We start from the raw sequence: 144,179 nt of genomic DNA on the forward strand, positions 1-144,179 counted from the left end.
AAGGTCTAAATAATAAGACAGGGAAATGGTGAAGCTGAATCACTAGGAAAATTCAATAGGTCATTAGGCAAGACGTCATAAGACAAAATGAAACCAAACCTTAGATAACTAAATAGAATAAATCGGGCATTTATAGGTATTGGTAAAGTGACCACTTGGGAGGTCGGTCTAGTATCCCCCGTCTAGTCATAAGGTACCAATTAGTTAAAAGAAGCCTTATCCCCCGCACCTTTGAACGCCAGAATCCTTAGCTTTAGGTCCTTATGACATGTAGCTGAAATTAAAATTCGGGAGATCGGAAAGGTCCCTTTCAGGCTCCTGTTAATTTAAAAGAGATTGGAGGAGAGTTCTTATCCGATTCTCAACTTAAAATTCCAATAGATATTTAAAAGAGATCTGAGGAGAGTTCTTATCCGATTCTCAGCTCAAAATTTTAATAAATACTTAAAAGAGATCGGAAGAGGGTTCTTATCCGTTTCTCGATCTAAAATTTCCATAAACATTTAAAAGGAGGTCGGAGGAGAGTTCTTATCCGATCCTTGAGCTAAAATTTTAATAAATACTTAAAAGAGATCGGAGGAGAATTCTTATCCGATTCTCAATCCTAAATTTTAAATACTTCAAAAGAGACCGGAGGAGGATTCTTATCCGATCTCCACTCAGAGTTTAAAAGAGATCGGAGGAGAGTTCTTATCCGATTCTCACACTTAATTTTAACCTATACGCAAAATAATCCCAAAACCAAAAATGGTATGCGACGTCAATTCACTAAGGTTGTCTCATTTACTTATGTATCTGGGTAATCCAAATTTAGTGAAAAATCAAATGTTCCTTTTGTCAAGAGGATTAACATGTCCATTCAAGCCCTCCTAACTAATGCAAAGTTAAATCTACTTACCCTTATTAAGGGATGAGGTGGGGTGCCTAACACCTTCCCCACCCGTTTACGGACCCCGAACCTAGAATCTCTGCCTTGAAGTGGTTTCATTTCAATTTATCTTCATAAACGGTTTTCTTTAATTTCCCCCAAAATTAAAGTGGGGACTCTCACTCTTTCCCACTTCGGTGAGGGTTCGTTTAGGCGACCGCAAAACACCTTGCGACAACATGGATGAAGCTGCAACTATTTTCTTATTAAGTTCTAGGCTTTTGGTTTTTACAGAGTTTTGTTTTTTGGGCATGGTTGTGTTTTAGTGGTTCTTTAATGTGTTTCCTTAGCTTTCAGTCAAACACTTGGATAATTCGATATCATTTACAGAGAGACTGCTCATCATTGTATATATTGATATGCTTTTATTTTGTTTTTCTATGCATTTTTATCAATGATATAAACGTTGGGGCGTTCTCTACTTACAAGGCGCTACATCGGAGCCCAAGTGTAGTGAAAATATGCAAGGGTATAGGGCATTCACCGAAAGGGATGCGCCATGCCGGCGCCTGGGGGTAGTGTTAAATGAGCAAGAGTTCTCACATTATGGACGGATGTGGGTAAAGAAGTTAGTCCATAAGATAGATAATGAAACAGATAGTAGAACAGAACACGAGATAGGCATAGAGAACAATAGAAGGCATCATAGAAGGAGATCAATTAGGAAGTAATAGGGTAGGAGGTGAATCAGGATTGATACTTGGAATGTTGGTTCACTTACAGAAAAATTAATGGAGCTTTGTGGATACCTTGAAAAGGAGAGGGTGAATATTGCTTGCATTCAGGAGACAAAATGGGTAGGAGAGAAAAGCAAGGAAGTAAAATTCAGAATACAAACTGTGATTTATCAGAAAGGAAAGGAACAAGAATGGAGCGGGCATAATCATAGACAAGATATTGAAAGATGCCGTTATAGCTGTGAAAAGAATAGGAGATAGAAGTATACTAGTAAAGCTAGTACCAGACAGAGAAACAATAAATGCAAGCATTACTTTATTTAATAAAAGCTACTTATTTAATTATATATATATATATATTAATAATAATTTCTATAATTAATTTGATTAAAATATAATAAAATTACTTTATTTAAAAAATAATTTATATTTTATAAAATTTTTATATTTTATCTTATAATTTATATAAATTCATTTTTTTTAGATTACAAAAAATATGTTAGATTAATGAGAATTTAAAAATATATAAATATAATTTTTATTATTAATATAATAAAAAAATATATTAAATTATTAATAATGAATTGAATTATTTAATTTTGATAATAATAAAGATATATAATATTGTTAATAATTAAAAATAATATTTTATTATATTATTTTTTAAAAATATTATATCTTTAAATTTTTATAAAGTGTAATTTTTTTATTAATATGATATATTTTTTATAAAATAATTCTTTTACAAAAATGATTATCATTTTATATAAATTTATGATATAAGATAAATATATTTTATAAAAATTAAAATTTAAAATATCACTATTTTTATTAATATAATAAATGTTAAAAATACATATAATTTTTTAAAAGATAGATTTTATAATTTTAACATTGTAATTTTATTTTTTTTAATCATATTTACTTGTAGTTAAATTTTTTATATATTCATTTTTGCATTCTATTTTTGAAATTCTACTTCTACATAAAAATAGAGGAGAGATAATTTATACATAAAAATTTAGTTTTTTTAATTAAAATTTAAAAATATTTATGTTGAAAATTAATGATAATAAAATATATATAATCAAAATATTATTTATAATTACATTTAATTTATAATTATAATGAAATAAAATTTTAAAAAGTTTAAGAAATATTAAATAAGTAATTTATAAAAAAATTAGTAATTAAATAAATATTAATTAAATATATTTAAATAAATAAATTTTGAAAATATAACTAATAACTTTGAAAGAAATAATAAAAAAGAGTAAATCTAAAAAAGATTCGAAAGCACTTATGTGAAATAAAAATACTTGGTAAGAGGAGAGTGAATGATATATATCAAATATCTCATATTACATACTATATATGGACAAACAAATAGAAACTATTTAAATAAAAATTTAATTTTATAATTAAATATTATATAATTGAAAAATAATAACAAAAACATTTAAATTTAATTTATATAACAGTAAAATGTTTCTCATTTATTCCTCATTAATTTTTTAATTTGAATGATATCAAACTAATAAGCCAAATTGGTGATTTTATTTTTTTTATAGGTAATTTTGAAAAAAAAATTCTATTTTTACTAATATTTTTAATAAATATATAAATAATTATAATAATTCTTTGAACATGATTTTTCAAGAAAAAATTATATTAAATTGCTCAATATGATATTAGAAACTTAGCCTTTTAAGTTTCATACTTCTCTCCTTTCCCTTGCCAAATGCAGGTTTAAATCCCAAACTTGTGCTTTTTACTTTTGTTATTTATTATAAGCTAACATAATGGATAGAAGTTGGATGCTACATAAGAATAAATTTAGTTCAAAATATATTCAAGGGGTGCGTAGTTTCTTAGATGTTGCAAAACACCATGTTGACTCCAGTGGTAGGATTCAATGTCCTTGCAAAAATTGTAACAATTGTTACTTGAAAAAAGAGACAGAGGTGAAACAAGACTTCTTTCTTCATGGGTTTGTTGAGGATTATACTCAATCGACACATCACGGTGAGTCTTTTGAATCAGATGTTGGTATTCATTTGGGTGATTCATGATGATAATCTTGGTGATAAAGTTGAAGATCAACATGACAATACCTTTGAAATGTTAAAAGACATGCTCAATTCTAATTTCATAGAATTTAGTGGTGAGCGACCCTTGACTAATAACAACCTCATCTGAAAATGAAGTAGAGAAATTTGCTAGATTGTTGAATGATGCTTAATGTGAACTATACCCAGGTTGTAAGAAGTATTCCAAATTATCATTTCTTATCAAGATGATTTATAACAAAACAATTACTAATTCTAGTAATAAGTCCTTCAGTATGAACTTAGAGTTGTTCAAGAATGCTCTCTCAAAAGGTGAACCACTTCCCAAATCTTATTATGAGGTGAAAAAATTAATGCATAATCTTGGCCTTGGTTATATCCGCACAGATGCATGTGTGAATGATTGCATACTATATTGGAAGGAGTATGAGCATCTAGATACATGCCTCAATCCCATGTGCAAAGCCCCTTGATGGAAGTATGGTTTGGGTAAACATAAAAAGATTGCTCAAAAGGTAGTTAGATATTTTCCTTTGAAACCTAGACTTCAAAGATTATTTATGCCGAAGGAAATTGCTAAGGATATGAGGTGGCATAAAGAAAAGTGGGTAAATGATGATGTTATTAGGCATCTAGCTAATGCTGATGCATATAAAGAGTTTGATAAGGAAAATGATTGATTTGCTCGAGATCCTCGCAATGTGTGACTTGGGCTTGCGAGTGATGGATTCAACCCATTCGCTAATACGAGCACCAATTATAGTATGTGGTCGGTCATTCTACTTCCTTACAATTTGCCACCTTGGAAATGTATGAAGGAGCCATTTTTGTTTTTATCCATGCTTATGCCAGGTAAGGATTCTCCTGATAATGATATTGATGTTTATTTACAGACATTAATAGATGAACTAAAAGAATTATGGGAAAATATGTGGCGACATTTGATTCATATAGTAATGAAAATTTTCAATTACATGTTGCATTGTTATGGACTATAAATGATTTTTCCACATATGGAATGTTATCTGGGTGGAGTACAAAGGGAAAATTGGCATGTTTAGTTTGCAACAAATGGACATATTCACTTTAAAGAATGGGCAGAAGTAATGTTATATAGGTCATCATAGATATTTGGATAAACAACATCCACAGAGGAAAAGTAAAAAGTTTGATGGTAAGATAGAGTATTAAGAAAAATGCAAAGAATTATTAGGAGATGACATACTTATCCAAATATCTTATATTCCACAAAATGTGAAATTTGGAAAGCCATGTAATAAAAGGAAGCATAAGCGTACATAATAAGAGCTGAATTGGACTAAAAGCAGTATATTTTTTAGAACTTCTTTATTAGAAAACATTGAAGTTACGCCACAATTTGGATGTGATGCACATTAAGAAAAATATAAGTGAAACCATTATAGGGATGTTATTGGCAATAGATGGGAAGAAAAAACTAATGTCAAGACTCATTTAGATTTGGAAGAAATGGGTATAAGAAAAGAATTGCACTTGCAAAGAGATGGTGACAGGTTTTTAATGCCATTAGCATGTTACACTCTACCATTATTAAAAAGGAAGAAGTTTTGTGAATGGTTAAAATTAATTAAGTTACCTAATGGTTATTCCTCCAACCTGTCTTAATACGTAAATGTTGATGATTGTAGATTATCAGGAATGAAAAGCCATGACTATCTGTTGATGTGCTAGATCCACACTATGAGCTAGGCCCCACTTTAGAGGTATTGTCCCTGTGATTGGTGCTAACAGCGACCCAGGGGATTTTTGTCCTAAAAAGACACCTCTGGGGGAGAGAGAGGATACTAGTGCATAAAAGCGACCTAGCCTCTCGACTCTTAACTGATGTGGGACACTGGGCATCATCATCACCCCCCAATCGAGGGACTTGGGAAAAGGCACATGGCCATGTTCCCATAGATAGCTACAATGTTGATGTGCTAAATCCGCACTATGAGTTGGGCCCTACTCCAGAGGTATTATCCCCGCGACTGGTGCTAACAGTGACTCGGGAGGGTTTTGTCTTGAAAAGACGCCTTTGGGGGGGAGAGAGGGGAGACTAGTGCTTATAAGTGACCTAGCCCCTCGACTCCAAACCAATGTGGGATGCTGGGCATCATCACTATCATGTATTTTTACAACAATTACTTCTAGCTGTAGCTCATAGTTTTTTGAGAAAGGATCATGTAGATACCATATTTTGTCTGGGTCAATAATCTTTATTTGACTCTGCAAATAGAATAAATAAAGTTTAATTAATATGCGCTTTTATTAATTTTATTAATTAGGTTATTTTAAAGTTTTAGTCTTAATCAAGTTTCAATTTTTTTCTTATGATCGTGCAAGTCTTAGTTAAATTTTAAGTTTTAATTTCATTTTTCATTTTAGTTTTAATTAAAGTTCAATCTTATAATCATCTAAGTTTTAGTGGAATTGCAATTAACCATCTAATCTTAAATGCCATAAAAGGGGAAAAGCGAAGCAGTTGCTTAACTAAGAAGATCAACCTTAAAAGAAAAATTAAAACTTTATTATCTAAGTAATTACAAGTGGGTGGATCTCCACCAACCCAGGCATCATTTACACCGGCCCCCCTCCTTACTTACTCTCCACACCAGTACTGGGGCGAGCTTTTCAAGCCAGGAGAAGTCCTCGTTGGGGTATCGCTTCAGTAGCTGGGCAACAAGGTCACTGTGGGCTTACACATACGCACTGGCCTCCTTTTCAATGGCTTTGTCTTCCTTCGCTTTGAGTTCGACAGACAATTTAGCCAAATCAGCAGCCTAACTCACCTTGGCATCCTCCATCTCTTTTTGTAGCCGAGCAATGACCTCTTCAGCAAACTTCACCTGCCTCTCAAGTTCTCTAATCCGAGCATTGGCAGTGGTCAAGTGGCCCTTGCAAGTGACGATCTCGTTGACTGCTTTGAACATCTCCCTCCTTAGTAAGTTCACCTTCTCTTTCACCACGTGTTAGGTGGCGATGGCCTCCAAGCTTAGACTCATTGATGGTTGAGGAAATCATTAATGCTTTTTGGGCCCATCTGAGTTTGGTCTTTGAGGAAGCATATGGCTACAGCAGTGACCTGGGCCAAGTCTATGTTCCCTTTCATAGACTGGTTCCTGTCCAAGGACCATAGTAGAACTTAAGCACCTCTGGAGATCAGTTGCCCAAATGAGACTGCTTGCCGGGATGAACTACTCTTGGAAGTAATTAAGACCTATGATTAAAGCGAAGGCTGGTCAGGTAGGAAAGTTGATCTCACATCGATAGGTTCGTCTTCAGCCCTAGCTGGGGAGCTCGTCTCTTCCATCTGAGCTCTTTTTTGGGCCTCAAGTTCCTTGGACCTAGCAGTAGCAGCAGCTTCTTTCTTTTGGAAAACTCTTTTGGCGAGCTCTCTTTTCCTCTTATTGGCTGCCTTCTCGGCCTCAGTTCTAGTTATATCTGCACATACAAAGAAGTCAGTGAGTTCATACTGACTAAGAGAGAGAGATGCAGAATTTACCCTTTTTAGGTCCGAAATCAGAAAGTTGTAGTGGAACATCCTCTTGGTTGACCACATTCATCAGCCACCATTTTAGCTCATCCCCGATGACGTCGGTGCAGAGATATTGACGTGTGTTGGCTTAGCTCTTTAGTTCTGCAACAATTGCCTCCTCATCCTGGTTTAGAACAATATTGCCCCGGGGCCATTCAGTTAGGTAGTTCCAGCTTTGCGAAATGCCCTCAAACCCATGGGAATCCCTACTTCGTAGTATGAAAAAAACAATCTTTCTAGTTCTTCAAATAGGAGGGGAGTTCAACGAAAAGCCCATAGTTCAGCAAAGCTTGGAAAAATCAGTACTCATCGTTCTTCCACCTAGCGAGATGATGTAGTTTGGTAAACACCTTCATCATAGGCACCTGGCCCTTAGCTTGGCACAAGCCTCGAAAAGCTACCAAGGTTCGCTAGGAGTTTGGGTGTAATTAGGCCACACAGACTCGGTGATAGCTTAGTACATCCTTGTAAAATTGCTCCAAGGGGAACTGAAGCCTCACCTTCAATTGCTCCTCATACACATTGATTTGGTCCCCCTCCTCAAAGTTGTGGTCAGCTCAGAAATCCTCTTGACATCGGATGAGCTCGTATGCGTTTGTCTAGAGGTTAAACTCTTGACTTATTTGAGTTAGCTCAGAAGGTCTCAAAATCAAAGTTACTTCATCTACCGAAAGAGATTCCTTCCTGGGGTTCGGAGCCTGTTCTTTGCTTAAACTAGCCGATGTGGTTGAGATTGGTTCTATCGGCATCATAATTTAATTTTGCCCACTAGTCCCTACTTCCTCACCCTCGTCAAAAGTCCATGAAACATTAACTGATGGTGGGCTTGTCATCCTCTGGCGAATTAAGTAAAAAAGGAAATGATAAAAGAGTGAAGAGAATTAAGGGTTATACCTTCACTGGGATTGAAATCACGTTGCTGAAGACTTGTAGTTGAGAGAATACTTACTAAAGAGACTTGAGTGAAAACGGAGGTGAAAAGCATGAAATGACAATCGCCTACAGGTATGTATAGCCCAACACATTAATGATTCAGAGGTTTGAGGTGATGTCTCAGATGGGGAACCAATTATGTTTTTCCAATTTTTGAAACCTGTCGTTGTTATTTATTGAAAAAGCTTTAGATGTTAGGGACTTAGACAACACAGCAGACTAAAGATAAAACTGATCAAGCATGAGATTGCCCAATCTAATTCAGAGCTGGCTTTCGTAGTCGGTCTCAATTGTTAGGGAGGCTTAGCTCCTTTACAGATTCTAGCATACCTTAGCCATTAACAGGAGATCAGATAAAGAGATTAGACAATAACAAAGATGTGGAGATCAAATAGGAGATCAGACAAAGAGATCACAAAAGATATGACAGAAATGAGATATGGAGATCAAATAGGAGATTGGATAAGGGATCAAATAAGAGAGAAATCACACTTGGACTTCACCCCATCCCCTGTAGTAGGGCATAACTTTAAAAGGACTCCCTCAACATGATCGGGTCTAACAATCATAGCATCATTACATCATGGGATAACCCTTGTGAGTATACCTGTAAATCATAGCCCTAGATTTCAAAGATTAAATTCTCACCATTAGATTGAGTTATTTAAAGTATTAGGGTACGTTTTAATCTTTGCTGTTGATGCTACTTGTAAGGATAGAGTCTTGACCGGATCAAGAGCGATAAAGATGAATTTTGTACTTTTGAATTCCAACCATTGATCTGACTTGTAAGGCATAAATCCTGTCGTTTGGATCAAGGGAATAAGGACAAAAGAGTCTCAAGCTAATCCCCACCCTTGATTATTGACCTCTTTAATTCTTGACCCTTAAATTCGTTCTTTTGAATTTCAGCCCTTCTTTTTCCATCTGGAATCCTAACCCTCCATTTTAGGTTTTCACTCCCTATAAATATCTGAAGTTTTACTATTAAGGGGGTCTTTTTCAAAAGTTCTCAAAATAGTGGAGAAGAGAATAGGGAAAGGCTCTTTAGAAACGTCAGTTTTCTAAAGAATCTCCTCACTCTCAAAACAAAGGTTCCTAGAACTCTCACATCTCTTATTAAAAGAATTCCAACCTTTTTCAAAAAAATCATACTCTAGCTCGTCACTTCAAAAAGGCTGCTTAGATAGACCTTCTTCCTCTAGCTTTGTCTCTTATATGCATAAGACGTCAGAAAGAGTTCACTATCCTGTCATTGAAGTTAAAATTTCTTTGAGGTTATTTACCATGATTATAAAATACGTATATAGTTCGGTCATTCGATCTCTCTCTCTTCCCCCTTTCTTATTGTTATCAGTTATCTTCATAATGCATTTCCTTCTTTGTCTTGTTAGACTTTTAGGAGAATAAGGCTGAATCACCAATGGAAATATTTCTTATTCCACAAATATTACATTCTTGTGGAAGTATTTTCACTCCATGAATATTATGTTTTATTTTTATTCCATAAATATCACATTGTTAATTGAAACATTTTATTTTATTTAAATATTATCTTTTAATTAAATCGTAAAAATCTCATTTTGAAAGAGTTCTAGGACAAGGTTTATGACATGGCATTAGTTTGTAGAGTTTTATAAAAGCTAGCGTTATTTGAAAGAATTGTTAATTCAATTATATGTTTGAATAATAATAAGTGATTAAGTTATTTTCTTTGAAGGATGGTATACTCACCCCTCTCATTCCTTGAAATGACTTTATGGTAAAATAATATCTTGAAATACAGTCTCTTATTGGTATGGGATTCAAGGGAGAGTCCTTCCTTTGGATACCCCCCAAATGTCTATTTACAAAACATGCAACTTTTTCGTATCTTTGGGTTTGAGGAAAAGTCTTTCCTTGGGCCTTTGTTAAGTATTTTTCGAAATATAATATCCTTTTTTACACCAAGGGGGAGTTCTTCCTTGGGTTTTCTCTAATTCCATTTTTAAAAAATTATATAACCATAGCATGTCCTTAGGTCAAGGGAAAAGTTTTCGTTGGACCTATACCAAGTTTTACAACATTCCTCTATTCTAGGTTTATGAGATAATCTTTTCTTGAACTATTAAGGTCCTCACATACCTTTTTATGCTTCTGGAGAGTCCTCCTTAGAATTCTTAAAATCCTCTTTTATTTTAAACACACTTTCATGTGTACAAGGGAGATTGCTTCCTTGAATTGTCCGGGCATTCTACTTTAATTAAAGGGAGAGTCCTTTGAATTTGCTCGTTTACTAAAATTTTTGTATGAACATTTATTTTAATTTCAAATATAACATAAAATGTTTTTAATCAAATGAATAAATAGAATAATAACCGGCTTTGCAGAATATAAATGTTTATTAAAAAGATGGTTAGAATCCTATTATGTTAACAGGATGGAACATGTGTATAGATGTATAGGCTAGAACAATATTTTATACAGGGTGTCTCGAAATTGACCCTCTACAAATCAGTAAGTTGTAAATGCATTAATAATTTAAATTGAATCAATATGGGTAAAAAATAATAGCCGATTATACCGATGATGGGACTTTGATTCATTAAGTGAGAGTCCTCACTAATGAATAGAATTCTCTAGATATTACTTGACACATTCTCTTTTGGATTGAAGTCTCAATCAAAAGGAAATGAAAATCAAAACCCACTTTGATTCAATCAATCTTTTAATATCATGTTTTATAAAAATTCACTTCACACACGATACCCTCTATTGTTTGGGCATTGATGATGAGATTAGTATTGAGTAAGCTGAGAATCCTTATTATCCATTATAAGTCTCTAGGAATCAAATGACACCTCTTCAAGATTAGAGTCCTAGTCTTGAAGAGGGAGGAATTTAATTAAATGGAGTCAAAATTCACTTTTAGAATCATCCCACTTACTTTTGTATTTGTCTCATTCTAGTAGTGAGACATTGAGAGTTCCAATATTTATGTGTTTCATCTTTTATAAGGAACCAACATCATAAGTTAAACTCTAATGAAATTAGCGGCGTTAAATTATAAAAAACACATTCTTAAATCTGCCTACCTTCAGTGAGGAATGATGTGAGGTGCCTAACACCTTCCCCACATGTATATGGACCCCGGACCCTGAATCTCTAAAACTAGAGGTGGTAAACACTAATTTTGAACTCACCTAAAATAAAAATAGTTTTCTTTAATTTTTTCTCAAAATTAAAGTAGCGACTCCTCACTTTTTATTTTTGTGAAAATTGTCCAGCAATTGCAAAACCTTTATGACAGTGTAACGACTCCGCTGGGGAAGGTACCCTTTCCAGAAGTAAACTTCTGGTCTGAAGGTCCAAAGGTGGATTTGATCTTGTGCTCTTATAAGATAATATCAATAATTATGGAGTTTAACTTATGAAATATTGAGAGTTCTTATGTTTAATCAAATTTAATATACTATTGTTATGATTGTTTTGCCTTTATTAACTATTCTGTTATATGATTGTTGTTTTCTTTTTACGATTTAGCAGTGTTGTTTCGGTTTTCCCTGAAAAAGGAAGAGGTGGTTATGTCCCTTCACACACTTGATGTTTTTACAATGTCCTCACACACTTGAGCCCTATACTTGGGCTTTCTTACCCTTAGGAAGTAGGAAGAAGTCGTGTAGTGGTACTCGTGGGTTTCCCCATTAGTATCAGCGAGGACTTTCACTCAGATTGGAACTTATTTTGCTTATTGTGATACCCGTGGATTTCCCTATCAGTATCATGGTAATAATGTAAGGCTCTACTATTTACAGTACGGATAATTTGGGAACCCTTTAAACCTTAGCTAATTAGCCATCAAACTAAACTAGCACGTTAATCGAAAGCCCTAGTAAGCCACTTGTGAGGGTAGGGCCATCCTATTAAATAACGCTTACCCAATATTAGGATTATCCCATTCTTAGGACAAAAGGGATATACTTTATTCTCCTTTACTCTATTTTTCATGTGATTCCTCTTAGCTTATTGTCGGTATAACAATTACTTAAGCGCTTTTGTCTTTTTTTAGAAAGAACAATTTCGAATCGTACTATTTAAGTAGCCTAAAAATCTTCCTACTTTGATAGATGTATAAATATCATAGTACGACTCGAAATTACTTAAAATTATACATGTATAAGCATTCGCATTTTTATGTTCTAATATAATATTTCTTCTTTTAGATAAGGTATCATAAGATATTTGTTTGCAAAGGGTGAATAGGAATAATCACTATGGCATCTTCAAGTCAGTCAGCTGATGAGATCTCACCACAAGAACAAAACATTCAACAATGGCATAATCTAATAAAAAATTCACAATATTTACAAGTTAGAGAAGGGGATATTGATGCAAGGGCTCATGCATTACCCCCATTCCACCATACTAAGATTGAAATAAGATTAGCCACTTTTGATAGTTTGCTTGAATGCTGGAAAAGGCTCCCTTCACACATCCAAACAATGTTTGAGAAGAAGTATGGGAAAATCACCTCTATGTTACGAGTTAAGGTGCAAGACTCTGCTATGAAAGCATTAATGTCTATGTGGAACCCCACTTATAGGGTCTTCTCTGATTAATATAACCCCAACAATAGAACAGTATCAGTAGCTATTGGAGATACCTTACTTGGCTCAAAATCGTATATATCTCCATCTTGAGTACAGACAGACTTGGAAGCGATTTACCGGTATAGTAAGTATTTCGGTGGAGGAAGCAAAAGCTAAAGAAACTATCAAGGGCAATTCCTATGGATGGTTATGGACTTATATCAAGAAAATCTTTGACCAGCATATCCAAAATAGAAAGTTGGAGGCTGCTATTCAAACCCTTACTTTAAGAATTTATGGTTTAGCCTTGTTACCCGGGCCTCTAGAGGTGGTAAATTGAAATGTGCTAGAGCTATTTTGAGCAGTTAAAAAAAGAACATAAATCCAATCCCTGCCATCATTGCTGAAACCTTTTTGACTTTGACCTACTACTAGGAGAAGGGAGAAGGAAGATTAAAGTGTTGCAATCAACTATTGTATCTTTGGATCTTAAGCCACGTTTGCCCTCAGGAAACCAGAGGATTAACTTGGTACCTTGATCAACCCAGTATAAAAAAATGTTGAAGATAGTAATAAGGAAGAAGAATGAACAACAGTGGCAAGAGGTTATTTTGAGCTATGATAGTCAAAGCTATTGTTGGAGAACGTTATAGAATCCGGGACATCCTTTCATATTCAGTACAGGGGATTATCAGTTGGTGCCTTTAATGGGGGTAACTGGCTGTACAAGTTACTTACCAGCCTTGGTAATGAGACAATTTGATTTTACTCAGTTTATTTTGTGAACCAAGGAATTTTTCCATGTTCATTTCTATTATGAAGTAGGAAATGGGGACGAATTAAAAGCCTTACGCAAGTCTTAGGAAAGAGTAACCTTGATGGATTAGTCACTTAAAGGGTTTGGCATGACAAAAGGCTATCCTATGTGGAGGGAAAGGAGGGATAAAGGGTATGATGTTCCTAAGCTAATGGGTCCAGAAAATAAATTGCTATAAAGAGATACTGTTAAGGATAACTTTAAAGAAGCCCGTGCTAGATTGGAAATTCATTTCCAAAGGATAATGATTGAAAATCAACAATTAAAGGAATGAATTAAGCAACTTAACGTAGAGAAAGATCAATCAGCCTGAGATATCTAGCTAGCTGTGAAAAGTGAAGGAAAGATGTTCAGAGAGGAAATGTGGGCAACTAAAGCAGAGTATGAGGAAAGTAGGGCCTAATGGGAAAGAGAGAAATCGATACTTCGAGGGAAGATAAAAGAGGCCGGGATGCATAACAATAGGTTACAAGAGGAGCTTAGTCGTCAAAAGATGCAAGTAGGTAGATATGAATAGGAACTAAACATGAGATGGATTGAACACGATGGATAAGCTCAGTTGATCAATGATATTCTAAAGGAGTGTGCTAAGGAAAAGGCCGAAAAAGCACCATATCAATCTCTATCATAAACTAAAAGAAAATGTTGACAGACTAGAGATGATGGCTGCCTAGGGTAAACAAAAGTTACTACCAGAGTCAGAGTATGCCCTACAAACATTCAACCCAGCTAGACAAGAAGAGAGACTATACGAATACCTGAAGAAATGCCATTGCATCTTACAGAGCTTCCTGAACCTATACACTAGTAAAATTTTTCGAAAGCTTATAATGTGTTTGATCATGTAAACGAACAATTCTGGTCTTTAATGCAATGAAAAAATTTTGGAGATATGTTTTGTGCCTTGAGATAATGAATGAATAGCATAACCCCCGTAGGATTTATCCTCATCAGGGTTAGGCAAAAAGTCATATGCATTACATGAACAAGTATCATGGATACGTATATAACTCTATCATTCATGGTTGAACTATTGGATGATGCTATTATATAGATGATTCAAATTACCCTTTACAAACAAAAGCATGACAATCAAATTGTCACCGTATCCTATTAATAAAAAATAAAAATAATTAAAATAAAGGAAGCCAAGTAAAATAAACTAATAGACACTCTTAACAAGAAAAATCGTCAATATTGCTAAACACAAAGCAAACCCAGTGAGGCAATTGAGCACCCCATCAAAAGTTTACTTAACCTGGCCTTGAACGAGGAGTATAATAGAAGAGTAAGAGCAAGTCCAAAACTTATAGGGACAAGTGTCTGAACTGAAGAAACAAGTTATTGAATTGATGAAGATGATAAGGGAAATGACCAATAACAAAGAAGTAGTAGTTCCCTCTCATGATCCAAATATCTTAACTGGTGTTTTACCAGTATTGATTGGGGATTCAATTGCTTAGCGCCTATAAGATCAAGCCTTAGCCTCCTTCACTTTCCAACCTCCCAATTCAAGCCAAGCTTATACTGATCCGACCATCATTACCCAAGCCAACACACATGAGCTATTGTAGACACCATATTTTGGCCGATCTTTAAAGTCATATGATTGCAATTTTGTTGATCTCCCTTATAGGTGTTTATTCGATCTCAACCAGTTACCTGACCCCACGTCATCTCCTTTGAACCAGTAACTTCCCAGATAAATAATAAATCTCAAGCTTATTTGACCTCATGTATGCTCAAACCAAGTGTTTTTTGATCTCCTCGTCTACTCGACCTGTTTTGATTAATTGTCAGACCCTCAGAGTTGGTATTTTGTCTTCCAATCTCTTCGTGTTCAAAATTCCAAATTTTGGATAGTTTCGTGATCAGGTGTCTCGCTTGAATTTTTCAAATATTTAATCAAGTTAATGTTTTATCCGATCTCTAAGTATGTGGTCCCAAACTTAATGAATTTGGATTAAGACCCGATCTCAAATCAATTTTCTTAATGTTTCCAAGACTTTTCGATCTCATATTCGCGAGTAATGTTCTCCGATCTCTTTAAGCAGTCACGTTTTATAACCAATCTTAAGTTCTGTGTTTGAGCTTATCTAATTAATTGGAAATTGAATTAGCACTCATCCATACTTAGTTTGATATTTTTCCAATCTCACTAAGAATTGATCACAAAAAAACTTAAATTCATTTCAAGATGGAAAATATACAAATCATTTGGCAGGAGTGTCTTCCCTAACCTACTCTGCAGGAACATTCTCAACATTTTCTCTTTCCTCTCTCTCTTACTCCTCTTCACTCTCATCCTCAACTCTCGGGGCGAGCTTCTCTAACTAGGAGAAGTCTTTTTTAGTATAGCGCTTCACCAGCTTAACTAAAAGGTATGTGGGCATTCACATAAGCGCCGACCTCTTTCACTAGGGCCTCCTCCTCCTTCGCCTTGATCTCTTCGGAAAATCAAGCAAGATCAGCAGCTCGGGAAGCTCGAGAATCTTCAAGCTCCTGCTCCAGTTGCTCCATTCTTTCCTCGCAGGACCTCATCTGGCCTTCTAAGTTAATGATCCAATGATTGACAGCCGAGAGTTGAGTCTTTATAGCTGTCGCATCCTGGACCACCTTGATGATCTCCCTCCTCAAGAGATGGGCTTTCTATCTAATCACTTGCTAGTTAGCAACCGCCTTAAATCCCAAACTCACTGTCTGAGTCAGAAGATCATCGATGCTATCCTGAGCCATCTGAGTCCGATCTTCTTAAAAGCAGATGGTAGCGCCCAAAACCTTAGCCAAGTCGAGATTGCCCCGAACTGAGCAGTTCCTTTCCAAAGATTGAACGAGGACCTGAGCACCTTAAGAGAGCAGCTGAGCAGCTGCTCTAGAAGACTCCCCTTCTGCACTTGAAGAAACTGGAGGAGGTGGGGGTTCAGCTTGTCGAGGTGGGGAAGTGATGACCTCTACTTGAGGCTGGTTGCTCTTAAGGTCGGAATGGGGAGCTCGGCACCTCAACCAACACTCGATCCTGGGCTTGGGCAGTGATAGTAGCTTTTTTCATCTCCAACACTTTTCTGCTTATGACTCTTCTTTGTAGATTCGCTCCCAGCCATATCTGCACATAAAACAAGTTAGTGAGTTAGCTAAGGTTATAAGACTTAAAGTTCGGGTTTTACTGATCTCAGGACTGAGGTCAGAGAGTTGTGGCTCGTAATCATCACAGGTGATCAAGCGCATCATCCACTATTTTAGGTCGGCCATGATCACATCTGAACATGAATGTTTATGAATGGTCGCCTGGTTCTTCAACTCCTTTACCATGGCATCCTCGTATTTGTTCAGAGTGATCTTCTTTGGTACTTTGGGGACTAAATAATTCCAGCTACGTGGAACGCCCTCGAAACCATTTGGATCCTTACTCCTAAGTAAGAAGAACCGATCTTTCTAATTCTTTAGTGAGGAAGGGAGATCGGTGAAGAGCCTGCAGTTCGGCTTGGCTTGAAAAAACCAATATTCGTCATCTTTTCACCAAGCAGGCCTATGTAATTCAGCAAAAACCTTACCGTGGGCTCAAGTCCCTTAGCTCGATAAAGACCTTTGAAGGCCACCATAGTCCGCCAAGAGTTCGGATGCACTTGGGCTATACAGACGTGGTGAAACTTCAGAACGACTTTATAAAATTCATCCAGGGGAAACCGGAGCCCAACTTTTAATTTCTTTTTATACACCATGATCTAGTCAGTTTCGCCAAAGAAGTGATCAGCTCGAAGACCCGCATGGCATTTTATTATCTCGAAAGAGTCGATCCGGAGATTGTATTCTTGGCTAATGGATTGGAGTTTGACTTCCTCTAAAACCGATGGCAGTTCATCCAAAAGTAGATTTTCTTTTCTTGTGGCCGAAGCTTGAGCCTATTTTGATTTAGCTGGTTGACTAGAGACCGGAATAATGGCTGTGGTGAGTTCAGGTCACCCACTTGGCTCGGCTGCATCGCCTTCATCCGAGATCCATGAAATATGGACAGAAGGAGGGCTTGCAACTCTCTGACCTTTGGTGCCACTCATTTTCGAACAATAAAGATAAATCTAATCGAAAAAAAGATAAAAACCCTTACCGGAGTATAAATCGACGCTAGAAAATGCAAGAATTGAGAGAGAGCATTGAGTTGTTTAGAAAATTTGAAAATAGTATAAGTATGTAAATGGCTAACCTGTCCTCCTATTTATATTCGTCCAAGCATTAAATGCTCACAAGGCCCTAGGTGACGCACCGGTTGGTGAAATCTGATCGTTTCAATGACATGTTAAAGGAAAATTCCATAAGTATGGCAAGGAGATCGGACAAATGAGATCGGTTACTGGGGATCAACCATAGATCATATAGCAAATGGTTTTGAACCAAAGAGATCAGTGGAATGGGGATTCGATTAGGGATAAGATTGGACACAGTTAATAGAGGTTGAAAAATAAAATAAAATAAAATAATCAAATAAAAGCAAAATAAATGAAGCCAATTTTAATAAGTACATTTCATTTCCAAAAGATCATATTACATCATCTGGGCCATCTCTCCAGATTGGTAATTATAAATATCCCTTGCTCTACCCTACATTGTACCTCCCTCCACAATTCAGGCTTCTCCTGATCTCAATATGCCGTTTAAGAGATACATAGAGATCGAGAGGATAGCTCTCGTCAACTATGGTAAAGACTATGACAAGCACGGTGTCATTGTCAAAGTAATCGACTAGAGCCAAGCTACAGTTGGGAACCCTGACATGGGTAGGAGCCAAATGAAATTCAAGAGGCGGTCACCGACATCAAGATTGAAATTATCAGTCCCTTTGCCTGAGATCAGTCTGTAACTCAGACCAGTAAGCCGATTAAAAGATTGATCAGTAGCCATTTTGGACGCTGATCGGTCAATTAGTCTAGTTCCCTCACCATCATCAGATAACGTCTCGTAGTTCTCTGATCACTGGTATCATCCATTTTCAGGTGATGAGCAAAGAAGACTATTGAAAAAAGATTGAGGTAATTGTCATAATGAGAATTTTCGCTGAAAAAGTAAGAATCAGAAAAGGAAAACATTAGAAATTCACCAGGAAAGGAAGAGTGTGAGTGTGAAAATGACAGAATTCTCTCCCGCATATATATAGGGCCTTGGCATTTAATGCATGCTGAACTCGAAGTGACTCATCGGTAATTGAAGAATTTATTGCTTTAATATAGGTCAGATACAGAGAAGAGATGAGAAAGAAATCGAGAAGTAAGACGAGATCGGGAAGAAAAGAGATCGAACGCGGAAAGAGTTTGATTAAGAGATAGGAATAGGAGGTCTTAGATCTATCAACCACAATAAGAGATCGGGTAGACCGAGAAATGACCTATAAAGATCGGAGGGTTTGGTGAATCAAATCACTTTCAATCATGACTCTTAATTTGTAAGATTAACTCTTCACCGTCAGATCGTAAACGGTTAAAGCATCCCAGTACATCTCAATTCACACAGTTGATCACACTTATAAGGACAGATTTGAGACCTTCAGATTAAAAGTGAATAACCGATTTGGCACCTTTTGTTCCCAGCCCTTGGATATATTCTGTAAGGTAGGACTCCTAACCATTGGATGAAAGAATGAAAGGATAGAAATTTTGAACTAAATCACAACCTTCAATTTTAATTCTCTTTAATTCTAAGACATTAGATCCTATCCTTTTAAATCCAGACCCTTTATCTCTTCCTTTTGAAATCTTGACCCTCTATTTTGAGTACCTATTTCCTATAAATACCTGCATGCAATACTGTAGAAGAAAAACAATGGTCATTATCGTGGGAAATCTCAAAATTTCGTTGTAGCTTTATTGCCTTTCATTCTGAAGCTCTTAAGGTTTCTAGAGACTTTAGAAACACGTTTTCTAAAGGATCTTATCACTAGAGCTACAGATCTTACAATCCATATCCTTAGCAATCGTGCACCATCTTGAAAGTCTAATCTCAATTCTCATCCAAATCTCACTTTCATCACCTTCGGCGGCTCAAAGTCACTTTGTCATCTCAGCTTTAGCAGCTCCAGATTCGCAAGGCATCAGTATTGGCTCATCCATTATTTCAGCTCTCTACAGGTAAGCGTTTAACTTATCACTCTCTAAGTATCACTAGCCTGTGTTCATGATGTAAGTATTTTTAAGGTACTATGTCACACCGAATTTTCAGAATAGGGTTACATCAAGTTTGACTTATCTCACAAATATTATCTTTGGCTTTCTATCATTTCGCAAGTTTTATTTTTATCGTTACTTTATTCTTAATTTTTATTTTATTTCGTATGAGAATGAAAGTTTGGGTCATTGACATTCTGTAAGTACTGTAAGGAGTACAGATAAAAGTGATGATATGGAGATTCCCGATCTGAATAAAGGAAAAATAAAATAGATGTATTCCATATTGATGTAAAAGGTTCGGATGAGTTGTCACTATAAAAAAAGTGAGTATAGGGGACAATTTTTGGGGACCAATTTTTTTTTTTATGGTCCTCAAATCATAATTTTTTTATATTATGGGGGACCAATATATTTTTGTCCCTAATTGAATTACCATTTAGAATTGGGGACAATTTTTCTATCATAATTAAAAAAAAATCTCAAATATAGGAGACAATTATATATTTCGTCTCTGAAGTGTGAGTTAAGGGTACAAGTATAGGAGACGACAAAAATTTTTAGTCTCCAAATGTTAAAATTAGAAACATCTTATGTAATACCCTAATTTTTGAGAAAATATTAAATATAGTTGTTATTAGAAATAAAAATAAAATTTATAAAGTTTTGGGAAGAAAAATTTAATTTGAACTTGGACTTGAAAGAAAACTTTTAGAAGTTTCAGGGTAGAAAATAGGATTTTTGGAAAGTTGAAGGATCAAAATGAAATTTGGTTAAAAGAAAAAAAGGACAGCAGTTGCGCATCCACATCACTCCCCCAGCAGCTTCTATAAAAGAAAAAAAAAAGGGGAGAATAGTCGGGAAAACAGGGGAGAGGAGGGAAAAAAAAAAAAAAAAAAAAAAAAGGCAACACCAACCCTAATCTATACCTGATTCTTCCAACCAAGTTCTTTTCCTTTGGTCATTTTCATTGGCACATAACCTCATCACATTGAAGATGCTAACCTGCTGCCCCTTTTCACACAAGGATTTGGAGTTGAGTGGAAATTTTAAACCATAGATTTTGGACAGGTATGGAGGAAAATGATTTATTCATCTCTTCCTTTTGAAATTTCTTTAATGAATCTTTTTCTCAATGTTGAACTATGGTAGAAGTAGCTTGTTAAATAAGGATAGATAGAGATTTAATTAAGATAATATTTGAATTTTTCCTTTAAGCATGTGGATCGCATCTCTTTATTTATCAAGATGAGTACATGTTGTATTGAGGAGCAAATATGAAAGACGTGTATGTAAATAAATGGTGTGGATTTCATTGCTAAGCTAGGGTTTTATTGATTTGGAGTTTTTTTTTTAAGTGCTTCTTTATGCATTTTTGCTATTGTTTTTGGGGGGTTTTATTGGTCTTGATCTCATCTTTTGATCATCGAGCTGTATTTATTTTGTATATGGGGGTTTCTGCTGTCTTATTCAGTATTAACAGAGGAAAGAATTTAAATTTCAAGTTAATTAATCTAGGGATAAGTTCTTGAGTTGGAAATAAATGAGTAATAAATCCTAAGCCCTTAGCTGGTTTGATTTCAAATTAAAGCAAGTGCCCTCTATGAACGCTTAATTATGAAGGAAAAAAAAAAAAGAAAAAACACTACACTTCAGTTTTGACTATGAATAGGATGTGTACTATAAATTGGGTTTTCTTTACAAATATGATTTATCATATTTATATAATTGTGGTTAGTTTTTTCATTTCATACAAATTAAAATTTTACATTACAATCACTTTCCTAGAATGAAGGGAAAAAAAACCATATATATATATATATATTAACTCCATGAAATTTTTACATATCATTGTGGGCAGGGGAGAGCAGTTTTCGGTTTAAACTAAAAAATCGAACCGAACTGATTCAATTCGATTCAATCGGTTAGGTTTTAAAATTCAATTGGTTCGGTTCAGTTTATATTTTGATAATTTCGGTTAATCGGTTCCGTTCGGTTATTTTCATAAAAAAAAAATCGAACCGAACCGAAATTATTAATATATATAGGAAATCAAAGAAAATCGAATCGAATTGAATCGAATCAAATCGAACCAAATCGAAATCAAAGAAAACCGAACCGAACCTTAAGATTTTTGAGTTTTGATTTCTAATTTTTTTTGTTTTTATGTTTTTATTATTTAGATTTAATGTTAAAATTATGAAATTTTATAAATTTCGGTTTGATCGGTTTAAAACCGAACCGAACCGATATTTATCGGTTTGATTCAATTCGATTTTCTCTTATTAATCGATTTAGTTCGATTTTTAAAATTTTTTATTTTTAATTTTTGGTTTTATCGGTTCAGTTCGGTTCGAAACCGAACTGACCGTTTGCACACCCCTAATCGTGGGAATTAACTAGAGTTTGACTTTTTAACTAGATGGTTGACTTTTAAAAGCTATGTAAGATCTTTCCTAGGAGATGTATAGGTAATTTTCGGGCGTAATTCAAAATAGTAATTATAATAAATGTGTTATATGTATTGATAATTTTTTTTAATTATATGTACATTCTATGTTAGGTAGGAAATTTTTGGATAAAAACCAATAATATTTAATGATATATTTGATAGTCCTTCACTACAAGAATTTTATAGATTTCTACATATTTATTCGTGAGTAATCATAGAAAATCCGTTGGTAAATAGAATTACCAATGGACGAGATTTATTACAATAACACTCGTTGATAATTTGTTTATATAAAATCTATTGCTAAATCGCATAATTCTTCAAGTATCAACTTCCTAGTACTTTCTTTTTTATAAAAAGAAATTTTATTAAAATAATAAAATCAGGAAAAACAATCATTTTTTATTATATTGGTCATTAAATTTGTCTAAAATCATTGATTTTATTAAATCATTTTGTTAGCCCTAAAGCTTTAGTGAGCATAATTTTGATGATAGCCAAAATTTAATGGAATCAAACCAACTCTTTTGTATCAAAGTGATGTCGCATGAAACTTGAAAATACAAAACACAGAGAGTGAAAATTGAGAAAGAAATTCTTTGTTGTTAATTTTATTACCAAAATATCTAAAATCTTATTTGAAAATGCATAGCGTTAGGGGTGTTTGTAGAGTGTTTAAACACCCTAATAGGAATATAAAATCACTGATTAGGAAGTTTAGTAAACTTAAATACAATAGAAATCCTAATTGAAATCGGAAAATAAAATAAGCTAATTTGGCAACTAAAAACACTCTCAAAACAAGTAGGATCATTTTAGGACTGCATTCGAAGATGTATTGGGCTGCTAAACTCAATTTCTCATGCTATCAAGAGAGAAATATGAATTTCTGCTATTTTTCACCCTTTTGCTTCCTTTGCTTCTTCTGTTCTTATTTGGAAATCCAAGCCCCACATCACAAGACTACTTAAATTGAGTGAAATTATGGGTCACTTTGAAAAAGGACTTTGATAAAAGGAGCATATCAGAATTTGATAAGCTTAAACTTATTTAAAAAATGTGATGATTCAAGATGATGAAGACAAATCATTCAAGATAGATGTTAGCGAAGATGATGATGATGATGATGATGATTAAAGGTGGTTTTAAATATATATATATATATATATATATATATATATATATATATATATATATATATATATATATATATATATGTTTTTAATTTTGACATTTCCTATTGTATCTGTTTATTTATCAGGTATAATTTGATATATTGACACATTGTTGAATTTTTTTATTAAGTTTGTTAATGTTTGTTCATATTTTAATTTGTTTAGGTGATGGCAAGTGTAAGTAAATGTAAGAAGAATAATAGAAAGATGCTGCCTAGGTTGAAAAGTTGCATATCTCTACACATGGTGATTCGTTTGAAGAAACACTTCCACCCTCCCAATCAGAAAATTTGTCTGACTTTGTTACACTTGAAGGTATTTATTTGAATATTTGAATTATTTAGCTTTGAATGGTAATGTTATAATTTATTAGAAAATTGTGATTTTTTTTTCAAATTTTAGATAGATGGAGATAAGTTTCAAGGTCTAACCATGGTTGCAAGCTCACTAGTGTTAACCGTATTATTTGCATTCAGAGACAATCTTCTCCTACATCTAATATTGGTATATTTACATCTATTACAATTATAATTCTTATAAGTACGAGCTTACACGTGAAAAAGTCATAAGTTATAAATACTAAGTAATCGATTTTATTTTTTTATATTTAGATAAAAAAGACGACTTTTTAGAGCCAACTCTAATCATGCACCACCTACCATTACTGATGCTCCATCACTATCTTCTCCTCCTCTATCTATTATCGGTATAATTTCTTATTTGACATATAAATAAGTGTCGAATTTTTGTTTTAGAAATTTGGAATTATGATAGTTATATAACTAAATTCTTTTCTTATGATATGATGTAGAGGAAAGCAGGCAATCTTTAAGAATTAACATTGAAAATGATCCAGTTGGTGTCAGTAATGCTCCTTCATTATCTTCACCTACTTCAAATGTTGGTATGATTATATACATTTTAACTAAATTTCAATAAAAGTTTTATTTTAATAATTTTGAAGTATAATAGGTATGCATATGAATGCTTTTTTATTTTATAATTTTAGGGGAATGAAGACGATCTTTGAGGGCTTACATTGATAATGAGTCATTTGGTGCTATTAATGATCGCTCAGAATCTTTGCTTCCTCTAACTTCTGCTACTAGAGTCAATAATCAGTCTGATAGAAATCCTTGTCAACCTGAGATTGAGACAAGAGGAAGAAGTTCAATGAATTTTGGAGGTAATTTTGACACACTTTTATAAGCTAAGAGATTGATAAAAGTATTAGAAGTTCACCAAATCTTGCTAATTTATTGGATTAATCTTTTTACTCATACACATTTGATGAGTCGTGTATATTGGATGATTTTTTTTTTGTTCTTCCATTAGGATGTTTGGCTAGTGGTAGGGGATTGTACAAAGGCATTGATCTTGATAAGTTGACAAATGGAAAGAAGGACAAGTTGATTATCTTCATACCCCGAGGAAAATATTTTCGACCAATTGGTGAACATGAAAGAAAGTTGGCATCATGGTTAGGATATTGTGCAAAATCTTGTGGTCCATCTAAGGAGCATTGGAATGCTATTGAAGCTCGATATCGTACTCGTTTATGGAGTATGATTCAGGTTAACTTCATAAGCTTTTTTAGAGTTTCTTGTTTGAAAAAATTATTTTTATGCTTTAAATCATATCATATTATATTTTATTATATTCTATGTTAAATTGCCAAGTAAGATGAATACATGATATTGCATAATTAAGAATCAATTTTTAAATTTTGTAGGATTACTTTGATGTAAGTCCTGAGAGTCCAGAAAAATGAAAGAAGCTTGAGGAAATGCAAAAGGTGAAGCCTGACACGGCTGAGATAAAAAAAGCTAAGTTTGAATTCTATTGTTTCTATGAGATGAAAATATTATGTCGCAAATGGAAAAACAAGCTACACCTTAAGTATTTGAAGTACTCAAGTGATGATTAACGACTGCAACATGTTCCTGAAGGATTGACTGTGGACACTTGGAAGAAAATGTTCAAAGTTTTTGCTAATGAGGACTTTTAGGTACTTTTTAATTACTTTTTCTATTATGGTAAAAAATAAATATTTTTTTAACATCAATTTCATGTAGGCCTTATGTTCCACCAATACAAATAATCATGCTAGTCAAAGAATTATTGCTTCAACTAGTTCCACTCCTTTTGCGCAAGTAGAGTATGATATGGTAAACTATAAAAAAAAAAAAATACTATTTACTCATAGTTATTTCTTTTCTTTAGTTATATTATGTTATATAATGCATGGTTAATATAATTAATACTATAGATGGATGAGGAGATTGGTGAAGTACCATATGCTTCTGAAGTCTGGATGGCTACACATGGGTTCTTGGATGAGCAAGGCCAAACACAATGGCATGATCCTGAATCATCAAGCATTTTTGTAAGTATTTTGACTATGAAATTATTAATATTTTTAGGTTATATTTATATATTAAATATTCACATATTTAATATTATATTTTGTAGGAAGAGATGCAAGGGATTGAAAAACAACCAACAAATGATAATGAGACTAGTCCTACTCCAGATGATGTCTTAAAAGAGGTGTTTGGCGTTAGATCTGGTTATGTCCGTGGTAAAGGATTAGGATACAAAGCAAGCACTAGAGGAATGGCATGTGGTTCTAGAAATGAGGAATTAAATGAATTGAGAGATGAGATAGCAACGTTGAATGCTCGTTCGAAGGAACAAGAACAATGCAATAATGAGATAGCACAACCAAATGCTCGACTCAAGGAACAAGAAGAGCGTAATTTGGAGTTTTTTAAAAGATTTGAGAGTGTGATAAGATACAAATCATCAAAAAGTCAGGATATGACAATAGTAAGTACTTTTAAGATATATTTAATTTCATGAATTGGAAAAATTACTTTTTGAATGACCTTTTATTTCAATCTATTGTAGGATTAACAGATCGAGTGATGAAGGCTTGCAGACTAGCAATGAAGTTGAATTAGAGTTTGAAGACTATTATTGTCATATGAGTTTTATTTTGAATATTATCAAGTATGAACAAATTAGGAATAAAAGTAGGTAGATTTAAATTTATTTTGCATGCTAGCTATGTACACTTAAAAATTATTGTTATATCATACTTTAAAACTTATGTTGCATTTTATTGTTGAATATTAATTTTATCATATAGTTGTTTTGAATTAAATATGAAATTTACGAGTATCAATATTTTTAACAATTATAAATATAATATCTCAATATTAAAAGTAACTTTATAGGGGACAAAATATGAGGATATGAGGACGAAAATTATCCCTATTCAATTTTTATCAGGGGACGACTGTTGTCCCTTTAATAGTAAAGGACGACTACGGTCTCCATAATTGGAGACAGGTATTGAACGTCGTGCCCTTTTGATAGGGGGACGATTATGGTCCCCTTGAGTTTGATCCAAAATTAGGGACGAGCGTCGTCCCCCTTTTATAGGGGACGATTATGGTCCCCCTTGAGTTTAGACAATGGGGATAACATTCATCCCATATAAGGGGACGACAATCATCCCCATGTTAGGGGACGACTATGATTGTCGCCCCCATATTAGGGATGACTATTATCCCCATATTGGGGACAACTATCATCCCCATATTGGGGACAACTATCGTCTCTTTTTTCAGGGATGACATTATGATGTGTCGTCCCCGATAGAATAGGGTACAAAGGTAAAGAGGACAACAGGTGGGGATGATTAATGTCGTCCCCTATACCTTTGGGGACGATTATTCATAGTTTTGGGGACAATTTTATGTGTCTCCTATACTCACTTTTTTGTAGTATGTGAGGTCAGAAACCTAGACTAGCTCGGACAAATAAGGTATGAAATCGAAAATCGAGATTAGCTCGGACAAGTAAATTATGAGATCAAAAATCGAGGCAAGCTCGGACGACAAGCTATAAGATCAGAAATCAAGACGAACTTCGATCATTAGACGTGAAATCCGGAGTCGAAGAGTTCGGACAATGTATTATGAAAATAAAGAAAGTGCGAATAGCAAAGAGATCAAGAGATTGCATGTGTAACACTACTCTATCCTGGTCCACTAAAAGGGAAATCAGGAAAGAGTTTGACTCAAAACCCGCAATACCTAAAATTCACTTTTCAAAATAGGGGGATCAGGAGAGAGTCCTTTCCTTAAATTCCCATAGTCTTAAAAATTTCTTTGGTATTAAATTAGGATGGGTCAGGAGAGAGTCCTTTATAGGATCCCCATAGTTTCATATTACATAAAACTGTTCGGTATTTAATTAAAAGGATCAGGAGATAGTCCTTTCCTGGAACTTCCCTTGTCTTTAACAATTTTCTTTGATATTAAATCAGAGGGATCGGGAGAGAGTCCTTTCCTGAATCCCCTTAGTCTAAAATTCTAATAAAAATGTTTTGTATAAAATTGGGGGAGATTGGGAGAGAGTCCTTTCCTTGTTAGCCCCGACATTTTTATTATAAAATTTATCACATGTTCTAATAATGGGTTCGCAGGGGAGTCCTTCCAAAAAATCTTGAATCTTATATTGAGGCCTGATGGAGAGTCCTCCACAAGGTCCTCATACTTATATTATTAAGGGAGAGTCCTCCCTTCAGTTCACCTTAGTCAAATAAAATACCATTATTAAAAAATATTAAACAATTTAATAGGAAACGATATAAGTAAAGATTTTATGGATAATTATGTTGCTGATGAGATCTCCCTCTATTAACTGAGAGTCCTCATTAATGAAGGGAATTCTCTAGATTTTAATTAACACTTCCCTTTTGAATTAGAGTCCCAATTAAGAGGAATGAAAATCTATACTCATATCAGTTCTTGTCTATCCATTACACACACTGCACCCTTAGTTATTTGAATGCAATGATAAGGTACATAATGCGTGAGCCGAGAGTTCTCATCACCCGTTATGAATCTTTAGGGACCGAATAACACCTCTTCGAAATTAGAGTCCTAATTCGTGGAGGGAGAAACTTGACAAATACATAATAAATAAAACAAACACAACATTTAATCACTATAGGGTCATCCCATATACTCGTGTTATTGGGTAACCCAAAATAGTGAAATATCAAATGTCCTTTTTATCAATAATAGGGACTAACATCATAATTTTAACCTCAAAATTATCAATATTAAATTATAAAGAGCACATCGTTAGATCTGCTTGCCCTCATTGAGGGACGAGGTGGGTGCCTAACACCTTCCCCGCCCGTACACGGACCCTAAACCTAGAATCTCTGTTTCAGAAGTGGTTTCTATAAAATTTATTCTTAAATAGTTTCCTTTAATTTCCCTTAAAATTAAAGTGGCAACTCCTCACTTTTCCGCTTTGGTAAGAATTGTCCGGCGATCGCAGAACCCTTGTGACAGCTTGGCGACTCCATTGGGAACTTTAAATTAACCCTGGTTTAGAGATCCTAAAGCAGATTTAATCTTGTGCTCTTGTAAATTAAAATCGATAATTATGGGGTTTAACTTATGAAATCAAAGGTCTTAAAATTTAGATTATCACTATTCTTTCTAACTTTTTGTTTGTTTTAATTATTTGATTTGTTATGTGTTGTAACAAACATCGCTTAAATTCCCTTGAACAAGGAAGAGGTAAATATGTCCCTTCACACAATGGACACTTACACAATGTCCTCACACACCTTAGCTCTATACCCAGGCTTTCTTACCCTTTAAGAAATAAGAAGGAGTCATGTAGTGGTACCCATGAGTTCTACCCCATTAGTATCCATGAAGGCTTCTGCTTAGATTGGAACTTGTTCCACTTATTGTGATACCCGTGGATTTTTCCCGTTGGTATCATGATAATGGGATGAGGTTCTACTATTTACAGTAGGGACAATTTGGGGACCTTTGAACTTTAGAAGGTTAAAACTCGAGCTAAAACTATCACATTAGTCGAAAATCATACTAAGCCACCCTTAAAGGTATAACCATCCCGCTAGATAGCACTCACCTGGTGTTAAGGTTTCCTCCATTATAGGGCAAAAGGGACATGCTTACTTTCACCTTACTCTGTTTATATCTTTTGGTTTTCCTTTCATAATATGAGGGTGATTTCAAATTATACTGTCAGAATAAGCTGAATGCCTCCCTACTTTGATATGTGTACAGACATTATCACCCTAACAGTATAATTCAAAATTACCTGAATCATGCATCTATTTTTCTGATTTGTTTTTTTTCCAGGTGTCATAAATTGAGTGTCCATAGAGGGTAAGGAAAACTTTAAAATGGCATCTTCGAGTCAGTCAGCCAAAGAGGTTTCAGAATAAAAACAGAATGCTCAACAATGGTCCAGATTAATCCATGACTAAAAATCTTTACAGACTGAGGAAGTAGAACCAGAGGTCCACCCATTGCCTCTATTTGATCCTAGCAAAATTGAAATCAGCATAGTCAGTCTTGACAATTTGCTGCACAGTTGGAAATCACTACCCAACCATGTCTAATCAAAGTTTGAGGAAAAGTATGGGAAGATTGCCACCTTGACACAGGTCAAAGTACAAACTCCTGCACTAAAGGCCATATTATATACTTGGAACCCCAGTAATAGAGTCTTCTCTTTTAACAATATTGATACATCACCAACAGTTGAGGAGTATCAGGCGCTACTGGAGATCCCTTATGTGGCTCAGAATTGCATTTATCTTCATCTTGATCATAGGCAAACATGGAAACGGTTCACACACACAATAGGAGTCTCAGTAGAAGAAGCAAAAGCAAAAGAAACTGTTAAGGGCAATTCACATGGGTGGCCTTGGACTTACATTAAGAAACATCTGGATCAGCATATTCACAATGAGAAATGGGAAAAGGCTTTGTCAACATTAGCTCTAAGCATTTATGGACTGATATTATTCCTTGGACCTCCGAGAGTTGTAACCCAAGGTGTGATTGAGTTATTTTGGGTAATCAAAAAGCAAAATATCAATCCAATACCTGCCGTCCTTACTGAAACTTTTTGACGCTGACATATTATCGAAAACAGGGTAAAGGGATCATTAAATGCTACCTTTAGTTGTTATATCTTTGGATCCTGAGCCACATTTTCCCTCTGGAGACTAAAGGTTTAACCTGGTATTCAGATCAACCAATTGTTGAGAAGATGGTAAGGTTAGCAATAAGTGAGAAAAATGAGCAATAATGGCAAGAGCATATTCTAAGCTTTAATAGCCACAACTATTGCTGGAGGAAATTATGAACTACTGGCCAATCCATTTTGTTCAGTACAGGGGATTATCATTTCGTACCTTTGGTAGGGCTAACCGGATGCACAAGTTATCTCTCAGCTATGGTGATGAGGCAATTTGGTTCGACTCAGTTTATTCCTAGTATCAAAGGATTCCATCAAGCTCATTTATATTATGAACCTGGTAAAGAGAGAAAACTGAAAGTCTTGCGCAAATCCTGGGAAAAGGTAATCTTGATGGAACCGCTGCCTAAAGGGTCGAGCATGATAGAGGAATTTTCCATATGGAGAAACAGGAGGGACAAAGGGTATCAAGTCCCCAAACTAACAGGACCAGAAGACAGTATGTCTCATAAAAGAGTCTGCTTAGAAGAAGTTTGTGCTAGGTCTGCTATTCCTCTCTAGTGTTCAGCCACCGAGAATTAGCAACTGAAGGAACGCATAAGGCAGTTGAAAGGTCAACAACAAATTCTAGAAAAAGAAGTAAAAAGGCTCAGAGAGGCAATGATGGCAGTTGAGACAGAGTATGAGGGACAGAAAACCCAATGGGAAAGAGAGAAAGCCTTGCTCTAAAGCACGATAAAAGAGGAAGAGATACAAGATGGCAAGTTACGAGAAGAGCTAGAATACCATGAGATACTGGTGGCAGAATACAAACAAGAAAACAAGAGGAAGAAGCTTGAACTTAAGGAGCAGGCAATGACATTTTGAAGGAATGTGCTAAGGAAAGAAAAGAAAAGGAGAGACAAGCCACCCTCCATCAAGAACTGCGAGAAAATGTTAACCGGCTAGAAAGGATGATAACACAAGAAAAATAAGAGCTATTGCCAGAATCTGAATACGCTTTGAAGACATTCGCTCCTGCAAAACAAGAAGAAAGACTCTATGAATATCTCAAAAAATACCATTGTATTTTAAAGAGCCTCCCTTAGCCTAGGCAATAGCAAAATACTATGTATGCTTCACAAGCAAATGATTAATGGACTAGTTGAATCATGTTTTGTGTTTTTGAAAATTATGAATTAATAGTGTAACTTTCGTGGGATTTATCCTCGTTTGATCTATGCGAAAAGACGTATGCGCCATATAAACAAGTATCATAGACAAGCATACGCTCCTGTCATTCACAATTGGACTATCGAACGATGCCATCATAAAGTTGATGTGATTCACCCTCGGCAGACACCATTTTGGCAATTGTTTACCATTGTATCCTTTAATCAGTCAAGATGTTAGTTATGATAAAACTATTTTAAGAAAACAAAACTAATATTACATTTTCTCTATAGGAAACCAATATTACTCCCAACAAGGCAAATCTGACTAGGCAAACAGTTGTATCAAAAAGAGTTCATTTAACGAGATCTCGAACGAAGAAGATAATGGAAGAACAAGAACAAGTATAGAACTTGTAAGGACATGTCTCGGAATTAAAGGAATAATTCTCAAAGTTAATGAAAATGATGAGAGATATATTCCAAAATAAAGAAACCACCAGACTTTCACAAGAACCAAGTCTACTAGTTATCACCCCATCTACAACAATAACTGACTCTCATGCCCAAAGACTTCATGATCAAGCTTCGACTTCTTTCACCTTCCAACCTCCCATCCCTGACCTGGTAATTACCATCAATCCAACTTTCCCAGTTAATGAACTACCTGTCTCCTACCATCAAACTATCCCAAGTGCAAAATTTCACCCTTCAGTGCCAGTCCCTTCAATCTATCCTACGGCTGATCTTCCAATCGAAGGAATAGTATATACAGTAAGGGTGGAAAATAAAGAAAAAGAAAACAAGAAATTGTTTGCTCTAGAGGAATGACTAAGAGCCATCAAGGGACTAAATATGTATGGCTCAGTTGATGTGTCTTCGCTGAGATTGGTGCCAGATGTGGTGGTACAGCCGAAGTTCAAGGTCCCAAAATTCGATAAGTATAGCGGTAATTCAGATCCTCACATCCACTTGGCCACCTACATAGCCAAGATGTTAGTTCTTACAGAAGATGATAGACTCTTAGTGCACTTCTTCCATGAAAGCCTCTTAGGAGCTGCATTACGTTGGTGTGTGCAGTTAGATAGGAGCAAGTTATACTCCTGGAAAGATTTGGCAGACGCTTTCCTTAAGCAATATAAATTCAACTGCAATGTTGCCACTACACGGAGAGATCTCCAAATTTTGGTGCAAAAAAAAAGGGAGAGCTTCAAGGAATACGCCCAAAGATGGAGGGAAAAAGTAGCTGAGGTTTATCCTCTAGTGACAGACAGTGAACTCTACTATTTGTTCATTGAGACACTGAAAGCCCCATATTTCAACCTGATGATCGAGAACACATCCAATAGCTTCTTTGATATCATCCAGACAGGAGAAAGGATTGAAGCAAACCTTAAGTTAGGGAGGTTGCAGGAAGTGGTAGGAGAAAGCTCCACGAAGAAGACCACTAATTTTGGGAAAAGGAGAGAAGGAGACGTGCACTCCATTTTCAAACAAACTTATTCATCACACCCTCCCCAAAACAATTTTCACCCATACCCTCCTGCCTAAAATCCAGTAGTAGCAAATGTCCCACCACCATTTCCAAATTATCCTCACCCTCGGCCACAATATCCACCCTAAACTGCTTATCATCCGAGACCACTTGCCCAACCTGCTCCATTTAGACCACCTACTCCTCAACCTAGCCCAAGACCACCAAGGAATCCTGACCTGCCACTCCCTCTCCCCCTCAGTGAAATCTACCATTACTTGTTGGGCATCAATCAGATAGTGCCCATCATGCTAGACCCCATCCAGCCACCATATCCAAGGTGGTATGATGCCAATACCAGATGTGAATATCATGGGGGGGGGGGGGGGCTGTTGGACACTCAACAGATAACTGTGGGGCACTTCAAGGAAGGGTTCAGTCCCTAATTAGGAATAGATGGTTGAAGATTGAGGTAAATAGTTCTGCTCCTAATGTGACTTCAAACCCATTACCCAACCATGACACAGGAAGGGGAAATGGTGTAAATATGGCAGAATCCTTGGATGAAAATTTGATTATGGAAGCGAATCAGTTGATCCCATACTTTAATGAAACTTTCATGATGGTAGTACAGGAAGGGTATATAAGCCTAAGGGATCCAACTTAGAAAGTGGTCGGCCTGGCTCAGGATGTCCTTATCATGAAGGAGTAACCAATCACGAGCTGCAAAACTGTAATGAATTCAAGGAAGAAATTTTGAGAATGTTATCACTTAGAATCTTGAGGTGTCAACGGAAGTCAAAAGTAGAGAAGGAAGTAAATATAGCTAGATATGGCAAAGACATCCCAAGGCTTACTCCAAAAATGATTTTCTCTACACCTACCACACCAACATCACCAGTACGGTCAAGGATAGTCATACGAACTCCACCACAACTCCCAGTCACCAATACACATACCGTTCCTTGGAATTATAACTTCCAAGTTTTTACACAAAGTGCATCCAGCAGCACTTCTACTCCTACTCTCAACCATACCTACACTCAACCCATCACAATCCCCAAACCATGTTTCACCCCACATGCTCATTTTAAAATGACCTTTATGGGACCCTCTCACCCCTTCAATGATACTGCTCCCTAGCCAGCAATAAAACCAGCTTCAACCAATGACCCTGTAAAGGAAGGGCGTGAGGCGAAATATCATCCACTAGAATTATATAAAATGCACCAGGTAATGCCCAGGAAAGATGGTGGAGTCACAATGATCTCACTTAAGTACCACCTCCTTAGACAGCATTTCCTACATATACACTTCATACAATCCTAATAGAATTAAATCACTAGTAAGTATCGTCTTCCCATAAAACTATTACGATACTAAAGATTTATACCACAAAGGCATAGATAGACAGGAGTCGCTACATGGGTAATAACCGGGACATATTCAGTGTTTCTTTCGAGAGTCATGGATGGAAACTTACTCCTTGCAGAGTTTCCACAATTGTCATTACCATAGCCCAATGTCTAGGTTTGGGATTGTGGGTACGTAGGGGGAAGGTGTTAGGCATCCCTTACGCCTTGTCTAACCTCATTAATTCGAGTGACAATCCTCTACTAATGTTTCTAGAAGTCTTATTTATCATTCCTACATTAAACTTTATCCTAAAAATGCATTTTTAATCCTACACACACAAGTAATTCATAAAAGGGTTGTTGTTTACAAACAATTTTCATGCACAAGTAATTTCTATCTATGTGGTTGTTAATTATTTAAATGATATTTACCAGATGACTAAAATTAATTCATTATTGAGAATTTAATTTACAAATAAATTTAATTTCAGATAACCATAAGCTTTTATTTAACCTAATTAATTAATTTTTTACCAAGTTGCCCTAAGGATAATTAAGCTAAATTAATTATGTACAACTGTAATTTATTCTAATATCACATGAGGCCCAAACAATCACAACTTAATAAAAATTTCTAACATACAAATTTATTTTACAATTATCAAGTATTAAATTAAATTTATTTTACATGCCAAGGTAAGTTTAATTTACAAACAATATTAATTTTAATTTACCAAATAGTTATTTAAATTAATTACATACAAAAGTCAGTTAAATTAAAAACAAACTTAATTTTAATTTACCAAATAAAAATCCTATTATTACTACAATTTTATGCCAACAGTTATTCTAGGAATTCAATGCTACTTACCTGTTGATAATTACAGTTGCCATTGGGGCAAGCTATACTTAAAAAATTGTCTTCTCTTCTAGTATAGCAATAATATCCCTGCCTTACTCCTGTTTAGCTCCATGTAAGCTCTACGCAAATGCTCTCTTTGGTACTTACCTTAGGACTACTTACCAATTTTGTTTGTAATAAAAAAATAAAGAAACTAAAGAAAATAAGAAAATACTAATAACAATTTACATTGGATTCTAACTCTAGTCTCCTAAAGGGGTTGAAATTCCTAATCAACTACAACTGACTAATGGTCTAAGTCTTCTAACAAGATCCAAACACTTCATAACACTTCTTGAATTAAGAGAACTCAGAAAAATAAATCAAATATCAATTAGAACTCAAGAACACACAAGAATATACATAAATATACAATTCTCAAATTCTGGTAGATTGACAGTAGCAAGAAATTTAATTTTTGAAAAATAGTTAAACACGCTTACAAATTATGAAAAAATTACAGAAGACAATCAAAACATCATACAACATCATAAAATTCATAGATTAAACAAAACCCTAGCCAAATAATCTAACAAATCGTAAATTTTCCTAATGACAGAATCATACTACTTTTTTGTAAAATTCATAACTCACCAACCATAATAGATATGAATGCAAAACTAATTGGAAAAGATTCACAAGATTCCAAACTTAATTTTAGACACCAGATTTAAAAAAATTATTAAGAAACAAGGGAGATATGGGCTCCACAATTTGGGTATCCTGCAAATCAGATCTTACAGGAACCCTAACTTCAAACAGGCATTACTTACAAAATATTAAAGCTTTTTTAGTGATTCTTGAGCCTAAAATTAATAGAATTTCGTGTAGAATATGAATATAATTTTTTCAAATTTTTTATAGATTCAGAAAATAACAAAAAAATAATAAAAATATGAGAGATAGAAAACTAAATATGTGCAGAGTTATGTATCCCCTCAAATTAAATATGATTACATGATCTATATGAACATATAAAACAAATTAAAAACAAGGAATATAGAATTAAACATTACATGGCATAGATCTTGAAAAGAAAATAGAAGAACTAATCTTCAAGAAATATTGCAAGAAAGAAAGAAGAACTAAAAGAATTTTGACTATTTCTCTCTTAATTTTTTTTTTTTTTGTCTTCTCCTCCTCCTCTTTTCCTCTTCCCATCTCTTTTTATCTCCCTCAGTAGGGTATTTATAGGGTTTTGGAAAAGAGGTGTGGTAGGGTTTAGAGTCTTAAAGTGATAAGGTTCAGAAAACTTAAATAACTGGGATTGGAGAATTTGGGTGAGATTGGGATATGGATGAGGTGTTTCAACCAAAATGAAGAGAGAGAAACGGAAAGGCACCAATAGGGAGTGAGAAAGAGAGTAGGGCCAAGTAGGAGCGGGAGTTTGTACGGGAGAGGGATAGAGAAAAAAAATATTTTCTTATTTTAATTTTCAGAAAATAAATTAAATGGGTCATATTTAAAATTTCTAACTAGGCTTTCTTAGGCTCATGGGGCCCAATTAAAATTAATTAGGTCTATTTAAGAACTACCCATATTAAATTTAAACAAAACAAAATTTTATTTAAATTTAATTAAATTAATTTTCCAAAAAAACATATTATTATTATTATTATTTTCAAGATCATGCCAAGGAATTAATAATTCAGCTCTATGCCTCCAATTATATCTTACAGTCATATAATTTTTCATCATCGGGTTTCCCATAGCCTCAATGCACATACTCATCACAAAATAAGGGTCTACAATTTGCCCCTCACTTTGGCAAAAGTTGAAATCAATGCGAAAACATTGCTCAAGTTTTGTCAAAGTGAAACTCAATCTTCTAATAACTATGAAACATTGGCTATAAGGATCGAGTACATCTTGCTCTGTCTCATAACCATGATAACGGTGTCATGTGAAAATTGAGTGCATCTTGCTCTGTCAATACACTCTACGTCATAAGACTAGCTACGGTCTCATGACAATGGCACCTGTGTGATTTGAAATGTTGTGGATTCGTATTTAGGACCATGGTCCTAAACTACCTACGTATCCCCCTCGCTATCCTAGGGAAGAATCAGACCCACTCATAGTTCAACACGTGAAACTGTGGTGATGCATGTTCTTCTATGCCTTACACACCGACAGGTGACATGTTGATGCGTGTTCTTCTACGCCTTACACAACTATGCCATGTGCCTTAAACAACGTCTAAGGACTTTCTAAAAAAATCTGTTATTAAATGCTGTGGGTTCGTATTTAGGACCGCAGTCCTAAACTACCTACGTATCTCCATCGCTATCCTGAGGAAGAATCAGACCCCCTCATAGTTTGATACTTAAAACTGTGGTGATGCATGTTCTACTACTCCTTACACACCTATAGGAGATATGATGATGCATGTTCTTCTACACCTTACACAACTATGCCATATGCCCTAAACAACGTCTAAGGACTTATCAAAAAACATCTGTCATGAAATGTTGTGGGTTTGTATTTAGAACCGCAATCCTAAACTACCTACATATCCCCCTAGCTATCCTAAGAAAGAATCAGACCCCCTCGTAGTTTGACATTTGAAACTGTGGTGATGTATTTTCTTCTATGCCTTACAAACCTACAGGTGACATGTTGATGCGTGTTTTTCTACGCCTTACACAACTATGCCATATGTCCTAAACAATGTCTAAGGACTTACTAAAAAATATCTGTCATGATTTTAAAAAAAAATTAGGATGATTGGATCTCCAAAACTCTCTCTGTGATTTTAGTGCTTCCTATATGCTGCTTCCTATTCTAGGCATGCTAATTTTACTGGAGATTCTAAAAAAACTTAGTCCTCTAAGGTACCTCTTTTTGCAAAAACTTTCTGGTAACTTCAAAATTTTTGAGAAAAACTGTTCATCAAAATGACTTCCTTAAGGTCACAATACAATTACTCTCTGATTTTTCTTTTTCTTCTCTCCCTATGGTTCATTATTTTAAAGCTATTTCAAAATCATGTTCTGCCTTAACTCAGTTCTCTTCCATGAACTTCATTCTCAGTTCTCTTCTATGAACTCCATTCTTTGTGCCATAACTTTTGCCTGAAATGCCTTTTTAGGTTTTCATCTCAGCGGGCTTGCTCTAACTTTTGCCTAAGCGGCCCTTTCAGGTTTTCCACTTAGCGAGCTCTCTTTTTTTCTTTTCTTTTTCTTGTTCTTTTTCACTTTTTCTCTTTTTTTTTTTTTTGAAATTAGACAATCACCAGGGCATTCATATCAAGCAATTATTCTATCATGCTCACAAGACATAGATTAAATCAAAACAATGCAGTTCAATTGCTTAATCATTTGATGTATCTCTTAAGACACAAACATTCACAATCATAATTAAATAAAATATATTCTTGGTTAATGCAATTAAAAACTTCTTTATTTATTCAGGTACACCATTACTCCCTCTTATATTTAGTTTTACCAAATTTTCAACCTTTCAAAGTTAAAAATAAGCTTTATAACTTGCTGAAAGGCCTTTTCAGATTTTCCATCCAGATCTTCTTTCATCTCTCCTTTTCCCTAGCCCGCCTTTTACAAATTTTCAATCTAACATTTTTTTTTTCTTTTCTTCTCTTTTTTTTTTTCCTTTGACCCTTACTTTTACCTAGACCGTCTTTTGCAGATTTTCAGCCTAGCGGGCCTATCTCACATAAAGTACCATTTGAACCTGTCTAAATTGATTGGTTTTTGAAATTCATTCCCATCCAGGTATGATATTCTTATTGTGGCAAGATCTTTTTGACTATGTATGGACCATCCTAGCTTGGGTTAAACTTTCCTCTTAAATCAAAAGGGACGGGCTGAGCTTGTTTCAAAATCATGTCTCCCTCTTTGATCTTTCTTGGCTTCACCTTCTTATTAAAGGCCTTAGCTATCTTCCTCTGATAAGCCTACATATGATACAAGGCTCACATTCTCTTTTCATCAATCAAAGCTAGTTCTTCATATCTCTTCTAAGCCCACTCATTTTTTAGGATCTTAGCTTCTAGCATCACTCTTAAGGATCTGACCTCTTGCTTAATGGATAACATTGCTTTAGTACCATACACTAAAGAGAATGGGTTTACCCCAGTAGATTTCCTTGTATTACTACGATAACCTTAAAGAATGTAAGGGAGTTTTTCAGGTCAATCTTTATATTTTTTGAACATTTTTTCCCAACTAGCACCTTTCCATTCATATAGGGACCACACATTCCTGCATGTACTTCTTTCATTATTTGCTCAGCCTATTTTTCTATCACACATAAGAGTTTATAGAATTGCCCCCCAGCTAAAGTAAGCTGAGTGGCTAATCTATGAATTGTTGCTCTATCTCTTTTGTTGGCTTATTGTGAGTATTCTCTCACTTCTAGAGATCTCCTTATGTCTTTATACCATTTTCCTTATCCCTCTAGGTCCATATGTGCTACTACTAATCCTTCATAGCATGAAATTTTACTCTTTATTAGGACAAATAGCTAAGTCAACTTTTGATCACCCTTTTCCTATAAGGACACCACTGTGGCTTGGGAATCGGCCATTTGATTCTAAGTTCAAGGCATGTGCTTCATGGTCACCTTATCAAAAACTAGCTAATAGTTTCTTTATTTATCCCAAGTATGGCCTCAATTTTCCTTCCTTCAATTCTCATTCAACTTTAATATGAGAGACCACTAGCATCGAATCTCTAATTACTTGTTCTTTCTTTGCCCTAACAACTATCAATACTTTTAGGCCACAAATGCAGGCCTCATATTCATATCTATAGGAATCTTGTATTGTATTATGTCTCAGTCAATTCCTGACACATCTTTATAAGACCAAGCAAATGCTTTTTTGGTACTTTGTTAATAAGGCTATAAATTTATCTCTTTCTTCTTGGATTAAATCTTCAGCTAACTTAATGTTTTTAGGTTTAGGCGCCACATTGCAAGGAATTGTCAAACCTGTATCGGCTACTCAGAAAAATGATCGCCTCGGGTTAGGAAATGAGGAGGATGCTCTAACTGATGGAAGGTTCTGGATGAGAAACATGCTCAGGGATTAGAGATTTGACAAATCACCGGGGAAGATGAAGAGCGTCCCGAAAATTACAGATGTTTTTACCAGGCCAATCATTGAAAATATAGAAGAAGAGGATGGAGAATCTCCCTCAGAGCTATCTATCAATGTTCTACAATCAAATCCTATATTCGAGACGCTGATTTCACCGATCGCTGAGGATCAAGAACTTGATAATTGGGAAGCTGAGGATATCTCTATGCTTTATTTTGAGTAAAGTATATTTTGTTACCAACACTTGATCACTCCGTCCATGGTGACGAGTGTGATTCTATAAATGGACCTTTTCTTATGATAGAACATTAATAAATTAATAACGCATTTTCCAAATTCTGTGTTTAATATTTTCTTTTAAAAGTTCATTGTTAAAATCCATTCTTTTATATACTCCATTTTCATTTCTTCAGGACCATTGATCAATCAAGACATAATAATTCAATTGACTATGAAATTTCCTATATTAACTTTGAAAGTCCCATAATTTCCATTGACACAAGTGATTTCAAAGAAGAGTCTATGAAAGAGCAAATAGAAGTGAATGAGCCCACTTTGGTGCCCTATGGAGATGAGACGAGTACCTTAAATTTGGGAACTGAAAAAAATAAAAAGGAGCTTAAGATTGTGAATAATGAAGAGTTAGAGGACATGATCCAACTCCTAAAGGAGTTCATTGACGTATTCTCATGGAGTTATGATGATATGCCAGGATTGGATCCCTAAATAGTGACACATAAAATCCTCCTAATTTCTGGGACAGCCCCAGTAAAATAGAAACTGAGAAGAATGAACCCTAACACGCTGCTCAAGGTTAGGGATGAAGTTAAAAAGCAATATAATGTTGGATTCCTGAAAGTGGTAAAATACCCTGAGTGGGTAGCTAATGTTGTCCCTATAATGAAGAAGGATGGTAGGGTGAGAGTATGTGTTGACTACAGGGACCTCAATAAGGCAAGTTTGAAAGATAATTTTCCTCTCTCACATATAGATGTGCTAGTGGATAATGCAGCAAGATTGGGAAGATGCTCATGTATTGACAGAGCCTCAGGATATAATCAGATTTTGATGGACAAAGATAACAAAGAAAAGACTGTCTTTATCACCCAATGGCGAGTATTTTGCTATCGAGTGATGCCCTTCAGATTAAAGAATGCGGGAGCTACCTACCAACGTGCCATGGTTACATTATTCTATGACATGATGCACAAAGAAGTAGAAGTCTATATGGATGACATAATTATTAAATCCAAAGGGACTAAAAGCCATGTACAGGTATTAAGAAAAGTATTCGAAAGGCTCAGAAAGTATCGACTAAAACTGAACCTAATAAAATGTGTGTTTGGGCAAGATCAGGAAAGATGTTGGGGTTTATAGTCAGTGAGAAAGGAATAGAAGTAGATCCAGACAAGATTCGAGCCATTCAAGAAATGCCATCCCCAAAGACAGAAAGGGACATGCGTAGTTTCCTGGGAAAATTGAACTACATTTAAAGATTTATTTCTAATCTCACTACTAAGGCTGAACCCATTTTCAAATTGCTCAAAAAGAACAATATCGCGAAGTGGGATGAAGCTTATCAAGAAGCCTTCGAAAAGATTAAGCAGTACTTATCAAGTCCACCTGTATTAGTTGCTCTAGTGACAGGTAGGCCGTTAATTTTGTACATGGAAGTTCAATAAAGCTCAATGGGTTGTGTTCTAGGGCAACACAATTACACTGGGAGAAAAGAAAGATCCATTTATTATTTAAGCAAGAAATTCAACGAATGCGAGTGGAGGTACTCATTCCTGAAAAAGATCTGTTGTGCATTGGCATGGACAGCAAATCGACTCAAACACTATATGTTGAATCATAAAACATGGCTCATCTCCAGGATGGATCCAATCAAGTATGTATTCGAAATCCCATTCATACCCAGAAGAATAGCAAAGTGGCAGGTCATACTTTCTCAATATGACATTGTCTACATGATAAGAAAGTCAATAAAAGGAAGCCTGATAGCAGATCTCCTGGCAAAAAATCTAATCGATGATTATGAGGCTCTGGATTTCAAATTCCCAGATGAGCATGTTAATGCAGTAAGCAGTGGTGCTAAGGGGCAAGATAATGTGTGGGAGATGTATAACAACGGAGCAGTCAATTTATCCTGCAATGGGATTGGGGCAGTGCTAATATCTCCAGATGGGAAACACTTCTCGATAGCTGTCAAACTAAGGTTTGACTATACCAATAACATGGTAGAGTACGAAGCCTGCATAGTGGTTTACAAGCTGCCATTAAAATGAAGGTAAAGAAATTAGAGGTGTATGGGGATTCAGCTCTGATCATTTATCAAGTCAAAGAGGAATGGCAGACTAAAGATCCAAAACTGATCCCATACCAGAAATATCTCCTCGAGCTAATCAAGGAGTTTGAAGAAATTTCCTTCACTCACCTGAGCTGTGACAAGAATCAATTCGCCGATGCTTTAGCTAATCTAGCCGTAATGACTCAAATGGAGGAGGGGTAGATAATGCAGTTGTTACAAATTAAAATAAAGAGTGAGCCAGCATACTGCTTTATGATTAAAGAGGAAACAGACGGCAAACCTTGGTATCATGACATTTAGACGTGCATCAAAACTAGGGAATATCCACCTGGGGTAAGTAGAAATGAAAGAAGAATGATCAGAAGGTTAGCGCTGGGATACTTCCTCAATGGCAAAATCCTATACAAGAGGAGCTCCAATGGTGAATTATTGAGGTGCATGGATGCGAAAGAAGCAAAGAGAATTCTTTTTGAAACCCATGAAGGGAATTGTGCTACTCATAGCAATGGGTACATGATAGCCAAGAAAATCTTGAGACGGGGTTACTTTTAAACTACTTTGGAAAAGGACTGCATTGAGTATTTTTGAATATGTCACAAGTTTCAAATTTACGCTGACCGGGTGAACATCCCACCTCATCAACTCTATAACCTTGTAGCACCATAGCCTTTTGCGATGTGAGGCATTGATGTAATTGGTCCAATTAATCCAAAGGCATCCAATGGACACAGGTTCATTTTGGTGGCCATTGATTACTTTACTAAATGGGTCGAGGCTACCTCATATGCTCATATTATTCAAAATACATTTCTAAAGTTTCTCAAAAATAACATCATTTGCAGATATGGCCTTCCCAGTGAGATCATCACTGATAATGCTAAAAATCTGAATGGCCCGAATGTTCAAAAGTTGTGCGATCAATATAAGATATGTCATCTCAACTCGTCACCTTACCGACCCCAGATGAATGGAGCTGTAGTAGCTACCAACAAGATTCTCAAACACATAATTGAAAAGATGATCATCACTTATAGAGATTGGCACAATATGCTTCCATTTGCCTTTCATGCCTATCGGACTACAGTGAGAACATCAACTGGGGCAACCCCATACTCGTTAGTCTATGGAATGGAAACTGTTTTACCTATAGAGATGGAGATTCCCTCTTTGAGAATTCTAAAAGAGCCAGGGATAGACGAGACATAATGGGTTTAATCTAGGATAGATCAGTTGGATTTGATTGATGAGAAAAAATTAGCAGTTGTATGTCACGGGTTACATCAAAAAAGAATGGCTAGATCATTTGATAAGAACATACGCCCACGTAAATTCCAACCACGAGATTTAGTTTTGAGAAAGATCCTCCCAAATCAAAGCGATTCCTGAGGCAAGTGGTCACCAACTTACGAAGGGCCTTATGTGGTTAAGAAGGCATTTTCTTGCAGTACACTAATCTTAACTCACATGGATTGGGAAGAATTACCAAGGCCAGTGAATACAGATGCTGTAAAAAGGTATTATGCATAAAAAAGATATATATATATAGGAGTGAAAACTCAAAAGAGTGCTCCTAGCAAAACGTGAGAAAGAAAGCAAAAACCCGCAAAAGCGCTTTTTGCAAAATGAGCGAAGGGTAAAAACCAGGAAGGGCCCCCTGTATAATAATAATAATAATAATAATAATAATAATAATAATAATAATAATTAAAAATAAAAAAAAATCTAGGGGTGAAAACCTAAAAGGGCTCTCCTAGTTAGAGATGGCAGAGAAATAAGGGGGCTCAAGATCAAGGGGCAATAAGTTACCATAGCACAAATGCTCTTCAGAGGGTTACTTGAAATGCTAGCGATTGGGGGACTTCAAAGTTAACTAAAAGAATTCGTGAGATCTGTCCTTATACCCTTTTCTCTAAAAATTGTATCTTTATTCTTTTGATCATTAAAGTATAGTATAAATATCTCCTTATTTCATGAACAAATTCGTTCCTAGTTCATCTACCTTAGTTTATGCGCTATTAATTTGTTAAAGCTTTATTATAAGATAAGGATTTAAACACAGGTAACTTCATATACTTTGCTTTGAGATTTGCAGGGGATAAGCAATTAATAGGCGATTGGTACACCTATATCTGAGGAGCAGAGGTAAAAAAAAAAAATGTAGGAGCAAAAACCCGAAAGGGCGCTCCTAGCAAAATAAGATAAAGAAGGCGAAAACCGGTAAGAGCACTTTCTGAAAAATGAGCGAAAGGTGAAAACCTAGAAAGGCGCCCTAAAAAAAAAAAAAAAAGAGGAAGCTAAGACTGAAGGGGCACTTAGAGGAAATCATTTGAGTCTTTAGAATGATGAGGGCAAAGCAGTTAATGAGCCAAGTCTTGAGATTCATTCCAACTTCTTCCATTAATCATTTATCTTCGAGGCCTTGTTAAGTAAACTTTTATTGTATAAACACCTTGTATCAGATTTGCTTTGTATTCGAAGCATTAAAGGCACATGTATAAAACTTGTTCATAACAGCTAGCTAGTTATTCAAAGTTCAAGTTGATTTTAATTTTCATCATTTAATTTCCTGTTATCAACCTCTGGATTCAAGATTCAAGTTGATTTTAATTTCCTATCATCAACCTCTGGATTCTAGATCCAAGTTGATTTTAATTTCTTATTATCAACCTCTAGATTCAAGATCCAAGTTGGTTTTAATTTTCAGCATTTATTTTCCAGTCATCAGTGCATCCGAACACTTGGCGAACTCTGGTGGCCTTCAGAGGTCTTTACCGAACTAAGGGACTTGAGCCCACAATGAAGGTCTTTGCCGAACTGCATATGCTTGTTGGACGAAAAGATGATGAATTCTGGTTTTTTCAACCAAAGCCAAACTGTGGGCTCTTCACCGATCTCCCTTCCTTGCTAAAAAATTGAAAAGATCGGTTTTTAATCCTTAAGAGCAAAGATAGCGATGGTTTCATGGGTGTTCCGCGTAGTTGGAATTACCCCGTCCCAAAGCCAGAAAAGAAGATTACTCTGAACAAAGATGAGGATGCCATGGTGAAGGAATTGAAAAACCAGGCGATCACTCACAGATACTCGTGTTAGAATGTGATTATGGCTGAACTGAAATGGTGGATAATGAGTGTGATTGGCCACGAAAACATCGAACAGCAACTCTCTGATCTCAGCCCTAGGATTAGTAAAACTTGAATCTTAAGTCTTCTAGTCTTAGCGAATTCACTAACTTATTTTATGTACAGGTAGGCGGGGGGTGAAACTGTAAAGGAAAGTAATAAACAGAAGAGGAAGCTCGCCCGGAAGATGTTAGAGATAAAAGAAGCTACTGTTGCTGCCCAAGTACAAAGACGGGCTTTGGTGGAAGTGCCAAGCTTTCAATTCTGACCTCAAGAATAGCCGGCCTCAGAGGTAGAGGTCCTCACTTTGGAGCCTCCTACTCAACCTGCTGAAACTCCGGTCTCTTCGGCTGTAGAGAGCAGTTCTTCTGGACCAGCCGTCCCAGCCGGTCGACTGCTCTCTCGAGGCGCTCAGGTTCTGCTTCAATCATTGGAGAGGAACTGCTCGATTTGGGGAAATATTGATCTAGAGAAAGTCTTGGGCGCTTTGATCTATTTTCCTGAAGATTAGACTCGGATGGCCCTAGAGAGCATAAAAGATCTTCTGACCCAAAGGATGAGCTTGGGCTTGGAGGTAGTTGTGAACCAACAAATGATCAAGGAAAAGGCCCATCTCTTAAGGAGGGAGATCATCAAGGTGGTTCAGGATGCAGCGACTGCGAAGACCCAACTTTCAACTGCTAATGAATGAATCATTGACTTGGAGGGCCAAGTGAGATCTTATGAGGAGAGAACAACTCAGCTAGAGAGAGAACTTGAAGATGCCTGGGCCTACCGAGCTGCTGATCTAGCTCAATTCTCCTAAGAGATAAGGCCAAAGGAGGACAAAGCTCTAGTGAAAGAAGTTGGTGCTTATGTGAATGCCCACAGCGATCTCCTAGCCGAGCTAGTGAAGCGTTACCCTGAAGAAGATTTTACCAGGTTGGAAAAGCTCACCCCGAGTGTCGAGCCCTAGAGTGAAGATGAATAAGAGAGAGAAGAGAGCGTAGATGTAAAGAATGTAACTGAAGATCAGGCTAGGGAATACCCTCCTGCTGAATGATTTTGTACTTATATTTTGGAATGAATTAAGTTCTTTTATGATCAATTCTTAATGAGATCGAAAAACATCAAACCAAGTTGCGCGAGTAATGAATAGAATTAACTCCTAATCAATTGAATAAAGTTAAACATAGAACCTGAGATCGGTTATCAATCATAAAACATAAGATCACTTAAAGAGATCGGAAAATCATTGCACATGAACACAAGATCGGATGGCCCTGTGACCAAATATCGATTGAAACTTTTGAAACATTTGAAGAGTGATTTGTAAAATTGTAAAGATTAAAACAATGACTTGAGATCAGATCATAATTGAAATAACTTATTAGGATTCGAACAATGATTTAGAGATCAGATAAAACATTAACTTTGTTAAGAATGTTTGAACAATTCAAGCAAGATACCTGATTACAAAACTAATTCACAATTTGAAATTTTGAGGTATTTGAACAGTGAGATTGGAAAACAACACAATGTAAGATCGAATGGTCCGAAGATCGAATATCGATCAAAACATGAATAAAGATGAATAAAGATGAAGAGATCAGAAAACAACCTAACTTGTGGCTGCATGAGGTCGAATAATCTTGAAATTTGATATTTATTTGGGAAATAACTTGGACTATTACCAGTTCAGAAAAATAACCAGTGATCAAGTAAATTAATTGAGATCGGATAACATTAAGATGGGAAATCCATTCAAGAAAATATTTGAAATTAAAACTAAATTAACACTTTAAAAGAAAATTGTATATTAATTACACAAGTTATGCGTTTGAAGGTCGACGAAAATATAGTGTCTATGATTACATAAATTAAAACTTACATCAAATAAATTCAAAATATTAATCAAATTTAAATTTAAATAAAATAACTTTCGAGAATGTTTATTCCTCTAACAAGATGGCCTTTTGTAGTGAATATGGATTTGGTATACTGCTTTTATTATCCTGGAAATTTTCATGCCGTCCACTATTCTTCCCCTCTGCAACCTTTAAGATCTCTCCGTCTTCATTACATTTTGAATTTTTTTTTTTTTTTTTGTTTTTTAACAAAAAACTGAGTGAATTTTGGTTGGATCAGCCGACGGCCATCAGTAATTGTCTCTGACGAAAAGAAAGAACGCAAATATAAAATTAGTTCAAAAATTACTTTCTTTCTAACAACTTTAATTTATTGGACCATTTACAAACTAAAAATTTTGATAATCATTCATTTTTTTTTATGATAATTATTAAAAAAATCTGAAGTTTTTTACTGTGTGGAAAATTGATTAGGACGTTGTGTTGTTATGAAAATGTTTTTTATGAAAATAATACTAATTTTATGGGTTTTTTTTTCAAATTTTTTAGAAATTTCAATAAACTCATGATGGTCATGCAATAGCGTACGCTAATATCAGACGTTCTCTTTGCTTTATCCGTCTTAAAAATTATCAAAAATAAGTATTTAATTACTAAACTATTAATTCAACTTAACACCAAGAAATATACTCAGAATAATATATGTTTTACATTCTGAATAAACGTCCAAAATTAAATAGTATATTTATGAGAATATAATACATTATTTCACCATTATATATATATATATATAAGGTAATTTGCGGTTATGGGTGTAGACATATATGCTTCCTTTGCAGCGATTAATCCTCTGTAGAGAAACAGCTTGGATGGAGCCGCTAGGGAAGGCCACTAACGGGGGGGAACTTCTAGCCGTGATTTGGGGGCTTCCCATGTCCTCCACGTCGTGAAAAACTTCCACCTGCGCCAGTTTTACTTTCCTCAAAATTTTTTAGCTGCTCTTCTGTAACAACAGAAAAAGAAATTAAATTGGTACATAAATATTACGGTAGTGAATATCGTTGAGCTAAAGATCGTAGCAGCGATGAAGGGAACTCACTGGTTTTTGGGACTTGGACTTGTTTGGCTAGGACCATCTCAGATGGGAACAAGAAAAAGACCAGCAAGCTGATTATGTAAATAAGAAAGAATAAACTCCTGTGCGCCATATTTTATAAAATAAAAATTCGATGGTTAAATCCTTATCATCAGTTGTTTCTCTTTTATAGCTGCAGGCTGCACTGCAATAGAGGCCGCGAAGCGCATGGCATTATTATACATTTTGAACAAAAATGCTCGGGACAGAGATTTGACTTCCGTGGTTCCTAAGGATAGGCATAGAGTTTAACCCTAGAAAGAGATGTGAGTTGTTGGTAAATCCTTATCAGTCCATTAGTGCGGATATGAGAATGTTAAGGTGGATGAGTGGTCATACTAGATTAGATAAAATTCGTAACGAGTGTATTAGAAAAAAGGCAGGAATGGTGTCAATTGAAGATTAGTTGAAAAAAGAGAGATTGAAGTGGTTTAATCATATGAAGTGTAGACATACGGAGGCTCCAAGTAGAGCATATTGAGTTAGAAAATAGAAAGAAAAGAAGAGGTAGATATAAACTGATTTGGAGGAGAGTAGTACGACTTAGAAATATTACACATTTCTGATGATTTAACCCAAAATTATTTAGAGTGGAGAAAGAGAATTCATATATTTTTAAGATATAAACTTAGTTGAGTTGAGTTGTATCAAACTATCAAGTTCATCAGAAGGATCCTAAGGTGAGTCGCTATAAGATTAAACTGATGAGCAAATCTTGATAATTAATTCTGTGCCATTTTGTGTTGTAATAAGTTGGTTTGAAATTGTGTTGTATATAAAACTTGACAAAAATCTCATTCTCTTTGAGCTAGCTTTTAGATGGAATTAGATCCTATCTTTTTTTTCTAGTTGCATTAGCTTACCTGCTTCAATGCTGACTTCCCACACTGTATTTCCAAGTCTCCGAAGACTTCCTGTACTGTGGTTAATTTTTTCCAAGAATTACAGCTTGGAAAGCGACTTTGCCCATTATTCTTTTCGTGGGTTGAAACCTGCGGTTGGGTTAAAGAAGAATTTGCCAAAACAGAGAATTTATTAGCAACTTTGTGGAGCAACAAGGTGAAGACTATTCCAACATTTGAATTGTATTTATCAAACAGAGAAAAGAATGCTTTAGTTTTCCTTGCGTCGTGGAATGACTGGCACCATCAAAGTTTTCACAGAAAAAGAATAGTTCCAAACAGGAGTTAATTACAGCCCGAGTGTGCCATGAAAAGGACAATACGAAAAAAAGGTTAAAAATCGAAAAATTATCAAAGTGGGGTGAGTTGAAAATACAGTTTTTAGTTGGGATGCTATCTCTAACAGCATGCAGAGGCAAAATGAGTAGGACGCAGTTAAGAACAACGTCCAAATGGGCGGGACGCTATTCTTAACAGCGTCCAAATGATTTTATTTATTAAAATAATATTTATATTTTATTTAAAATATAAAATAAAATAATTAAAAATTTTAGAAAAGTTGGACGTTAGTCCAACTTTTCTTAACTTTTTTAATTTTAATTTTTTATTTTATTAAATTTTAATTTAATTTTAAATTAATAAATAATATTTATAATAAAAATATTATAATATATAATATTAAATATTATAATTTTATTTATTAAAATAATATTTATATTTTATTTAAAATATAAAATAAAATAATTAAAAATTTAAAGGTCCAACTTTTTTTAAATTTTTTTAATTATTTATTTTTTAATTATAATTTTTTATTTCATTAAATTTTAATTTAATTTTAAATTAATAAATAATATTTATAATAAAAATATTATAATATATAATATTAAATATTATAATTTTATTTATTAAAATAATATTTATATTTTATTTAAAATATAAAATAAAATAATTAAAAATTTAAGAAAAGTTGTATACTATAAGTAGCATCCAACTTTTCTTAAACTTTTTTAATTTTAATTTTTTATTTTATTAAATTTTAATTTAATTTTAAATTAATAAATAATCTTTATAATAAAAATATTATAATATATAATATTAAATATTATAATTTTATTTATTAAAATAATATTTACATTTTATTTAATAAATTAAAAAATAAATAATTATTTTTTTAAGGTATAACAATTAAAATTATATTTAGCAAATAATTTTATAATATTTATAATTATAATAATTAATTAATATTATCTCACTAAATTTCATAATAATTATAATTATAATTACTTATAAGGTATTTAGTTTGGCTTATAAATTAAAAAAATATACTTAAAATAAGTCAAAATTTATAAGTAGATACTTATGACTTATCTGCTTATTTTAAAACTATTCTTTGATTAAATAAAAGATTATGTTATTCTAAATAATTTTTTTAAAATATTAATATTATCTCTATTTTAACAACAATGATTTGATTTAACTTATAAGTCAATCAAACTTATTTAGAAGTAAAAAGACTTGTGAATAAATTATTATTTAATTTGGCTTATAAGTTAAAAAATATTTAAAATAGGTCGAAAGTTATAAATAAGAAAATACTATTTATAACTTATTTATTTATTTTAAAATAACTCTTTAACCAAGTAAAAGACTATATTATCTTAATAATTTTTAAAAATAACAATATTATCTTTATTTTAATAACTATAACACTTAATTACATATCCCTTTTAGTAATTTCAATAAATTAAATTACTTTTAATCACCTTTTAATCAAGCATTTAAACTACTTAAAAATTATTTTTAAATAATTTTACTAAATAATTATTTATTTATTTTTAATTTGACTTATCAATCAAAAAATATATTTTATATCAAAAATTAAAAGTGGGTAACCAAACTAAACATTCACTTAATAGTTTTCATTAAAATAAAATCTTTAAGTTTGAATGAAACAAGTTTTCATATTAAATTGTATGTACACTAATAAATAATTCTTTTAATTTTAAATATAATTCTTAAGAAATTATTAAAAAAATTATATAAAAATAAAATTAAAAAAATCATAATCTCTTATAAATTATTAACGTATGTGATTAATATCTCCAAATTAAACTTCTTAGCGAGTCACTGATCACTCAAAAAAAAAAAACTACACATTATAACATATGGAAAGTCAGGGTTTTGAAAAAATTTAAAATATAATTATTGTATATATAATTATTTTATTATAGCCATTAATTATTGTGCTTTTCATGTAAATCTCATCATAGTTAATAATCAAAATCAATCCGTTATTACAATGGTTGCATAAAATTTTTCTTCGAAACCAGAGGAGGAAGAAACTCTCAAACCAGAATGGATATAGGAACAAGCATCCAGTAATATCTTGAAACATCAAACTATCAAGTTCATCAGGAGGATCCTGAAGGCGAGTACTGATGAAAAAATTCTAGCCAATCAATTCTGTGACATTTTGTATGAAGAGAAATACCAGTTAATTTTGATGTATGTATTACTGATCTTGCCTGTTGTTTATCTTTTACGTTTATATATACAGTAAATTAAAGCCTTACTAAAGAAATCAGGAAGCAGGGTAGGATAGCAAATAAAAGACTGTAGCAACTGTGAAATCAGCATAAGGTCACTGGTCCAAGTCTCCAAGGACTCAAGTGTGAAATCTGTGGTTATTTTTTTTCCCAGAAATTGTCGGTTGGAAAGAGACTTCACCTATTTTTTCTTTTGGTGTCAAAGATGGGACCCGTTCATCCTTTCCGTGGGTTGAAGCTTGAAAATGTGAATGTGGTTAGGTTCAAAAAGAATTTGCGAAAACACAATTGGTGGAGCAACAATGTTAACTGAAAACAGTTCAAATCATCGTCACCTTGGCTATGAGAGATAGGGTGGCTTTGGCTGCAATTCAAGTGCTTGAATTTATCTGTCTCATATAGTGTTGAAAACTGTTCTCAATGTTGGATCGTTGAGCTTGATGTTACTTCAAATACTGTGAAATTTTGTATAATTTAATATCATGTAGAAATTAATTTTAATAAATATTCATATTTTTTAATTAAGTGAAACATTAGTTTAATAATTATTTTATAAATATTGGTAAAAGATTTTATTGATATTATTAATATTTCATCAATAAAAATATTAACGTTAAATACATTTTATTATATAAATTGAATATAATTTTAAAAATTAATAAGAATAAAATATATAAAATGGTTAATCATTAATAAAATTAAAATTGTATATGGTAAAGTGCTTTCGGCTGTTGATTGAGCAAGATGAAATGTTTCCTGCAAATAGCTTATGTGGATCCATTGGATTCCTCCTCCGATGGATTAGCTGAGATTAAATGTCGATGGTGCAGTTCGTCATAATGGCAATTATGCTTTTTTTTTTGGGGGGTGGGGGGGGGGAGGGGGTGGTTGGTGTGTGGGTGGGGAATGGGCGCTAATCAGGGACCTTAATGGCTGTTGGAGTACTGGCTTTGTTGGTTCCTGAGGACGTTGCTCTATGTTAATGGCTGAGCTGTGGGCTCTTTATGCAGGACTTTAGTTAGCTAAGAAAATGGCGATTTCCGAGCTTTGGGTGGAGAGTGATAACCTCCTGGTAGTTATTATGGTTAAAGATGTGATAAATTTCCCTGCTAATGTTTCGGCTTTAGTGTAGTCGTCCATCAAGGATTTGCTTGGTGAACTTGGTTGTTTGAAACTCAACCATATCTGGCTTGAAGCAAATTGCTGTGTTGATTTCTTGGCTAGTGCTGTTGCGACCTTCACTATTGGCTTATCGCCTTCGGGTCTCTTGAATAGGCTTATCCGCGGTAAGTGTGGTATAACTCATGGTAAGTTATGTTGTGGGTAGTTTTTCTTTGAACTTTGTTCTCCGTTATAAAAAAATAAATAAATAATAAAAATAGTACATTTATAATTATTATCCTTTTTATCATTTTTCCTCTAACATCATTTTAACAATGGTTTGAACCAAACATTAACAAACAGTTTTTTTATTAACAAAGCAAGACCCTTAGACCATATTTGATATGGCATAATCAAATTTGTAATGTAATCGCAATTATAGTACAAGTTTGATTATGTTGTTTAGTAATACAAAAAAAATTTGACTTAATATAATGACAATTACGTAAATGTAATTAATTATCATTATATAATGAATGTAATGTAATAATTATTATATACAAAAATAAATGTAATCATAATTATTTATTTTGATTTTTTTATTTATTGTCAATATTATCACCATCATCACCACTCAGTCACTATCGCTACTATCACCACTAGTCCCACTAGTCCCACTCTGTCACCACTACCACCACCACCACAACCACCACCATCACCATTCTGTTACCACCATCATCATTTTGTTGCCACCATTGCTATAATTGTTACTTGACCATCATTATCATCACTTAGCTATTGTCACTTCTACCACCATCTGACTACTACCACCACTATTACCACACCTTGCCATTACCACCATCATCTAACTACTGTTGTCGCTACTACCATCGCTACCACTACTCGACTACCAATTACTACAATCATTATCACTTATTATTATTATAAATAAATTAAATATTAAAATAAAAATTATCATTATAATGCATCACTTATATTTTTAGTTTGCAATCAAACAGAGGAATGTAATGACAATTACATTACATTACATTACAAATTTGATTGCATTATATAATTAATTATATTGCATTACATTACGCTGTACTAAATATGACCTTAATTAAAATATATTTTTTATTAAAAAATTCAATATTTAAATTTATAAGGAGTTAATTTAAATAAATATATAAAAGTATTTTATGAAAAGAAAATTCAATTGATCCTCTCTCTCTCTCTCTCTCTCTCTCTCTCTCTCTCTCTCTCTCTCTCTCTCTCTCTCTATATATATATATATATATATATATATATATATATATATATATAATTAAGATGTTTGCATGTCAGATAATAAATATTTAAAAAACTAAATATACATAATTGAATAAAGAGTAGTTAAACTTACTGGATTTTGGTATTTTGGTTGGATCAGCCATCATTGTTTATGACGAAAAGGATGAACACAAAAGCAACATGGTAATGCAAACAATTAGCAAGCTCCGGCCGGCCATTTTTCTCGATATCAAGAGGATTTTCTGTAGTTTCTTGCCCACATATTATTCGTCTGTTTATCTAATCTAATATATAAGGAAACTAAGTAGACTTGGACTACGAACATATACATTTGTTAGTATGTGCGAAGTTTAGTCTCAAGGAAAATAGACTTGTTGCAAGTTTAGTCTAAGAACCTATTTGATGCGTCTGCCTATTACCATCATCGATGAATATTTATAGAAAACGTATTTAATTTTTGAAAATCTGTTTCAATATTTGAATTTATAGAAAGCTTTAATTTTCTTTGTATCACGGAATGTGTATGCGTGGCATCATGAAAGATTTGTCACAGAAGATATGTATATATATATATATATATATATATATACACACACACCGTCTCTTTTGAATGTCCTTTGGGATCCCACATCAAATATAAAATGTGCGTGTGTATAGATTATAAAGGAATAAAAACTCTATTAAAATTATCATGATTTTATTTATAGACAAAAAAAAAAAGAGTATATATGCATAATATCCACCATTTTTTGATGTCGTAATATCTGTCCTTGATGGAATATTCCGGTAGAAATTTAAAACTTCACTGATAAGGAAGTGGCAGTAAGATGTGAAAATATATTTATGTATGTGTATTTGAAGTATTCAAAATGCTTTTAAGAAAATAAAAATATTTTTACGATTTTGATCAAAGAAAAGTTTTTAAGCATGCGTTTGGACTAAAGAAACTTCGACAGTCAAATGATGGACTTTCGGTAGTCGAAGTCCATTTTTTGGCTTAAATCCCTTTTTGGATATATTAGACTTCGGCAACTAAAACTAAGGCTTTCGACAGCTGAAAGTCCCTTGACCTTGAGGGTATAAAAGGGACTAAAGTTCGTTTTTTTATCAAAACACTTAGGTTTTCTCTTCTTCTTATCTGTCTCTCAACTACTTGGACATACAAGGAGCTCTTTGAAGAGATTTCATTGGGTTTTTCAAGATCTGGAGGTAGATTCTTCCATTTTGAGGTTTGGGAGAGTAAATTCAAGCTTTGGAGCTTTCATTCTCTCACCCCAAAGCTTCAAGAAAAGAGGTAACATTCTTTTCTCATTGATCTAGTAGGTAGATCTAAGATAGTTGATGAGAGATTAGTTTTCTATAATTTCAATTTATGAACAACTTCTATGTTAAAGATGTTTATGTATGGATGAAAATATTAAAGTGTAATGGTTTGTTATATGTTTGAGTGTGGATAGTATAGATGTTAAAGGTATGTTCACAGGCTTTAGGCGTATTACGGGTTTTGGCAGCTTTAAGCTAACTAGATCCCTAGCGCTAGTAATGGCCCCTAGCTTGGATCATTACAATATTTATATAGATATAGCTACTAAGGAAATCTACATGTGTTATGCTACTCATTTTAAATTTCCATTATTAAAATACTATTAATTAAGCACCACATATGCAGAATGAGAGTTTGGATGAGAATTGAAAAATGTTTGTATTATTTATTATTTTGTTTGTATCTTATAAGTATAGCTCTTTATATGAGGGCAACCTTAACTGCCTCCTTTTTAAATTCTTTTTCTTTTTTTTTTTTTTTCTCTTTATAAGATTTTTAAGATGGTCACGGGCAAGTGTTTTCATTGATTATTAGATTCCTCTTTTTCTTACTTTTAGAATTTTTGGAATTTTGGAATTTTGAATAAAAAGGATTGTATTTAGAAAATTAAATTATATAATAATTATATATTACAACTATTTAAGAAATACATAAAAAATTATCATCAATAAATTCAATTAAAAATTGTCGCTTGGTATAAATGTGATAGATTTAAAATCTTATATCCTCTTGAATTTGTATTACAAAAATTTGGACCACCTTTTCATCATGAAGCGAAAATAGGACATATATAAAATATGCATATGTTTTTATTATGTATAATTAATAAATTAATCTAATTAACTCTAAGATTTTTCTATCTCTAATTAAATTGAGCTTTCTAGACATTTGTAATAATAATAATAACAGCTACTTATTATAATATTAAAGTGTAATAATTAAATAATTTGTAACTTATATCTACATCATTAGGGAATGTATATATAACTTAATCACAATATAAAAAAATTGTATAATTAATTAATTAAAAAATATTTTATAATGCCACGTGGCGGCACCAAAATTTCGAATGTCACGTGGCAGCAGCAAAGTAATTTCTATATGACGTATGTCACATGGTAGCACTAAAGTTTAGAATGTCACGTGGCAGTAGCAAGAGAAAATCTTTTTGCTTTATAATGCTACATGGTAGCACCAAAATTTAGAATGCTACATGGTAACAGTAAAAAAAAAAACCTTCCTACTATATATATATATATATATATATATATATATTAATTAGCATAATACCCATACTATACATTGATAATTTATAATTTTTATTTTTTAATTTAATTTTTAATTACATTTTAAATAAGATAAATTATTACTATTAAATTATTTTTCAATTAAAAATTTTCTTTTATTTTATTTAATTTCAATAAATTTTTATATGTTATAATATAATAATAAATTTTTAATTAATTTATAGTGCAATTAATTAAAATACCTAATCATTCTTTTTATACATACATTAATAGTAGTTTTCATAATTATTTTGTTTAAAATGTAATAAAATTATTTTATTCAAAACATAATTTAAACTTCATGAAATTTTCATATTTATTCTCATAATTTATGTAAATCAATATTTATTTTTTGTAAATTACAGAAAATACATTAATGACAAAATAAATATTATTTTAAAAATATAAATATAATATTCTTTTATTATTAATATAATAAAAAATTAAATTGTTAATAATTAATTGAATTATTTAATTTTAATAATAATGAAAATATATAACATTATTATTAATTAGAAATAACATTCCATTATATTATTTTTTAAAAATAATGCATCTAAGTGTAATTTCTTTATTAATATGATATATTTTTTATAAAATAATTCTTTGACAGAAATGGTTATCACTTTATATAAATTTATAATATAAAATAAATACATTTTATAAAAATTAAAATTTTAAAATATTATCATTTTTAATTAATATAATAAATATTAAGAATACATACTATTTTTCAAAAGATAAATTTCATAATTTCGATATTGTAACTTTAATTTTTTTTAATTATATTTATTTACAGCTAAATTTTCTATGAAATCATATTTGCAATCTATTTTTGAAATGCTACTTTTATATAAAAATATAATTAAAAAATAATTTATGCATAAAAATATATTATTTAATTAAAATATAAAAATAATTTTTTAAAAATTAATGATAATAAAATATGGATAATAAAAAATATTAAGTGTAATTACATTCGATATGTAATTATAATGAAATAAAGTATTAAAAAGTTTAAAAGATATTAAATAAGAAATTTATAAAAAAAATATTAATTAAATAAATATTAATTAAATATATTTAAATAAATAAATTTTGAGAATGATAACTAATAATTTTTTAAAAAAATAATAAAAATATAGCAAAAAAACTAAGGATTTGAAAGCATTTAGGTAAAATAAAAATATTTAGTAAGAGGAGAGTAGTTGATATGTGTTAAATGTCTCATATTACATACACACACATATATATACAAAAAAAATAAAAATTATTTAAATAAAAATAATTTTATAATTAAATATCATTTGATTGAAAAACAATAATAAAAATATTTAAATTTAATTTTTATAATAGTAAAAAATTTCTATTTATTTGGCCGTTTCAATTAAATAGCCATAAGTTGGCCGTAATGATAATAATAATAAACATTAATTAATTTTTAAAAGTGAAATAAAAAGAGTATTAAATTATTAACATAAAAACTAATACATATTAATTATAAATAAGTCAAATCTCTATATTTTATTTTTATAACTTTTTACGTAAATTGTATTTTTTGTCTCTTAAATTTTTTAACAAAGATTTCATAATAAAAATAATAGAAAATATGATAATTAATTATGATATCACAAATCAATGGTTAATTTTCTTTAAACTAATGGCTATTAATGACTTTTTATTATTATTATTATCTTTTAAATTATTTTTTATCATTTTTATTATTTTTATCAATATTATCTTTTAAATTATTATTATTATTATTATTATTATTATTATTATTATTATTATTATTATTATTATTATTATTATTATTATTATTATTAATGATAACATGTAGCAAATAATATTTTTGTATAAATGAATTTATAAAAAAAATAATATAAATAATTTTTAAATATTGCATTTAATCATAAAAGGTCCTAATTTTTGAAAAATCAAATTTTAAATAAAAAATAATTTAAATCATAAATGTTATGGTAATATTGTAAATAATAATGATAATTAAAAGAGAAATAAAAGAAATTATATAATAATTAGTATTTATAAAATAATATAAATAATTCTTAAATATTAGATTTAATTACAAAAGTCTTAATTTTTTAAAAAATAAATTTAAAGAAAATAATAATTTAAATCATAAATATTAAAGTAGTATTGTAAATAATACTGATAATTAAAAAAGAAATAAATAAATTAAATAATAATTAATATAAAAGATAGTTTTTATGGAAGGTAACACGTGACAAATTTTTCAAAGAAAGTGACACGTGTTATTTATTTGAGATTATCGCAAGGTGTTTTGCGGTCGCCTGGATGAACACTCACCGAAGTGGGAAAGAGTGAGGAGTCGCCACTTTAATTTTGAGAGAAATTAAAGAAAACCATTTGTGAAAATAAATTAAAATGAAACCACTTCAAAAACAGAGATTCTAGGTTCGGGGTCCGTAAACGGGTGGGGAAGGTGTTAAGCACCTCACCTCGTCCCTTAATGAGGGTAAGCAGATTTAACCTTAAGCTCTTTATAAACTAAAATTAATAGTTAGGAGGTTCGAACGGAGATGTTAATCCTTTTGATAAAAAGGAATATTTGATTTTTCACTAATTCGGATTACCCAGATACATAAGTAAATGAGACAACCTTAGTGAATTGGTATTTTGTTGCGGTTTTCGTTTGTGGGATTACTTTGCATATTTGTTAGAGTTCGATTTGAGAATCGGATAAGAACTCTCCTCCGATCTCTTTTAGATTAAAATTTCGATTGGAGATCGGATAAGAACTCTCCTCCGATCTCTTTTAGATATTTGTGAGAATTTTTAGTGAGAATCGGATAAGAACTCTCCTCCGATCTCTTTTAGATTAAAATTTCGATTGGAGATCGGATAAGAACCCTTCTCCGATCTCTTTTAGATATTTATGAGAATTTTTAGTGAGAATCGGATAAGAACTCTCCTCCGATCTCTTTTAAATATTTATTAAAATTTTTTATTGAGAATAGGATAAGAACTCTCCTCCGATCTCTTTTATTTGAATGGGAGTCGGATAAGGACTTTTCCGACTTCCCGAAATTTGATTACAGCTACACATCATAAGAGCCTAAGACCAAGGGTTCTGGCATCCGATGATGCCAGGGACCTGAATGAGGCTTCTTTTAACTCATTGGTACCTCATGACTAGATAGGGGACATCAGACCGAATTTTACCGACCTCCTATGTGATCGCCTTACCAATACCCTTCGGCAGGCAACATTTGCTCTATTTCATTTGCTATCCCGAAACTCAATTTTACTCCGACCTCCCTCCACCTTTACCCAGTCATATTCTTGAACTAGTCTAGTGATTCAACTTCATAACTCCCTGATTTATTATCCAAACATTTATTTAAAAAAAAACTCTTATGTTGAGACACTGTTACCAACGTTTTATCAAACGACCTGTACGTTACCCGTAAATAAAACACCTACATTAAGGGATAATAAAAGACCAAGAATAAGTAAATGACATGAACTGCTGCATCAAAAGATAAATTCATGAGAATAACCACCTACGTGGGACCTTCTGACATAAAACAAACTTTAACGAAAATTACGAGCGTAAAAAGAAAATAAAAGCGAACACTGGATAAGGCGATGGTTCGAACACTCACCTGCAGGAAGTTGAACCTATTGAACTAACTATGGAGTCGCGAATGTTGCAGAGTTTCGGGCTAACAGTCTGGAGACTAATGCTTGCCTTGAAATGACGAATGCCTAGTTAGCATATAATCGAACCGGAATGATAATGATTGAGATTGAACTCAGAAAATAAAAGTGGATATAAAGGTGATAAAAACAGAACTGAAACTTAAGAAAGGGTATCACAGAGCTATGAACAAACTGAAAATCAGGAATTTTAGTGTTCAATATTCTTTCAAAGAAAATACTTTAGAAAACTGGTTTCTAAGGTCTTTCTTGCTTAAAAATAGCAGAGTAGCGAAACTGAATTAATTTTCAGAGCCTTTCCACTATAATTACCACCCTTTTTTTTGTCCTCCTTGAACAGTTTTCATGCAAGTATTTATAGGGACTGGGAGCTAGCCATGAAGGGTCAGGATTCATTTTGAGGGAGATGGAAGGTTTGGATTTTGAAGGACATGATCGGACACTTGATAATTAAAGAGAATCAGGATGAATGGCTGAGATCCTTTTCAGAAATTTTTGTCATTTTTATCTTTTAATCTAACGGCTCGAATTTTCTTGTCCAGGGCGATCCGAGGGCTGGGAATAAAAGGCGTCGGTCTTGTCATCTTTTTCTTTGATCCAAGGGCTCCGGGCTCGTCCTTACAATTAAGATCAACGGTGGAGATTGGGATGTACAGCACTGTCATGACATACTCTGGCACATGTCAGTAATGCGGGCGATTCTGGGGCGTGCAGTGGAGATCTAGTCTGCAACGCTTTAACTACCTTGGCTCTGATTATGACGACAGTTAGCGGAAGTTGTCTTATTCCCTTTATTTTCCGACCTCTCCTCCCTTCCGATCTTTCTAACACGATCCTTTTCCGATCTCTCATGCCGGGCTCCCCTCTTCCGACCTCTCCAACTCTGATATTCTCCTTCATCCGGTCTGGTTCAGTCAAAGCATTTATTCCTTCGATTTCCGAGGCATTTGTTTCGTTTTCTGCTCGCAATAAATGCTCAGATTTTCCCTATATATATACCTTCAACGGGAAAGCCTTCCGCATTTGATTTTCTCCTCTTCCTTCTCACATTTCCTGTTCTAACTGCTCAGGCAATAGTCCCGGCCATGATAGTGGCTTTTGATCTTTTTCCGATTGTCCTTTTTATTCCTCGACTGAAAATTTATGATCCCAGTGATCGGGAAATTATGATAACCTCATTTGATGATAGTGAGAGAACCGGACTAATTTGCCGACCTAGATCGAGGACTTCGATCATGTCGATCTCGAATCGTTCGACCGATATAATCGGTGAACTGATTTCGGGCGAGAAGACTGCTAATATTCCCCTTAACATTAGTGACTGCCCCTTGAAGTTCATTCGGCTTCTCACTACATTGGGTGTCCCGACAGTGGCTCGGTTCCGAGCAATAACATTGATGACGACCTCTCTCATCTTCATGAGAGTCATAATCCCCCCATCTGAGCTGTACATCTGTTCGATGTCGATGGCTGGCCTAACACATCTTTTGATTCAGCCACGAGACTAGGCTTTGACATAGGTCTTTATTAGATGAGATGTACTGCCGATCTCTAGAGATTGCCCCTACGATGTAATCAAACCTTCAATGTAATTCGATCTCTAGAGATTGCCCGAATGATGTAATTCTACTTTTAATGTAATCCGATCTCTAGAGATCGCCCAAATGATGTAATCCGACCTTTTCGAAAATAAAATTTTATTTTGATAACTATCATTTTTATTATTATTGCATTGACTATTTTTCGATCTCTGATGTGTTTATCCGATCCGGTTCCTAACTGAACAGCCCTTGACCGATCCGCACTTCCAAACATTCACCTTAATTCACCAATCTCTAACTAGTCGATCTCTCCTTATAATGGGATTTTTGGAATATTCGTAAGACATGTCAGAAAAAGCTGGCGAATCCCGCTAACAAATGTGCCGCATGGGAGACCGTGAGCATTAAATGCTCAGACTAGTATAAATAGGGGATGAGTCAGCCAGTTGTTCCCTTATGTCATTTTTAGCCTTTCGCGAGCAATTCCAAAAGCCTCTCGTTTTTTCAAGTTCTTCCGACACCAATCACACTCCGGTAAGGATTTTGATCTTTCTTTTAGTTTAAATTTCCTCTTTTCTTTGAAAATGAGCGGCGCAGAGGGTCAGAGAGTGGCAAGCCCCCTTTCCGTTCAGGTCTCATGGTCGTCAGATGAGGTAAAGGTAATTGGAACAAGCGGGCGATCTGAACCCCCTAGGACCTCCATTCCAGCCCGCAGTCAAGCAGCTTCCTCGAGGCAAACACATTCTTTAGGGAGAGAAAACCTTCCCATGGATGAGCTACAATCAATCCTTCAAGAAACCGACCTGCAGTCGTTCAGCGAGGAGTATAACATTCGGGGCGATTCATACGAACTTATCCGATGTCACGGCGATCTCCGAGCCGATCACTTCTTTGAAGAGAATGATATAATCATGGTATACAAATAGCAACTAAAAGCCGGGCTGCGGTTCCCTCTTGATGACTTCTTCAAGGAAGTTCTAAAATTTCACCAAGTGTACATAGCCCAAGTTCACCCGAACTCATGGCGGATCCTAGTGTCCTTCAGAGGCCTTTGCCGAGCCAAAAAACTGAGTCCAACGGCGAAGGTATTCGCCGAGCTACATAGGCTAACTCGCCGAAAGGACAATGAATACTGGTTCTTTCAGGCGAAGCCACATTGCGGGCTCTTTACCGATCTGCCCTCCTCCTTGAAGAATTGGAAGAATCGCTTCTTTATTCTGCGGAGCAAAATTCCGAACGGCTTTGAGGGTTTCCCCCGTAGCTGGCTACACCAAGGCCTGTTAATTCCGAAGCGCATCACCTTGAATAGAGAAGAGGGCCTAATGGTGATGGAACTGAAAGATCAGGCGGCCAAAAAGAAATTCTCTTGTTTAGATGCAGTGACAGCCGAACTGCATCATTGGACTATGCAGCTGGTCACCGACCAAGAACGCGGGCTTCAGCTCTCTGACCTCGGCTTCAGTACTTTCTACATCTCTGATCTTTGGGCCTTAGCGATCTCACTGACCTTTTCTTTGTGCAGGTATGGCGAGCGGCGAGGCGTCTAAAGAGAGCTGGAAGCGGAAAAGAGAGGTCTCCCGGAAAGTGCGGGAGATGAAGCGAGCCGAGCTGCTTCAGACGCCTAGGCATGATCCTGGGGAAATGCAAGGAGGTTCGTCTCAACCCTCGGGACAGCCGATCCCCGACATAGAAGTGGTTTGGTCTCCTCCTCGTCAAGAAGAGCCGCCACCACCACCCCCTCCAGTTGCTTCGAGTGCGGAAGGGGGTCCTTCCCAACCACCTGTGAGGACCCTTTCCCGCGGTGCCCAGATCCTGATCCACTCGCTGGAGAAGAACCGCACGGTTTGAGAGAATTCGGGTTTTGCCAAGGTTTTGGGGTCCTCCATCTGCCTTCGGGAAGATCAGGATAGGCTAACCCCGAACAACCTTGACGATATCCTGACACAAACCATGAGCCTAAGCGTGGAGAGTCTGGTGAACCAACATATTATCCGGGAGAAAGCTCACCGCTTGAGGCAGGATGTCGAGAAAGTGGGTCAGGAAGCTGCTTCCCTCCGATCTCAACTTTCATCCGCCCAAAACTACATATCTGAAATTGAGGGGCGGATGAAATTTTATGAGGATAAGCTGGCCGAGCAGGCTCATGTTCTTGAAGAGGTTCGGGCGCTCCGAGCTGCTGAAATCGCTCGCCTCACTGAGGAGCTTAAAGAAAAAGAAGAAGAGGCCGTGACGAGGGAGGCCGGAGCTTATGTGAACGCTCATGGGGATCTTCTGGCCGAGCTCAGGAAGCGGTATCCCGAGGAGGACTTCTCTTGGATGGTAGATCTGGCTCCCCAGGACGAAGGTGAAGATAGTGAGGAGGAGGCTGAAGGTGAGAGAGGAAGCAAGCAAAATGTAAAACAGGCTGGGGGTGATCCTCCAGCCGAATGACTTGTATAAATTTTAATTTGAAATGAAATGAAGCTCCCTTTTTTGTTCAATGAATGGATGGGATCGGAAAGTATCTATATTGCATAAGCACTTGATTGTCTGAACATATCACAACATCTAAAAGTGATTATTAATCTAAGTATAAGAGGTCGGAAAACACTATAAGCATGAGATCGGCTGAGAACAAACGCTAAACGGGACTTGATTAAAATTGGAAATTTGACTTGAACACTTAAGATCGGAATCATCATTAAACCAGATCGGAACCTTAACTTTATTATTCCCAAACTTTTAAAAGAGAGATCGGCAATAAGACTAGTAGCATGAAGGCCTAATGTTGGTTCAATCTCGTTTGATAAGAGAGATCGGAAATACAATTGACTGGTCAGGGGACTTGACAATTGGTTTGAGAGATCGGTGAAACTTTAAATGATATGGGGACTTAGTATTGATTCGATTCCTTCTGAGGAGAGATCGAAAATGTGATTGGCTGGCAAAGGGAGACTCAGTGCAGGGGATTGGTTTCAGAGTTTATTGATTTCGGGGATCGGCCAAAATATGGTGTCGACAGCTGCCCCCCTTTACATAATTCCTACTGGAAAAAAAAAATTTCCGTGTAGGGATTATATAAAGATTCAGACCCATATTTTGGACGATTAAAATTTGAAATTTGAAATTAAAGTCAGGAAACTAAAACCCACTTGGGTTGGCACCCTGAGGTTGGTGACAGGAAATTAAAATGCTAGAAAATTAAAATCAACTTAGATCGAGGAAACAGGAAATTTAAATGCAGGAAAATTAAAATCAACTTAGATTAAGGAACCAGAGGTTGATTAACAGGAAATTTAAATGCTGGGAATTAAAATCAACTTAGATAAAAGAATCAGAGGTTGATTAACAGGAAATTTAAATGCTGAAAATTAAAATCAACTTAGATCAAGGAACCAAAGGTTGATTAACAGGAAATTTAAATACAGGAAAATTAAAATCAACTTAGATCAAGGAACCAGATGTTGATTAACAGGAAATTTAAATGCAGGAAAATTAAAATCAACTTAGATCAAGGAAACAGAGGTTGATTGATAAGAAATTTAAAATGCAGGAAAATTAAAATCAACTTAGATCAAGGAACCAGGGGTTGATTAACAGGAAATTTAAATACAGGAAAATTAAAATCAACTTAGATCAAGGAATCAGAGGTTGATTAACAGGAAATTTAAATGCAGGAAAATTAAAATCAACTTAGATCAAGGAACCAGAGGTTGATTGACAAGAAATTTAAAATGCAGGAAAATTAAAATCAACTTAGATCAAGGAACCAGAGGTTGATTAACAGGAAATTTAAATGCTGGGAATTAAAATCAACTTAGATCAAGGAACCAGAGGTTGATTGACAAGAAATTTAAAATGCAGGAAAATTAAAATCAACTTAGATCAAGGAACCAGAGGTTGATTAACAGGAAATTTAAATACAGGAAAATTAAAATCAACTTAGATCAAGGACCAGAGGTTGATTAACAGGAAATTTAAATGCTGAAAATTAAAATCAACTTAGATCAAGGACCAGAGGTTGATTAACAGGAAATTTAAATGCTGAAAATTAAAATCAACTTAGATCAAGGAACCAGAGGTTGATTAACAGGAAATTTAAATGCAGGAAAATTAAAATCAACTTACAAAGCAAGTCTAATCTCGACACGAGGAGTTCCTCCACGACGAAATGTACTTAACAGGATCTCGAAGGCCAATGATTAATGGAGGACGAGTTACAAGACTTAACCTACGACCTCATTTCTTCGGATGCCCCTTTTCTGTTCTCGACTTTCTTCTTATTTTGCGAAAAGCGCCCTTGTGGGTTTTCACTTTCCTTTCGCCCATTTAACTAGAAGCGCCCTTCTAGGTTTTCACCTCTTTTTTTTTTTTTTTTTTGCTTTTTTTTTTTAGGTCATTTCCTGAAAATCTCATAGCAAAGTATGTGAGGTTATCAATTTTCAAATTCTAATCTTATAGCAAAATTTTAACTGATTAATAGCACATTAGATAAAGAGATTGAAGAAGGACAATATTAAAGAGTGAGTATAGGGGAAAGATAAAAGCAAAGAGACAAACGCGAAGAAAGTATGACTTTATTATGGTTTTAAGAAACAAAGATACAGTTTCAAAGAAAAGGGTACAAGAATAGATCTCACATATTCCTTGTAGTTAGCTTTGAAGTCTCTTAACTGCCATTATTTCAAGTACTCTGAAGCCTCATGCCATGACGGTTTCTTTCCATCCTCGGTTTCATGCCCCGTTCCTTATTTCTCCCTTTTGGTTCTTGGGATGCCCTTTCGGGTTTTCACCCCTAGATTTTTTTTTTGCTTGCTCTTTCAGGACACCCTTTCGGGTTTTCATCCCTCACTCATTTTACAGAAAGCGCCCTTCCAGGGTTTTCGCCTTCTTTCGCACATTTTGCTAAAAGCGCCCTTTCGGGTTTTCACCTCTACTCTTTTTTTTTTTTTTTTTTAGGCAGAGTATCTTTTGACGGTGTCGGCATTCACAGGTCTTGGAAATTCTTCACCGTCCATGTGGGTCAAGATCAAGGCCCCACCAGAAAATGCCTTTTTAACCACATAGGGTCCCTCGTAGGTTGGTGACCGTTTTGATTCGAAAGCACTTTCTTCAGGACTAGGTCCCCTGGTTGAAATTCACGTGGGCAAACCCCTTTGTTAAATGCCCTGGCCATTCTTCTTTGGTATAACTGCCCGTGACAAGCCGCCGCTAGCCTTTTCTCATCTAGCAAATTTAATTGGTCCAACCTTGACTGGATCCATTCCAACTCATCAATCCCTGATTCTTTCAGAATTCTTAGAGAAGGAATTTTTACCTCAATAGGTAGTACAGCTTCCATCCCATAAACCAGTGAGTATGGGGTTGCCCCCGTTGATGTCCTTACAGAAGTCCGGTATGCGTGAAGGGCATAGGGAAGCATATCATGCCAATCCTTATAAATGACTGTCATTTTTCGGATTATTCTTTTGAGATTTTTGTTTGCAGCTTCCACTACTCCATTCATCTGGGGACGGTATGGTGAGGAATTGAGATGTCGGATTTTGTATTGATCACATAATCTCTGAATCTTCGAACCATTCAAATTCTAGGCGTTGTCAGTGACGATTTCATTGGGGAGGCCATGCCGGCAGATGATATTATTTCTGAGGAATTTGAGAAATGTGTTCTGTGTAATGGGGGCATATGATGTCACTTCGACCCATTTAGAGAAATAATCGATAGCCACCAGGATAAATCTATGCCCATTGGATGCCTTAGGGTTGATGGGACCAATCACATCGATGCCCCACATTGCGAAAGGCCATGGTGAAACGAGGTTGAACAATTGGTGAGGCGGAACGTTTATCGGATCCGCGTAGATTTGACACTTATGGCACTTTCGGAAATACTCGACGCAATCCTTTTCCATGGTAGCCTAAAATATCCCCGTCTCATGATTTGTTTAGCCATCGTATGCCCATTGGCATGGGTTGCACAGTTTCCTTCATGAGTCTCGAAAAGGATTCTCTTCGCTTCTTTTGCATCTACACATCTCAACAATTCGCCGTTGGAGCTCCTTTTGTATAGAGTTTCTCCACTGGGGAAGTATCCCAATGCTAATCTCCGAATCATCCTCTTTCCGTTTTTGCTCACCCCTGAGGGGAATTCTCTGGTTCTGATGTAAAGCAGGATATCATGGTACCAAGGTTTACCATCAGGTTCTTCTTCGATCATGAAGCAGTATGCCGGCTCACTCCTTGCTTTAATCTTTAATACCTGAGTCGTCTGCCCTTCTTCCATTTGAGCCATAACAGCCAGGGTGGCTAAGGCATCTGCAAATTGATTCTTGTCTCGACTAAGGTGAGTGAAAGAGATTTCTTCGAACTTCTTAATCAGCTCCAGTAAGTACTTCTGATATGGGATTAGCTTCGGATCCTTAGTTTGCCATTCTCCCTTGACTTGGTAAATGATCAGGGCTGAGTCTCCATATACCTCTAACTTCCTGACTTTCATTTCGATAGCAGCTTGTAAACCCATCACACAAGCTTCATATTCTGCGACGTTGTTGGTGCAGTCAAATCTCAACTTGATAGCTATCGGGAAGTGTTTTCCATCCAGGGATACCAATACAGCTCCAATTCCACTACCGGACAAATTGACAGCTCTGTCAAAATACATTTCCCATACATCAGCTGGCTTTTCTTCTTCGCAGTCTACTTCGTTAATATGCTCATCAGGGAACTCAAAATCCAGAGCTTCATAATCCTGGATAGAGTTTTCTGCTAGGAGATAGGCGATCACGCTACCTTTGACTGCTTTCCGGGTCATATAGACAATGTCATATTGGGAGAGAATGACATGCCATTTGGCTATCCTTCCTGGCACAAATGGGCTTTCGAATACATACTTAATAGGATCCATCCTGGAGATGAGCCAGGTCTTATGATTCAACATGTAGTGTTTGAGGCAATTTGCTGTCCAGGCTAACGCGCAGCAAGTTTTCTCTAGGAAAGAGTACCTTGACTCACAATCATTGAATTTTTTGCTCAGGTAATAAATAGCCCTCTCCTTTCGGCCGGTATCATCATGTTGCCCCAAAACACATCCCATTGAGCTTTGTTGGACTGCCATATATAGAATCAGAGGCCTTCCCGCCACCGGCGGAACCAATACTGGTGGGTTGGACAGGTACTGCTTGATTTTCTCGAAAGCCACTTGACAAACTGAATCCCATTGAGTGGTGTTGTTCTTTCGGAGTAGTCTAAAAATAGGCTCAGCTTTAGCAGTGAGATTGGAAATAAACCTTGATATGTAGTTTAACTTCCCCAACAAACTGCGCACCTCCCTTTCTGTTTTTGGGGATGGCATCTCTTGAATGGCTCGGACTTTGTCTGGATCAACTTCTATTCCCTTCTCGCTCACTATGAATCCCAACAATTTCCTAGATCTAGCTCCGAATATGCATTTGGCAGGGTTCAGTTTCAACTGATATTTCCTGAGTCTCTCGAATACTTTCCTCATCACCTGCACATGGCTCTCTTTTCCCCTAGACTTGATGATTATATCATCCACGTACACCTCCACTTCTTTATGCATCATATCATGGAATAATGTGACCATAGCACGTTGGTAGGTGGCGCTAGCATTCTTTAACCCGAAAGGCATGACCCGATAACAAAATACCCCCCATTGAGTGATAAAAGCAGTTTTCTCTTTATCTTCCTCATCCATTGAGATTTGATTGTACCCCGATGCCCCATCGATACACGAACACCTGCCCAATCCCGCAGCATTGTCTACTAACACATCAATGTGAGGGAGAGGGAAATCATCTTTCAAGCTCGCTTTATTAAGATCCCTGTAATCAACGCACACCCTGACTCTCCCGTCCTTCTTCATTACTAGGACAACGTTAGCTATCCATTAGGGATATTTGACTACTTCCAGAAACCCAGCGTCATACTGCTTCTTGACCTCATCCCTAACTTTGAGCAGAGTGTTAGGATTCATTCTTGTTAATTTTTGCTTTACCGGGATTGTCCTCGGAATTAGGGGAATTTTGTGCGTCACTATATGAAGGTCCAAACCAATCATATCATCATAGCTCCAAGAAAATACGTCTAGGAATTCCTTGAGCAAACTGATCATATCTTCTAATTCTTCACTCTCCACAACCTTAAGTTCCCTTTTCACTTCTTCCGTGCCTAAGTTTACGGTGTGCGTTTCGTCCCCACAAGGCACTAGGGAAGGTTCCTCTCTTTCATCTCTTTCTTCTGTGAGTTCCACCTCAGAATCACTTGAAGTAATGGCAGTTATGGGGATTTCAAAATTAATCAGAGGAATTTCTGAGTCTATTGAATTATTAGGTGTTAATTGATGAATGGTCCTGAATAAACGAAAATGGAATATATTATGAGAATGGATTTCAAAAGGAAAGAAAAAGAGAATTGGATATAAAATGCGCTATTAATTCATTAACATTTATGACATAAGAAAAGGGTCCATTTACAATATTATACTTGCCACCATGGACAAAATGATCAAGTGTAGATAACCAAAAGTACTTTACTCGAAATTAAGTAAAGGGATGTCCTCTGCTGTCCAGTTGTCCAGTTCTTGCCCTTCAGCTATTGGTGAGACCAGAGCCTCATACAAGGAATCAAGATGAATGACATCGATGGATGGTTCATCGGGTGATTCTTCAATCTCTGCCGGATTTTCAATGATCAGTTTAGTGAAGACCTCCATGATTCTGGGGACTACCTTCATTTTCCCGAGTTTCTGATCAAATCTTTGATCCCGAAGTCTATTCCTCATCCAGAATCGCCCATCCATGAGGGCGTCTTCCTCATAACCCAAACCAAAATGGCCTACCTTTTGGATAGCCAGTATAAGTTCGACAATCCCTTACAATGCGGCGCCTAACCCTTTGCCCTCTTCATACCCATTCCTCGACATCACCTTGGCTACCATAGCCATAGCCCCTTCATTTCTTGAGATGGTTTCTTATAATTTGAGGGCCTGGAAGGAGCTTTCCAATGACTCCTCAGCAGCTTCCACATAAGGAAGTGATTGCGGCTTGGTGACCAATATGGCTTCTTCCCCTCTCACAGTGATGATTTTGCCGTCCATAATGTACTTTATCTTCTGGTGCAAAGTTGAAGGAACGGCATTCGCTGAATGGATCCAAGGCCTCCCCAACAACATAGTGTACGCAGGTTCAATGTTCATAACTTGGAATGTGACGTTGAAGGTGCATGCACCAATTTGGAGGGGCAAGTCAATGTCTCCCAGCACTTCTCTTCTTGTACCGTCAAAGGCTCTTACCACCATGGCACTCTGACGTATATTTGAACGGTCAACCGACAGCCTAGCCAAGGTGGCATTAGGCAGTACATTGAGCGCAGATCCATTATCAATAAGGACCTTGGCTACTATGCAACCTTTGCACTTAACCGTCACATGTAGGGCCTTAGTGTGCGTTAAGCCTGCAGGGTCTATCTCTTCTTCCGAGAAAGTGACGAAACTGGATGCCTGAATTTGTCCTACTATCTTCTCGAACTGCCCCGGTGTGATGTCGGGGATCACAAAGGCCTGATCCAGAATTTTCTGCAGGGCTTGACGGTGCACCTCAGAGCTCAGAATTAGCGACAACAGTGAAATTGGAGCAGGTGTCTTTCTTAACTATTCCACCACATCATACTCACTTTGCTTCATTATTTGAAGCAACAGCTCCTCCTCTTCTTTAAGTCCGGCAGGTTCTTCTCTCTCTGCTTTCTCAGCCTCCTCTTTCGTATTTTCTCGCGGCTCTCCCATTTTTACTTTCCCTCTCTTTTTTTCCTTTTCCTCATTCCCGTAACACCTCCCACTTCTGGTTATAAACTCAACTTTTGGCTCAAGCGGGGAAGATTTTGTGGCAGCGATGGGCTGAGGATTAGCTTAGGGAGTAGTACTGTTGGTAGGTCCGGCATAAGTCATTTTGAAATGCTCATGAGGAGTGAAGCACGGTTTTGGAGGTGCCGAAGGTGAAGCAAGATTAGGAGCCGATGTACTGCTTGACGCTCCTTGGGAGAAAACTTGGAAGTTATAATTCCAAGGTATGGCATGGGTGTTTGTGACAGGGAGCTGAGGCGAGGTTCGTATGATTGTTACTGGTGGTGATGATATTGGGGGTGATGATACTGGGGGTGAAAAAGTGAATCTGTGATTAGGGGTAGAGGCGTTTTGGCCGAGTCAGGCTATATTTACTCCACCCTCCATTTTTAACTTTGCCCGGCATCTCAAAACTTTGAGGGACAGTAAGTTCTGAACCTCTTGCTTAAACTCTTCACAATTTTGCAGCTCGTGGTTAGTTGCCTTACCATGATAGGGGCATCCCGTCCTATCTTCAGGTTCTGTTATTTGGGGGTGGAGGTAAACTTCCCTTACTACTATTGTCAAAATTTCCCCAAAGTGAGGAATTAGTTGATCCACTTCCAAGGTTGATCCTTCTCCTTCCAACTCTATCATATTTGCACTATTGCCCGCACTATGATTGGGCAATGGGTTTGAGGTAACATTGGGGAGAGAACCATTCCCTTCAATCTTCAACCACCCATTCCTGATTAGGGCGTGCACCCTCCCCCTTAGTGCCCCGCAGTTATCGGTTGAATGCCCTTGTGCCCCTCCATGATACTCACACCGGGCAGTGGCATCATACCACCTGGGGTATGGCGGCTGAATTGGGTCAAGGGAAATCGGCACTATTTGATTTATACCGATAAGGTATCGGTATATTTCGCTAAGTAGCAGGGGAAGAGGTGGATCAGGATTTCTTGGTGGTCTCGGGTTAGTTTGAGGTGGTCTGGGTTGAGTAGGTGGAGGAGGCGGTCTGGGTTGGTAATTTGTAGGTGGTGGGTTCTGTGGGCGTGGATGAGGATAATTTGGGAAAGGGGGTGGAATGTTTCCAATGGTTTAGCCATGAGGGGGAGGATATGGCTGGTAGTTATTTGGAGGTAATGAAGATTGAGTGTTCTGACGGGTGATGGAATGCACATCACCCTCCTTCTTTTTGCTGAAACCGGCAGTTTTCTTCGCAGGATTCTCAGTCAACTCTTGTAGTCGTCCCATCCTTAAATTAGCTTCTATCCTCTCATCAGCTTGGATAATATCCGAGAAGCTGTTGGAGGTATTTCCAATCATCAGATTGAAATAAGGAGCCTTTAACGTCTCAATGAACAAGGAGCATAGTTCATTGTCAGTCACTGGAGGATATACTTCTGCAGCCTTCTCCCTCCATCTTTGGGCATATTCCTTGAAGCTTTCCCTGTCTCTCTGTACTAGGTTTTGGAGGTCTCTCCTTATGGGGGCCACATCGCAATTAAATTTATACTGCTTCAGGAAAGCATCTGCCAAATCTTTCCAGGAGCGCAGTTTGCTCCTGTCCAACTGAATGCACCATCTCAGGGCTGCCCTGGAGAGGCTCTCGTGGAAGAAGTGGACTAGAAGTCTGTCGTCTTCTGTCAGGGCGGGACATTTTAGCAATGTAGGTGGTCAGGTGAATGCGGGGGTCTGAGTTCCCGGTGTACTTGTCGAAGTCCGGGATTTTGAACTTGGGCGGCACCACCACATCAGGAACCAATCTAAGTGACGCCACATCGACTGAACCATACATGTTCAGCCCCTCTATAGCTCTCAGTCTCTCTTCTAGAGAAGATAGCTTCTCATTTTCTCTCGTCTTATTTTCTCCTCCCACTTCAAGAGATACTCCCCTAATTGGGAAATGAGGGGCGGGGTGAATTGGAGGGATCAGGACTGAAGGGTATGGTTCGGCATTCGAGATAGCTGGATAATAGGAGAAAGGTGGTTCATTATTCAATGGGGCCGGATTGACAGTGATTGTTGGATCCGGGATTAATGGCTGGAAATTGAAAGAGATTGAAGCATGGTGAGAATCAACCGTTGTAGGAGGTGGGGGAGGTAGTGTTAAGTTAGGCTCTGAAGCAGGCTTATTATGGGACATTTCCCTCATTAGTCTCATGAGCTCTGAGACTTGGTCTTTCAATTCGGAGACCTGTCCTTGTAGGTTCTGGACTTGTTCCTGGTCTTCCATTATCTTCTTTGTTCGTGATCTTGTTAAGTACACTCGTTTGGGTTGAACTGCGTGTCTAGTCAGGCTTGCTTTGTTTGAAGCAATGTTGATTTTCTGCAGGAAGTAAAAAGTTTTTAATGAATTTTGAATTTCGTAAAAAAAACTAAAGGTCTTGGTCCGGACAAAGGATACAGTGGCATTTCAAAATGAAATCTGTAGAAGGATGATTGCATTAATTTTATCATGGCATCGTACGATAGTCCGACTATGAATGACTGGATTGAATGCGCATCTATGATACTTGTCCATATGGCACATCCAATTTTTCGCATAACCCTAGCGAGGGGGTTCCTACGGGAGTTATACTATTCATTCACAATTTTGCTAAACAATAGCCCAAAGTTAATCCATTAATCGAATAGTTCATACATAGCATTCTTTACATTGGCCTAGGCTCAGGGAGGCTCTTTATAATGTAATGACAATTTTTGAGATATTTGTAAAGTATTTCTTCTTGTCTGGCGGGATCGAACATTTTTAGGGCATACTCGAATTCATGTAGGAGTTCTTGTTTCCCCTGTGCTATCATTCTCTCCAGCTAGTCAACATTCTCTTTCAGCTCCTGATAGAGAGCGGCTTGTCTTTCTTTTTCCTTTCTTTCTTTAGCACATTCCTTCAGAATATCGTTGATAAGCAGTGCTTGTTCCTTCAGTTCAAGCTTCTTCCTTTTGCTTTCTTATTTATACTCTTCTATGAGTATCTCCTGGTATTTCATTTTCTCCTGAAGCTTGCTATTATGTACTTTTACTTCTTTTATTACAGCTTGGAGAGAGCTTTTTTTCCTTTTCCCACCGTGTCTCTTGCTCTTCGAACCCCATCTTTTCGGTCCTTGCCTCTTCCCTGAGCCTTCTTACTTTTTTTTTGAGGATCCGCTGTTGGTCCTCCAACTGTTTTATTTGTTCTTGCAGTTGTGAGTTTTCGGTGTTTGCCTTTTGTAGGGAGTCGGCCAAACGATCACCAGCTTCTTCTGAAAAGACGTTTCGGCGAGGGTTGCTGCCTTTGAATTTTGTTGGATCTGCAGTTAAGTGTTCTTGATCCCTGTGAGCCCTCCATTTAAGATAATCGCCTATGGCACTCGGACCTTTAGGCAACCTTTCCATCATAGTGATGTTTTCCCAGGATCTGCGAGCTATTTTCAACCCTTCCTCCCCCTTGAGCCCATGGTAGAAATGACCTCGGTGGTATTCTTCAATGTTGATTCTGAACTGTGTTGAGCTGAACTGTCTCATTACTAATGCCGGAGTGTAACTTGTGTATCCAGTCACTCCGATTAGGGATACTGATTGATTACCCCCCGTGCCGACCAAAATGGATTGACCCGACGTCCACAATTTCCTCCAACAATTGTCATGGCTGTTGAAGCTCAAAATCCGTTCTTGCCACTGCGGCTCATCCTTTGGGCTGATTACTAATCTGGTTATCTTCTCGATGAGAGGCTGGTCAAGATACCATGTTAACCCCTTCGTTTCCACAGGACACATATGACTGATGATCTAGAGGGGCAACAATTGAGAACAACACTTAATGGATCCTTTGCCTTATTGTCTGCAGTAAGTAAGGGTTAAGAAAGTCTCGGCAAGAATTGCCGGTACTGGATTGACCTTCTGTTTCTCTACTGCCCAGAACATTTCCACAACGCCGCAGGTTATGATTCCGGAAGGCCCAGGGAACAAGATCAGGCCGTAGATTACTAAAGCGAGCATCAATGAAACTTGATCCCACTGTTCATCTTGGATGCATTGATCCAACCACTTCTTGAGATAAGTCCAATACCATCCATGCGTGTTCCCTTTGACAGTTTCCCTCGCCTTTGCTTCTTCTGGTGGAATCCCCAGCATATGTGCGAACTGTTTCCAGGTCTGCCTATGCTCAAGGTGTAAGTAAATCCGATTCTACACCGCATAAAGAATTTCTAGCAATGCCTGATATTCTTCCACAGTGGGAACATGTATCGATATCGTTGAAAGAGAACACCCCATACTTAGGATTCCAAACCGATAGCATGGTCTTTAATGCCGGGACTTGGACTTTGACTCGTATCAAGGTTGCAATCCTCCCATATTTCTTCTCAAATTTTGCTTTGACCTGATCAGGAAATGACTTCCAACCATTGGCCAGACCCTGGAGACTGTTCATTCTGACCTCAATTTTGCTAAGGTCCAATGGAGGTAATGAGCTAGTATCACTTTGTAGGGGCACTGAACTATGAGGCGGTTCGGGCCATGGTTTAGCATTCTGTTCTGATTTAAGAACTTCTTCTGCCGACTGACTCGAGGATGCCATGTTAAAAATGATGCTTATCCTTTTACAGACCTTATTTCGGTGATGCCTGCAAGAAAGACTTGTTAGCAGGATAAATTCAGGTAGTCTTGAATTATACTGTTAGCAGAGTGACACTTACACATTTATCAAAGTAGGAAAGTGTGTAGGTTTTCTTAACAGTATAATTCAAGATTACCCTCAAAAATAAGAACAAAATAAACACAAGTAGAATAGGGTAAGAGTAAGTATGCCCCTTTTGTCTTAAAATAAGGAAAGTCCTAGTGCCGACTAGGTGCTACCTAATTGGATAGTTCTATCTTATAAGGTAGCTTACTACGGCTTCCAGCTATCATGATAGTTTAGCTCAAGGTCTAATTTTCTAAAAGCCACAGGTTCCCAAATTGCCCCTACTGTAAACAGTAGAGCCCCATTCTATCCCCCATGATACGGTCGGGAAAGTTCCACGGGTATCACAGTAGATAGAACGAGTTTCAATCTGAGCAGAAGTCTTCACGGATACTAACGCGGTAAAACCCACGGGTACCTCTACATGACCCCCTCCTACTTTCCTAAAAGGGTAAGAAAGCCCGGGTATAGGGCTGAAGTGTGTGAGGACATTATGTGAGTGTTCAGTGTGTGAAGGGACACCTTTATCTCTTCCCAATACAGGGGGATTTTTATTTTTCCTTTTTAAACAGAGAATGCTGTAGGATATAAAACAAAAATGAACAAAGCGGTTAGAGGATATAACAAACATTAATAGACTAAAGTTTTTGAATTTCATAAATTGAACCCATCTAAATATAATTCTAGTAAATCTACTTTTGGACCTCTGGGGAAGGGGTTTAAGGAAAATCAATATCCCCAGCGGAGTCGCCAAGCTGTTGCAAGGTATTTTGTGGTCGCCTGGATGAACACTCACCGAAGTGGGAAAGAGTGAGGAGTCGCCACTTTAATTTTGAGGGAAATTAAAGAAAACCATTTGTGAAAATAAATTAAAATGAAACCACTTCAAAAACAGAGATTCTAGGTTCGGGGTCCGTAAACGGGTGGGAAAGGTGTTAAGCACCCCACATTGTCCCTCAATGAGGGTAAGCAAATTTAACCTTAAGCTCTTTATAAACTAAAATTAATAGTTAGGAGGTTCGAACGGAGATGTTAATCCTTTTGATAAAAAGGAATATTTGATTTTTCACTAATTCGGATTACCCAGATACATAAGTAAATGAGACAACCTTAGTGAATTGGTGTTGTGTTACGATTTTCGTTTGTGGAATTACTTTGCATATTTGTTAGAGTTCGATTTGAGAATCGGATAAGAACTCTCCTCCGATCTCTTTTAGATATTTGTGAGAATTTTTAGTGAGAATCGGATAAGAACTCTCCTCCGATCTCTTTTAGATTAAAATTTCGATTGGAGATCGGATAAGAACCCTTCTCCGATCTCTTTTAGATATTTATGAGAATTTTTAGTGAGAATCGGATAAGAACTCTCCTCCGATCTCTTTTAAATATTTATTAAAATTTTTCATTGAGAATCGGATAAGAACTCTCCTCTGATCTCTTTTATTTGAATGGGAGTCGGATAAGGACTTTTCTGACCTCCCGAAATTTGATTACAGCTACACATCGTAAGAGCCTAAGACCAAGGGTTCTGGCATCCGACGATGCCAGGGACCTGAATGAGGCTTCTTTTAACTCATTGGTACCTCATGACTAGATAGGGGACATCAGACCGAATTTTACCGACCTCCTATGTGATCGCTTTACCAATACCCTTCGGCAGGCAACATTTGCTCTATTTCATTTGCTATCCCGAAACTCAATTTTACTCCAACCTCCCCCCACCTTTACCCAGTCATATTCTTGAACTAGTCTAGTGATTCAACTTCATAACTCTCTGATTTATTATCCGAACATTTATTTAAAAAAAAACTCTTATGTTGAGACACTGTTACCAATGTTTTATCAAACTACCTGTACGTTACCCGTAAATAAAACACCTACATTAAGGGATAATAAAAGACCAAGAATAAGTAAATGACATGAACTGTTGCATCAAAAGATAAATTCGTGAGGATAACCACCTACATGGGACCTTCTGACATAAAACAAACTTTAACGAAAATTACGAGCGTAAAAAGAAAATAAAAGCGAACACTGGATAAGGCAACGGTTCGGACACTCACCTGCAGGAAGTTGAACCTATTAAACTAACTATGGAGTCGCGAATGTTGCAGAGTTTCGGGCTAACAGTCTGGAGACTAATGCTTGCCTTGAAATGACGAATGCCTAGTTAGCATATAATCGAACCGGAATGATAATGATTGAGATTGAACTCAGAAAATAAAAGTGGATATAAAGGTGATGAAAACAGAACTGAAACTTAAGAAAGGGTATCACAGAGCTATGAACAAACTGAAAATCAGGAATTCCAGTGTCCAATATTCTTTCAAAGAAAATACTTTAGAAAACTGGTTTCTAAGGTCTTTCTTGCTTAAAAATAGCAGAGTAGCGAAACTGAATTAATTTTCAGAGCCTTTCCACTATAATTACCACCCTTTTTTAATGTCCTCCTTGAACAGTTTTCATACAGGTATTCATAGGGACTGGGTGCTCCCCATGAAGGGTCAGGATTCATTTTGAGGGAGATGGAAGGTTTGGATTTTGAAGGACATGATCGGACATTTGGGAATTAAAGAGAATCAGGATGAATGGCTAAGATCCTTTTCAGAAATTTTTGTCCTTTTTCTCTTCTAATCTGACGGCTCGAATTTTCTTGTCCAGGGCGATCCAAGGGCTGGGAATAAAAGGCGTCGGTCTCGTCGTCTTCTTCTTTGATCCAAGGGCTCCGAGCTCGTCCTTACAAGTAAGATCAACGGTGGAGATTGGGATGTACAGCACTATCATGACATACTCTGGCACATGTCAGTAATGCGGGCGATTCTGGGGCGTGCGGTGGAGATCTCGTCTGCAATGCTTTAACTACCTCAGCTCTGATTATGATGACAGTTAGCGGAAGTTGTCTTATTCCCTTTGTTTTCCGTCCTCCCCTCCCTTCCGATCTTTCTAACACAATCCTTTTCCGATCTCTCATGCTGGGCTCCCCTCTTTCGACCTCTCCAACTCTGATATTCTCCTTCATCTGGTCTGGTTCAGTTAAAGCATTTATTCCTTCGATTTTCTTGGCATCTGCTTCGTTTTCTGCTCGCAATAAATGCTCAGATTTTCCCTATATATATACCTTCAACGGGAAAGCCCTCCGCATTTGATTTTCTCCTCTTCCTTCTCACATTTCCTGTTCTAACTGCTCCGACAATAGTCCCAGCCATGATAGTGGCTTTTGATCTTTTTCCGATTGTCCTTTTTATTCCCCGACTGAAAATTTATGACCCCGGTGATCGAGAAATTATGATAACCTCATTTGATGATAGTGAGAGAACCGGACTAATTTGTTGACCTGGATCGAGGACTTCGATCGTGTCGATCTCAAATCGTTCGACCGATATAATCGGCAAACTGATTTCGAGCGAGAAGACTGCTAATATTCCCTTTAACATTGGTGACTGCCCCTTGAAGTTCATTCGGCTTCTCACCACATTGGGTGTCCCGACAGCGGCTCGGTTCCGAGCAATAACATTGATGACGACCTCTCTCATCTTCATGAGAGTCATAATCCCCCCATCTGAGCTGTACATCTGTCCGATGTCGATGGCTAGCCTGACACATCTTTTGATTTAGCCACGAGACTAGGCTTTGACATAGGTCTTTATTAGATGGGATGTACTGCCGATCTCTAGAGATCGCCCCTACGATGTAATCAGACCTTCAATGTAATCCAATCTCTAGAGATCGCCCAAATGATGTAATTCGACTTTTAATGTAATTCGATCTCTAGAGATCGCTCAAATGATGTAATTTGACCTTTTCGGAAATAAAATTTTATTTTGACAACTATCATTTTTATTATTATTGCATTGACTATTTTCCGATCTCTGATGTGTTTATCCGATCCGGTTTCTAACTGAACAGCCCTTGACCGATCCGCACTTCCAAACATTCACCTTAATTCACCGATCTCTAACTAGTCGATCTCTCCTTATAATGGGATTTCTGAAATATTCGTGAGACATGTCAGAAAAAGCTGGCGAATCTCGCTAACCGATGCGTCGCTTGGGAGACCGTGAGCATTAAATGCTCAGACTAGTATAAATAGGGGATGAGTCCGCCAGTTGTTCCCTTATGTCATTTTCAGCCTTTCGCGAGCAATTCCAAAATCTTCTCGTTTTTTCAAGTTCTTCCGACACCGATCACACTCCAGTAAGGATTTTGATCTTTCTTTTAGTTTAAATTTCCTTTTTTCTTTGAAAATGAGCGGTGCCGAGGGTCAAAGAGCGGCAAGCCTCCTTTCCGTTCAGGTTTCATGGTCGTCAGATGAGGTAGAGGTAGTTGGAACAAGCGGGCGATCTGAACCCCCTAGGACCTCCATTCCAGCCCGCAGTCAAGCAGCTTCCTCGAGGCAAACACATTCTTCAGGGAGAGAAAACCTTCCCATGGACGAGCTACCATCAATCCTTTAAGAAACCGACCTGCAGTCGTTTAGCGAGGAGTATAACATTCGGGGCGATTCATACGAACTTATCCAGTGTCACGGCGATCTCCGAGCCGATCACTTCTTTGAAGAGAATGATATGATTATGGTATACAAAGAGCAACTAAAAGCCGAGCTGTGGTTCCCTCTTGACGACTTCTTCAAGGCAGTTCTAAAATTTCACCAAGTGTGCATAGCCCAAGTTCACCCGAACTCATGGCGGATCCTAGTGGCCTTCAGAGGCCTTTGCCGAGCCAAAGGACTGAGTCCAATGGCGAAGGTATTCGCCGAGCTATATAGGCTAACTCGCCGAAAGGATGATGAGTACTGGTTCTTTCAAGCGAAGCCACATTGCGGGCTCTTTACTGATCTGCCCTCCTCCTTAAAGAATTGGAAGAATCGCTTCTTTATTCTGAGGAGCAAAATTTCGAACGGCTTTGAGGGTTTCCCCCGTAGCTGGCTACACCAAGGCCCGTTAATTCCCAAGTGCATCACCTTGAATAGAGAAGAGGGCCTAATGGTGATGGAACTGAAAGATCAGGCTGCCAGACAAAAATTCTCTTGTTTAGATGCAATGACAGCCGAACTGCATCATTAGACTATGCAGCTGGTCACCGGCCAAGAACGCGGGCTTCAGCTCTCTGACCTCGACTTTGGTACTTTCTACATCTCTGATCTTTGGGCCTTAGCGATCTCACTGACCTTTTCTTTGTGCAGGTATGGCGAGCGGCGAGGCGTCTAAAGAGAGCCAGAAGCGGAAAAGAGAGGTCTCTCGGAAAGTGCGGGAGATGAAGCGAGCCGAGCTGCTTCAGATGCCTAGGCATGATCCTGGGGAAATGCAAGGAGGTTCGTCTCAACCCTCGGGATAGCCGATCCCCGACATAGAAGTGGTTCGGTCTCCTCCTCGTCAAGAAGAGCCGCCACCACCACCCCCTCTAGTTGCTTCGAGTGCGAAAGGGGATCCTTCCCAACCACCTGTGAGGACCCATTCCCGTGGCGCCCAGATCCTGATCCACTATTAGGAGAAGAACCGCACGGTTCGAGAGAATCCGGGTTTTGCCAAGGTTTTGGGGTCCTCCATCTGCCTTCGGGAAGATCGGGATAGGCTAACCCCGAACAGCCTTGACGATATCCTGACACAAACCATGAGCCTAAGCATGGAGAGTCTGGTGAACCAACATATTATCCGGGAGAAGGCTCACCGCTTGAGGCAGGATGTCGAGAAAGTGGGTCAGGAAGCTGCTTCCCTCCGATCTCAACTTTCGTCCGCCCAAAACTACATATCTGAAATTAAGGGGCGGATGAAATTTTATAAGGATAAGCTGGCTGAGCAGGCTCATGTTCTTGAAGAGGTTCGGGCGCTCTGAGCTGCTGAAATCGCTCGCCTCACTGAGGAGCTTAAAGCAAAAGAAGAAGAGGCAGTGATGAGGGAGGTCGGAGCTTATGTGAACGCTCATGGGGATCTTCTGGCCGAGCTCAGGAAGCGGTATCCCGAGGAGGACTTCTTTTGGATGGTAGATCCGGCTCCCCAGGACGAAGGTGAAGATAGTGAGGAGGAGGCTGAAGGTGAGAGAGGAAGCGAGAAAAATGTAAAACAAGCTGGGGGTGATCCTCCAGCCGAATGACTTGTATAAATTTTAATTTAAAATGAAATGAAGCTCCCTTTTTTGTTCAATGAATGGATGGGATCAGAAAGTATCTATATTGCATAAGCACTTGATTGTCTGAACATATCACAACATCTAAAAGTGATTATTAATATAAGTGTAAGAGGTCGGAAAACACTATAAGCATGAGATCGGCTGAGAACAAACGCTAAACGGGACTTGATTAAAATTAGAAATTTGACTTGAACACTTAAGATCAGAATCATCATTAAACCAGATCGGAACCTTAACTTTATTATTCCCAAACTTTTAAAAGAGAGATCGGCAATAAGACTGGTAGCATGAAGGCCTAATATTGGTTCAATCTCGTTTGATAAGAGAGATTGGAAATACAATTGACTGGTCAGGGGACTTGACAATTGGTTTGAGAGATCGATGAGGCTTTAAATGATATGGGGACTTAGTATTGATTCGATTCCTTCTGAGGAGAGATCGGAAATGTGATTGGCTGGCAAAGGGAGACTCAGTGCAGGGGATCGGTTTTAGAGTTTATTGATTTCGGGGATCGGCCAAAATATGGTGTCGACAGAGGTACCTTCCTACTTTTATACATATATATATATATATTAAAAATATTAAAATATATATATATCATAAATATTAAAAATATTAAAATAGTATTATAAATAATACTGATAATTAAAAAAATAAATAAATTAAATAATAATTAGTATAACACGTGATAAATTTTTCAAATAAAGTGCCACGTGTCATTTATTTGAGATACCTTCCTACTTATATATATATATTAAAGAAAATAATAATTTAAATCATAAATATTAAAGTAATATTGTACATAATAATGATAATTAAAAGAGAAATAAATTAAATAATAATTAGTATAAAATAGTATTTATGGAAGAAAACACGTAACAAATTTTTCAAAGAAAGTACAACGTATTATTTATTTGAGATACCTTCCTACTTTTATATATATAATCGTTTTGCTTCGTGTTGGGCGACGTAATTATTTTTTTATTTTAATAACATAATTTTATATTTTTTTTAATATTGTAGGATTAAAGCCGGATGGTTGAAGTAGAGACGTGCCACGGGAGTTTTATGTGATTGTAAGATTCTCAATAAGTTGAAAGGAAAATTTGATATTACAGCCATATGACTGACCATGTTATATAATAGTGAGTGTTGGGTAATGAAGGAGTCGTATGTGTTTAAGATAAGAGTTATAAGGTGAGAATATTAAGGTGGATGAGCGGCCATATTAAACTAGATAAAGTGCGTAATGAGAGTATTAGAGAAAAAGTAGGAGTGGTACCAATTGATGATAAGTTGAGAGAAGGGAGATTGAGATGGTTTGGTCATGTGAAGCGTAGACATACGGAGGCTCCAGTTAGACAAGTAGAGCACATTGGATTAGAGGATAGAAAGAAAAGAATGGGTAGACCTAAACTGAATTGGAGGAGAGTAATATAACATAAACTAGAAGCATTACACATTTCCGAAGATTTAACTCAAATCGTTTAAAGTGGAGAAAGAGAATACATATAGCCGACCCTAATAAATTTTTGGAATAAAGGTTTAGTTGAGTTGAGTTGAGTTGTAGATTTTTTATTTCAACATCATTTATAAATAAATTTAAATTTGTATGAATAATTATATATTTATCAAAATTAAATTAAATTTTTATTTTTAAATAGTTATTAATTATTTTCCTGTAAATATTCCTTATAAATAATTTAACAAAATAATAAATAAGACTAAATTCTTTAAATAATTGAATTTAAAAAGCCCATATATTATTAGAATGAATTTATCTATAATAATAAATATGCTCAAAAATAAAATTATAAATATTTTACTAATATTTAATAAATAATAATAATAAATTAAAAGTTAAAATAATTTTTTAATTTGCGATATTTATTTTTTCTTTTCATGTTGATTTTTTTTTCTCTTAGCTTATTCTTCTAAATTGAATTTTTTTATATTTATCAGCAATTACAAATTTTCATTATTTTGCTATATAATATTTTGTATTTTATTAAAGTAACATTTATTTAACTATATAAATTAAAAAAAGTTATATGATTAGTGACATACTTTTTTATTCTGGTTATTCGGTTTTCAAACTTTTCATTATTCATAAGAACATTTATTTTTGAAATATAGTCTATAAATATACACACAAACAAAAAGATTGGAAAAGCAATCTATCATTCTGGATGTAAATATGATGGATTTGAAAAACAGAATATAATAAATAATTAAAAATATAATTATGCATGTTTAAAAATATAAAACAATTAAATTACCAATATAAATAGATGAAAATGAGATATTTTAATAAGTTATATACTTATTATTTAAGAAGAGTGAGAAATGAATTTATTTTCAAGTAGTATAAATAAATTATTTGTAAATATCATTTGATGAAGCCTGAAACTATTGCTTCACTAATAGAGTTCTACTTTCATTGTCTCAACTATAAAGGACTTGCAAGCAAAGGAAAAATGGTCAGAGTTCCACCAGGAAGGTCCTTGATGAAGACCCTCCTACACTCAAGTTAGATGGGATAATAATATAGCAGAGATACAGTAAAAAGAGAAGAGAGAGTTGGTTAGAGGGAGAAGAACCCTTTTTCCATTCTTACCTAGATCTATTTATAAGAAAAAGTGATAGAAACATATTATTTGGCATATTATAGAGAATATATTATAGAGAATATCTTTAAAGATATATTCTTAAATAAAAAGAAGTATATATTATATGTGATTATTTTATAGTATATCAGATGCCCATTTGCTCCGATGTAAGTTATTTATGACTTATGCTACGTCAAACTTTCTTGTCCTAAAATTGCTCTTATTATAATTAATAACTAGCATAATGCCCATGCTATGCATGAGTAATTTATAAATTTTATTTTTTAATTTAATTTTTTAATTACATTTTAAACAAGATAAATTATTATAATTAAATTAATTTTAAATTAAAATTTTTCTTTCATTTAATTTAATTTGAATAAATTTTTACTTGTTATAATAATAAATTTGTAATTAATTTATGATATAATTAATTAAAATACCTATTTAATTCTTTTTATACATATATTAATAGTAGTTTCCATAATTATTTTATTTAAAATGTAATAAAAATACTTTATTCAAAAAATAATTTAAATTTTATGGAATTTATGATATTTTATCTCATAATTTATGTAAATCAATATTTATTTTTTATAAATTACAAAAAATACATATTGATTTACACAAATTATGAGAAGAAATATCAAAAATTTCGTAAAATTTAAATTATTTTTTGAATAAATTATTTTTTATGAGAAAATAATATTATTTTAAAAATATATAAATATAATATTTTTTGTTATTAATATAATAAAAAAGATTAAATTATAAATAATGAATTTAATTATTTAATTTAAATAATAATAAAAATATATACCATTATTATTAATTAAAAATAACATTCTATTATATTATTTTTTAAAAATATTATATCTAAGTGTAATTTTTTTTATTAATCCGATATATTTTTTATAAAATAATTCTTTGACAAAAATGTTTATCACTTTACATAAATTTATAATATAAAATAATACATTTTACAAAAATTAAAATTTTAAAATATCGTTATTTTCTATTAATATAAATATTAAAAATACATACTATTTTTCAAAAAATAGATTCTATAATTTTAATACTGTAACTTTAATTATTTTTAATCATTTTTATTTGTAATTAAATTTTGGATGTAATTATATTTACAATTTATCTTTGAAATTCTCTTCTATATAAAAATATAGTTAAGAAATAATTTATGCATAAAAGTATAGATATTTAATTAAAATTTAAAAATTATTTTGTAAAAAATTAATAATAATAAAATATAGATAATCAAAATATTAGTTATCATTGCATTCGGTATAAAATTATTATAAAATAAAATATTCAAAAGTTTAAGAAATATTAAATAAAAAATTTATAAAAAAATTAATAGTTAAATAAATATTAGATAAATATATTTAAATAAATAAATTTTGAAAATGATAACCAAAAATTTGAAAGAAAAAATGAAAAATAATACAAATAAAAAAAGGATTTAAGGGTATTTAGGTGGAATGAAAATACTTGATGAGAAGAGAGTACTTGATGTGTATTAAATGTCTTATATGACACTATATATAGATAAATAAATGAAAATCATTTAAATAAAAAATTAATTTATAATTAAATATTATTGAATTGAAAAACGGTAACAAACATTCAAATTTAATTTTTATAACAGTTAAATATTTCTTATTTACTTGGCCATTTTAATTAAAGCGTCATAAATTGGCCATAACAATAATAATAAGCATTAATTAATTTTAGAAAAGTGAAATAAAAAGAATATTAAATTATTAACATAAATAATACATACTAATTATAAATAAATCAAATCTTTATATTTTATTATTATAACTTTTTATACAAACTACACTTTTTGTCTCTCAAATTTTTTAATTAAGATTTCATAATAAAAATAATAGAAAATACAACAATATAAGAAAAATATTTATTAAAGATATAAAATAATTTAATGTTGATTAAATTATATGATAATTGATTATGATATCATAAATTAATGATCAATTTTTTTTAAACTAATGGCCATCAATGACTTTTTATTATTATTATTATTATTATTATTATTATTATTATTATTATTATTATTATTATTATTATTATTATTATTAATAAAAGGTCATTGATGGCTATTAGTTTAAAAAAAATTTATCATTAATTTTATTATTATTATTATTATTATTATTATTATTATTATTATTATTATTATTATTATTATTATTATTATTATTATTATGTAGGATAACATGTGACAAATATTGTTTTTGCATAAATGACTTTATAAAAAAATAATATAAATAATTTTTAAATATTATATTTAATCACAAAAGGTCTTATTTTTTAAAAATTAAATTTTAAAGAAAAAAATAATTTAAATAAAAAATATTAAGGTAGTATTAGAAATAATAATAATAATTAAAAGAGAAGTAAAAAATTAAATAATAATTAGTATTTATAAAATAATATAAATAATTTTTAAATATTATATTTAATTACAAAATATCTTAATTTTTAAAAATTAAATTTTAAAGAAAATAATAATTTAAATTATAAATGTTAAGGTGGTATTGTAAATAACAATGATAATTAAAAGTGAAATAAAAAAATTAAATAATAATTAGTATAAAAGAGAATATTTATGATTGATTATGAGATCGCAAATTAATGGTCAATTTTCTTAAAACTAAAAGCCATCAATGACCTTTTATTATTATTATTATTATTATTATTATTATTATTATTATTATTATTATTATTATTATTATTATTATTAAGGGTAACATGTAGCAAATAATATTTTTACATAAATAAATTTATAAAAAAATAATATAAATAATTTTAAAATATTACATTTAATCATAAAATATCTTAATTTTTTAAAAATTAAATTCTAAAGAAAATAATAATTTAAATCTTAAATATTAATGTAATATTATAAATAATAATGATAATTAAAAGAGAAATAAAAAAAATTAAATAATAATTAGTATTTAAAAATAATATAAATAATTTTTAAATATTGCATTTAATTACAAAAGAATTTAATTTTTAAAAATCAAATTTTAATGAAAATAATAATTTAAATCATAAATATTAAGGTAGTATTGTAAATAATAATGATAATTAAAAGTGAAAAAAATAAAATAATATTTAGTATAAATAAGAGTATTTATGGAATGTGAACAAACTTTTAAAAAAAAGTGCTACGTGTATTTCCTTGAGAATACCTCTTTGCTATATATATATATATATATATATATTATGTCTCTACCACTTAATTTGATTCAATTAATTAGGAATAAAATTTCACATAAACTATTTTATAGTTCTTTAGTAATATTTTCAAGAGAGAAATTATTAAATCATTATAAATAAATTGTAGGTCCATAAATTCCAATAAATTGATGGTGGCCACACGAAAGTTGAAACCGTGGTAAATAATACTAGATTTACTTTCAACCTATAACCAGCGACACATGCTGTGTAACTCTACAGTGTCATATAAAATCATTTATATAAGCGTCAGTGTTGTAATCATAATCAAATTCAATGATTTTCTTTCTAACTTATGAAATGGCAGATTTTGGTAATTAAAATAAAATAATGACTTGCTCGACTAGTCTGCACAGTGACAACCACATGAAGTGTTAGTCTAAGAAGTCATATTGTCAACTTCCAGGACTAACACGAGGATGATATATTTTGAAAAATTAATCTCGGACTTCTAAACATAAAATGTGCATGCTAACAATGGCATATCTCATGGTTAGTGATACTTGTGATAATGAAAGCAAAATTTCATGGCACTTAGCACAGCCGACCAGTAGCAGTTGTGTCTAACTCTTTGTAAGTAGACCAATCACTCTATATGTAACAATAGTTTCGAGCACTTAACATTAACCATCATAAGCCTTGACGAATACAGGGATTAAGACAACCATAAGCATGACAGGTAAGTCTTTCCATGTAGTCATTCAAGTTGGTAACATATATCAAAAATGGTCCATCCAAACATGTACTAGTTGGCTGTCCAAACATGAAGAACCAGTTAGTCATCCAAACATGAAGTAGTTGGTTGTCCAAGCATGAAGAATCGGTTAGTCATTCGAGCATCAAGAGGTTAGCTATCCAAGCATTAAGAAGTCTGTTATCCTAGCTCTAAGAACTAATCGGCCAAATGTGAAGAAGTCAATCGCCTTCACTAGGTGAAGCTCAAACTACACCTAGAACAATTCTCAAGTGCTTCCCCTCGTATTTGCTAACTTTAAGACTTTTCTAGATAACCATCATGACTCATATGTCTTAACAAGCACCATCAACTCCACGGGCAGAAACTAAGTGACCTCTTCAAGCTTGATAAGACTGAAGATGATATAACCATATATAATGTAGATTGTGGAAGAAGTAAATTTATAGTGTTTTATTCACTATTCGTATGGAGTTATTTTGATAATTAAGAATTCGGATAGCGTTTGGAATGGTGATGCATGGTTTGTGAAGGTTTTGGGATAATACAGGTACTAGAGTATTTTTTGGAGTGCATATTGATGTTGCCGTGGATTTTTTGGATGTTGGGTCTGACTAAATTAGGGGTCACCTAAAAAGTCAAAGATCAAGTAAGGGTCGGTGGGTGGTTAACAACCACTCTAACGCTCAAGTCAGTAATCAAGTTTAGAGCATAATATTCAATGTAAATAAAGTGAGTATTTTCTATTGCATACCTATTTCTGAAGCTTTACCTTGTTTATATAGTGATTGGGATGGCAACTATAAGAAATCTAGAATAAATCTTTGCCAATTCCCCATTTAAGTTGTAATGATACACATCTTAAAATTATGCTGAGAATTAAGCGTGATTAGCAACGTGATCTTTGATTAGTCCAAACTCAATAAGGGCTCTATCTCTCTGATTTGGCCATTCTCGCAAAATAGGTTTGTAGGTAATCGAACACTTTTAAAGATCGCCTCCTAGCTCAGATCCCTTTGGTGTTCAGACCTGAGCTTGGATGGGCAAACTCTATCCAAATCAACTTTAGGCTCTTTTATATCATTAGTCCCCCTACCAAGTTCGATCCCTTAGGTTCGAAAGAGTAATGATTTTTCAAAACTCGATGAGCATTAATGGCATCCCTCTCAAAAGTTGCAAGAGATAAATCATCATTTTGGCATTCGAGGCAAAAAAATTTGGCAGCCTTTTGAATTTTCATCATTTCACACTCTCGTTTATATATAAGTGTGTCTTTTGTGCGAGGTTTGCTTTATCTGCTTTCTCGAAATTCTCTCAATTTCTTTCGGTTGGTGACTTTGCAATCCTAGTTGAGATTCTAGTGAAGTTTCTTCTTGTCGTAAAAGGTAGTGTCCTTATTTCTGGTCTTTTCTCTTTTTCTCAGTTGCCCTTTTTTTTCTTCATTTAAAGATGAGTGATACCGATAGCCAAATAACAGCAAGTACTCCGTCCATCCAATTTTCATGGAGCTCAAATGAGGATGTGGGAAATAATGGGAGGGTTGATTTAGATATAGTGCAATCTGTGCTAAACCCACTTGATTTTACTGGTCCTAGCAAAAAGAAATCCTAGAAGCTAAGGAGTCACTTCCGGTAGATAAGGTTCCCTCGATTCTGCTATCATTTGATCTTCTCCGAATAAGTGAAGAATTCAATCTCTCAAGAGATCTATTTGAGTTGATCAAGTGCCATGGGGACATTCATGCCAGTCATTACTTTGAGAAAGGACATTAGATCATAGTTTATGAAGAGCAATTGAAGGCTGGTCTATGGTTTTCCTTGGAGCAAATTTTATAAAGATGTGCTGAATTATCATCGCATTTGTGTGGCTCAGCTTCATCTAAATTCTTAGTGGACTCTAGTGGTTTTCGAGGTCTCTGCTAAGCCTAAAATCTGATTCCTACGGTGAAAAAATTTACTGTTTGATATCACCTTGGAAGTCAAAAATTAAGGAGTACTAGTTTTTTTAAGTGAAACCAAACTGTGCTCTTCACTGAACTCCCATCCTCTCTAAAAAATTGGAAAGATAAATTCTTTATTCTTCCAAGTAAAGATCGCCATGGTTTCGAGGTCATTTTGAGGAGTTGGAATTGAAAAGTCAGGACAACATCGTGATGAGTCAGGACACGGTTGTGTCGAAATTGAAAAGTCAGGACAACATCTGTCAGTATTTAAATGCCAATGTTATGAATTCCAAACTAAAATGGTGGTTAATCAATTTGATGGCTAGGGAGCACATCCTATTGCAACTTACCGATCTCAGATCTGGAAAGTGTAAAAACCCCAGTTCTTGCTCTCTCAACTCAGTATGAGCTCACTAACTTCTTTTTATGTGTAGATATGGTTGGGACCAAAGTTGAGAAAGCTGAAAAGAAAAGAAAGAGGGAGCTCGCCAAACGAGTTCTTTAGAAGAAAGAGGCAGCCTTTTAAGTGCTACTGTGAAATTCGGTGAACAACCATGATAGAAGATGGTCCGGACTGAAGAGACGAGCTCGCTAGCTCGTGTTCAAAATGAGCCTACCGATCTTGGATCTCCTATGATTTAGGATCGGCCTTCGAGTCAACCATCGGTTTCTACCACCTCTAGAGGCATTTCGTTTGGGCAATTGGTCTTTAGGGGTGCTCAAGTTCTTTCCTGGTCTCTGGAGAGGAACTGATCCATGAAAGGCAACATTGATATGGCTAGGGTTACTACCGTGACCCTATGTCTTCCTGAAGATCACTTTCAAATGGGGCCAAAAAGGGTTGAAGACTTTAGCATATGGTGAAGGAAAAAAGTGAATTTCCTTAGGCAGAATATGTCTAAAGCGGTCAATGAGACCATAGCAAAAAAATAACTTGACCGTTGTTAGGGCTAGAGTGCGATAATTAGAAGACAAAGTGTGATCTTCTAAGGAGCATGTGGCTCAGCTGCAAAAGGAGTTGGAAGATGCCAAAGTGAGTCAAGCCTCTAATCTTGCTAAATTTACAACAAAGCTCAAGGCAAAAGAGAATTAAATTATTGAAAAGGAGGCTAACGCCTATCTGTAGGCTCACAGTGATCTTCTCCTTGAGCTACTGAAACACTATCCAAGTGAGGACTTCTCCTGGCTTTAGAAGCTCGTCCCTGGTGCTAGAGTAGAGAGTGATAGTGAGGATGAGGAAGCTAGGGGCTCTCATAGTGTAAATGATGATATTCAGGTAGGTGGGGATCCACCGTCCAAATGACTTGTAATTTTCTTTTGTTGCAATGAAATGACTCTTTTGATCACAGCTTCTTTTTAATTAATCCTTGATTTATGTTAAATTTTTTATGTTTAACTGGAGATCTCCCCTAGTCTTTTGATGCTGTTGTAACCCTTTGTTTAAGTTAAAGTGGCTTTAAGGTCTTTAGTAGTCCATGTCTTGAGTGGGACCTTGGAGGGAGTTTTAATACTTTTGAGGTTTTGGTGCTGAGAGTGCAGTGTTTCGCTTGAGATACTAATGGCTCGAAAGTGGTCTTGGTACCTTGGATAAGGTCTATATCTCTGGCAAGATCTTAAGTATCTTGGATGGGATCTTAGTGCCTCGTATGAGGTCTTGGTGCTTCGGATGAGGTCTTTGTGTCTTGGATGATGTCTTTGTGTCTTGGATGATGTCTTTGTGCCTCGGATGTGGTCCTTATGCCTCGAATGAGGTCTTTGTGCCTCAGATGAGGACTTTGATGCTTCAAATCTTTAGAGGTCCATAAATATTTTGGAAGATCGGATGTCTCTTTGGAGATCATATAATGCTTTTTGAAGATTGACTTTATCGAGCTCTACTCTTTAATTGATAATATTTTTTAAGTTACAAATATTCCATGCTCGCAGGAGCTCACTTCCTCCCGGGTAGGTGATCTTATAAGCTCCTAGATGAATTACTTTTAAAATTACATATGTGCCTTCCCAATTGCTTCCTAGTTTTCCTGCTCCTACTACTCCTTCTGAAATAAACCGTCTTTTCATAACTAGATCACCAACGATAAAGAATCAGTTTTTCACCTTCTAGTTATACATGCTTGTCATTCTTTGACAATATTTTGCCATTTTAATGAAAGCTCAGTCTCTTATTGTTTCTGCTAGATCAAGATTGAATCTGAGGTCTTCATCATTCATTGTTGCTTTTAGATTCTCTATTTGAGAGCTTAAAAGGCTAATTTTTGCAAGTATTACTGCCTCTGAGTCATATGTTAAGAAAAGATCTAGGAGTTGTTCGGAATGCCCATACTACAAATGGGAGCTCTTTCAGCCATCTTCCTTTCACTTTATCTGATCTTCTTTTTAGCCCACTTAGGATAGTTTAAATGGTGACTTCTGACATGCTGTTGGACTACGGATGATACGTTAAGCAAATATGAGATCGATTCCCCATTCAACATAGAATCCTCTAGATTTGTGTCCTCTAAACTGAGTTCCATTGTCTATGATGATAACTTTGGGGATGCCACTGCGGTCAAAGATATTTTTCTTGATAAAAGATATAGCTTTGTTGGCAGTGATGAGTTGTGTTGCTTCCATTTGAAGCCATTTAATGAAGTGGTCTATGGCTATGATGACATACTGCCTAGATCCGGAAGCTTTGGGAAATGGTCTGAGTACATCGATTCCCCTTTGATAGAGCAGCTACAGACTTTCGATTGCTGTTAATTTTTCTGACCGAGGGATAAAACTGTACTCTTGGCATTTTCTGCATTGCTGATATAAATTTTTGGCATCGTCCATTGCTGTAAGCCAGAACTACCCTTGTCGGAATGCTTTCTGTAGACCCTTATTTTGTGATTTATTATGAGTATGTGCATTGAGGCCGTAGGGAACCTGATGATGAAAAAATTGAATGACTGTAAGATGTAATTAGAGGCATAGAGCTGAATTATTAATTCCGTAGCATGATCTTGAAAAAGACTAATAATATATTTTTTGGAAATTAATTTAATTAAATTTAAATAAAATTTTGTTTTATTTAAATTTAATATGGGTAGTTCTTAAATGGACCTAATTAAATTTAAATGGGCCCCGTGGGCCTAAGAAAGCCTAGTTAGGAATTTTAAATAGAACCTATTTAATTTATTTTCAAAAAATTAAAATAAGAAAATATCTTTTTCTCTCTCCCACTTGGCCCCTCTCTCTTCCTTACTCCCTATTGGTGCCACCCCCTTTGCCTCTCTTCCTATTGGTTAAAACACCTCACTCATATCCCAGTCTCACTCAAATCCCCAATCCCAGTTGTTTAAGTTATCTGAACCTTATCACCCTAGGACTCCAAACCCTATTACACTTCTTTCCCTCTCCCATACAAACTCTCTCTCCCACTCAGCCCCACTCTCTTCCTCACTTTTTATTGGTGCCGCCCCCTCTCCCTCTCTTCCTATTGGTTGAAACACCTCACCCATGTCCTAGTCTCACCTAAATTCTCCAATCTCAGTTGTTTAAGTTATCTAAACCTTATCACCTTAGGACTCCAAATCCGACCACAATTCTCTCCCAAAACCCTATAAATACCCTTTTGGGGTAGAGAGAAAAGGAGGCAAAAAAAAGAGGAAGGGGGGGGGGGGGGTGGGGGAGGAAGAAAAGAGAAAAAAAAAAAAAAAAGAAAAAGAAAAGAAGAAAAAAAAAAGAGAAAAAAAAAAGAGAGGTGCAGAAATATTCAAAACATTCAGAGCCATTTAGAAATATTTTAGAGCTATAGGAAATTTAGAGATATTCAATACTCTTTTAGTTCTTTCTTGTTTCTTTTATTTTCTTCAAGAAGATATTCTTACAAGATTTCTTGAAGGTTAGTTTTTTGTTATTTTTTTTCAAGATCTATGACATATAATATTTAATTCTATGTTCTTTATCTTTTAATTTATCTTGCATGTTTATGTGGATCATGTAATCATGTTTAATTTGAGGAGATACATAACACTGTACATATTCAGTTTTCTATCTCTTATATTTTTATTACTTTCTATTATCTTATGAATCAGTAAAAAATTTTTAAAAATTATATTCATATTTTACACAAAATTTTATTAATTTTAGGGTTAAGAATCACTGGAAAAGCTTTTGTATTTTGTAAGTTATGACTATTTGAAGTCAAGGTTCCTGCAAAACCCAATTTGCAGCATACCTGACTTATGAAGCACATATCTCTATTGTTTATTAATATTTTTGAGTGAATCTAGTGTGTCACACCTTACCCTTCTGTAAGGCATAACATGATCCCGTAGAATACCTAATGAACTACCAAACTTCACTTACCGATAACTCATTAAGTACCCTACAAGGGATTTTAAAACAATTTTCTTACTTTTATAAGTGGTGAGCATTTTCTAATAGGTACTAAAATATTTATTTAGATTTTGTAAACTAGTTAAAATTTTTATCTCATTTTATTTTTCCGCAAATTTTATAAAAATTTTGGCAGAGTGCCGTCTGTATTTTGAGAAAACAGTTCTTCAAATACCTGTAAAAAACACTTCCAATACTTTATCTCAATAACTTCATCAATTTCCACAACCATCCCAACCAAATTCAACATCATTTCTCAATTTCCAAAATTCAACAATCATTAATATAGTATTAATCAATTTCATTCAAATTAAAACAAAATACTTCCATTCATATTTCATTAAAGATAAAACAATTTATATACATCATTATAAAAATTTACATTAGGAAAAATTCAAACCAAACCAAAATTTATTACAAGCTTAATGTAACTTTATACAACTGCTCATAACCAATTTTACATATCCGTACAGTTACATACATCAAATGGTTTTTACAATCAGGGTATAAAATATACCCGATAAACTTCAAAGTAGGTAGCTCCTCAATCCTCAGCAGCTCACTCTGTTGCTCCTCTAGTCCTATATCTGCGACAGCAATAACAGCCGTCGCTGAGTACTAGGACTCAGTGGTGCACAACATACTAAAATAATCTTTATACGGAATTTAAATCATATTTATTCAAAAATTTAACTGAACATGAAATATAAATTCAAAATATGATTTATAAGATTTTAATCCAAACAATTTTATTGCAAAAGTCTCAAAACAAATTTCATAAAAACACACAGTTATATCATGCCATTCAAAACATATTAATCTCAATAGCCAGAGGCTTATGAGAAGTCACATCACAAGGCTAGCTAGCTCAAATATATGGGAACCCATTCTTTTTCTTCTTCTACTGGCACACACCTCAACACTTCAGCCACAGAAGGAATCAAAATTCGAAACTGATTTCCCCCATTAGTCATGCTAGTGAGGTATTCAAATATATAGTCATGACACTGTGGTTTCAAAACTATCTTAACAATTTACTAAACATTTATTGTCATTTCAAACATACACAAATAAACTTTCAACAATTTAAAGCAAAAGCATAATACACATTTCATGCACTTTGTAAATGAATTTTAAAGCATATTGATGTTGTGCACAAACCTTATATGAGTCGCCTCTTGGCCTTGACTAGATCCCTAAGGTTCTTTCCCGGTATTCTTTTCCACTGAAACACACAGTTTCACAGTGTTTCAGTATCATAACTTATCATAAATCAAAAAATAATTTCAAATTTACTTTTACCTAGCTTTAATATGCTAAACTAGGCGTTCTTTAAAATTTGTGTTTTGGGGTTACTATTCACTACACTATTTAAGTCAATTTGTTGACTTTCTAACGCTTAATAGGTATGAGAATTCCAGTTTCACGCACATACCACATTTTGATTACTAAATTTGTTGGTTTTGGTTGTTTTCTCAAATTTTAAGTCCTTTAGGCAAAATTACAAAATTTCAGTTTTGGTGTCTTATGTTGCACTGTTTCCTTGGTCATGTTGCTGTTAGAATTTGTCTAAGTTTTCTTCATAGAAATTGTTTCTTATTGTCTTAAATTTATTCTCCTTTTTGAATCACTCCATTTGGAGTTTTGTAGCTCAAGTTATAGCCATTTGAATCATGGCTGCCGGATTAGACTTACCCAGATTTCTGGGCACCAAAACTAGTTCTAGCAGTTTTAAGTCACCAATTTTGGGTGGCTCAATGACTTGGTTAAAGGCATAATTTAGATTTATGTTCTTCATGAAAGTTTTAGCTCTATATCTCAGCTTCCTACTGGTAAAATTTCAGGTCATTTATACCTGCCTAGCCCAAGTTATGGCCAAATGAATTGTTCATTTGGTCATTTTTGTACAGGTCAGATTGCCTAATACGGATTTGGTCAATTTGTTCACTAGGTTTTGGTCACTTTTTGGGCATGATTCCTGAATGAAAAATGTGTCATTTTGTGTCTAGTTTCATTCCCAATTGGCCTCATACCAATTGGGTGTAACACCCCCGTTGTATAGCCTGGTATATTTCACTGTTCCGGTGACCGGTGTCGGTCCGGACAAATAAAGAGATTAGAGCCACACTTAAGACAACATGAGAAGCCATAAACACAAATAATTAGTAATGTTTAATTAGTTAACTATAAATAAGAAAAACAGAACATAAGAGGTTAAACGAGCCGAGAGTCACAGCGATGAGTGACCTCCTGAACGATCACTGAAGTCGCTTTAAACTCAAATTTCGAACCGTAAAGTGACGCTACGGTCCTTAGGACCCTTATGGACACAAAGTGGAAAAGAGAAAATCACGAAAAGAACTGTTAAGCTACCAAATAATTAGGTCGTGAGCCGAAAGAAATATTGGATTATTTGCAAACCGATGAACTCATGAGGGGCGATTTGGTCAATTGACCGAGAGTGACTCGACCTAATCACAAATAAAATCGGAGAAAAGAAAATTTCAAAATCAAGAATTAAATTAAAGAACTAATATAAAAAAAAATAAATATAAAAAAAAGGAAAAGAAAGAAGTTAGAAAAGTCAAAGGTGATGTCATAAAAGAATTAATTAAGTGAATTATTTAATTGGACTTTTTGTGGTCTTCCATACACTAAAATAAATAAAGAAAAGAAATGAAAAAAAATCAATTTTGGTCTTCTTTCTTCCCTTTTGCCGTCCCATTCCTCTCTTCCCACTCCTTCACCATATTTCACCATTGTTAAGGGAATAAAAGCTTGAATTTCCCTACCTTAACCTATAAATTCACAAAGTCTCCACACAAAAATTTCTCCTTACATGTTGAGAGAGCATTAGAGAGTAAAGAAAAAGAAGAAAGACTTGAAAAAAAGGGGAGCCTAAAAATCCTCCAAGCAAGGTTAGTATATTAAACTCCTTACTTTCCATTTTAAATGCATAATTAGTGGTTGAAAGTGAGCTTAGAAGTTATGAAATGAAATAAAAACATGGGGGAAGGACAAACTAGAATTTCAGCCAGCCATGGATGTGGGAGAGTTTGATGTATTTTGAATGAATTAAATGTGTTAGTAAGCTTGCATGAGAATGGTAGTAAGTTGGAAATGCATAAATGGGAGTAAATGCAACATTTTAGTGTAGTTAGGGTTTGAATATTAGGGTTTGTGAACCAAAAATTTGGAGAAATGCATAAATGATATTTTTGACCAATTGTGGACTGAAAAATGGTCAATAATGACCAAATGAATTGTGTGGGAATGGTGGAAAATTTAGCTAAATTCGTAGGTCAATGGTCATGCTGCTGGCAGCATGACCAAACCTATTTTGAAGGACCAAAACTCAAATTTTACAAGCCTAATGGATATGCCACCAATTGGAGATGAAAATAGACATAAAAGAGCACAACTTTCATTAAGGAACCATGACCAAAAACTGACTAAAACTTGGTGAAACAATTGACCAAAGTGAGTTGATAGCAGGCTGCCCTGCACCAAACCGACCAAATGAACAGTAACAGTTCATTTGGTCATAACTCGAGCTAGGTAGGTCAAATTGACATGAAATTTTACCAGCAATTAGATATGATATAGACCTAAAACTTTCATGAAGAACACCAACCCAAATTAGGCAATTAACTCATTCAAATCATTGAGCAAAGTTAAAATTTCTGTACTGAAATTCTGCAGATTTTTAGTTGAGCAGCAATGTTTGGATAGCTATAACTCTCTCTAGAAAACTCGGATTTAGGCGATTCTTGAACCGATGGAAACCTAAGACATAGTACAACATTTCATATGAAGAAAGTGAGACCAAATTATGAACTTAACTTGATCAAATTATTGACCAAAGTTGGACCAAAAATCTGCCAGCACCTAAATTGCAGTATGAACAGTGCACGTGAACAGTAAACTTATTATGGCCATAACTTGAGCTACAAAACTCCGATTGAGGTGATCCAAAAATGAGAATACACTTAAGACAATAAGGAACATTTTCTATGAAGGAAGTTTTGTCAAATTCCAACAGTAGATCGACCAATGGAATAGTGCAACCGAGAACCAAAACCAAAATTGGCAATTTTGCCAAAATGACCTAAGCTTTAAACAAATGACCAAAACCAACAAGTTTGGTGACCAAAATGTGGTATGTGGGTGAAGTTGAAGTTCCCATACCTATTAAGCCTTAGAAAGTCAATAATTTGACTTGAATAGTGCAGTGAATAGTAACCCGAAACACAAAATTTCGAGAACGTCGAATTTAACACGTTAGAGTTAGGTAAATGTGAAGCTAAGTTTATTTTGAATTTATTTTAAGTTCAAGTACTGAAACATTGTAAAATTGTGTGTTTCAGTTGAAAAGAATATCGGGAAGGAACCCGAGGAACCGAGTCGAGGCTAAAGGACGACTCGTTTGAGGTTTGTGCACAATATTACTATGCTTTAAAAAAATTCATTGATTAAATGAATGAAATATGCATTTTATTGTTGCTTTGAATTGTTGAAAGTATTGTGACCTTACTTATGATGTTTTGATTCAAATTGTGAAATTTATTGTGTATATTTGAAATGACAATGTTTAGCAAATTGTTAAGATAAGTTTTGAAACCACAGTATCATGACCATATATTTGAACACCTCACTAGCACGACTAGTGGGGGTAATTAGTTTCGAATTTTGATTCCTTCTCCGAGAAGTGTTGAGGTGTGCCAAGAGAAGAGGATGTGAATGGATATCCATATATTTGAGCTAGCTAGCCTTGTGATATGATTTCTCTTTAGCCTCCGGCTATCGAAATTCATGTGATTTCTCTTAGCCTCGGCTATTGAGATTCTATTTGTTTCAATGGCATGATTTAATCGTGGGTTTTATGAAATGTGTTTTGATACTTTGAAATAAACTTGGTTTACATGTAAAATCTTACAATGCATTATTGTATTTAATTTACATGTTTAGTCAAATTTTTGAATGAATGTGCTTTAAGTTTTGCATAAAGATTATTTTAGTATATTGTGCACCACTGAGTCTTAGTACTCAGTGATAGCTTTTATTGCTGTCGCAGATACAGAGATTAGAGGAGCAGCAGACTGAGCTGCTGAGGTGTGTGAAGTCATCAGCTTGAAGTCTTTGGTTATAATTTATACCCTAATCAGAAATATTTCTTTTGATGTATATATTGCACATAAATGTATGGACATGTACATGGGTCTTGAGCAGTTTGTACAAAGTTTGTATAAAAGTTATAATAAATTTTAATTTGGACTTTTTGAATGTAAATTTTAGTATGATGAATATATAAATTGTTTATCTTGAATGGAATATGAATAAATGATATTGATGGACAGTATTTTGAGAACTTTTGAACTTGTGAATTTTGAGAAATTGGTTGAGATTGAGTATGAATTTGAAGCAGTGGTTAGATAATTATTGGAAGTGCTTTTATTTCAGGTATTTGAAGAACGGTTTTCTCAAAATACAGAGGAAACTCTGTCAAAATTTTTATAAGATTTGCGGAAAACCAAAATGGCCAAAAATATTAATTAGTTTTAATTTCAACATAAATGTTTTAAACATTTATTAGAAATGCTCACCACTTATCAAAAATAGGAAAATTGTTTTAAAATCCCTTGTAGGGTACTTAATGAGTTATCGGTAGGTGAAGTGCGGTAGTTCATTAGGTATTCTACGGGATCATGTGATGCCTTACAGAGGGGTAAGGTGTGACATTGGGCTTGTAAATTTTCAGTTTTGGTCCCTGAAAGGGACCTAGGTCATGCTGCCTACAGATTGACCATCTCCAATCCGAATTTAAACTTGTTTCCAACAATTCATACACATCACAAATGGTCACAATTGACCATTTCTCAACTCAAATAAGGTCAATAACATCATTTGGCCAATTCTTAAATTTTTCTTCAATTTTTTACATGCTCAAAACCCTAGCTACACACAAAACTCAATCTAATGCAATTTAAAGTGTGTGTTCATGTTCTACACACCTAATTCACCTCAAATAACCATTCAAAACCATCAAATTCATTCATATCAAATCCTAACCCTGGCTGGACGAATTTTCTATTTGGCTCCTCAATAATTATTTTTGTTTGGATTTAAGTTAAAATCTAAGTTAACTAAACTAGAACATAATCATTTAACTACAAATTTTCAAGTTTAAATTACTAACCTTGTGTGAAGCTTTTCTATCCTTTTAATTCTTTAAATTTTCTTCTCTTTCTTGTGCCCAATCTCTTGTCCAAGCTTGATTATCAAAGTTTTGTTGAGAGAGCTACTAATTTTAGGGTGAGAGTTTAAGGTTTGCAAGAGCTTTTAGGTTCATCAATGGTGGAACTAAGGAGAAAGAGAGAGGTAGGGAGAGATGGACGTTTTTTACTTTGAAGAAGAAGAATAAATTTTTTTTTCTTTTTATTTTTGTCTTTTAATTGTTAGGATTTATCCCAAATTTCAATTTTTAAATATTAGGTTTATTGCATCATGCTTATGTCATGCATGATGCAAATAAACTTTTTCTTTTCTTTCTCTTTCTTTTTCATTTATTTTTCTATTAGTTCTTTAATTTAATTCTTGATCTCAAAATTTTCTTTTCTCCAATTTTATTGAACAGTTAGGTCAGGTGTCAGCTCTAGGGGTGAATTGACCAAATTGCCCCTTGCCGGTTCGACCCGGTTTGCAAATAATTCAATATTTCTTCCAGATCTCTGACCTAATTATTTGACCGGCTTAACATTTCTTTTTGTGATTTTCTCTTTTCCACTGTGTTCGCAATAGTCCTAAGGACTGCAGCGTCACATTTTACGATTCGAAATTTGATTTTAAATCGACTTCGCAGTCCTTCCCGAGAAGGTCACCCATCGCTATGACTCTCGGCTCATTTAACTTCATGTGTTCTGTTTTTCTTTTTTATACTTAACTAATTGACAATTACTAATTATTTGTGTTTAGGACTTCTCTAGGTGTCTTAGATGTGGTTCTAATCCCCTTAATTATCCGGACCGACACCGGTCACCGGAATAGTGAAATATACCAGGCTATGCAAATAGGGGTGTTACAATTCTCTCCCCCCCCCCCCCCCTAAAATAAATTTTGTCTCAAAATTTTATCTGGTATCAGTCTCTAAACAGTTGTGGGTGCTGTCTCCTCATGTCCTCCTCTCGTTCCCAAGTAGCTTGTTGGCCTGAATGATGGTTCCACAACACTTTCACTAACGGTATCTACTTATTCCATAGCTGCTTCACCTCATAAGCCAGAATCTCTATGGGTTCTTCTTCATATGTGAGGTCTGGATTTACTTCAATTTCTTCTACTGGTAGTACATGAGATGGGTCTGATCGATACCTCCTCAACATAGACACATGGAAGACATTATGTATCTTTTCTAACTCTGGAGGTAGTGCCAAACGATATGCCAAAGGACCCACTCTTTCCAGAACTTCATATGGCCTAATAAAACGAGGACTTAGTTTCCCCTTTCTGCCGAATCTCATAATCCTCTTCCAAGGGGAAACCTTGAGGAATACTTTGTCACCCACTGCATATTCAATATCCCTTCTCTTTAAATCAATATAGGACTTCTGACGGTCTGATGCAGTCTTAAGTCGATCTCTGATCACCCTGATCTTCTCTTCAGTCTACTGAACAATTTTGGGTCCAATTACCTTCCTTTCACCTACTTCATCCCAACACAATGGGGTTCTACATTTTCTACCATACAAAGCTTCATATGGAGGCATTCCAATGCTTGATTGGTAGCTATTGTTGTAAGCAAACTCAATAAAAGGCAAGTGTGTGTCCCAACTGCCCTCAAATTCAATCACATAAGCCCGTAGCATGTCCTCCAAGATCTGAATTACCCTCTCGGACTGGCCATCTATCTGTGGGTGAAATGCCGTGCTGAAGTTCAATCTAGTTCCTAGGGCTCTCTGAAGACTATCTCAGAATCTAGAAGTGAACCTTGGATTTCTGTCAGATACGATGGATACTGGCACTCCATGCAGTCTTACTATCTCATCAATGTACAACTTGGCCAATCTTTCTAGACTATAGTCCATCCGGACTGGCAGAAAATGAGCAGACTTGGTTAGTCTGTCAACTATGACCCAAACTGCATCATGACCCTTTCTTTTTCTTTCTTTCTTTTTCATTTATTTTTCTATTAGTTCTTTAATTTAATTCTTGATCCCAAAATTTTCTTTTCTTCAATTTTATTGAACAATTAGGTTAGGTGTCAGCTCTAGGGGTGAATTGACCAAATTGCCCCTCGTCGATTCGACTCGGTTTGCAAATCATTCAATATTTCTTCCAGATCTCTGACCTAATTATTTGACCTGCTTAACATTTCTTTTTTGTGATTTTATCTTTTCCACTGTGTTCGCAATAGTCCTAAGGACTGCAGTGTCACATTTTACGATTCAAAATTTGAGTTTAAATCGACTTCGCAGTTCTTCCCTAGAAGGTCACCCATTGCTATGACTCTCGGCTCATTTAACTCCATGTGTTCTTTTTTTCTTATTTATACTTAACTAATTGACAATTACTAATTATTTGTGTTCAAGGCTTCTCTAGGTGTCTTAGATGTGGTTCTAATCCCCTTAATTATCCGGACCGACATCGGTCACTGGAATAGTGAAATATACCAGGCTATGCAAATAGGGGTGTTACATGGTGTCTAAAATTAATTTAAGAATCTTATAAATCTTTTTCAATTGGTTTTGCATTCATATTTGTTGTGGTTGATGAGTTATGAATTTTTTAAAAAAAAGTAGTGTGATTTTATCATTGGAAAAAGTTACAATTTGTGTAGACCATTCAGCTACGGTTTTGTTTGGTCTATAAATTTTATAATCTTGTATGATGTTTTGGTTATCTTTTGTAATTTTTTTTCATAATTTTTAGGCATGTCTAACTATTTTTCAAAAATCAGATTTCTAACTACTGTCAATCTGTTTGAATTTGGAAATTGTATGTTTATGCATATTCTTGTGTGTTCTTGGGTTTCAATTGATATTTGATCTATTTTTATATGTTTTTTTAATTCAAGAAGTGTTATGAAGTATTTGGAATATGTTAAATGACCTAAACCCTTAGGTAGTTGTAACTAATTAGGAATCTTAACGCCTTAGGAGACTAGAGTTAGAATCTAATGCTAATTGTTATTAGTATTTTCTTATTTTCTTTACTTCCTTTATTTTTTTTTTAAGTTTTCTTTATTTTTTTTATTACAAACAAAATTGATAAGTAACCCTAAGGTAAGTATCAAAGAGAGCATTTACGTGGAGCTAAACGGGAGTACACCAAGGATATCATTGTCATACTAGAAGAAAAAGCCCTTTTTTGAGGGTAGGTTACCCCAATAGCAACTTCAATTACTAATAAGTAAGTAGCCCTAAATTCCTAGAATAACTGTTGGCATGAAATTATAGTAATAATAGGATTTTTATTTGTTAAATTAAAATTAACTTCGTTTCTAATTTAACCGATTTTTTCATGTAATTAATTTAAATAAATACTTAGTAAATTAAATTAATTTTATTTGTAAATTAAACTAACATTGGCATATAAAATAAATTTAATTTAATACTTGGTAATTGTAACATAAATTAGCATGTTAGAAATCTTTATTAGGTTGTAATTATTTGGGCCTTATGTGATATTAGAATAAATTATACATGTACATAATTAATTTAGTTTAATTATCCTTGGGGTAATTTGGTGAAAAATTAATTAATTAGGTTAAATAGAAACTTAGGGTTGTTTAAAATTGAATTTGTTTATAAATTAAAATCTTAATAATAAATTAATTTTAGTTATCTCGTAAATATCATTTAATAATTAGCAATCCCATAGATAGGAATTACTTATGCATGAAAACTGTTTATAAACAACAACCCTTTTATGAATTACTTGCGTATATAGGACTAGAATTGCATTTTTAGGATAAAGTTTAATTGAGGAATAATAAACAAGACTTTTAGAAGCATTAGTAGAGGACTGGCACTCAAATTAACGAGGTTAGACCAGGCATAAGGGGTGCCTAACACCTTCCCCTTATGTACCCATTATCCCAAACCTAGACATTAAGCTATGGTAATGACAATTGGGAAAACTCTGTAAGGAGTAAGTTACCATCCATGACTCTCGGAATAAATACTAAATATGTCCCGATTATTACTCGGGTGGCGACTCCTGTCTATCCATGCCTTCGTGACGTAAATCCTTAGTACCGTGGTAGTGTTATGGGAAGATGGTACTTACTAGTGGTTTGATTCTATTAGGATTGTATGAAGTGCATGTCTAGGAAATGTTGTCTAAGGAGGGGGTACTTAAGTGAGACCATTATGACTCCACCATCTTTTCTTGGCGTTACTTGGTGCATTTTATATAATTCTAGTAGATGATATTTTGCCTTATGCCTTACTATGACCTTTACACTTTCTTAGCAATTTTCTAAGCTCCTTCATGACTTCCACATAGTCCATCATGAATATCTATCAGGACCTCTACTCCTTCTTTGGGTGAGATGCATTTTAACCATGGCTGTGTGAAGGACTATCTATAGAGCTATCTGTTGAGAACACTGTAGCCTGATGACTTTTGTTGCCTCCATAGGCTCATTAAGTAAGGTTCCATACTCAAGATAATTGAAAATTGGGGGCATTCTTGTTGAACTGATGTCGATTGGAAGGATCTATTCTTGGTTAATTATTGGTTGACTTATTTCCTCGAGGTGGATTAGCTGATATAGGTGTTACTGCCTTACTACTGCCATTTTGGCTAGGGCATTGGTGTTGCAGTTCTCTCCTCTAGGCACTTGCATGATTGTGACATCTTCGAGGTTAGATTGGATTTGGGCTACTAACTTTTGTATTCTGGCTTTGTATTTCCCCAGGTTTAGATCCTGAACTTAAAAGTTACCCTAACACTGATTCACTACTGACTGAGAGTCAGAATATATAGTAATGTTAGGGGTTCTTACCTCTTTGATGATGCGTTGGGAGATTAGTATAGCTTTATACTCTGCCACGTTATTTGTAGCTTAGAAACTTAACCGTGCGGCATACTTTAGATTTATGCCTTGAGGGCCCTCCAAAACAATCCCGATTCCTGATCCATTGGTACCTCCTGCTCCATCAACCCAAATGCTCCATGTTGATTTCTATTTTGTCTCTGCTTCTGGTAGTGCTGTGAGCTCAGTAACAAAATTGGCAAAGACTTGTGCCTTTAGAGTTGATCGTGGAACATACCTAATATCGTAAGCTCCTAATAGTACTAACCAAATGGCTAGGCAACCTGACATGTCCAGCCTTTGCAAGATCTTCCTTAAAGAGTAGTTTATGCATACTTTGATGGTGTGGGACTTGAAGTATGGTCTTAATTTTGTGGCTGCTGAAAGAACCGTAAAAGCTAATTTCTCCAATATTAGATAGTAGAGTTTGGCTCCTTTCAGAACTTACAATCTCTTTTGTTACTGCAAGATAAAGATATAAGATCTCAACTTGTCTAGGCGAGTCTAATAAAGGAGAGTTCATTGAAAAATTTTTTAGTTCATCGAATGCTACCTGACAATCCTCTCCCCATTTGAAGCTCTTTCTTGCTTTGAGTGCTTTGTAGAATGGTAGACATTTCGTTGCTGAACATAACATAAACCGTCCAAGAGCAGTTATTCTCCCATTTAGTCTTTGAATCTCATTGATAGTTCTTAGTGGTTTTATCTCCATAATGGCTCTGATTTTTTTCAGGGTTAGCTTTTATTCCTTTCTTTGAGATTAAAAATCCCAAAAATTTTCCTACTTTGACTTTGAATGTGCACTTTTCTAGGTTTAGTTTCATTTTGAATTTATCAAATATGTTGAATGCCTCTGTGATGTCTTTTGGGTGATCTTCCAAATTTTTACTCTTTATGATCATGTTGTCCATGTACACCTCTATTGTCTTGCCGATTAACTTTTTGAACATTTTGCTCACCAATCTTTAATAAGTTGCACCTACATTTTTTAAACCAAAAGGCATTATCTTATAATAAAAAAACTCCTATATTTGTGATGAATGTTGTCTTTTCCTCGTCTTATGGATCCACCTTTATTTGGTGCTATCTAGATATAACATCTACTAGGGAGCATACTGAATGTCCTACTGTGGAGTTGACTAGCTTGTCAATTATTGGTAAAGGATAATGGTCTTTTAGGCATGCTCAGTTGAGGTTGATGAAATCGACACATATTTTCCATTTAACATTTGACTTTTTGACTATGACCACATTCACTAGCCATGTTGGGTATTTGACCTCCCTTATGAGACCTGCTTTTAATAATTTTTGGACTTCTTTTATAATAATCTGCTGTCTATCCACCATAATTTTTCTTTTCTTCTATTACACTGGCTTGATGTTTGGATCGATGTTTAGGCTATAAACCATGAATGTAGGATCTACTCTTGGCACTTCTTCCAAACTCTATACAAAGGTGGATGATCTCTCAACTAGTGTTTTGATGAGCTCTTCCTTGTTTAGACCCTGTAGTGTGGTGTCAATCCTGATCTTCTTTCCTATGTGGAGCTTGACCTCTTCGATCTGATCTGCTCGTTCAGGAGAGGCGCCTCTTTCTAGCTTTTTCAGGAGGTCGATTGGCAGTGTGACCTTGCCTACTACTTTTGTAAATTGGCTATAACATTCTTGAGCTGATTTTTTGCTCCCTTTTACCATGGCTATTCCACCTGGAGCTGAAAAGTTTCAAACATAAACTATCTATGTTAATCAAAATATTATTACCATTTAAAATTGGTCGTCCTAAGATTGCATCGTAAGAAAGTGGGATATCCATTACTACAAACTCCTCATATATGGATCACTTGTAGATTTTGTCGCCCAAAATTACTACTAGGTTCGTGGTTCCAGCTACTGGTACGATCTTATCTCCTAACCCAACCAAAGGGAACATTACTTTGGTGAGATATGCTCTTTTCAACTCAAGCTTTTCATAAACTTTTAGTGTGATTAGATTGACTAAACTGCCTAAATCGATGAGAACTCTCTGCTCTATGTACCTATTCAATAAAAAATTAATCACTAGAGGGTCAAAATGAGGCCTTTAAATATTTTCAAAATCTCATAGTCTGAAGGTGATTAGATCTTTAGAGAAGAATTCTGTATTGATGGAAAATACATTCTTTGAGCCAACTGCCCCAGCTATCCTTTTACCATTATCTTTATGACCTTTTGCTTCTCCTGCTATAACATTAATTACTCTGATGGGCTCTTATTTATTTTGTTTTTCTTGACTTCTATCCTTTGATTTGTCCTGCTTCCCTTCCATTTTAGCAAAACTTTTGACATTTCCTTGCCAAATGAACCTTTCGATCTCATCTTTCAATTGTCGACATTCATCTATGGTATGTCTGTGATCGTCATGAAAACAAAAGTACTTCCTTGTATCTCTTTGGTTTTTAGTTTCTAGTTTCATTTTCTATGGCCATTTGATTTCTTGGCCATTTTTCTATATCCACATCAATACCTGGGCTCTGGATTCCATCAGCGATGTGTAAGATATATACTAATCTCATCAAGAGGTTATCGAATCTAGTCCATAGGTTCATCGATCATTGCATCTTTTTTCATACCTCCTTTATGAACTTTGGCTTGTGCGTCTTTCCTTTTTTAGGGATGTTCTTTCATCATCTAACTTGATGTATTTTTTTGCTAATTGATCATAATTTGTTGTTGGGTTCTTTATTAAGGAATCCACAAATCTATTCTTTTTGGACCACTTTTTAATCACTTCACAACCTATTTTGTGATTGAGGTTTTCTATCTGTATGGCTTCTGTATTGAATTTGGACACGTACTCCCTTAGAGACTATTTTTTTGCTTGTCGAATCTTCCTCAGATCAGATGATAACTTCCTAGGTTGGATGCAGCTTGCAAACTTCTATTTAAACAAGCTTGCTAGTTGCTTAAAATTTTTTATAGAGCCATTCGACAACCTTTGGTGCCACTTATGGGCAAGTCCTATTAGTGTCGTTAGAAAAACCCTGCACTAAATGAAATTATTAATATTTTGTAAAAGCATTATTGTGAAAAAGTTTGCCAAATGGCTTCTAGGATTAGAATTCCCATCACTTTTTTTAAGGCTAGTAATTTGAATTTTGGTGGAAATACTTTTAACAATATTTCATCACTCAAAGGTGAACCATCTCCCATTCCATAGTCATCGTCGTGAGAACTCTTTTGGAACTTTTTAATTGCCTGTGAGAACTTTTGGTTAAGAACACTTTGTTCAGAGTTTGATTCTTCATCAGCTAAATGTTCTCTCTTTGTCTTGCCTTTGCTGTTTTCAAATTTCACTTCTTTAATTGGCTTTCTAAATGGTATTGTAGTTACAAAAGGTGGAGGTGACGGTATGACCACTAGTGTATTTGTAGTTCTGCCATTAATGTTTTGCTTGTACTCTCTCTTTAATGATTCCAATATGGCTTCCATTTCCTTGATCCTTTTTATCATTGAATCAGGATCACCAAGGCCACCTACTAGCTAGGTTTCTTAAGCTGGTGTATTCGGTTGTGGATCTATCGCCATTAGCAGAGCACCCATGTCACCTAAAATCTCTGAAGGTGTTTTTCCAAAATTTGAACCTACATCAACTATTAAAATGTTATGAATGAGAATGAAAAATTCTAGAATAAACCACGAACAAAGTTTCAATAAGAAATGTGGAGGAAAAACAGTTGGTGGTTTTTCCCACAGACAACACCAAAGATTAAGTAAGGGTCGGTGGGTGGTTAACAATTACTCTGACACTCAAGTTAGTAATCAAGTTTAGAGCAAAATATTCAATGTAACTAAGGTGAGTATTTTCTATTGCATACCTATTTTTGAAGCTTTACCTTGTTTATATAGTGATTGAGATGATAAATATATGAAATCTCGGCTAGATTTTCTCCAATTCCCTATTTAAGTTATAATGGTCACATCTTAAAATTATGCTGAGAATTAGGCATGGTTAGCAATGTGATCTTTGATTGGTCTAAACTCAATGAAGGTGCCGATCTCTCTGATTTACTCGTTCTCACAAAATAGGTCTATAGGTAAACAGAAAGCTTTTACAGATCACCTCTGAGCTTAGATCCCTTAGGTGTTTAGACCCGAGCTCGAATGGGCGAACTCTATCCAGATTAGCTTTAAGGTCTTTTATATCACATATGACTACTTCTTCTTGGAACTGCTCTATTACGACTACTTCTAGGAAAGAACCTTTAGTGATCTTGTAAAGGGGATCATGATGTTAGCCAGGAAAATTTCCAAACTTCCCAATAGGGAGGGTCTTTATTATAAAATAAGTGAACCAATGCTTGTCTAGCACTTGTAAAGGCACTATAAGTGGACTATCTCATTTACTGCAGTCTATTTTGAGAGGTCCAATCAAAGTTTTTAAGGGTAATAATGACTCTAACATGCCTGAACCGATTGCAATAAGAGGCGACAGGTTGAAACAAGTTAGATTGGCATAATAAATAGGTCATTCGACTTGTTTCCTTGAAATGAAGGGTTTGCCAACTTTCTTTTTGGAGATGTTCCAACTTAAACTAGTCGAAATAATTTAGGGTAATATTCTAACTTTCTTTTATGCCCCATTGGGAAGTTTGGGGAATGCCCCTTACTCGAAGTGCAAGTTATTTATGACTTATATCTTAAAGTAATTAGTGCTGCCTTTTTAAAATCTTCAAATCACTAATTAGTAAACATAACTCTTTGTAGTTTTATAAATTTGTATGTACCATTAAGGAATGTTCCTTACTTTAAGTGCGAGCTATTTATAGCTCGTATTTTAGAGTAGTTGATTTGTGTTTGCATTCATTCTTCATTTTTCTTTTTTTTCCTTTTTTTATGGAGTTTTTAACTCTTAAGGCTAGGCTCTTCGGCCTCTTGATACAAGTGAGGAAATATTTGGCTTAAGAATTTTAAAAAAGTTTCAATAAAATGGAATTGCCCTTTAGTTTTAGGAGCTTGTGGCTTTACAGGTGAGATCTCATTTGTAAGAGCTTAAGAGCTTATCCTCGAAACTTAAGAGCCCGTCTTCATGGCTTAAAGCCTCATCTGTGAATCTGTATTAAAGAAAGTTAGCTTTTAACATGAAAAATATATATATATATATATAATTAGCAAATAATTTCAATAAAACTATATGTTTTCCCCTTTAGGAGAGCACGGTTTCACATGTGAGGCCTCGGGAGCCTGAAGCTAAAGGGCTCTGAATGTGGGGCCTCGGGTCTTGAAGCTGAAAGCTTTGTATGTGAGGATTTAGGAGCCTGAAGCTAAAGGGCTCTAAATGCGGGCCTCAAGGCTTGGGAGTCAAAGCTTTGAATGTAGGGCCTCGAGGACTGAAGCTTAAAGGGCTCTGAATGTAGGGCCTCGGGGCCTTGGAGCTGGAGCTCTGAATGTAGGGCCTCAAGGCTTGGGAGCCAGAGCTCTTCTTCTGAAGCTTAAGAGCCCATTTTCATTCTTCATGCCTTAAGAGGTTCAGGGGTTGAGACCCCATCATGGTGCCTTAAGAGGATTAGGGGGTGATCCCCCGTCAGGGTATCTTAAGAGGCTCAGGGGGTGGTCCCTTATCAGGGTGCCTTAAGAGGCTCAAGGGATGGTCTCCTATCAAGGTGCCTTAAAAGGCTCAAGTGGTTGTGTAACACCCCTATTTGTATAGCCTGGTATATTTTACTGTTCCGGTGACCGAAGTCGGTCAGGACAATTAAGGGGATTAGAACCATACTTAAGACAACTAGAGAAACCATAAACACAAATAATTAGTAATGTTCAACTAGTTAAGTATAAATAAGAAAAACAGAACATAAGAAGTTAAACGAGCCGAGAGTCACAGCGATGGGTGACCTCCTCGGGAACGACTGCGAAGTCATTTTAAACTCAAATTTTGAACCGTAAAATGTGACGCCGCGGTCCTTAGGACCCTTATGAACACAGTGGAAAAGAGAAAATCACAAAAAAGAACTGTTAAGCCAGTCAAATAATTAGGTCAGGGAGCCGGAAGAAATTTGAAATTATTTGCAAACTGGGATGAACCGGCGAGGGGCAATTTGGTCAATTGACCCCAATCCAACCATGGAAAATTGTCCTACCATAACTAGATTTTGTTTGGACAACTAGGAAAGAGGATTCAAGGAAAAGAAAGAAGAAAAATTTGAAGAAAAGGAGGAAGAAAATTCTGCTCAAGGTTAGTACTATAAACTTCAATTTTTTTTTGTTTAATTAGTGTTAGTATGGCATTAAGAGCTTGTAAATAAACTTAAAATGAAATAAATATGGGGGGGGAGGACCAAACTAAAATTTCAGCCTGTTGAAGGGGAGTATGATTTTGTATGGTTTGATGGATTTAAATGAGTTTATGGACCTCCATTAGTTGATTGATTATGGTTGATAGCTTTGAATTTAGTTAATTGCAACAATTAAGTGAGTTAGGGTTTTGGGACTTAGGGTTTGTGAACCAAAATTGTAAGAAATGAGTAAATGGCATGTTTGACCTATTGTGGGGTGAAAAATGGTCAATTGTGACCAAATGAGTTGTGTTTGAATTGTTGGAATTGAAGCCAAATTCGGAGGGTAGCATGACCAAGTCAACTTTAAAGGACCAAAACTGAAATTTTACAAGTCCAATTGATATGGCACCAATTGGGGATGAAAATAGACATAAAATGACACAATTTTCATTTAGGAACCATGCCCAAAAACTGACCAAAACCTAGTGAACAAATTGACCAAAGTTGGATAAGTGCAGTCTGCCACTGTACAAACTAACCAAATGAACAGTGTTTGTTCATTTGGTCATAACTCGAGCTAGGCAGGTCAAATTGACCTGAAATTTTACCAGTGGTTATATGGGATATAGACCTAAAACTTTCATGAAGAACACAAGTCCAAATTCTGCCAGCAACCAAGCCATTTGGCCACCCCAAGTTGGTGACTCAAATCTGCCAGCACCAAAAATGTGCCCAGAAAATCTGGGTTGTGTCCAATCCGGTAGCCCTAGTTCAAATGGCCATAACTTGAGCTACAAAACTCCAATTGGGGTGATCCAAAAATGAGAATAAACTTAAGACAATAAGGAACATTTTTTATGAAGAAAGATTTGCCAAATTCCAACAGTAGATTGACCAATGGAACAGTGCAACTAGGAGCACCAAAACTGAAAATTTGACAATTTTGCTTGAAGGACTTAAGCTTTGAGAAAATGACCAAAACCAACAAATTTAATGACCAAAATGTGGTATGTGGGTGAAGTTGGAGTTCCCATACCTATTAAGCCTTAAAAAGTCAACAATTTGACTTGAATAGTGTAGTGAATAGTAACCCGAAACACAAAAACTTCGAGAACGTCGAATTTAGCACATTAAAGCTAGGTAAAAGTGAAGTTAAATTTATTTTTGGACTTATGTTAAGTTATACTACTGAAACACTATGATACTGTGTGTTTTAGCTAAAAAAGACTTAGAGGCTCGGAGAGACTAAGTCAAGGCCTAGAGGCGACTCACGTCAGGTCTGTGCACAGAAATTTTATTTGAATATATGATTCTTGAAAAATTGATTTTTTTTTGAGCTAATTACGAATTGTGTTGCCATTTATGATTGTGAATATGACTTTGAAAGTTTACCAGATTTCCAATAAATTATTTGAATAAATTGTTTTGAATTGATTTTGTGTTCACACTTAGCATGACAGTATCACACTATTCCTCCTCCATTTATGGGGTTGAGATCGTTTATTTTCCTCCCTCTATGGCTTGCCAGTTGAGGTTGAGATCGGATGAGTACTCATTAGCTAGCTAGCCACCTCCCTCATTGATTTCGATTAATGGGGTTGTAGATTGCTTTGTCGTGGTGTACAACACGGCATTGATCGGAAATTTTGTGTCATGGCTTAAGTTGTGTATGATTTTGGCAACACTGTGTTTAATGAATTATTTGACTAAATGGTGTTATTATGAGCTTTGATATTTGTGAAATGTGATTGAGAAATATTTAAATTGTGTTTTGGAAATGAATGATTATCTATCGTATTTTGAATTTTTATTATGCACCACTGAGTATTTTTATACTCAGCGATAGCTTATTTTACTGTCGCAGATAAGAGCAAGGAGAAAGCAGCAGAGTAAGCTGCTATCGAATTGTGGACCACATCGATCATTTTGTACTGGTATTATTTTATACCCTTGTAGATAATTTTGATGTAAATATAGATGTGACACCCCTTACCCGTCTACAGTGTAGCCGAGCAAGCTATGCCACACGGTGTACCGGCACACTCTATTTTACCTTAATTAATTTTTGTCAAGGTTTTGAATATAGTTTGTGAAATATAGTTCATTTATTGAAATTATAATTTATTTGAGGTTCCGAAAATTTTATAGAAAATCCGTGCAAGTCTGGCTAAAAATGGAGAAAAGCTTCTTGAACTGTTAAAAACACTTCCAAAATTTGTATTCAATCATCTCAAACTCCAATATCCAAAATCTCAACAATATTTCTCAATTTCAGTTCTCAATAACCTTTTCATTTCTCAAACATCCATTTCTCATAATACTCATATACAAGCAATAAATAAATGCTCAAATTTTGCATTCATAGTCATAACTTTCATTATTTACATGAACATCAAAATATATTACATAAGTTCAAATACATATGAGAAAGTAAAAATTTGCTACAAAATATCAAAATGACACCTAGTGTCCTACCAATGCACTGCAGAAGTTGAGGTGACAAGGACACTGTGCAGAACTGCAGGATGGACTCACCCAGTCTGTGGTCTACTGGGCTCACGATCGGGATCTCCAGTACCTACGCGTGGCAAAAGCAACGCGCTAAGCAATAATGCTTAGTGGTGCAATAATAAAATAAAAAAAAATAGCAGAAAATAAATATGTATTGAATGTATATGTCTTATTTGTTTTGTATTTGTTATATTTATTTATTTCTTTAACTTTCTCCATTTTCATTCATTTAGTTGCCCAAGTAACCTATACTGGACAACTGGACTGGATAAACGGGTAAACTGGCACTGGGTATCTAGTACCTCGGGCCGTCACACCATCGGTCACATATGCATCTCCCAGTGTGCAACAAAACAGCTAACAAGCTGTAAATAATATTAGGCACGAGGCCAAGTCTCAACACAATATCAAAATGGCTAAAAGCCATAAAATCACAGAATGGCATAATGCCATGTGCAGTACTGCTAACTAAACCCTATTGGCATGTCAAACTATCCAAACCAATCTTGTTAGGTATACTTTTGAATTCTTCAAATTTTGAATTTCAAGTTTTGGTGTCACTATTCACCTCATTGATCAACAAAAATGTTGACTTTTGGATAGAAAATAGGTACATTGGTTTTAACACTCCCAATGTACCACATTTTACATTTAAAACTTGTTGGAATTAACCCCTAAATCCATTTCCAAACCTAAAACCTAGAGAGCAAAATTTTCAGTTTTTGTAACCCAAATTTACTGTTCCATTGGGCCCTATTTCAGTGGGAATTTAAGGAAATGGTAAACATGAAAGTTGTTCCTTATTTTGTCTAGTTGAATTTCCTTTTTTGAATCACTCCATTTGGAGTTTTGTAGCTCCAGATATGGCTCAAAAACCACAGCTGGCCGGATTGCCAATCTGCAGAATTGACCATATCTACAGTAACATGAATAGTGACTGTGATTGCATTTTTGAATTGGTTCTGGCCATACTTTGGGATAGGTTCCTTCATGAAAGTTGTTTTTCTATGTCTTAACTTTTTTCTGTAAAAATTTCAGGTCAATTGACCATATCTACAGTGAGTTATGGCCAAATGAACAGTTACTGTTCATTTGGTCAATTCTGCAGAATCAGTTGCAGGGTATCCGGATTGGGGCCAAGTTGTGGTCCTCTTGCTTTGGTCTTTTGGGCATGGTTTCTTCAGCAAAAATGTGCCATTATAAGCCTAGTTTCATGTCCAATTGGCCAAACACCAATTGGATCAACACAGCCAAAGTTATGGCTGTGTAATTGGACTGGATTCTCAGTCCCCATTCTGCTGTCTTTAGGCAGCATAGTCATTCTCTTTGCCAAGCCATTTTTCAGTCCAATTTATGGTCAACATACCTCAAATGGTCACTAATTGACCATTAGAGTGTTCTTTAACAGTTTCATAAGCCAAGTCAAAGTTTTACTTCTCAAAACCCTAATGTCCAACTCAATTTACCCATAAACCTCAATTAGCACACTAGTTCAACATCCATGCATATTCATACCTTAAACACCATTTCTAGCTCACTTTAAGTCCATTAAAACAATCAAAACCATTCCTCTATTAGGGCTGCCGAATTCTATGGTGGACATACACATGAATTTGTTTCATTTATTTCACAATTTCTCATCCATTACAAGCCTCAATCATGGAATTAATGAGTTTTAACTACATATATGCACTAACCTCTTGTAGGGAGATTTTTCCCAAGCTCAAAACTTCACTTTCCTTCTTCTTCTTGGCTGCCAAAAGCTTCCCCAAGTGATATGGTCAAGGTTTAATGAAAGGGGTTAGGGTTTAGTGGTGTAACAAAGGGAGAAATTAAGCTTGATTGAAAAAAAATCAATGGAGGGGTCTAGGGCATGTTTCGGCTGGCTTTTGGGGAGGGAGATGGCTGCTGCAATTTTTGGTTATTTGGTCTTCATTTAGTCTCTTTATTAGTTAGTCAAATGATGGCTTAATTGTGATTAGTCATAGTTTTCTTAATGACATCACCATGATGTCATAAATGAGCTTTTTCCTCACTTTCTTTTCTTTCCTCCACTACTCATTTTCAATTTAATTTCTAGTAATGTTTATTCATATTTTATGTCATATTAATTATTTACTCAACTGGACAAGTTGGCCAAAAATCACCTCTGAAGGCGAAATGACCAAAATGCCCTCCGTTTGGTTGAACGGGTCGAAATTGTCTGTACCGATTGAAAAATTTTTCTAGGTATTTTATTGGCATTCTAATGCCATGGGAACCTTAATAACCCTTCTCTGGAGTCCCAAAAATTATTTTATAATTTTTCCCCCGGGTCTAGGGCTCCTTTTTGCGAGAACCGCAACTTCCCTCTGGTTACCCATCGCTAGGGCACCGGCTCGTTTAACTTGGTTGTATTTTATTTCTAAAATTTTTACTAAATTTTTCTTATTAATATTTGAGTTAATTATGATTCCCGACTTTAGTTTAAATATTTTCCGGACGTTCTAGCTGTCCGGACCGACACCGGTCACCGGAACAGTAGAATGTACGGAGTTGGTACAGGGAGGGTGTTACAACTCTTCCCCTCTAATTTAAATTTCGTCCTCGAAATTTACCTGATGCAAATAGTTGAGGGAACTGTTGCCTCATCGTCTCTTCACTTTCCCAAGTTGCCTCCTCGGTGTTGTGGTGCCTCCAAAGCACTTTCACCAGTGGAATCTGCTTAGTTCTCAACTCTTTCACTTCCCGAGCCAGGATCCGCAGAGGTTCTTCTTCATATGTCAAATCCGGCTGTATTTCAATTTCTTCCTTGGAGATGACATGTGAAGGATCTGAGCGGTATCTTCTTAACATAGATACGTGAAACACATTGTGGATCTTGTCCAGCTCTGGAGGTAAAGCTAGCCTATAGGCCACTGGACCTACACGTTCAATGACTTCATATGGGCCAATGAACCTAGGGCTTAACTTACCTTTTCTTCCAAACCTCAATACTTTCTTCCACGGTGACACCTTGAGGAACACTTTGTCGCCAACCACATATTCTATTTCTCTTCTCTTCAGGTCGGCATAAGATTTACATGCATGCGAGGCAACCTTGATTGGCTTTGATTAGTTTTACTTTCTCCTCACTGTTTCACTGTGTCCAGCCCCACCCGCTTGTCTTCGCCAATTCAGTCCAAAGACACCGAGTTCTACATTTCCTCCCATACAGTGCTTCATATGGGGCCATTTGGATACTAGCTTGGTAGCTATTGTTGTATGCAAATTCTGCCAGTGGGAGGTATCTATCCCAACTTCCCTCAAACTGAATGACACAACTCCTCAGCATATCCTCAAGGACCTGATATATATTTCATGTTATTATTATCATTTTAATTCAATATTTGTATCAATTCCATTGGTTTCAATTGTTTACCTGGATTACTCTTTCGGATTGTCCATCCGTCTGAGGATGGAAAGCTGTGCTGAAGTGGAGTTGTGTACCTAAGGATTCATGCAACTTCTTCCAAAATCTCGATGTAAACCTTGGGTCTCGATCAGATATGATGGAAAGTGGAATTCCATACAGTCTAACTATCTCACTGATATACAATTCTACTAACTTCTCCAGTGAGTAGTCAGTCCTAACTGGCAGAAAGTGTGCTGACTTTGTCAATCTATCAACTATCACCCATACTGCATCATGTTTCTTCTGGGTGAGAGGTAAACCACTTACAAAATCCATGGTGGCCCGATCCCATTTCCATTCAGGTATGCGTATAGGCTGTAGCAATCCTGATGGAACTTGATGTTCTGCCTTGACTTGTTGACATGTCAAGCACTTAGTCACATAGTCAGCTATGTCCTTCTATATACCAGGCCACCAATACTGAAGCTTCATATCATGATACATCTTTGTACTTCCTGGGTGCATAGCATATACACTGGTGTGTGCCTCTTTTAAAATATTGGCCTTCAATTCCCCATCATCTGGTACACACAGTCTTCCTTTGTAATACAGACACCCATCTGCTTTCATCTCATAGTCAGTTGCTTTTCCCTCTGAGATTTTGCTCATAATAGCCATTAGCTTCTCATCTACCTTCTGCCCATCTAAAATCTGCTGTAACAGGGTTGGCCTCACTTGCAACTCAGCCAAAATAGCTCCATCTCGAATCAAAGTTAGACGGGCATTCAATGATCTCAAAGTTATCATGGATTTTCTGCTCAAAGCATCAGCAACTACATTTGCCTTCCCAGGATGGTAATCAATTACACAATCATAGTCTTTCAGGAACTCAATCCATCGCCTCTGTCTAAGGTTGAGCTCCTTCTGGGTTGGCAAGTATTTTAGGCTTTTGTGGTCCGTGTAAATGTAGCACTTTTCACCATACAAGTAATGCCTCCATATCTTCAGTGCGAAGATAATTGCTGCAAGCTCTAGATCATGGGTAGGGTAATTCTGTTCATGTGGCCTTAGCTGTCTGGAAGCATAAGCGACCACCTTCCCCTCTTACATCAATACACACCCTAACCCATTATGAGAGGCATCACTGTAGACCACAAAGTCCTTTCCTAACACTGGCTGTGTTAACACTGGTGCCTCTGTCAACATAGCCTTCAACTTCTCAAAACTGGTCTGACACTTGTCATTCCAGTCAAATCTGACATTCTTGTGTAACAACTTGGTCATTGGAGCAGCTATTAAGGAAAATCCCTTCACAAATCTTCTGTAATACCCAGCTAGCCCCAAGAAGCTTCTGACCTCAGTTGTATTCCTGGGAGGCTTCCATTCCATCACTGCTTCTATTTTCTTGGGATCCACTCTAATCCCATCAGCTGACACTATGTGTCCAAGGAATGCAATCTCATTCAGCCAAAAATCACACTTGGACAACTTAGCATACAGCTTCTTCTCTCTCAGGGTTTGCAGAACAATCTTCAAATGCTCATCATGTTCTTCACTGGTCTTGGAATACACCAGAATATCATCAATAAAGACCACTACGAACCGATCTAAGTATGGATGGAAGATACGGTTCATAAGGTCCATGAATACCGCTGGTGCATTTGTTAGGCCAAAGGGCATCACCAGAAACTCATAATGCCCGTACCGGGTCCTGAATGCAGTCTTGGGCACATCTACATCCTTCACCCTCAACTGATGATACCCTGATCTGAGATCAATCTTAGAAAATACTCCTGCTCCCTTCAACTGATCAAACAGATCATCAATTCTAGGCAACGGGTATTTGTTCTTCACAGTCACTTTATTCAACTGCCGGTAATCGATACATAGCCTCAAAATGCCATCCTTCTTTTTCACAAACAGCACTGGAGCTCCCCATGGTGACACACTGGGGCGTATAAACCCCTTATCAAGTAACTCTTGCAACTGAGTTTTCAACTCCCTTAATTTCGTGGGTGCCATCCTATAAGGAGCAATGGAAATTGGTGCTATACCCGGCAGTGTCTCAATAGCAAATTCAACTTCCCTTTCTGGTGGTAAACCAGGCAACTCTTCAGGAAATACCTCTGGGAAGTCTCTTACTGTGGGTATGTCACTCAGGTTTGGCTTAGCCTGCCTAGTATCCACCACATGTGCTAGGTAGGCTTCACAGCCTTTTCTCATCATTCTTCTTGCAACTGTGGCTGAGATGACATTGGACAGGAAATCTGTCCTTTCCCCCACAACTGTGATCTCATTACCCTCAGAAGTTTTCAGAGAAATTCTCTTCAATTTGCAATCAACTATTGCCTGATGACGTGACAACCAGTCCATTCCCAAAATCATGTTAAACTCGTGGAAGGGCAACTCAATCAGGTCTGCCAAGAATTCTTACCCCTGAATCCTTAACGGGCAACCCTTATATACTTTGTTCACCACCACACTGTGACCCAATGGATTAGTGACCAGAATGTCTTGGTCACTCTCCCCTACTAGTATCCCCCTTTCTACGGGTAAGTTGATGCAAATATAGGAATGAGTGGATCCTGGATCCACCAATGCATGCACAGGTGTAGAGTAGAGGAAGAACGTACCCCTGATGACGTCCGGGGCATCTTGCTCCTCCTGAGCTCTAATAGCATAATTTCTAGCAGGTGGTCTGTTATCTGGCCTCTCTACTGGCTCAGATGCAGGCATCTGTGATGGTCCCACTGCGTCAGACTTACCAGATTTTCTACCTCTCTGTGGTACAGGAGCAGGTCTGTCTGCTTGTGTTGGAGCACTGTAGTAGTTCTGCGTGGACAGTTCCTCAGCTGATGCTCTGTTGACCCACACCTCAAGCAGGCACCAGTCACTCTCCAACACTCCCCCTTATGCCATTTCTGACAGTGTGGACATGCAGAAGATGCTGGGGCTGGTCCCCTAAACCCCATCCCTGGAGAGCTGCCCACTGATGGTGTGGACTGGCCTCTCCTAGAGGTAAACTGTGGCCTGGGCCCCTGTGACTGACCCTGACCTTGTGGTTGGCCTGAACTCTATGCAGGTGGACCCTTGAACCTCTTCCCAGATGCAGGAGCTAAACTAGACTGACCTGGGCCCCTCTTCTGCTGTCTTTCCCTTCTAGTCTGCTCACTGATTCTTACTTTCTCAACCTTTATTGCAGCTTCCACTAACTTGGTAAATTCTGTGATTCCCAGGGCAGTGAGCTGGATCTTTATGTTGTCATTTAGTCCCTCTTCAAATCTCTTACACCTTTCAGCTTCATTAGGGACTATCTCCCTTCCGTAGCGGCTTAATCGGACGAATTCCTTCTCATACTCGACCCGCGACAAGCGTCTCGCCTCGAGTTAATAAACTCTCTTCTTCTCTCTTCCGGTATCTGACCCACATATTTCTTCTTGAATTCTGAGAGAAAGAAGTCCCAAGTTATAGCTTCTGGCTGCACTTCACTGGATACCGTGTCCCACCATTCGTAGGCATCATCTTGCAACAAAGATATGGCAGCCTCTAGGTTTTGCTCTGGGGTGCAGTGGAGTTGTTTTAGAACTCTGCCCGTTCTGTTCAACCAATTCTCGGCTGCAACAGAGTCATCTTCTCTCTTACCGAAAAAGTCCACTGCTCCAAACTTTCTTAGCCTTTCCAGGTGTGATTTCTGCTGTGGAGGTGGAGGTGGTGGTGGTGCTGGCATTACTCCGGCCATTTGTCTAAAGAAATCGGCCATTTGCTGGAACATGGCCTGTGGAGGCTGAGCAGGCTCTGCTTGAGCTGGCAGAGCAGGTTCTCCCATGCCCCCAGTCTCAGCTGCTGCAGGTGGAGCATGACTCTCCACTTCCTCCTCGACTGCTCTTTGAGATGAAGGGTCCATATCCTATTTAACAAAGACAAACAGATCTGCATTAGTGTCACCTCGACTCTTACAAATGCAATGCATGGTATGGACTCAATCTAGGCCCAGAAACGCCTAAACCGTGCTCTGATACCACTAAATGTGACACCCCTTACCCGTCTACAGTGTAGCCGAGCAAGCTATGCCACACGGTGTACCGGCACACTCTATTTTACCTTAATTAATTTTTGTCAAGGTTTTGAATATAGTTTGTGAAATATAGTTCATTTATTGAAATTATAATTTATTTGAGGTTCCGAAAATTTTATAGAAAATCCGGCAGAGTACCGGCTAAAAATGGAGAAAACAGTTCTTCGGAACCTGTTAAAAACACTTCCAAAATTTGTATTCAATCATCTCAAACTCCAATATCCAAAATCTCAACAATATTTCTCAATTTCAGTTCTCAATAACCTTTTCATTTCTCAAACATCCATTTCTCATAATACTCATATACAAGCAATAAATAAATGCTCAAATTTTGCATTCATAGTCATAACTTTCATTATTTACATGAACATCAAAATATATTACATAAGTTCAAATACATATGAGAAAGTAAAAATTTGCTACAAAATATCAAAATGACACCTAGTGTCCTACCAATGCACTGCAGGTAGTGAGGTGACACGGACACTGTGCAGAACTGCAGGATGGACTCACCCAGCCTGTGGTCTACTGGGCTCACGATCGGGATCTCCAGTACCTATGCGTGGCAAAAGCAACGCGCTAAGCAATAATGCTTAGTGGTGCAATAATAAAATAAAAGAAAATAGCAGAAAATAAATATGTATTGAATGTATATGTCTTATTTGTTTTGTATTTGTTATATTTATTTATTTCTTTAACTTTCTCCATTTTCATTCATTTAGTTGCCCAAGTAACCTATACTGGACGACTGGACTGGATAAACGGGTAAACTGGCACTGGGTATCTAGTACCTCGGGCCGTCACACCATCGGTCACATATGCATCTCCCAGTGTGCAACAAAACAGCTAACAAGTCAGAATAATATTAGGCACGAGGCCAAGTCTCAACACAATATCAAAATGGCTAAAAGCCATAAAATCACAGAATGGCATAATGCCATGTGCAGTACTGCTAACTAAACCCTATTGGCATGTCAAACTATCCAAACCAATCTTGTTAGGTATACTAGGGCATTTGATACTTTTGAATTCTTCAAATTTTGAATTTCAAGTTTTGGTGTCACTATTCACCTCATTGATCAACAAAAATGTTGACTTTTGGATAGAAAATAGGTACATTGGTTTTAACACTCCCAATGTACCACATTTTACATTTAAAACTTGTTGGAATTAACCCCTAAATCCATTTCCAAACCTAAAACCTAGAGAGCAAAATTTTCAGTTTTTGTGACCCAAATTTATTGTTCCATTGGGCCCTGTTGCAGTGGGAATTTGAGGAAATGGTAAACATGAAAGTTGTTCCTTATTTTGTCTAGTTGAATTTCCTTTTTTGAATCACTCCATTTGGAGTTTTGTAGCTCCAGATATGGCTCAAAAACCACAGCTGGCCGGATTGCCAATCTGCAGAATTGACCATATCTACAGTAACATAAACAGTGACTGTGATTGCATTTTTGAATTGGTTCTGGCCATAATTTGGGGTAGGTTCCTTCATGAAAGTTGTTTGTCTATGTCTTAACTTTTTTCTGTAAACATTTCAGGTCAATTGACCATATCTACAATGAGTTATGGCCAAATGAACAGTTACTATTCATTTGGTCAATTCTGTAGAATCAGTTGCAGGGTATCCGGATTGGGGCCAAGTTTTGGTCCTCTTGCTTTGGTCTTTTGGGCATGGTTTCTTCAGCAAAAACGTGCCATTATAAGCCTAGTTTCATGTCCAATTGGCCAAACACCAATTGGATCAACACAGCCAAAGTTATGGCTGTGTAATTGGACTGGATTCTCAGTCCCCATTCTGCTGTCTTTAGGCAGCATAGTCATTCTCTTTGCCAAGCCATTTTTCAGTCCAATTTATGGTCAACATACCTCAAATGGTCACTAATTGACCATTAGAGTGTTCGTTAACAGTTTCATAAGCCAAGTCAAAGTTTCACTTCTCAAAACCCTAATGTCCAACTCAATTTACCCATAAACCTCAATTAGCATACTAGTTCAACATCCATGCATATTCATACCTTAAACACCATTTCTAGCTCACTTTAAGTCCATTAAAACAATCAAAACCATTCCTCTATTAGGGCTGCCGAATTCTATGGTGGACATACACATGAATTTGTTTCATTTATTTCACAATTTATCATCCATTACAAGCCTCAATCATGGAATTAATGAGTTTTAACTACATATATGCACTAACCTCTTGTAGAGAGATTTTTCCCAAGCTCAAAACTTCACTTTCCTTCTTCTTCTTGGCTGCCAAAAGCTTCCTCAAGTGATATGGTCAAGGTTTAATGAAAGGGGTTAGGGTTTAGTGGTGTAACAAAGGGAGAAATTAAGCTTGATTGAAAAAAAATCAATGGAGGGGTCTAGGGCATGTTTCGGCTGGCTTTTGGGGAGGGAGATGGCTGCTGCAAATTTTGGTTATTTGGTCTTCATTTAGTCTCTTTATTAGTTAGTCAAATGATGGCTTAATTATGATTGGTCATAGTTTTCTTAATGACATCACCATGATGTCATAAATGAGCTTTTTCCTCACTTTCTTTTCTTTCCTCCACTACTCATTTTCAATTTAATTTCTAGTAATGTTTATTCATATTTTATGTCATATTAATTATTTACTCAACTGGAAAAGTTGGCCAAAAATCACCTCTGAAGGCGAGATGACCAAAATGCCCTCCGTTTGGCTGAACGGGTCGAAATTGTCTGTACCGATTGAAAAATTTTTCTAGGTATTTTCTTGGCATTCTAATGCCATGGGAACCTTAATAACCCTTCTCTGGAGTCCCAAAAATTATTTTATAATTTTTCCCCTGGGTCTAGGGCTCCTCGTTGCGAGAACCGCAACTTCCCTCTGGTTACCCATCGCTAAGGCACCGACTTGTTTAACTTGGTTGTATTTTATTTCTAAAATTTTTACTAAATTTTTCTTATTAATATTTGAGTTAATTATGATTCCCGACTTTAGTTTAAATATTTTTCCGGACGTTCTAGCTGTCCGGACCGACATCGGTCACCAGAACAGTAGAATGTACGGAGTTGGTACAGGGAGGGTTTTACAATAGAAATGTTGTATGTATCAATGTAGTTGAGCAATTGTAAACAAATTGTAACAATATTATTTTGGATTTGTTTCTGTAAATTTAATATTTGTACATGTGAATTTCATGTTTTATGCCTCGTGAATGAAGTATTAAATATTTTGAGATGATGAATTTTGATTTGTATTGTGGAATTATTTTGAAGTTATTTGAATTGAGATGATTGAGATTTATTGGAGGTTGGGAGTTGTGAAAAATTTTTGGAAGTGTTTTTCTCAGGTATTTGAAGAACTGTTTTCTCTAATTACAAACGGAACTCTGTCAAAATTTTTATAAAATTTGCGGCAAAATTTAAATGGACAAAAATTTTTACTAGTATTTAAATTTTGAATAAATGGTTTTTAATTCCTACAAAAATGCTCACCACTTTCAAAATGTAATAAAATTGTTTTAAAATCCCTTGTAGGGTACTTAATGAGTTATCGGTAGGTAAAGTTCAGTAGTTTATTAAGTATTCTACGGGATCATGTTATGCCTTACAGAGGGGTAAGGTGTGACAGGTTGTCCCTTACCATGGCCGCTCTTCCGGCCTGGAGATTTTTCGAGGCTCGTAGTCTTCAAGGTTATCTGTAACACCCCTATTTGCATAACCTGGTATATTTTACTGTTTCGGTGACCTATGTCAGTCCGGACAATTAAGGGGATTAGAATCACATCTAAGACATCTAGATAAGCCCTGAACGCAAATAATTAGTAATTGTCAAATAGTTAAGTATAAAGAAGAAAAACAAAGCATAAAAAAGTTAAATGAGCTGGGAGTCACAGCGATGGGTGATCTTCCCGGGAAGTGACTGCTAAGTCAGCCTTAACTCAAATTTCGAACCGGAAAATGTGACGTCGCTGTCCTTAGGACTATTGCGAACACAGTGAAAAAGAGAAAATCATAAAAAAGAGTTGTTAAGCAGGTCAAATAATTAAGTTAGGGATCCGAAAAAAATATCAAATAACTTGCAAACTGGATTGAACCAGCGAGGGGCAATTTGGTCAATTCACCCCTAGAGCTGACTCCTAACCTAACTGCCCAATAAAATCGGAGAAATGAAAAGTTTGGGATCGAGAATTAAATCAAAGAACTAAGGAAAAATAAATTTAAAAAAAAAGAAGAAATTGAAAAAGTTTTATTGCGTCATGTGGATGACATCATTGTGATGTCAAAATTAAATTAATTTTTCCCAAATTTTTTAACCAAGTCACTAACACATAATAAGACATAAAAATAATTAAAAAAATGAAAAATTTTATTTACTCTCTTCCTCACAAAAATCGGCAGCCTCACCCTCACTCCCATCTCCATTTCCAAAACCTCCATTAAAGCTTGGACAAAGCTTGAGTTCACCCAACTAAACCCTCAATTCCCCAAAATTAATCCACAAAAGCTTGTTATCTTAATTTGAGAAGGTGATTGAAGAAGAAAAGAAAAGAAAAGAGGAAAAGGGAAGAAATTGAAAAATTGAAATTCCAGTGGAGGTAAGTAATTGAATTTGAAAATCTTAGTTTATTTGTTGTGTTTGTAGCTCAATTAAACTAGAAATCAACTTAAAAATCAAAACAAAACAATTATTGGGGGAGTAATATGGAATTCAGCCAGCAGTAGGTGGGGTTGGGATTGAATGAATTTGGTGGATTTTAATGGTTATTTGAGGTGAATTAGGTGTATAGATCATGAATATATACTTTAATTGCATTAGAGTTGAAATCTATGTAATTAAGGTTTTGAGCATTTTGAAAAAATTGGAGAAAAAGTTAAGAATTAGCCAATTGATGTTGTTGACCTTATTTGAGTTGAGAAATGGTCAATTGTGACCATTTGTGGTGTGTGTGAATTGTTAGAAATAAGTTTCAATTCGGATTGGTGAGGGTCTATGCAGACAGCTTGACCTAGGTCCCTTTCAAGGATCAAAACTAAAAATTTACCAACCTAATTGGTGTGAGGCAAATTGGGAATGAAACTAGACACAAAATGGACCATTTTTCATTTAGGAATCATGCCCAGAAAGTGACCATAACTTAGTGAACAATTAGGCCAAATCCGGAATTGGGCACATTGCCCTGTACAAAAATGACCAAATAAACAGTAGTTACGTAAATGATCATAACTTGGTCTAGGAATGTTCAAATGACCTGAATTTTATACCGATGGAAAGCTGAGACATAGCCCTACAACTTTCATGAAGAAAAAAAAACTCAAATTTTGACCATAACCTGTCCAAAAACTTACCTACAATCAATGTACAAAAAATTATCAATATCTAGAAAATGCCCAGAATTCTGGGTAACACCAAATCCGGCCAGCCATATTCAAATGGCTATAACTTGGGCTACAAAACTCCAAATGGAGTGATACAAAAAGGGAAATAAATTTAAGATAATAAGGAACAACTTCTATGAAGAAAACTTAGCCAAATTTCAACAGCAACTTAACTAATGAAACAATGTAAAACAGGACACCAAATCTAAAATTTGGAAATTTCACCTAAGAGACATAAAATTTGAGGAAACAATCAAAACCAACAAATTAGGTAACCAAAATGTGGTATGTGGGTGAAATTAAAATTCCCATACCTATTAAGCATAAGAAAGTCAATAAATTGACATGAATAGTATCGTGAATAGTAACCCCTAAGTGCAAATTTTAAAGAACGTCAGGTTAAGCGTATTAAAGCTAAATATAAATATATTTGAATTTATTTTTTGGATATATGATAAATTATGATACTGAAACACTGTAAAATTGTGTGTTTCAGTTGAAAAGAATATTGGGAAAGAACCCGAGGCATCGAGTCAAGGCCAAGAGGCGACTCGCATAAGGTTTGTGCACAACTTAAATATTCTTTAAAATTTGTTTGCAAAGTGCATGAAATGAATTGTGATTTACTTATATTGCAAAATGGTGATTGAAATGTACACTATGCTTTTGATCTAAATTATTGGAAAATTAATGATATGTGTTTTAATTGTCATTAAATGTTTGGTAAATTGTTAAGATAGTTTTGAAACCATAGTGTCATGACCATATATTTGAATGTCTCAGTAGCATGACTAGTGGAAGGAATTAGTTTTAAATTTTGATTCTCTCTCTGGCTGAAGTGTTGAGGTGTGTGCCATTAGAGAAAGAAATTGAATGGGTATCCATAGTTTGAGCTAGCTAGCCTTGTGATTTCTCATAAGCCTCCGGCTATTGAGATGAATATTGTTCTGAATGGCATGATATAACTGTGTGTTTTTATGAAATTCATTTTCAGACTTTCTAAATGAAATTGTTTGGACTAAAAGTTTATAAATCATGTTTTGTATCTGTCTTTCATTTTCAGCACTGTATTTGAATAAATGTGATTTGAATTATACATAAAATGTTATTTTAGTATGTTGTGCACCACTGAGTTATAGTACTCAGAGATAGTTGTTATTGCTGTCGCAGATAGAGAGACTAGAGGAGCAGCAGAGTGAGCTGCTAAGGATCTTGGAGCCACATCCCTAAAATTTTGTCGGGTATTTTTTATACCCTGATTGTAATATTTATTTTGGTGTATGTAAATGTATGTACATGTATAAACTGGTCATAAGCAGTTTTATAGATTTTATAATAATATTAGTTTGGATTTTCTAATGTAAATTTTGGGTTAATGAATGTAAATTAATTTTTCTTTAATTGAAATATGAATGAAGTTATTTAGTATTATTTTTTATGATAATTGAATTGAGAATTATTTTGAATTGTGGAGTTGGGAGAAATTTGTTGATTTGTGTTGTGGTAGTAGTGAGTTTGATGAAATGAATTATTGGAAGTGTTTTTACAGGTATTTGAAGAACTGTTTTTCACAAATATAGACGGCACTCTACCGAAATTTTTTTAAAATTTGTGGACAAATAAAAATAGACAAAAATTTTAACTAGCTTTTAAACTTCTATTAAATGTAAGAAAATGTTCACCACTTCCAAAAAGTAAGAAAATGATTTTTAAAATTCCTTGTAGGGTACTTAATGAGTTATCGGTAGGTAAAGTTCGGTAGTTCATTAGGTATTCTATGGGATCATGTTATACCTTACAGAGAGGTAAGGTGTGACATTATCCCTTAGCGTGGCTGAGAGCTCAAGGGCTACTCTTTCGCCTGGAGATTCTTGGAGGCTCGTAGCCTTCAGGGGTTGTCCCTTAGCGTGGCCGAGGGCTCGAGAGCCACTCTTTTAGCCTGGAGATTCTTCGAGGCCCTTGAGCCTCAAGGGTTGTCCCTTATCTTTCTCCAGCAGTCTTCACTAGCTTAAGAGTCTTTGATTGGAGGTTCTTGACCTTTGCTTTGGACATCTTTGAGTATTTTGATATTTATCTGCAAAATAGCTCTGTTAGAAATATTTTGTGAAGATAACCATATATATGACACGCCACAGATTTATTCAACATTTCGCAATAAATTAATATATGATAAGCCAAATATATAATGTACATTTCTCAAAAGCTCTGCATATTGAATTTGACCAATAATGATAACATTTAGGTACAAAAATATTTGAAAAATAATATACCATGCTTGCGTAGATATTTATATATGCATGGATATAAAATTAATTTAATTTTGATTCATTTTTATTTCCAAAGCGTTATAAATAATAATAAATGAATGATTGGAGCAATACTAGAACGCATAAACTTAAAGAAATAAATTCCAGAAGAAATTTAGGTGCCCTGCTCCTAAAGAATTTAACTTCACAAAGCTTATACAATTGCGCCATCTAATTTTAAAAAATTAACTTTGAGAATTAATAATGAATCAAACATTTTATTCAAGTCTTAATTCAACTAAATAAAATTATAGTTTCATAATTTGGCCAAAACATGAGTTGTTTAAGAGCTAGACAGCAATTTAATAATAAGAAGTAAAATATTATACTTTTGTGAAACCATTGTCAGCGGCTTTATTATACATATAAGCAAATCAATCATATACTTTCAATTAAAGAATTAGTGGCATATGTTTTATAATAAGATTAAATAACAAAGCCCCTTGAACAACAACTATACCGTGGAATAGTTGTTAGTATGGGTGTAATGATTATGCAAATATATTTTGTAAAACGATTTTATTAATTTCCAGTAAATTAATAGCTTAATTATAATTCAAACAAAACCAACATTGGTCTATCATCATGCATCGTATAGCGTTATGGAGACTGATACTTATTGACACATGACCTGATGCCTCCTTTATCAACAAACGTCCGAAAATAAAACAGTATTTAGTATTTAAAACAATTAATGCCCAGTGGCCAGCTTGTAATTTCGAGCTTTTCTCCCCGGGCCAAAGTACTTCATACAAACCAGTGCCCCGTCGGTGTGTGACAAGCCTGACGACTTTCTCGTTCAATCCACGAGGTGCTCGAGCTCATCCCCGTATGTGAGCTAGACGAGCAGTGTTTATGAGAGTTCAACCTCGACCATGCAGGGCATTTACAATGATCTGCATAAATCGACGACTTCATCTCCAAGCATGAGCTGTCTGAGTATGACTGCTGCTGGTCGTGAGTCAGCTTTGCCGACTGGTTCCTACTAGTAGGATATAAGTCGATGAGTAGACAAGCTTGACGAGCCGAGGACCCAAGTGCTTGTCCAACAAGCAAGATGACTACTGAGTGCTCGTTGAGTGAGCAAGCCGACTACTGAGTGCTCGTTGAATGAGCAAGCCGACTACCAAGTGTTCGTACAATGAGCCAGGAGGTGGATAACTTCACTGACTGTTTAATGCTCGGCTAATGAGTTGGACAACTTCTAAGCAGTTGGACGACTCCTAAGTGCTCGGCTAGTGAGCAAGAGGTAACTTCTAAGCATTCGGACGACTTCTAAGTGGTTTTTTTTTACCAAAGGGGTGTAATAAAAATAAATATAAATGAGAAAAGGGTGAGTTTGAATTTAATTATCAAAATGGGGTGAATTTGAAAAAAATAAAAGCGGGACGCTAATTATAATAGCGTTTTAAGCTCCGGATACTATTATAAATAACGTTCAAGTTTTAAATGTTAGTAGTATGTCCTAGAGCATATTATTTAGTATATATATTATATACATTTTATTAATAAAGGGTAATTTCACTTTTCTGTTTACATAATGTATTTATGTGTAATAGAAAATGTTCATTGATATTTTGTTAGAAATTCTATTCTTAAATTGTTAAGAATATGAGTGACAATATTTATAGCACAAAGTATCATAAATTGGTTCACAATCGAGGATACTTCATAATAAGGACATGATTTATCCATAAAGATTGTAATCATGTTTGTTCTCAAGTCATTTATATGAGATGTAAATAAGATGGAGTGGTGAGTCTCATGCCATATAACAAACATGATAGGCACTTATACATGATAAGTAGGTCGAACCAGTGACATTTATGACAAGCACATGGAGTTTACTCCTGTCAATGCATTGTCATAAATTATATCAGTGCATATAATCTTTAGACTTGAGATAGCATAATTATCTTGTATATAGGTGGTTTGAGTTTGATACTGCTTTCATACTTGTACTGTGTATGGGTATATGGGCATGTGTTGGCTCCTACTAGTTATATATGGAGGTAGGTGTTGATCAAGATAGAATCTATTACCCTAAGTAAATAGGGATAAAATTCTATATTCATTTAATTATTCTTTAAATTTCAAGTTCCTGGCCAGGACAGATAGATTTATTCAGAAAAGAGTTTCTGATAAGAAAATCTTTTTAATCAAGAACTGAAATTAAAAGAGAACATAATATTCATAGCAAATGGAGTTTGACATAAACCATGACTCCAGCTCGAATTGGAATCTTGTAACAGAGAGATTCTAGTGCATGGTAACATATGATTATAGGTTCATTTAAGGTAAACCTTATTACTAATTGGGTGGCCATGGCATGCTATGCTAGGTGTTAACCATGGTCTATGAGCTGTCTAAAATGATTTAGAGAAATTATTTATAATAAGAAAGAGTTCTGATGATATTAAGAGTTGATATCATATCTCATTGCCAATTAGTGATGAGCCTAGTGAGTCAAATACATACACAAGTAATCACCAAGTTAAAAGTGATTTAATTAATTAGTTAAAGAGTTTAATTGATTAATTAAATAGGTTTGGTTTGCAATTAGATTGCAAAGTCTCTAGCATGGCTTGAAACCAAATCTATGTTATTGGATGTATAGTATAAGTTAAATTTATATTTAAAGTGTTTAAATATGAATTTAATTATGAGAAATTAATTAATAAAGATTAATTAATTTATTTATATTTGATATAAATTGATTAGAAGAAGAGAAATAATTATTTTGGGTTGAAAACTCAAAATTAAGACACAAGAGTATTTTGGTCATTTTACAGGGTGACATGTGGCACCATGAGATGATGACACATGGCACTACACATAAGCTTGTCAATTATTTTTTAATCATGTAAGATGATCAAAGTCAAGATTAAATCTAGGTTTAACACTTGGCATAATGTAATTGGGTCAATTAAACCTAAAGCCAATCAGAATGTGATATGTGGCAAGGGTTTTAAGTGGTGACCTAGCTATATAAGGGAAAGGATAAAAAGAAAAAATACAATCTGCTATTTGTTTCATTGGTGCCGCCACCCAAAGCATCTCTCCCTTCTCTTCTTCTTCATCTCTCATCAATTCAAAGAGAATTGCCAACATTCTCTTGAATTAAAAATACTAGAAATCGTTTCTAGTGTCCTGTATATATCTGTAATCTCTCAAAAGGCAAAACTTGATTTTCTAATTGATTGGAAAGGCTTTAGAAGCTGTTCAAGGGGCTGTCATTTGTGATCTTGGTGTGGACAAGCTAGAGGGACAACATTTGGTGTCCTAGGCACATCCTAAATGTGCCAAACACAACTGCAGTGTATCAAAAGGTTAGTGCACTTGTTCTTGATCTAATCTAGGGTTCTAATGAATTAATCTGTTTATTCTAAAATCTTAAATGGCAAATATAGAGCTAAAAATATATTCAAAGAGTTTGAATATGCTATTTATCATTGAAATCAAATAGATAAAAATGAATTCTGCATGATGCATGTGACCCTAGAAGAAAAATTTTTGAATTCAATGATCTAAATTTATATTTTTCATGCTTCCGCTCCTTCATTAAAGGTCGGACATTACTTGTAGTAGCGTCCAATTTTTGTTTTAATTTTTTAAAATATTTTATTTTATATTTTAAATAAAATTTAAATATTATTTTAATAAATAATATTATAATAATTAATATTGTATACTATAATATTTTTATATTTTTTTAAATTAAAATTAAATTAAATTTTAATTAAACAAATAATTAAAATATAAAATTTTATTATAACAAAATAATTAAAAAATTAAAACGAAACCGCTCAGCTTTTGTTTTTATTTTTTTAATATTTTATTTTATATTTTAAATAAAATATAGATATTATTTTAATAAATAATATTATAATAATTAATCTTGTATATTATAATATTTTTATTATAAAAAATAATTTTTTAGTTTAAAATTAAATTAAATTTTAATTAAATAAAAATTAAAATATAATTATTATTACAATAAAAAAATTAAATGAAAAGATGGACACTATTATAAGTAGCGTTCAGCTTTTTATTTAATTTTTTAATTATTTTATTTTATATTTTAAGTAAAATATAAATATTATTTTAATAAATAATATTATAATAATTAATATTATATATTATAATTTTTTATTATAAAAAGTTATTTTTTAATTTAAAATTAAATTAAATTTTAATTAAATAAATAATTAACATTTTAAATAACATTTATATTTTAATTATTTATTTAAAATATAAAATAAAATATTAAAAAAATAAAAATAAAAGTTGAACGCTATTATAAGCAGCGTTCAGCTTTTTCATTTTAATTTTTTTAATTATTTTATTATAATAATATTTTATATTATAATTATTTATTTAATTAAAATTTAATTTAATTTAAAATTTAAAAATAATTTTATATAATAAAAATATTATAATATATAATATTAATTAATATAATATTATTTATTAAAATAATATTTATATTTTATTTAAAATAAAAAATAAAATATTAAAAAAATTAAAATAAAAGTTTAACGCTCCTATAGGGTCCAGCTTTTTCGTTTTAATTTTTTTAATTATTTTATTATAATAACATTTTATATTCTAATTATTTATTTAATTAAAATTTAATTTAATTTTAAATTAAAAATAATTTTTTATAATAAAAATATTATAATATATAATATTAATTAATATAATATTATTTATTAAAATAATATTTATATTTTATTTAAAATATAAATAAAATATTGAAAAAATTAAAACAAAAGTTGAACGCTGCTGTAATAGCGTCCAGCTTTTTCGTTTTAATTTTTTTAATTATTTTATTATAATAACATTTTATATTTAAATTATTTATTTAATTAAAATTTAATTTATTTTTAAATTAAAAAATAATTTTTTATAATAAAAATATTATAATATATAATATTATATTATTTATTAAAATAATATTTATATTTTATTTAAAATATAAAATAAAATATTAAAAAAATTAAAAAAAGTTGAACGCTACTATATATAAATAGAGTCCAACCTTTTCGTTTTAATTTTTTTAATTATTTTATTATAATAATATTTTATATTCTAATTATTTATTTAATTAAAATTTAATTTAATTTTAAATTAAAAATAATTTTTTATAATAAAAATATTATAATATATAATATTAATTATTATAATATTATTTATTAAAATAATATTTATATTTTATTTAAAATATAAAATAAAATATTTAAAAAAATTAAAATAAAAGTTGAACGATGCTCTAAGTAGCTTTCAGCTTTTTTTTTTTTTTAACTTGAATGTTATTTATAGTATATCCGAAGCTCAAAACGCTATTATTATTAGCGTCTCACCTTCATTTCTTATATCTCAGTATAATTCATCCAGTTTTGATAATTAAATTCAAACCTACTTTTTTTTTTTTTGGTATATATTTGTTTTTATTACACCTCCCCTTCTAAGTGCTCGGACAGTGAGCAAGAGAACTTTTGGGTGCTCATCCAGCTTGAAACTATTCTAGGTGCTCTCAACGAGCACTGCAACAACCCAAACTCTTACTATCAGCTCTTACCCTTTCTCAATATTACGAAAACACGGCTCGCAACGTAATCTATTTTTGTTACATTTATTTATTTATTTGTATAAGTTCGAGATCTTAACAACCTAAAACAGATTCGTACTTAGTTTGGAGAAAATTACTTGATCTCCTTCGAGTAACAAGAAGGCGGAGAAAACCAAAGTTGGAGCTGTAAATACATTTAGAGCATATAGGGAGATTTTCACGCAGAATAGTAAATTCTTCTAGTTAGGTTGTTGTAAACCACCGACTGTCCTTTTTATCTTGCTTTCATATCTCTTCCAATAATAGTTTCCTCTTCTGTGTTGGACTTCAGAAAATGGAAGACCTTAAGTTTCAAGCAGATGAGGAAGAGACCCAACTTTTTGTGTCAATTTTCATAGACATTGCTTTATGATGAAGTTTGAAACTATTGCTTCATTAATATGGTCTTACCTTCACCGTCTTAATTATAACAAACCCGCAAGTAAAATAAAAAAAGTCATAGATCCACTAGGAAGGTCCCTATTGAAAACCCTTCGATGCTCAAGTTACAGAGGGTAATAATATAGTAGAGAGGGTAAGTCATAGAAAGAGGAACATTTTTCTATTATTACCTAGCTCTATTTATAAGGAAAAGTGATAGGAACATATTCTTTGACATATTTTAAAGAATATTCCTTAGAGATATGTTCCTAAATAAAAAGAGTATATATTATATATGATTATTTTACAGTGTATCATCATTCAATTTTAAATTTTGAAGTTTAATTAATAGTAAATTATTTATATTAATTTTTAAATATATATATATTGATATGAATGAGAAAATAAATTTATAAATAAACTAAAATATTCTTACAATATAATGATTTTTTTTTATAAATCTAATAAAATCATAATGTATATATAATTCTAATAAAACGTAATTACTTTTTCTATTTGCTATTCTATTTTAAATAAACTATTTTTATATATTTTTCTCCTTTTTACCTTTGTTTGTGATATAAAATTTTATAAGAATTCAATTCAATTAATTTTTTTTTGTTAATTCTATTTTTAGAATGAAAATTTTAATTCTTTTTAATTGAAAAAATTTTTCATTTTAAAAGAAATAGAAATAAATATAAATTTTTAAGAATTTAATTGAATTTTTTTTCTTGAAAATTATTTAATCTCAATGAAACCTTAAAATTATTTTTTAAAAATTTTGTGTTGATGTTAACTTAATTTGTATATTTCATAAAATAATGAAATTGAATTGCTCAAAGGCAAAATTTTTATTTTAAAAGAAATCTAAAGAATAAGCTAAACTATTTGTTAGTCAAGATTTAGACAAAGCCCTATGCCGTAATTTAGAATTGGAATTTAATTTAGAACTAAAATTGAATGAACTAAAACTATCAAATCAAATTTGTATTTTTCAAAGAAATAATTTACAAAAAATTCAATTATTAATTATGATTAAAAATTGAATCGAATAAAAAATTAGAACTAAAATTAAGGAGATTTTATAATTCGGTCTCAATCTCTTAAATATTTAAATTAAAATATATCGGTTTCGATATGGGCAAAACTGATGACCACTCTAATTAAATTCATTCTTATATTTAAAGTGACAGTTAAGACTCGTATTTTGCACCACAACAAGAACAATAATAATAATAATAATATTATTATTATTATTATCAAATTTTTTTATAAATATTTTTTCATGAAAATATTTTTTATTATTTAATTATAATATTAACTAGGGGTGTAAAGAAATGTTTTCATATTTTTTAAAAATAAAAAATAACTTTCTTTTTTTAAATAGAAAAAATTATTTTTTTAAAAAGTAACTTAATTTTTCTTTCTTATCAATAAAATATTTTTATTAATATATTTTTCTGAATACTCCAACTACTAAAACTATAAAAATATTTTTCAGAAAAATATTTTTCATAAATAAACGAGCCTCTATTCGAAAGACATGCTTGATTTAATTTTGATAGCAAAATTTAAGATCTTTGTTTTTTTTCTTTAACATTTTTTTTTCATATAATGGAAGAACTTGGAGTTTGGTCATTAATTAATCATTTTCCATCAATTTCATTTTTACCTCTTTTGTTTTTTCTCTTCTCTTCCAACTTTTTACCTTCAATTTCTATATTTTTTTTCTTCTATTTCTTATCTCATACCAAATTTTATAAATCTAACATGCTTTTTCATCATATTTAAACTTTAATTTCTTTTAGAACATCTTTATTTTTTTTTCTTTTTCATCTATTTTAATTGTTTATGGAAAGAAATAATCATTCAACGATTGACCTCCCATTTAATTTCTCAATTGAATTTTCACAATTTTCATTATAAAAAATACACTTTCAATACTTATGGTTACGATAGGTAATATCAATATCACAAATAAACAAATCATTGAATATACTAGATTTTTTATATATCACTTGTCAAATGTCAAAATAATAAGTATAATTGTCTAAACAACAAGTATAATACAATAAATACAATAATTATTAAGATAGTAAGTCTAATTTATTAAATGTAATCATATTTTAAAAATTTTGATGGAGTAAAAGAATATTTTTGTGAAGTAAGGTTATGTGAAAAATGTAATATGATGTATATATGAATTTACAAAAAAAAAAAATGAGTGGAGTCAGTTGACCTATGTAGATTCACCTTTGATCAAACCACCATGCAGGCAGTAGCAACACCAGCATAATTCTCAGATTCCATTTATACGAGTGGTTCAAATTTATTTACTTAGTAAATAAAAAATAAAGATTCTCATATTCCATTTATTTAGAAAAAATAACTTATAAATGATAAATATTTTCTATGAAAAAAAAATATTCTATTATTTAATTATAATGTTAAAGTGATAATATATATTTATATATATGTGTAAGTATTTTCATATTTTAGTTAAATTGTTAAAATCTAAAAGATTTTCTCCTTTCAAAAGTAGAAGTCGTTTTTTTTTATAAATTGCTTAATTTTACTTTTGATTATAAAAATATTTTTCGTTGATATTTTTAAAGGTCCTAAATATTAAAAAATATAAAAATATATTTTTTGAACCTTAATGTTCATATATATATATATATATATATATATATATATATATATATATATATATATATATATTCAACATATACTTAGACCACTATTACTAATGTGTGATCTTTAAGGAAAAAAAATCAATAATTATAATATTCAAATTTTGTGTTTACTTATTTATTCTTTAGCATTTGTAAGTTCATAATGAACGATGATTGGCTTCCTTTAGAATAAACAATTTGTAATAAAAAGTTTAATTAAATTTTCACATAATTATGCTTAATTTTTATTTTTTAAATAAAAAATTTTAAATTAAAAAGAATTGAATTTTTAAATTCCAAACATGAGAATTAAAAAAATAATTGAATTACAATTTTACAAAATTGTAGTTTCAAACAGAGAGTTATGATTTAAATTATGATGATTTCTTCATCAATTTAATTCACTTGTTGTTGGCTAAAAACTTATGAATTCAGATTTTACATGTGTATAATGAGATTAATTAATTGACTTTCTCAAGATCGAAGTGTGATGTAAGATTCATAGAGATAACTGATATAGTATTTTCAAATACCTAATCAGATTTTATTCTATTCTATTCTATTCTAATAGGTAGGAATGGCAACAAGGTGGATTGGGGGTAGTTTATACCATTTCCATCTCCGCCCCATTACTAATAAATATATCCTCGACTCCATTGACCGCTCTATACCCTGTCGGGATAATAAAATCGTTACCCATCCCCACTCTATTGGAAAAAAAGAATCCCTGTCCTCGTCTCGCCTTGCCCTGCCAAGCCTCTTTTCTTTTAATTTTTATTTTTTTTATATCTTTACTATTAATTTATTTAATATATATATATATAATTATAATTTATTTAATTTATTAAAATAATTAAAATGAAATTATATATATATATATATATATATATATATATATATATTACCATTTAAAATATGTAAAACTGAATGAATTTGTGTATTATTTAAGCAATTATAATCAAATTTAAAATAAATTTAAGTATTAAAAAATATTAATCAAATTTAAATTCTAATAAGATAATTTTTCTTCTATTTAATTTTTTTTCTTTATTTTTTTCAAAAATCATGTACGGAGAATTATCTTGGAAGAATTATGGCTCCTCTGGTGCATGGTTACCCTCTATTCCACAGGGATAGAATTTCCACTCATGGCCCTGTATCAATATGTTATGTGCAACACCAACAGAACTCTTCTGTCAGTTTCTTTCCTTCTTTTCTGATGATCTCAAGGGCAAGCTCATAGATGGGAAGAGGCTTTTTCTGCTTGGTTTCCTCATGGATACCAATCCATAGGCTATCATCTAGATAGTCTCTTCTGAGAACTTGTTGAGGCTTACCATTTTGTGAATAAGTAAACCTTTCAAGTTTTAAAAATAGATAAAAAAAAATTAATTATAATTTACCTGTAATATAAATTCAGCTAAAACTGTACACGAAAATCTTTTAGTGCATGAAATCTCATCAGTAATTTTATATATTTAATTTACAATACGCCGGTGGAAATTTGCTAAATCTTAGAACAGATTAATAAGTTGTCATTTATAGAATAATTTAAAAAATTTATTTATAGAAGTTTTTTAAATCCATAAAGAATTTTTTTTAATCTTTTAATAAAGAATAAATTATCAATTTATTCAGGATGCATTAAATATTTATTAAGATGTTGCAAATTAGATATTTAGGATTACTAATGTGAATCCCGTAGACTAGGAGATTTTTACATATAACTTTATTTGAATTTATATTAGAGATAAATTATAATTTAATCTTTTTTTATTTATTTTTAAAAGTTAAATGACTTATTTATTCTCGAAATAATAAAAAAAATTATTTGATTATTTTTAATATTTAAAAATTTTATTTATTTTTTTTAAAATTTAAATAATTTATTTAGACCCTAAAATATTTTAAAATTTTATATAATTATTTATTACATTTTTAAGTGTCTAAATAGGCGTTTTGCCGAACCAATAATGTAATAATAAGTAACCACCTTCAGCACCACATGTACTTTTCTGTTTCATGCAAACTTCCATCTCAGATCCACCGTCCATAACTATCGCTTCTCTAGTACTATTCACTCATTTTCCGTGATCTGGCGCGATCTCGCCCGTCAAATCTTGTTCTCTTGTTAGGTCGAAAATTCCTTCGTCCATCACACACTCCAATCACCAATTACAATTTCGTTTTTGAGCTTTTTTTTTATTTTAATAATTTAAAACAAATATAAAGGTAATTTTTATATTGTCTCTGAATTATGCTCGCATTTCACTTTTTTTCTTAATTTTAATTTATTTAAAAAAATTTTAAATTTTAATTTTATTAAAAAAAATTCCTTTAACTTATAATAATAAATTTTCAAATTAAAAAAATCTCTTTAAATTACAATATAACATCTATAAATATAATTTCAGTATTTTTTTATGAGAAATAGATTCTCATCCTTTTCAACAAAGTAGATCATTGTGATATTATTGGTATATTTGTGATCGATTCTGACCGTCATTGAAATAATTGATTTTTTTAGAATGAAAGGAAATGAGGTAAAAAGTTAATTTTATTATTTATTTAACCTGAAAATCTACTATATCAAGTTAGAGAGATTTATGTGAAACAAAGTTAAAATTCAATAAATTTTTTAACAAATTTAAGTTAAGTGAATAAAGTGAAACATAGAGTAAAATTCAAGGACAAATTATAAAAATTACCTTATTATAAGGTTAAATTCCTAATTAACCCTTTAACTTATCACCAAAATCGATTGAATCCTCATAAATTAAATTGACTAATCACATTATTGAAAAGTTTAACATTGAGTTATTTTTTCTAAATTAAAATATAATTGCTTATGAAACACATAAATATTAATTTAATAATACTCTTTGTCTAAAAGATATATTAAAAGCATAAAAAATAAAAAATAAAAATTTTAATTAAGGCTCATATGGTTTATGCTCTAATTTGGAGAAAATAAAGCTCAATTGCTTAATCACAAATTTTATAAAAATTTGATTAAATCAAATTAAAATAAATGAGATTTAATTACTTTACACATGAAATTGAAGGATTCATTTAGACATTTGACCTAAGTATAATTATATTTTACATAATATAAAATAATATAATAAAATCAATACATGTATAAAAAAAATAATATTAATGCTTTATTTATTCTGTGAAAAATATTTTCACATTTTCTAACATTTGGGCCATTCATGAAATTGGTTAACGAAAAGTTAGTTAAAATTTTTTTCCTGATCAAACGTAAAACTAAGTCATTTTTTAGGAAAATCACTTCATATACATATATGATATAAACATGTACCTTTAATTTAACATTATAACCAAATAATAGAAAACATTTTCATGAAAAACATTTTCCCAAATAATAGAAAATATTTTCATGAAAAACATTTTCTAGAAAATAATTTTTATAAAAAATTTTTTCATATATAAGTTGTTTTTCGTAAAAAAAAAGTAGAAAAAAAAATTATATAGAATTTAAATCCAATTTTATTCCAAAAAATAAATAAAAGAGCTTCCAAAGATTTGGTAGTACATAGTGTACGAAAAATGTATGGTTAAGAAGAAGCAGGGCATGGGATAATTTAGTGCAAAGCTTTCAATTTCATAGGTCCACTTCTTTAAATTCTGGTCCCTAACTATGCCAAATTGTCGGCAAGATATGATACATATGAGATAATATATAATATACTTAGAATATTAATAAAATAAAATAATATGTTATAAATAAAATAATAAATATTATAAAATGCAAGGACTATTTTATAATAAAATTTATATTATAGGTTTATAATGTTATTTTATTATAAATTAAATAAATAAATTAAATCTCTAACATTATTTTATTAATAAAACGAAACCTCAAGAATTAAATTATTTCCTATTGAAAATAAAATTAAGGGTATTTGTAACACCCCCGTTTGTATAGCCTGGTAGATTTCACTGTTCCAGTGACCGGTGTCGGTCCGGACAATTAAGGAGATTAGAACCACACTTAAGACAACTTGAGAAGCCATAAACACAAATAATTAGTAATGTTTAATTAGTTAACTATAAATAAGAAAAATAGAATAGAAGAAGTTAAACGAGCCGAGAGTCACAGCGATGAGTGACCTCTTCGAGAACGATTGCGAAGTCATTTTAAACTCAAATTTCGAACCGTAAAAAGTGACGCTACGGTCCTTAGGACCCTTATGAACACAGTGGAAAAGAGAAAATTACGAAAAAGAACTGTTAAGCCAATCAAATAATTAGGTCAGGGAGCCGAAAGAAATATGGAATTATTTGTAAACCGGGTTGAACCGGTGAAGGGCAATTTGGTCAATTGACCCCGAGAGCTGACTCCTGACCTAACTGTCAAATAAAAACGGAGAAAAGAAAATTTCGGAATCGAGAATTAAATTAAAGAACTAATAAAAAAAAAGAAGAAAGAAGATGGAAAAGTCAAAGGTGATGACATCATGAATGATGTCATAAAGAAATTAATTAGTTGAATTATTAATTTGGGATTTGTGGTCTTCCATAAGATAAAGATAAGAAAAGAAAAAAAAATTAAAAACCTCATTTCCTTCTTCCATTGTGCCGCCCCATTTTCTTCCCAAAAACCTCCATGAATTCTCTTCATCTAAGCTTACATCTAAGCTTGAATTCCTTCACCTAATTTACATAACTTC

The 144,179-nt window shown here is 34.3% G+C and overlaps 1 long non-coding RNA gene across 1 annotated transcript; it reads right to left on the reverse strand.

Moving 5' to 3' along the window:
- Nucleotides 1-48,313: 48,313 nt before the first annotated feature.
- LOC131180256 (uncharacterized) lies at nucleotides 48,314-48,970 on the reverse strand. Its single transcript, XR_009149050.1, has 2 exons — nucleotides 48,694-48,970; nucleotides 48,314-48,597 (listed from the first exon to the last, which is right to left on the reverse strand). It is a non-coding gene; the product is annotated as an uncharacterized LOC131180256 (long non-coding RNA).
- Between the last annotated feature and the right edge of the window lie 95,209 nt (nucleotides 48,971-144,179).

Source organism: Hevea brasiliensis, chromosome 5 (genome assembly GCF_030052815.1).
Source record: "Hevea brasiliensis isolate MT/VB/25A 57/8 chromosome 5, ASM3005281v1, whole genome shotgun sequence".
NCBI classification, from domain to species: Eukaryota; Viridiplantae; Streptophyta; class Magnoliopsida; order Malpighiales; family Euphorbiaceae; genus Hevea; species Hevea brasiliensis.